Source organism: Chinchilla lanigera, unplaced genomic scaffold (genome assembly GCF_000276665.1).
Source record: "Chinchilla lanigera isolate Chin_1 unplaced genomic scaffold, ChiLan1.0 scaffold00136, whole genome shotgun sequence".
NCBI lineage: Eukaryota > Metazoa > Chordata > Mammalia > Rodentia > Chinchillidae > Chinchilla > Chinchilla lanigera.
Genome location: NW_004955537.1, coordinates 2,939,646 through 3,043,750, shown reverse-complemented (window position 1 = coordinate 3,043,750; position 104,105 = coordinate 2,939,646). Strand labels below are relative to the sequence as shown.

Below are 104,105 nucleotides of genomic sequence, written 5' to 3'. Positions count from 1 at the left end.
CCACAATTTTATTTTCTAAATGAAAGTGAAATAAGGACATTTGCATTGTAGCCTAGACTGGTCTCAAACCCCCAACAATACTCCTGCCTCAGCCTCCCGAGTGCTGAGATTACAGGCATGCGCCACCATGCCCGGCGTAAGGACATTTTCAGATAAGCAAAACCTGAGGAAATTCATTGCCCACAAACTGAGCTACCAGAAAGACTAATGGAGGTTCTTCAGGTGAGAGGGAAAAATTGTCAGATGTAAAAATGGATCTACAGGGCAGCGTGAAGAGTACTGGAATGAGTATGCATAATTTATTTATTTACTTATTTATTTTTAGTATTATTATTTTTTTGGTACCGAGAATCGAACTTAGGACCTTGCACTTGCCAGGCAGGCGCTTGTGCCACTAAGCTATGTCCCTGGCCCACATAATTTAAATATATAACAATTTTTCTTCTTAAATTCTTTAAAAGTCAGTGGTATGTTTAAAACAATGGCAGTGTGTCGTAGGGTACAAAGTCCATAGAAGTAAAACATGGCAGCAATAGCACAAAGGATAGAATGAGTGTAAATGGATTTATGTCATCACCCATTATCATATGTGCAATGTAGAATGCTGTTAAAATTCAGAACAGACTATATTGGTAAATTAAGGATGAAGATTATAATCCTTAGAAAAACCACTATGTGATACTAAAAAGAAGCTTAGCTAAAAAGTTCATAGAGTTCCAAGAAAGCATGTGAATGTCAATAAATACATTATGCTCACCATCACTCACCCGCAGAGAAATGCAAATCAAAACCAAGATTAGATACCACTTCACATCACTTAGATGATTCGAATAAAAAGCAAAGATATAACAAGCATTGGCAAGGAGGTAGAAGGCTGGAACTCTCAAAAACTAGTAGGGAACATTTCTACATCTTCAAAGCTTTTGGGAGCTTCACCTGGATCTTCTCAAGTATTTCATGCTAACACCTATCTTTTGATGAAAAACCCAGCAGGGGAGTATGAAAGAAAGTCACTTTGGAAGCAATCTGGCAGTTCCTTAAAAGTTTGAAAGCGGAGGTGATCCTATGAGCTGCTAATCAAATGCCTGTGTGTGTACCCAAGAAGTGAAAACGTATCTGCCCAGAAACATACACAAATGCGCATAGCAATGTTCCCCGTAATAGCCAAAAAGTGGAAATAATCCAGCATCCATCAATTGATGAATGAATAAAGTTTGGCTTATTAATACAGTGGAATATTATTTAGCATCATAAAGGCATGAAGTACGGACACATATGGCAAGGAGAATGAATCTTGAAAACATTACTAGATGAAGGAATCCAGACACACAAGCATCCAGACATAGTATATGAATCCATTCTCATGAAATGTCCACAGTAGGTAAATTTTAGAGACAGAATGCAGATTACTGGTGGACTGGACTGGGAAAAGGTTGAAGGGGTGAAGAGACTGACCACTGAAGGGTAGGGGTTTTTGGGGGGTGATGAAAAGATTCTAAAATCGATTGTGGTGTTGGTTGCACAACTCTATGAATACATTAAAGACCATTTAATTGCAGAAAGAAATGAGAGAAACAAAAACTAACAAAACTAAAAGCAATAAGGACAATAAATTATTGGTACATGAGATAACATGGATTAATTTTTTTTTTTTTTGTCTTTTTGATACAGGGTCTCACTATGTAGTTCAGGCTGGCCTTGAGCTCACTTTGTAGCCCAGGCAGGTCTCAAACTTGCAACAATCCTCCTGCCTCAACCTCCTGAGTGCTGGGATTACAAGCATGTGCCACCACGCCCGGTGTAACATGGATTAAATCTTAAAAGCATGTTCAAGGGCTGGGGATTTAGCTCAGTGGCACAGTGCCTACCTGGCAAGCGCAAGGTCGTGAGTTCCATTCCCGGTACCAGAGAAAAACCAAAAAAAAAAGCATGTTCAAGTAAAGGAAACTAGATGTAAAAAAACTGGGGCTGGGGATATAGCTCAGTGGCATAAGCGCCTGCTTGGCAAATGCAAGGTCATGAGTTCAATCCCCGGTACCGCAAGAAAAAAAAAAAATAGATGTAAAGGGGGCCTCCTGTATAATCCCACTTATTTGAGGGATTGTAGGCCATGGTCCACTACCCAAATCTGGCCCAATAGCTGTTTTTCATATGGCCTTGAGTTGAGTAAGGATGGTTTTTGCATTTTTAAGGACTATAAAGGAGAAAAGGGAAGAGAGGATGGCCTGAAAAGCCTAAAATATTTACTACATGTCCCTTTATGGACGCTTTCCAGTTAGTGCACGTTCTAAACAAAATTAACCAGTGGCAGCAGAAATCAGAGCAATGGTTACCTCCGGAAGGAAGGGTGGGAGGTGTCTGGAACAGGGCATGAGGGAAATTTCTCATGTGATAGAACTGTTTAATATTTTGATTAGGATGATTACTAGGCTGTATGTTCTTGTCAAAACTCATTAAAATCTGAATATTTTATTGTATATGCATTTTACCTTACTAGAACTAGAAGGTCTTCTCTCATGAGTTGCATTTGCTGATTAAAGTAAAAAAAATCAAAACTGGACATGGTGGCACATGCCTGTAATCCCAGCATTCACAAGGCTGAGGCAGGAGGACTGCCATCAGTTTGAGGCCAACCTGGGCTACATAGTGAGTTCAGGGCCAGCGTGAATTACACAGCGAGACCCTCTCTTAAAATAAAAAAAAGAAGAAGAAAAGGTAAAACATTGTCTTGAAAAAATATGCTTAATTTCTCCTCTTAGCTTTCCTCCTAAATGGGATTAATCTTTTAAATAAAGAGCTTGAATTTAGAGGTCTTCCTTGATATTTTTGTTTGATTGAGAGCTAATCAAATAAAAACCAATGTTTATAGGGCTTTAGAAATTATCATTTCCTTTGGGTTGTGCTTCCCAAGTAACAATTTAACATGATTGAAAATATAAATTTATGTTATGAAAACTGCAACAGATATTTTCTTTTAAACATCTGTCTATATGTGAATGCAGATGAACGTGTATAATTTACTCCATTTATATTAAGACTTATGAAAAACTCACTTTGTAGCATGTTCTGTTTTCCCTCCTTTGGTATGAATTTGGCTTTAAGCTGATATTCAATTCTGTTCCAGTATGGTTTTTGGTTTCAAAACTCCAAAATTATGATTCTTTCTTCTTCCAAAGTTGTGAATTTTCTTATGCAAAGTGCTATTGACTTCTATTTGTATCATCTGTAGGTCAGGAATAGACTTGGTTCCCTTCTCCCTCTGACCAAATGATAAGATTGGATTTTTCAAGAAAAAAACACTTTCTTATAAAAGATTTTGAGAGACAATAAAATTGGATTTTTAACAAAAAAAACACTTTGTTATAACAGATTTTGAGAGACAGCTGATTTATTTATAAAGCAATGCACAGGAATAAGAATCAAGAACTACCAAACTTGTCAGTGTTATTATTATTTTATTTTAGAGATTGTTGCCAAAGAAGCTTATCATTCTTTTAGATATCCATCTGGCAGTGAGAAAAATAATAGGGGGCAAATGTTTTAATGTTGAGGGCTGGGGATGTAGCTCAGTGGTAGAGCACTTGCCTACTATGCATGGAGCCCTGCATTCAATCCCCACTGCTGAAAAAAATGTAGATTTAAATATGTCACATCTGATGAAAAAGAAGGAAAAATAAAAATGGCAGCAGGACTGTTAAGACCCTATTTCACACATTTAAAAACAAATTCCAGATGAGTAATGATACAGTTAGCCTTCTATAACTGTGGGTTTTGCATCTGTGGATACAGCCACCCTTGGATTAAAAATATTTAGGGAAAATGCATCTGTACTGAATATGTAAAGACTTTTCCTTGTCACTGTGTCCTAAACAATATGGGGTAACAACCATTTATATAGCATTTACATTGTATTAGCCATCATAACTAATATAGAGATGATTATTAGAGTATAATAATTCATATTAAAGTATACAGGAGGATGTAGGTAGGTTATATGCAAATCTTTGTCATTTTATGTTAGGGACCTGAGCATCCATGGATTTTGGCATCCTTGGGTTGTACTGGAGCCAGTCCCACACAGATACTGAGGGATGACTGTAGTCTATTTCTAGCAATAGCTGTCTGGAGAAACTCTCCCAGTATAAAGTACTTAAAATGCTGGATGAAATACAAAATACATCTTTCTTTTTAAAGGCATGGCAATGTTGTCAGGAAAGAAAGGAAAATGATCAGAAACAAGGAGAAAGCTCTACTCCAGGAAATTTCTAGCTAGAGCTAGTGTTTGCCTGGCAACATTGTCAGTCCTTGTTGGTCAACCAAAGTGTAGAGGGTAGAAGTTGAAATTTCAGTCTTAAGTGGTAGGAAAGTTGGGGTGGAATAACCACAGCATAAAGGTGAGATCCTCAGAGGGTAAAAAAGAAAAGCAAGGGAACTAGAACTATCCCAACAAATAAAAAAGACAGTGAAGCTACCTGTCTCTTAACCATGGAACTCTACTCACTTGGAAGTGGTGCCTGATTACTGCGTGCTTAACAGAAGAATACGCAAGTCTAAAATGTAGTTAAGGTGATTCTGAGTTTGTAGTGCTCCCAATTGCTGGGTAGAAATAAACACAAATTTTTGATGGAGAAATATGTTTTCATCCAGGCCTCAGTTCCCACAGAAAAATTTCCAAAGAATATGAGTTCACATGCACCAAAGTGTTCAAACACAGAGTAAGTAGCTAAAAAGTGTGTGAATCAACAGAAAGAATGTACAGCAGAATCAGACCTGTGAGGATGACAGCTACCAGAGTTATCAGATATAGGCTATAAAATAAGTATTTAACACATTTAAAGTAATTCAAAAGACATCAAAAATTTGACAAAGGAACTATAGAATATCAAGAAAGATTGGCAGAGTTGGAAAGAAACAAAATGGAACTTCTGGAAATTAAAAATAAAATAAAAAAAAACTAGAAGGTTTAAAGGGTTATACATAGGAGAAAGAGAAAAGAAATCTAGTAAGTTATCCAGAATGTATTACAAAGAGACAAAGGCAGTGAAAATATGAAAGGTTAAGAAGTAGGGAAGAGTGAACAAGAAGATCTAACATAAGCCCAGTAAGAGTTCTAGAAGGGTTTAGAGTTGTAATAGAGATTGTGGCTGAGAATGTCCAAAGCAAATGAAGAACGTCTATTGTCAATACCAGATTTAAAAATCAAACGATTCCAAAACAGTGTAAGTAAAAAGAAATATACACCTGTATACATTAGTGAAATTGCAGACCACCAAAGATCAAGAGAGGAGAGAAATGACACCTTATTATAAGGAATAAGAAATCACTTATAAATTATAAGGAATAAGAAATCCTTATTATAAGGAATAAGAAATCATGACAGAAATTAGACAGCAAGCTAACTTTCAAGAGCCATGATACAAGTTAACAGTGGGAGATTATTATCTACAAAATGCAGAGGTAATAATTTGTTCAGTTGTAAGCTCAGTAGACCTTCCTAACTGAGGGCAAAATAAAGACATTTCTGGGCAAATGAAAGAGAATATTTACTTTTAATTGACTAAAGAAACTGCTAGAGATTAAGCCCATGAAATACTGGTCTTTAGTAGTCATTAAGGAAATGTAAATTGAGCTCACCATGATACCACTGCACACTCACCGAAGTGGCCAAAATAAAAAAGACTAACCATCGGGACACAAGGGCATACATCTATACTCTCAGCACTTGGCAGGCTGAGGCAGGAGGACAGTGAATTCAAGTCCCACGTGGGCAACTCTAGAAGACCCATCTCAAAATTAAGCAAATTGCTGGGGATGTAGCACAGTGCAAAGACCCTGGGTTCGATCTCTAGTACTGAAAAGAAACAAGCAAACAAATGAAAAATGCACACACACTCAACACAAAGACAGAAAATCTCCTTAAATGGCTAGAGAGGAGGCTGAAGCAGGAGGATCCCTATGTGTTCAACGCTGATCTGGATACATAGTGAGTTCAAGGTCAGCCCAAGCTACATAGTAAGACATTGACTCAAAAAAACGGGGGGGGGGGGTAGAAAGGGGAAAAACACATCATTTTTTCACTATTTTGGTTTTTATTTTTTTGAGATAGGTTCTCACTGTGTAGTTCAGGGTGGTATTGAGCTCATTACATAGCCCAGGCTGGCCTTGAACTCATGGCAATCCTCCTGTCTCAGCCTCTTGAGTGCTAGGATTACAGGCGTGTGCCACCCTTCCTGGTTTAGTACATTACTTTCACAGAGGGAACATTAAGTATTACAGCTGACTCTTCAGGAGAAACTATGGATGTCAGAAGACAATTAAATATCTGCCAATCTAGAATGTATTATACTCACAGTTTATATATCCTACAAAAGTTAAAATAAAATAAAGACACTTTACAAAAAGTAAAGCTGAGAGAAATTGCCACCAAAACACTCACATTAAAATCTATTAAAGAGAGTTTCTAGTTAAAGGGAAATGGTCCCAGAGGGCAGCAGTGCTATAAAAAAAATATCTACAAAGGACTAAGAAGGGTAAATATGAGATATGGGTATAGATACCTATTCATATAATTTATATTTATACATGCACTCATATAGTGCATGTGGGTAAGTGAATCCTTGTTTAAAGAATAACAACAGTTATGACTTGTGGAGTTTAAAAACATATGTACAGCCAGGTGTGGTGGTGCAGCCTGTAATCTCAGCACTCACGAGGCTGAGGAAGGCTGAGGCAGGAGGACTGTTGTGAGTTTGAGGTCAGTGTGGCCTACATAGTGAGTTTGAGGTCAGCCTGAATTGCATAGCAAGAGTCTGTCTCAAAAACAAACAAAAATAAACAAAAAAGCATATGTAGAAATAATACACATGTTAAATATTGCATAAAGTCTGGGAAAGGGGAATAGAGCTAAACTTTGAAAGGCTCTTCTATTGTTTGAGAAGTAATAAAAATACTAATTTAAGATAATCTTTAGTAAGTCAAAGAATTTTATCTTTCAAGTATATTTTTAAAGTTTAGAATAGTTTTATATTTACAAAAAAGTTGAGAAGCTAGAGTAGAGTGCCCACATCTCTGCGTTCAGTTTCTCCTCTTACTGATATCGTGCATCTTATGGCACATTTGTCACAATTAATGAACGAGTGTTGACAGTAACTACTAACTAAAGTTCCTATTTTACATTTCATTAGTCCTTACTTTGTATCCCTTTTCTGTTCAGATTTTGATCTACATACCACACAATTATAACAGTTCTCAAACTTTTCTCATTTTTGTAATCTTCACAGTTCCAAGGAGTACCAGTTGGGTATTCTATAGAATGTCTCTCAGTTGAAATTTATCTGATGTTTTTCCTCATGATTATATTGAGGTTATCTGTTTTTGAGGTGACAGCCACAGTGATGAAGTGTGATGGAGACCACGATGAAGTGGCTCTGAGCAGGATTTATATTAACCAATTGGCTTTTCATGTTTACTTGTAAGTCTGTCTCGGACCTAGGCCTCTTGTCTGGAGATGGTAGATAAGGCCATGGCTAAGGACACCTGGCTCCAACCTCAATAATCTAGATAAAGACTGTAGCTGCAGGCATTTCACTCCTGTGGTAAAGGTCTTCCTGGAGATAACATAGTTCTCCTAAATTAACATAATGTATTACTTGGAGAAGTCCTTAAAGGGATTCCCAAGTCCTGCCCAGATTCCTGCATTTTCTTCAGTGCTCCCCTCCTTTGTTTGATAACTAATAAATATGAGCTGTCTAGAGAAGTTCTTTGTCTCAAACCCCAGAAAATCTCAAATTCTATGAGAGGGTTTTTGATCCTCCTGGAGCCCTGAAATCATTTCATTTGTCTCAAGTAAATCAAATCAAATCAAATCAAAGATCATTTAAATGATCAAATAAAAGATCATTTATTTAAGCCTTCACTGTCCATTGGTTAGGGAGATCGCGGGCCTGATCAGTCTGCAATAAGTAGGGGAAAATGTTAACCCAGTAGAAGTGCAGTTTTCATTACATCCTATCAATAGGACCTATCATTATTGATGTTAACCTTGATCTAAAGAACTGTTGGCGTTCTTTGTGAAATCACTCTTTTTTTCTCTTTTCCATATTGTGCTCCTTGGAAGGAAATGGAATGTCCAGTTTATAGCTAAGGAATGGAGGTTGGGTTCCACCTCCTCAAGAACAGAGTATCCGCATAAACTACTGGAGGTTGGTGTGTAGGGCAGGTTTCTCCCTTTCCATTTATTAATATTTTTGGTCATTCCTTTCTCTCTGTATATACTCAGGAATATTTATTTTATCTTTTGGGTTATAATTGGTACTATTTTCATTAATTTTTGCTCAAAACTTTCTGACTTTGGCTATTGGAAGCTCTTTGATTTCTTGTATCCTCTCCTCTCCTCTCCCTTCTCCCCTTCCCTCCCCTCCCCTTCCTTCCCTAACCTTCCCTCACTGTCACCTCCCTTCCCCTCTCCTTTCTGTCCATTGTCTCTTTTTTCTTGGAACTGGAGATTGAACCCAGAGCCTTTGCACTGAGCTATAACTCGAGGCTTTTGCTATCTTTTATTTTGGGATAGGGTCTCACTAAATCAGTAAGTTGCCCAGTTATCTGGGCTCAAGTTTGCAATCCTCTGGCCTCAGTCTCCCAGAACGCTGAGATTTATGGGTATGATGACCATGTCCAGCTACCCTCATCATTTTTGGACAATTCTTTACCTTATGGCTCTACAAGGTAATTCAGGATCGTTTTGCATATTTTATTTTTCTTTCTTTCTTTTTTTTTTTTTTTTTTTTTTTTTTAGACAGGGTCTTGCAATGCAGTTCAGGCTGGCCTTGAACTCAATGTATAGCCCAGGCTGGCTTTGAACTTGCAGCGGTACTCCTGCCTCAGCCTCCCCATTGCTGGCTGGGATTAAAGACATGTGCCACTCTGTCAAATCCTTTTTTTTTTTTTTTTTTTTTGAGGTGGGGGTCTCACTGTGTAGTTTGGGCTGGCCTTGAATTCACATTCAGACTACAAACTTGTGGCTATCCTTTTGCATCAGCCTCCTGAGTGCTGGGATTGCAAGTGGATACCATCATTCCTGGCTTCATGTTGTATGTTTTCTATCCCAATTTTACTTATCCATTTCTCCATGAGGACTTGGTTTCTTTTATTTTAGAATGGTATTAGATCTGGGTTCCACGTATACTTTTTGTTACTAGGGTATCATTTCTTCTAGGCCCTCTCAGCTGACAGAGAAAGGAAATACATATATGTGCCCTGGCCCATGTAGACATATGCATATGTGTATATATAATATACTGTACATGTGTGCATGACATATATATATACATATATATGTCTATATGCAAATATCGGTGAACAAGAAATAAGAAAAGGATGTAAAACTGACAAAGTGATGGAAGGGAAAATGGAATGCAGTGATAGCTGGGTTGTCAAATGGCTCCAAGCTTGAACTTTCCACTACTCAAACACCAGTGTGAAAAAAATCTACTCAGTGTTTATAACTACTCAATAGCCAAAATGGAAATGTAACTTGAAAAAAATCTGTACAGATGACAGTGAGTCACAAAGGAGTGACATTTCAGTCTAAGTGCTACTGTCACCCGGACAGCATACAGTTCTTGTGTTAGTGCACTGAAACATTCACCACTGTGCTTTTTCTTTTTGTGCTTTATTTGTGTAAAATATAGTAATCATTGCTCCAAACAAAGTTAGTGATACCAGCAGTAAAGCTAAGACAAATATTTGGAACAAACTGAGTTTGACAAGTGATGTATCACTGTAGTAAAAAATAATTAGTCCCAGTGAAGGCAAGAACAGAGAAATAAAGGAACAAAAACTAGGTTAGGAAAATAGAAAACAAAAGCCAGGAATGATGGTGCATGCCTGTAATCCCAGCACTTGGGAAGCTGAGGCAGGAGGATCGTTGCAAACTGGAGACCAGCCTGGACTACAAAGTGAGCTCAAGACCAGCCTAAACTGTACAGCAAAAAGACAAAAATATTAAAAACAAAGAACAAGATATAAAGAAAAATAAACAATATGTCAGCAAAAGTTTATAGGGATACTCACATTTCATCCCGTTCCTTGTCTAGGGGTGGACTGTGCCAATGGACTCCTTGCCTCTGGCTACTTGTTGGCTTCAGCAGTACAGAGCCAGAAAGAGAGAGAGAGACAGAGACAGAGACAGAGAGAGAGGGAGATTAGAGGTACATGGAGCTGGCTCTGTCCTCTGACCAGAAGTCATTGCCTCTCACCAATTGGTCCACTGTATAGAAATTTCCTTCTGGATCCCAAAAACCACTCCTTTTCTTCATCCTTCCAGGCCGAAGGTTGTTAGTAAATCTGTGGTTATTAGTTCTGGATCACTACATTATCCCTTGTGGGTCTCCTCTACTTTGTCCAAACTTTCATAGTCACTGCATAAAACCCCCTTTAAATTATATTAATTTCACTGTACCATCTGTTTCCTATTTAAACTCAGGCTGGTATCATAATTGTGGAATCAGGAAATAATCCCTTTAAAAGAGAGCCTGGAATTCATTGGCTCATATATTTGAGGAACACGGGGATAATCTGGGGAAGAATTAGCAAAAGGGTAATCCACTGCGTGTGGTGGCTCCATCATCATTCAAATTATCTGTGGTGGGAGCAGCAGGTGATGTGCAGGTGAAGAACACGGCATTAAAAGATCAAGTGGCACTGGCACTGATTCTCTGTGGGACAGTGATTAGGGAGTGGCAGAACCAATGCATTCTTTTTACCGCCCTAAAAAGCTTACACAGGGAAAAAGAGAAAAGAAAAGCTAAGGAAATACAATTAAAAAGACAAATGGAAAACCAGATGCAGGCAGAGTGGTGCACAGAAGGAGTCCCTTATTTCCAGTAATTTCAGGATAAATATGGCTAAGAACTAAGTCTAGGGTCTCTTTGTAAGGATTGTAGATTTGCAGCACCATTAAACGTTTAACCCAACCAAGTCTCTTACACCCCCCCTAAACAATGTTTCTGGTGGGAGGAGTGGGACTCTTAAGATATGGAAGGAGATACATCATGCCCCCTAAAAGACATGATGGACTGAGAACTTTTACCTTCCATACTCCTGTGAACTTCTTGTTCTAAGGAACTGTCTCACTTCTGCATAAAATCCTTACAGTAGTTGTATCCAAGGCAGTGGTAAGCTGAGGCTAATTCTCTGCAGGTCCCACCCTCTTACCTCTTATTACTCTCGAGTTCATAAAACTAGCTTCCAATGGAGAAATACAGGATCTGCTCCCAAAGGAGATGAACAATGTGCTTAAAGAGTTCCAAAACCTTGCAAGGGCTCATAGTCAAGAAGGAAGGGAAAACACATGGGAGCGGAGTCTAAGCTTGTGACGTGGTTCTCTAGATGTGGCCCCTGGAAAGCACCAGCATCACCTCTGAACTTGTTGGAAACTCAGACTCTTGGACCTAACCTCAGGTATGTAGAGTCCACAACCCAGGGAGAGGGGCCCAGATAGCTGTAGTTTAATAAGTGATTCTGATTCATGCTAAATTTTGAGAGCCACAGACATAATAGATCTGTTATTTTCTCAGTCCTTAGATATCAGCGATAGCATCCCAGTGAAAGCTGGGGTCCCAGATTAGGAACATGGGCATCACCCAGGAGCTTCTTGAAAAAAGGCAGAATCTCAGGCCCTGCTCCACACTTACCAAAGCAGATTTTGCATTTAAGAAGATCCTCAGGAAATGTCCGTGTCCATTGAAGTTGGAGAAGCCCTGTCCCACCACAGTGGTCCTCAGCCTTCAGCGTGTGTCAGAATGCACCTTTTGAGAAGACTGTATTGTGAAAATCTTCCCATTTCTCCCTAACTGTGGCCCTCAGGAAGGCCCGGAAGACATTCTTCTTTGAGAAAACCCTGAAGAGCGCTGGGGTGACTGTCATCCACAGCCTAGAGATGACGGGGTAATACAAAGGAATTGGGTTCCTTGATCTCAAAGGGAGTAGTGGGAAGAAGAGGCAAAGCGGCTGTGCTTGACTGTCAGAGATGAGGTAGGCCCCGAGACAATAAGCCACAGGTATAAAGTCACAGAGTGTTTCAATCTATGGGGAATTGTGGTAAAGTTTTCTAAAAATGAGACATTGAACCACCTGTGAAGTGCTACTTGACAAATACAGATGAAAATTCTAGCTTTCTGGTTAGGAACTGGAGGGGAACTCAGGGCCCTTTTATCTAATTCCCGGGCCTAAATCAGTTCGCAGGCTCAGAGACCCTCCACCAGGGAAGGACCCTGCAGGGCAGTTGCAGACGCATGTTGTATATCTTCCCCAGAATGACCTGTGGCCGTTTTCCAGAGTAATTGTGCAGAGTAAAAGGAAAACAGTAGACTTCCTGAGGTTAATAGACTCTGAACTCACTCTTCCACCAGGGAAAATAATCGCAGTTACAATGGGCTGGGGTGATGGGTGCCCATCACCAGAACACTGTGTTGCTGCTGCACAGAGGACGACATGCAGGACGTCTTTCCGTCCTCTCTTGCTTTGAAGTCTTGGTCAGTGGAAAACCAGCAGCCCTGTAATGTGAGGATCACCAAAGGCTCAGATCCTTTGAGTGAAAGCTTGGATCGTTCTACGAGGCAAAGAAACTCACCTGGCCACTGTGCTGTGCTATGGTTTGAACTCGAAATGTTCCCCAAAGCCCTGTACGAAAGGCTTGGTTGCCAGCTGATGGGCATTTAGGAAGGGACCGGATCAAGTGTGCTAACCTCATGAGTGTGCAGCTGAAGGCAGGGTGTTTGGAGGAGTGGTGTTGGGTACTCGTGTTGGTCCTGGCCCCTTCATTCTGGCTCTTTCCTTCTCTCTCTGCTTCCTTGCTACCCTGAGGGAAGCAGTTTTCTTCTGCCACACTCTTCCACTATGGTGCTTTGTCTGATCAGACGCAGCTAAAAATGGCCTGAAACCATGAGCTGAAATCAATCTTTTAAGGTGTTTTCCTCAGTTATTTTGTCACCGTGACAGTAAAGCTGACTTAAACCTGCCAGATAAAGACAAAAGGAACCTGGACTGAGTGACAGAAGGCAACAACAATCATCACTTTAGGTCCCCTTACCAGGTACAGAAAGGGGGACTGCGAAAGCTGTGTTTGTGTTATGCTGTGGTTTGCGTCCTGTATTGGTTTCTAGGGCTACGTAGCAAGGTATCAGAAATCTAGCTGCTTAAAGCAAAAGCCAATTAGCAGCTCACAGTTTTGTAGGTTAGGAGTCCAGGCACAGGATACAGGCCTGGATTCTCTGCTCAGTGTCTCAAAAGGGTAAAATCAAGGTGTTGCGTGAGCTACCTCTGGAACTTACAGTCTTCGTCCTGCACCACATGGTTGTGGCAGAATTCCATTCATTATGGTTAGAGGACTGAGGCCCCATTTCGTTGCTGGTTGTGAGTCAGGGGTTGGTCCTAGCACCTAGGTGCCACCCCTATTCCCTGCCACATGCCCTCTCTGTCTTCAAAACCACCAATGGAGAGTTCCTCTTGTATAAAGCTTCAAATCTCATTCACTGGGAAGAGCCTGTACCTTTTAAGTGTCCACCCGGTTAGGAAAGACTAACCAAGGATAATCTTGCTTTTGTAAGGTCCTGATTTGGGACCTTAGTTACACCAGCAAAATCCCATCACAGAAGCCCCTTGGTTAGTGTTTGATGGAATAACTGAGGGGTGTGTACTCCAGGGAGTAGGAATTTTGGAAAGTCACCTCCAAGTTCCACCCATCCAGCCGCTCCTCATGGTTACCCAATTCCTTATTTGAGGAGTAGGTGGTTGTGCTTTGCGTTAGGTTTCTGGAGAGATTATGCCAGATGAAGATTGCCCAATAAAATAGTAGCCAGTGGGAGCTTGTGTGTTCCCGTTGATGAGGACATGAACTTCCCACCCAGAGCAAGAGGAAGAGTGTATATTGAGGGAGGACAGAAGAGGCCTCTCTGCCAGATACATTCTGTTTGTGCCTTCTGATCTCTTGCTCCCTTCTCCTCGAGTAGATGGATCTGTCCTGATTACATCAGTGCATTTCCTCGACCTTTGGCTCTGTGTGGTTTATCGAGCATGGAGGCCTAGCAGGACACAGGAGGAGGGAGGAGATAAGGCCAGGTGTTTATTCCTAAGGTGTCCTCCCTGCACGTTTGCCTCAGGCTGCTTGTCCGTCCCTGGTCCTCTTAGGGAAGCTGTCCGTGTGCAGCCCTCTCCTTCCAGATTCAATTGCCCCTTCACCCTTGTCAACCCCAGAGGCCCGAGGCTGCAGCGGTATCCTGTGTGAGTCCCCTTGCTGCCCGCACCGTCACGTGCAGTCCCATTATTAAATCTCCTGAATTATCCTAATTTGAATGTGCCATCTGTTTTCTGTTTGGGCTCTGACTGATACAAGAACATATTAAGAGATAGACATAGAAGTGTGACAGATGGAGACACAAATATTACTTTTATTGCCATCAAAATGGATCCTGGACAATATGGCTTGGGACTGTAAGACAAGCATGTTTGCTGCTACATGGCCCCTGAGGTGAACCCCATAAAAACCTACCCCCATGGAACCTGCCACAGTGGGGGGCAGAGCAAAGGGAGGACGTCACAGAGCCCAGCACCTCAGCTCCTTTTGGCTGGAGTCACCAGCAACTGAGTCAGCCTCCAGGCTCAGGGAAAGGCAGAAACGCCGGGACAAAAGGCTGGGAGACTTATTCTGTCAAGGCTTCTTGCACAAGGGAACATGAAGCCTGACGACACCAACATTTTGAACACTGAATGACTTTTAAAGAAAGTCAAGAAATAGCCATTTATGGTGGTGTGCACCTGTAATCCTAGCATTTGGGAGGCTGAGGCAGGAGGATCACTTGAGCTCAGGAGTTAGACCACTCTGGGCAATAGAATTTTTTTTTAAAGGTTAAAAAAAAAAAGAAGTTAACATTCAACAATCTTATAAACAACACCTATAAATATTTAAAACGCTAAGAATCTTGCTGAAAAATGGACAAATACTACAAATATGAGTATTTCACATAAAAGGATTTTTTGTTGTGGTGCTGGGCATCAAACCCGGGGCGTCACACATACAAGGGCAAGTGCTCTACACTGAGCTACATCCCTTCGTGCTGAAAAGAAAATGCTAATAGCCAACAGACAGCTGGAAAGGTGGTAGCAACTTCAGCAATTATCAAGGTTTTGATTTTTCAAAGTTTCCTCCTTTAGCTTGTACCATTTTAGAATACAGGTGTTATCTAATGTTGATGAAGAAGCGAGCACTCTGATAGGTGGTTCCTGGGAATGTAAATTGATAAAGTTGAAGGAATGAATTAGGACTTAGCAATGAATTAGGGCTTTAAATATGCATATCATTTGACATAGCAAGGCCACTCCGGGGATCCATACTGGAGAAATGTTCATGTTTGTGCACAAAAAGCATATTGGGGATGTTTATTATTTTGTGACAGTGACAATTTGGAAGTAGTCTTGTCCATCAATAGGAGAATAAGAATATCTTCGTATTTTGGAATAAAACACGATGAAAGACTGGCAAAAAGAGGGGAGATAATAATAAGGTAGATTGAATTTATATATTTTTCACAAACAAAGACTATATATGTATATGATGGAGAAACAAGTTGCAAAAAATGTTTACATAACACTATGAATAGTATACATCGATATAAAAAATATGTAAAAGATAGGATTCTATAGTCAGGGTTACCTGGATTTTTCAAAATTACAAATTTAGGGGCTGGGGATTTAGCTCAGCGGCACAGCACCTGCCTGGCAAGCGCAAGGTCGTGAGTTTGATTCCTGGTACCGGAAAAAAAAAACAAAAAACAAAAAAACAAAAAACAAAATTACAAACTTAGAAACCTAAAAAAATTTAGACCTGTACCCTTTAAACTGCAAATACCCGGGTTGTTTTTACTAAATTTAAAGTGTGCATGTGGATGAGTTTACAATTAGTTAAACTCCATTCGAGGGCAAAGAGGCTTGTTACCAAGCATGCACAGGTAAGAGAAGAGCATGAGAGGGTTTCTGAGTGATCCAACCCCCTCCCCTGGTAATGGACTAGAAATTAAGAATAAAGTGCCAGTTATAGGAACCTCCTTTTAAAGAAAAAGGAGGATAAAAAGGAGGAGCAGCAAATATTATAATATTCTTCCAAGACTACAGACGATTGCTCATGCAAGCATACATTTTGTAAAGTGATTTAATGCTGCTTGTATAATGATATTATTCAGTGTACTGTGTGAGATTATTCTATTTAAATGTGCTGACATTTTAGTTATAGAGTCCTAATGTAGACAAACCATGGGTACTCCTATTTGAATGCTTGGATACCATAGCAATCTATGAAAGAGAAATTTAACCCAAGATTTAGTTTCCTTTCTGACACTGTTACAAGCTGTCATGAGTCCATGCAGTATGGGCTATTACTGCTAAAAGAGTAAAATAAGAAAGTTAAATTTCGAAGATTTAGAAATGGAGGCTCAATGGCTCAAAAACTACTACTGATAGAGTGACACTTGAATGTTGATATTCTTAAATCTAGGCAGCTGTAAATGAACACACGGTTGACCATGAAAATATCCAGCATGACCTACAGAATCTGATTTGATCATACTGTATAAAAGTGGTAGAAAGCCCAGTAGCTCAAATAAAGTTAAAAGGAAATGAAGATGATCATGTAGAGAGCAAGATAGGAAAGAGTGTAGTGAAGGGTGGATACTATAAAAAACAGCAACATAATCTCATGACTTTGAAAGACAAAGTTTTCCACTTAGACCCTAAAACTTTAAATTCTACAAGTTACATGGAACTATATAAATTCACAAAATGATGTGAAGACATACTGTAGTCCCAGTGCCCCAAGTTCCAGGTCTTTAAATTGCCTTTTATTAAGAGAACAAGTATTTACTGAAACGTGCAATGGATCTTGGGATGGGAAAAACTAGTTAGTTTGAGGACGCCTTGATTTTGGAGAGTAAAGATGGGCCAGGAAAGCCAACCTGGTTGGTTCCCTTACAGAAGCACTGCATGCTGAGCACAGTGCTCTCTCTGTTTTCCTTTGCCTGGTCCTTCTGTGGATGAGCTTCATTTTCTTGGGATGACCGGTCCATGAGGATGGTCCTATTAGAGGGGAGAGAGGGGTAGATATTGTATAGGCAGCCAACAGCATCTGTGTAGGTATTATGGTTGGTCCATCCTGGGTCAGGTGCCCACTCACGGACCACTCACTGTGGCTTTGAAACAAGAATCATCTAGGGAGATGGCAGCACCCACTTACACCTTCAGGCAAAGTGGTGAAAATGGTCCCCTAAACAAGGAAGATGTTCCTAGAGATAGAAAGCAATCCTATCTATTTCTTCTAATATTACCAAATCTCAATGGCTTAAAAATAACAAGTATTAGCGGGGCGTGGTGGCATACCACCTATGATTCCTGCACTCAGGAGGCTGAGGCAGGAGGATCACTGCAAGTTTGAGGCCAGCCTAGGCTGTATAGTAAGTTCAAGGCTGCCTGAATTACATAGCAAGACCCTGTCTCAAAAAACCAAACCAAACCAAACCAAGCCAAATCCCCCACAAAAACAGAAAGGCCCCTAAATAATTAAAAAATAATAAATATTTATTACCAAAGAATTTCTGTACATCAAGAATTTCTGTAGTTTAGTTCTGTGTCTTTGACTCAAAGTCTCCCACAAGGCTCGAATCCAGCTGGGGTACAGGGGTAGAATGTTCTTTTGTGTGTGTGTGTGTGTGTGTGTGTGTGTGTGTGTGTGGTACTGGGGCTTGAACCTAGAGCCTTTGCACTGAGCTACACCCCTACCCCTTTTTTTTATTTTGAGAGACAGGATCTTTCTGAGTCACTAAGTGGCCCGCAATGGGACTGAACTTGCAGTCCTCCTGCCTCAGCCTCCTAGATTGCTGGGATTACAGGCATGTAATCCATTACTATGCCTGGCTTGGGGCACAGTCTTTGCGGCTCAGTTGGGGGATGATCTGCTTCTAAGTTCACTCATGTGGCTGTTGGCAGGGTCTCTGGCCCTTGCCTGCTGTTGGCCAGTGTACTAGTCAGCTTGGATCTTAAGTGTCCACCAAAGGCCCATGTGCTAAGGGTTTGCCCCTCAGCTTGGCAATATTAGATGGCAGAATCTTTGAGAGGTGGGGTGTCGTGGGAGGGCATCAGATCATGGTGGGTGTGTGGCATTAAAGCTATTTGTGGGATCCCAGCCCCTTTCTCTCCCTCTGCTCTACTCCCTGCCCAAGATGGTGAGCACTTTTGCTCCACCGCACGCTCCTGCCATGATGTGCTGCCTCGCCATAGGCCCAAGGCAACATGGCCAATAAACCATGGACTGAATCCAACCTCTGAAACCATGAACCAAAATAAGCTTTTCTCTTTATAAGCTGGTCAGCTCAGGCATCTTTTAGAGTAATAGAAAGCTGACTAAGAAAGGCTGCTACAGTGAAATTCTGTAGCCTGGATGGTATAAATAACGGGTATTTATTTATTTATTGGATCTTTTTGAGACAGGGTCTTGCTATGCAGTTCAGGCTGGCTGTGAGCTTACACTGTAGCCCAGGCTGATCTCGAGTTTGCAATGATCCTCCTGCCTCAGCCTCCTGAGTGCTGGGATTACAGGCATGTGCCACCTCGCCTGGCAGGGCATTTATTCCTTACAGATCCGGAGGCTGGGAACTCAGACCTGTCAGCAGGTTTGTCTTGGTGAAGATTCTCTTCCTGCTTGCAGACAGCTGCCTCCTTGCTGTGCCGTTCCATGGAGAAACAGAGAGGGCGAGGAAGGCCTGGTTTCTCTTCTTCTTCTTAGAAGGACCCTAACTCCATCATGGGGCTTCACCCTTACAGACCTCATCTGAAGCTAATTATCTCTTAAAGGCCCACATTCTGATCATTGGAGATTAGAGTTTCAGCCTATGAATGCAGGGGACACATTTAGTCCATAATAACTAAAAATATCAATTCCTTAATGCATAGTTTCTCTACAGGACAGCTTATGAACCAGCTGTTTTTCCTCCGAGCAAGTGGGTAAGAGAGAGCACTCAAGACAGAAGCCACAGTCTTTGTGTAAACTCGCCTCTAAGGTTACATTTTAGCACTTTCACTGCATTATATTTGTTTAAAGTGAGTCGCACATTCCAGGGGAGAGGAGTACTCAGCTGGGGCCCGAATACCAAGAGGCAGAGACCACTGGTGAGCGTTTCTGCAGGCTGCCTACGACAGATAATACAATGAAAGACCGCTATATTGAGCAGAGATAGTCTAAAAATCAGTAATTATAGTCCGACCGTAATGAGCATGTTAATATAAAAGGTGCTAACAGGTGGTGGTGCTACATACAGAAGGTTTAAAATTTCTGTTTTTATTAAATATGAAACTGATATACAAAATTGATATCTATAACACACATGTAGGCTATAAACAAGAGTGATACGCACACGACTGCACTACCTAGTAGAAAAGAAGGGGTGACGAGGACTCGCAAGGTCTCCAGTGCCACCCGTTCCCTCCTTCTCAGGCCTCACCGTCATGCTGAATTTTGTGATCATTATTCACTTTGTCTTACTGTTTTACCACAGACGCTCGTATCCCTACACAAATACCGCTTGACTTTTTCCTGCCTTCGACTTTAAATGGAGTCACATACGTATGCACTTCTCTCAAGATGATGCTCTGAAGTTTATCCACCTGATGACTTCACACTAATGTTTTCAGTTTGAACCAAACCTCACTGAACTCTTCACACATCGCCCCAACACAAGAGCAAACTTAAGTCATTGTCTGAGCCGTGAGCTTTCCCTTCATTTTTCTACGCAACATTGTATGACATATGACAACTGATTTAAATGTGTCTTGATGGACCTTTGGGTTAGTTCTTTTTGCTTGGTCAATAGAGCTTCTGTGAATATCACTGAGCTTGCTCCTGGCATCCTTGTGCAAAAATCTTCTTCCCAGACTACACCTGGAAAAGGAAGTGTTGGGTCAAAGGCATTTCAGCTTTAAGAGATAATGCCAAATTGTTTTCCAAGGTAGGTATAGTAATTTACTTTCCTACCAATATTGAGTAAAGGTTCCAGTTATTCTAAATCCTATCCAACCCTTGATGCTGTCTCAGTTTTTCATTTTTGCCAATCTGGAAGGCATTAAATGGCATTTAGAGGTTTTGATTTGTATTTCAAACACGAATTGTAATGTTTTACCATACTGGCAAGTACTATCCAGTGATCAAATGAGATTCTGAACTCTATATTTAACTTTTAGCTGTCATCTGTGCAACTATTTACAACTGTTACTTTAGCTAAACATCACACCTGCCCAAATTCTTTGGATAAAAGTGAACTGCAAAGAATCAAGATTTGGGGATGGGGATGTGGCTCAGTGGTAGGGCTCTTGCCTTACATGCACAAGGCTCTGGGTTCAGTCCCCAGCACATTAAAAAAAAGTTTAAAAAAAGAATCAAGATTTGGAATAATAACTTACTGTCATCCCTGTATTGCAAAGTGGTATGGGTATAGATAATAAAATGGCAAAGAAAATAATTTTCACGCTGGGAGTGTAGCTCAGTGATAGAGTAAATGCTTGGCATGCACAATGCCGCAGTTCAGTTCCTAGCATGGTTACACACACACAAGACTCAGGGGAAACTAATTTTCATGGACATTTGTCTCGGTTACCTTTTCTTGCTGCTGGGACAAAATACCTGACGCCCAAAATTAAGGAAGGAAAAGTTTATTTTGCTTACAGTTTGTGGAAGTTTCAGTCTGTATTTGGCAGATTATAAGGCAGAGTGGCACGTGGCAGAGGGCTGTATCTCAGGGTGGCAGCACACAGCTAAGCTGCAAGCACCCACCAGGGCGGAATGGGGGAGGAATGCCCCCAAGCAGCTTCTTCCTCTCCCTTACATATGCAAACTATCCACTCTAGGGCGGGTGCAGCTCTCACACCCATATTTAAATTCTAAAAGCCTGCCCCATGTCCCCATGAGGCATTGGGGGGACACGCAGACATAAACCATAACAACATTGTACTTCTTACATATTTAAGTTAGTATTTTATGTGAACGTATTATAAATGAATTAAGAGAAAAAGTAAGTCGCGCCCATGTGGTTTATACCCCATCTCTGCTGCCTTAAAGGATATACTGTACAAGAAAAAAGTGAGACCTCTGTGGGCCTGACACTTTTTGTCCCAGGAGATGGTGGTGTTATTAAAGCCTTAACAGGATTTGCATCGTCAGGGATTTAGATATCACTCTGGCTTGTTAATTTTGGATGGTAAACCTGCTGACATAGGGATTGATTAAATGCTAAACTTAGTGAGGTCACATCCTGATTGGACTTGATTCAAGAAACGTGTTCCAGGACAAGGCCAAGGTCCAAGTGCAAGGCCAAATAGGCAAGAAATCAGCTGAGCAGTATCAGCCACTGGGAGTCTGACCTGGAAAGTAGAGCTCAAGAAATGGAACTTGCCGAGCATTTGGCTTAATTGCAGGATGAACTTGGACCCTAGGTGGCTGAGTGGACCTGACTTGTTTTTGGTTTTGTTTTGTTTTTTTGAGACAGGGTCTTGCTACATAGTTCAGGCTGGCCTTGACCTCACTATGTAGTCCAGGCTGGCCTCTCACTTGTGGCAATTCTGCCTGCCAAGCACTGGGATTACAGGCGTGGCCCACCGTGCCCCCGACAAGTAACCCTGACTTGGGAAGGGGTTGAGCAGTGACAGAACAAATGGTGGAAAAGTGCTGGGTGTAGTGGCTGGGGATTTAGCTCAGCGGCAAAGTGCCTGCCTGGCAAGCAGAAGGTCGTGAGTTCAGTTCCCGGTACCGGAAAAAAACAACAAAAAAAAGAAAAACAAGACAAAAACAACAACAACAAAAAACTGCTGGGTGCACTTGGTCTTCTGTCAGCATTAGCTGAGAAAATAAGTCAGTTTGCAACTCATGGGTTGGAGCAAAAAATTTACATTATTGCAAAGCAATTTAGCATATCCACGAAGAACTTAACATGTTCTTGTTTTTCAGCCATGTAATTCTACCTCTAAGAATCTGCCCTGCTGAATTGCGGCTTCTACCCACAGCACTGTTACCCTCCCCTGCGCTCTCGGTTTCCTCACCCGCCAACTCCTGCCTATTTAGTCTACAGCCCCAGTCATGTTCTGGGAAGTGCACCTTTCAATTTCACGCCCAGCATTTCCTTGTTTGAGCTCTTGATAGGAGAATCTGCTCGGCAGATTATCGTTCCAAATCATGCAAGTAATAGGTCTTTGGCCAATCTACGGATTGGCGGCCCTGGATCAGATGTCTTCCCATGGGCCAATCAGCTCAGACCGAGAGGGGACAGCAGCCCGTCACTTCTCAGTGCAGACACCAGTGATGGGGCAGTTCCCCCTGTAAAGGGTAATCACTGAGGGCAGGCAAGCGCTGTCTCCGGAAAAGGAATCTAAGGAGACAGATTGGTGATCAAGAGGTGCATTAAAGTGCTTTTACAGTGCACTCGCGCGCGCGCGCGCGCGCACACGCACACACACACACACACACACACACACACACACACACACACGGTGCTAGTCACAGAGTAGGACTGATACGTGTAATAGGCTATCTGGGTGTTGGATAGGGAGCAACTAACGCAATGACTTTGAAGACATGAAAAACCCTGGGAAGTGCCCACAAAATATTACTTGGGGAAAAAAGTCTATGAAACTATATTGGTGAGAATTTTCTAAGAAAAACTTGGCATGTTTATTTTTTAATCTGTAAGGAAAGGTTAACGGGCTAGTATGTGCTAATTGGTGGCATGCAAGCTCTTTGATCAGTTTCCAAATGTTCCCTAAAGAAAGGGTCCTCTTATGACCGCCGCCACCGCGGCGCTGGGACCTGAACCCAGGACTCTGCATCTGCTAGGCAGGCACTCTGCCACTGAACGACACCCCCTGCCCTCGGGAGCTTTTTTACAACTCAGGGAGACGCTAAGTACTGCGGCCCACTTTCGTTCATTCCTACCGGGCCGGGCGGCCGGCTTCCCCGCCCCGCGCCAGGGCCGCCCCACCCCCACCCCCGCGCAGGCCTCGCTCCGCCCTCCCCTTCTCCCGCGGGAAAAGGCCCCTTTCCGCCGCGGGCCGCTTTTCTGCCCGCAAACCTTTCTCCGTTTATTGGGGGGCCGGCGGCCGCGGGCCCCGCCCCTTCCGCCTTCTGGGGCTCTCGGACTCCGCCCGGCCGCGCCATGGCTCCGCTACGCTTCTCCGCCAACCTGTCCTGGCTGTTCCCCGAGCTCCCCGGCCTTCCCGAGCGGTTGCAGGCCGCGAGCCGCGCGGGCTTCGAGGCCGCCGAGGTGGCCTGGCCGTACGCGGAGCCGCCCGAGGCGCTGGCGCAGGCGGCGCGGGCGGCAGGGCTGCGGCTGGTGCTGATCAACACGCCGCCGGGTGCGCCGGGCCAGGCCGGGCCGGGAGGGGCCGGGAGGGGCAGGGACACGGGCGCGCGAGCCGGGAATGAGGCCCGTTCTCTCCGCAGGAGACCAAGAGAAGGGGGAGATGGGGCTGGGGGCCGTGCCCGGGAGACAGGCGGCCTTCCGAGAGGGGCTGGAGAAGGCGGTGCTGTACGCCAAGACTCTGGGCTGCCCCAGGTATCCCGCCGTCCTCCCTGCGGCCGGAGGTCAGGAGGAGGGCGCCAGCGCGCTCGGAGGCGCAGGAGCCCGAGCGAACTTGCCCTCAGCCCCTCGTAGTCCTGATCCTTTGTAAACTGCCTTTTGTGTTTGATCTGTGTCATTCCGTGTGCCCAGCTTTCATGCTGACCCCATGCTGGGCGCTCAGTCTGACCAGGGCCACAGTAACACAAACACAGCCAGTGATCCACTGGCGAGAAGCTGCGGGAGCGGGTGTGGCTGGCGCTGGCCCCGACCGACCGGGAGGGGAGAAAGCCGCTGCAGACGCTTGGACGGAGTGGAGTGGGCGTCCGCAAGGACGCAGGGGCAGGGGCAGAGGCAGCTTGGGGTATTTAGCCAAATTCCTGAGGCCGGAGCTGTGGCCTGTTGGGGTCGAGAGGGCCTGAATTCCGGGAAACTGCTTGAACTTGGGATGTGGCCCTACCAGATCAGGAGGTGGGAGCTTCAAACCAGGACTGAGCAAATGTCAAATCCTGCAGAGGTCAAGTAGATTTGCTGGGAAGGAACTGACGAGGGGCTCATTACTTGCGTGGTGAGTGTGGGGGAGGAAACAGAAGGGAAGAGGCTAAGCAACAGACACAAGGAGAGGAAGCACACAAGCAGCACGGGATGCCCAGGAACAAGGGTGACAACGTGTTTAAAATGCAAGAGCGGGGCTGGGGATTTAGCTCAGCGGCAAAAGCGCCTGCCTGGCAAGCGCAAGGTCGTGAGTTCGGTTCCCGGTACCGGAGAAAAACAACAACAAAAAAAACCCAAAAAAAACCCAAATAAGATGCAAGAGCCAGGCATGCTTAGGGGCTGCGAAGGACCAAAGGGGAGGGCGGCGTAGGGTGGTACTGCACAGGACGAGTAGTGGACTGAGGTCCCTGGGCCAGGCGGATGGGTTACCTTAAGGTGCCTGGGGAGGGTGGGCGACTTGGTCCCGGGCGGACACAGCACTATCAGGCCACTGGGATTGCCAGCAGCGGTGCCCACATGGGATAGGCTGAGGAGCTGGAGACTGGTGAGGGCTGGCCCGGTCCGACGCACATGGTGGGCCAAGGGTGAGGCCTCCAGCCTCATCTTCCCCACAGGATCCACCTGATGGCTGGCCGGGTACCCCAGGGAGCTGATGGAGCAGCAGTCAGGGGTGAGATGGAGACAGTTTTCCTGGAGAACTTGAGGCACGCAGCTGGGGTTTTGGCTCAGGTGAGGTGGAAGCATATGCTTGGGGGTTCAGTGGGGAGAGATGAAGCAAAAGGCTGGGCGGAAGGACAGGTGAGGGTGCTGGGCAGTGACTGAGGAGGACAAACGTGTGGAGCTTTACTCACAGCACACAACATGATGCCAGGAGAACCTCGTGGGACTACTGGAGCCCATTAACACCCGAGTCACTGACCCCCGGTACTTCCTGGACACACCCCAGCAGGGTAGGACCCAGCCCCATCCCCTGTCTCTCTTGGCTCTAGTGCTCTCCTTGTCTCACAGCCCCTCCCTGGCCTCTCCCTAGCGGCAGCCATCTTGCAGAAGGTTGGAAGACCCAACCTCCAGTTACAGATGGTGAGTGGAACAAAGGGGCACTTCTCAGAGAGCCTGTTTTCTCCCAGTCTGGGAAGAATGGTGGGGGCCCCTGAGGGGTGACTAGCATTCTCTTCCCCAGGACATATTCCACTGGCAGATCATGGATGGGAACCTGACTGGAAACATCCGGGCGTTCTTGCCCATTGTTGGTGAGGGGGCCCCCTCTTTTCTTTCTGGTCTGCTGTGCTTCCTCGTATACCCTTTAAACCCCCAGTGTCCTTCAGGCTTTGGCAGGAGCCTGGTCCCATGTCTGCCCACCTCTGTCCCCAGGGCATGTGCAGGTAGCACAGGTCCCAGGCCGAGGGGAACCAGGCAGCCCCGGGGAGCTGTGCTTCCCCTACCTCTTCCAGCTGCTGGAAGACGAGGGCTACCAAGGCTTTGTGGGCTGCGAGTACCGGCCTCAAGGTGAGGCTCCTGGGAAAGGGCTCTGGGGGGAAAGGCATTAGACAGGGGCTGTTTTCTCCATGTGGGATGAGATGCCACTGCCTCCCTCTCCCCGCAGGAGACACAGTGGAGGGCCTGAGTTGGCTCCGCTCATACTGGGACAGGCGGGGCCACCCACGGGCTGGCCAGTGAGGTCCTGCATACCACCCACATGCCTCTGGGACAGTGACTGAGCCTCTGCATCTCCTCTGAATTAAAGACAACTTGCTGAATACTTGTACATGTGTATGTTGTAGGGCTGGGGGACACACAGTGTCTAATGCTTCAGTGTCTCTGGGCTGCTTTCCTGCCACTGAAAAGGGACGCATGGCTCATGCTCCAGTCTTCTGGTTGGTGCCAGGGTTGCCACGGAGATGGGGAACTTCTGAGCCTTGTTTACAGAGAGGAACCAAGGGTCCACGTGTAGAAGGGCTTGACACTGGTCACACGTGCTTCAAAGGCAGAGCTGGGACTGGAACCAAGGTTCGTATCTCAATGGTAATGTCAGCAGTGATGTCCAAGTGGGAATGAAGACTAGAGGGTTAAGGGGCATGTGGCTGAGAGTCAGTGAAGGCTGGAAGGCAGAGTTCGGGTAGCGCTTGAGTGGGGAGTACCTGCCACCTAGTGCAAAGAACTCCCAGGATGTCACTGGGGGACAGGAAGGAGTCACCCCCTCTGAAAGGGCTGAGGAGCCTGGGCAGCGCTGGGCCCCTCAGAGCGGACCCGGGCCTCTGGGGTCCTGGGCTGGCCAGCGTCTGGGAGGGCAGGCCCTGCTGTCAGGCGGTGGCGGCACATCCCCAGCCACGGAGCCTCTGGTATCACCGCGGTGAAGCTCACGGGGCCCAGGCCAGTCCAGCCTCATGTGCACAACTCATGGATCCATGAGTCAACAAACCGTGACGTCAGGGGTTCGCTTCCTCAGAGGAGGCGGGTCCACAGGGTGAAACAAGCCGTGTTGATGACGGACTCTAAATGGTGGTAGGTAGAGACCAGCTGTGCAGGGGGGCTCTCGCTGTCCTGAGGCTGCACAGGGAAAGGCTCTCGGAAAACCACCGTCAGAGACTGTGGGGACATGGTGGGGTGCAGTGGTCAGAGAAGGCCAAGGCTGGGGACAGGGAGCTGGGCTCAAGAGTGGGCACCCTGACCCAGTGGGCTCTGAAGTGGAGATGTGAGTTACAGCCTCCCAGTAAGCTCATGCAAAGGTTCCTATTCTTACCGTTTTTCCCAAGTGGGAGTCCAAAAACACTAGCACAAAACAGTCAGTGAACTTCTGATTCAGTACCACCTGTAGTGACAGAGGAAATGGGGTGGAGAGTGAGCTCTGCCTCACCTGAGGTGGCACGGACCTTCTTGCAGGGCAGCGGGTAGACCTGGGAAGACACGCTGAGGCCTCTTTCTACCACACCCAGGTCCCTCAGGGCTGTGTCTCCAAATCAAGCCTCAGTCTGCATTTTTGCTGGCTCACTGGTCAGCCTGCCTGGAGCCAGGCACTCACGCTAATCAACAAAAGGAGGTTCTCAGCCCGCGGCACAGCCTCTCTGAGCTCCCTGAATTGGCCCCTAATGTCTGGCGCTGCGATTCTCCCAAGGCTTCAGTACCTATTCCCAGGGCTGCTGCCTAATCTCTCCTGAGTTCCCGTCTTCCACATCCCCGTATCTAGACAGCGAAGGTGCCCATGGGCCTCAGAGCCAACTGTCCCAAGCGGAACTCTTTTCCCAAGCCCGCCCCTGCTAGCATCCCACAGTCAAGCGTACCCAGCTGCCCACACCACTGCAGCCTTGTCCTGACACACCTCGGCTCTCCAGATGACTCAGTTCTGGAAACAAATCCTCCCCATGAGCACTGTGCCAGGCTGCAATCCCACTCTCATTTGCAGTCTTCTTGTGCGCCTCCTCTCCGGAGCCCAGCTCTCAGCCTTTTAATTCTCCCCCCGCCACTGTAGCTCTTTTGTTTCTATCTATCCCTCACGGCTGTGTTTTCTAACTTTGATGTGCACACAGATCACCGGGGGATGTTGCCGACCTGCAGATCTCTAGTGTAAGGCAGGGTCTGAGTGTCTGCATCTTAGCAAATCCCCAAGGAACACTGCTGGCCTGAGAAGCACATTTTGCATAACCAGGCATTAGCGCCGACAGTTCCCCTCTGGGACTCCAGCCTCTGAGACCACCCAATGATGAAGTTCCAGAGCTCGGCCCCCAGGATCTCAAGCCAGAGTGTGTGTTCCAGTGCGCCTGAGGGCAACGCTCTCAGTGGAGTCTCAGCAGATCATGTGCTGGGGCATGGTGCTTGGTGCTCCAGGGTTTACCATGTGTCTGTGCAGTCCCATTTGATTGAGGCCCCACTCTAGCACACAGCTTGTTTGGTCAAACTGGGGCTCCTAGAGGGGACATCTGTCATCTCTGATGAAGATTTCTGCTCTTCCCCTTTTAGAGGAGGTTCAGGTGACTTACCAAGTACTGAGTTCCCAAGTCTGGGCTCTGGAAATGGCGGCAGCTCTGGGGAAAGCGGTTTAGGAGAACCTTGATCAGGCTCTGGTACCAGGAAACGGTCATCGACAGGAAGCAGTCCTGGGAGAGGGCCATAGGTCTGAATCGGCGGTGCCAGAGTTGGCCGAGACTTTCACCACCACCCCCACACGATCTGTGGAATCCCAGCACCCATCCCAGCCCATTCTGGAGCCCATGGTCCCTTACCAGCTGGGGGTCTATGTCCCCAATGGATTTGGCATGGACTGCCTCAAGGAGCTCCTCCAGCTCTGCCAGGGCCAGGCGCCCCCCTAGCCTCAGTCGGTCAGGCCCTGGTGGCTCCAGCAAGAAGAGGCGCTTCCAGAGGGTATCCCGACGGCAGTGCCCGCCAGCCAGTCGGACCAGCTGAGCCAGCCGTGCCCGGGCCATGCCCACCTCTGCTGCCAGTGGTGGGAACAGGGGAGCTGGGCCAGGGGCTAGCACAAGGCTGGAGGCCTCCCCAGGGCTACCAGCCAAGCTCCCAGGAGCCTCTGGCTCAGGTGGCAGTCTGGGTGGCTTCCGGAACCTGCGCATGTCAGCGGTGAGCCTGGGAAAGAGTTCTCGCTGGCTGGTGAGCACCACGAAGAACTGCAGCCTGCGTGAGGAGGAGCAGGAGTGTGGGACTCCCACCCAGCAGTAGGGGTCCAGGGTGACAGTGAGGGAGGGCTGGAAACGGGTATGTTCAGGGTGGAGAATCTGCTGACCGTAGAACATGCCGCTCGGCTTCTCCTTGCTCCTCAAAGGGTACAGCGCAGTGACAGACAAGCAGAGACACATCAAAGTCGTCCTGATGGCGAAGACCCTCAGAGTCCAGGTAGGAACCAGAGCTGTGCAGCAGGGGTTGGGGTAATGTCAATTCTGAGGTTTCAGTGGAATCAGCCCCACTCCTACCCAAGAAAACGCAAGTCTCCCTCCTGCAAGTATGACCCCACCTCAGCCCCACCAGCGCATCTGTTGGATGCTCTTCCAGCCTTACCTGTGCCATGCTGAGACCAGAGCATATTCATTATGCTCCGGGCCCCCAGGGCGGGCCATGCGCAGTGGTTTCATGTGGTAAGAGCTGGCGTGGTCAGCTACATAGTTGTACAGCTGGTGGGCCGCAATGAGTGGTGTGGGGAGCTCCAATGTCCCTAAGGGGCAAGGTGAAGGAGACAGCAGGTGCTAAGTGTGGGGGGGGCACCCTGAGTCAGGAAGCCTCTGACTGGCACAGTGGCTCAGCTTTCTTGGGGAGCTCCTCAAGGAGGATGCTGAAATGGAGAAAGTGGCCGAGAGCAGAGGGCATAAGCCCCTAACCCTGTATGACGCTGACCGTGAAGAACTTAAGACAGTCACAGACAAGCAGCACTGAGACAAGGCAGGAGTGATCCGAATGGTAAACAAGAGAGGGCTACTTGCCGGGGAGGTGCTCCCACCAGTCCTGGCCTGGAGACACCTTGTTCTTTTTTGGTCTCATTAGTTTGCCCTTGGGCACCGACCTTGGTAAATATGATTGCGGCCGAAGTGGGGTCCGTCGGGGTGGTGGGCCAGGAAGTGCCGTAGGAAGGTGGTAAGGTGGTAGCCGTGCCGCAGGACCAGGTGGGAGCCCAGCACATGCTGGTGCACGAGGCGCAGGTGGAAGTCATAGCTGAAGGAGTGCACGTGCATCAGATCCCGCACTCTGTCGCACTCCTCTGTGAACAGCATGGACAGCTGGGGAGGGCAGCAGGGTGTGGGTTAAGGTGCGGCAGCACAGGCTGCCCATCCACATTTCCTTCCTTCCAGGGAAGAAAAACCCCACAGTTCCTCCCTGTTGCTTGGGCCCAGGGGAAGCCTGCCAGCACAGCTTCTATGCAAAACCCTCCTCTTACTCTCACTTTTTAATGCTGGGTTGTAACACTCCATTTATACAAAAACAGGATCACTTTGAGACACTAAGCCTCCTTTCTCTGTATCCCAGACTCCACCACATTCGCCAGTGTTGCAAATGTCTGCTGAGGGAGTGTCTACTATGCGTTACCAGTGACTGCTCTAGGTACTGGGGACGCAGTGGGAAACAGAAATGACCTCCAACAAAGCTCCCCTCAGGAGCTTACAGTTCAACTCTGGAAGGTTTTAGGATAAAGGACGAAGCACAAAGTACACTAGAAGACGGGGCTGTGGTAAATCAGGCGGCGGTAAGGGGAGGTGCATTTACTATTAGAAACCTTTTCCGGGTTCGTCCCCGCTCTCCAGCTTTTTTTGCCCATCAATCTACCTGCTCCTCCCAAGCACACGTTCTCTCTCCCCTACACACTGCGCCTGTGCCCTTCGCCTGGAATAGGGCTCTCCCTGCCCCAGGTCCAGCTGGCTCCTGCTCATTCCCACAGCTGCCTGTGGAACGCGCAGCCAGGGCGAGGCCGGTGGGTCTCCTGACTGATGGGCTGGCCTGAGTGAACCCGACTGGAGGAGGAAGCAGGCGGAGCATGGAGTGGGTGCTTCTCTTGCTGGAAATCACCACCACCAACATTAACAACTGGCTGTGTGGCACTGGAGAGGCAGAGTCCACCCGGCATCTCTTGGGCCCACAGGGCTTATGAGGCGTAGGACGGGAAACATGCCGGAAGAGAGTCAGACTGGCTGTGCAATCTCGGGTTAGGTCTCAGTCTCTGTACTTCAGTTGCCTTGTCTACCATGGAGATAAGGTACAGCTCCAAAGTTAAAGGCAGTGCGGTGAACTATTGATGACGAGGACGATGAGCCTCAGTATCAGAGACCTAGAATTCAACCCTGAGGCTTCCACTGACCAGCTGTGTCCTCTACCAATCTCATCTGTAGAGGAGTAAACCGTCCCTCTTCACTTAGCAAACACACTAAATGCTTAATGAACAATGACAATCGTGATACAATTTAGAAATCTGAGCTGGGTTAGAGATTAGATGAGCAGGGTCAGAGAGCCCAGCTGGATTGAGACCGGGGACAAGGAGGACAGAAAGAAGTCCAGGGGAGTAATGGGTAGGTCCTTCCTTCCAATCCCACAGGAGTGTGAAGGGTGCCTGCCGGTCCCTTCTGGGCACTCTGGCCCAAGTAGGTTCCTGCACATAAAGTCACCATGCCTTTCTCGGGCATCTCATCTTGTGCTGTAGCTCCTGTGACCAGGTGTGCACACTCAAGTGAAAGGCATCTAGGCCGGGTGTGAGCTGACAGGAGCGCTCCACACAAAGGAGTCTGCTGTCTCTACTGGAACTCATCAGGGCCTAACTGCTGAGAAAGTACCTGAGCTAATGAGAAGGCTCAGGACATTCCTGGCAGCCAAAAGAGATAAACTGAGTAGAGCAAGGACTTCAGGTGCCTGCCCTCCCTCGAGCCTCAGTTCACTCTGAGCACTCCTCAGTGCTTAGGCTTCTTGGGGAGCGTCCCTGCCTTGAGGCAGATTGACAGGGACATAAATAACGGGCACACTTTGAGGGTCAGGATGCTGGTCCTCATCTAAGTGTTAGTGACTAGACTGACAATGCCAGGCTGTCCCCAACTCCAGGTGAGGCCAGGACAGTGTGAGAGCACTGACCTAAACCAATGTTACATTATCACTGTGCTGCCAAGTCCCCACTGTCCAGCTATGGAAGACCACTGCGTCAGCTACCGTCAGTGCCAGAAGGATCACGGGGCTGGACCGGCTACTGTGCCAGACTGCCTTCTGCTAGGTGCCATGGTGAATGCCGTGCTGGAGTACCCAGGGTCACACTGCTAGGTGGTCCAGTCACAGCACCAGCACGCAGAATGACCACCGACCTAGCTAGACACAGCACTGGACCAACCACGGGGCCATACTGCCCAGTGCGTTATTACTATTTTTTTTCCAGTGCATTATTTTTATTGCTCACTAGATGAGGCATGGAGCCACCCAGTTCTCAGCAGGCTGGGGCTGTGCTATGTCTGAGCCTTGTGTACCCGATGCGATGTTCCTCTGTCCCCATCACATACCTGAGAGTTCACGGCCTGCCCCATTGGGATTCGAGAACATTCCAAGGCAAACTGTTTGACACAGAAGTAACAGCCCTGAAAGGAGGGTGAGATGAGGTCAGGAGGGCGGGCGACAGGTGGCTCTGGATCTTCCCACGCAGCACTCCCCCTGCTCACCTGGAAAGTCAGCTCCATGAGGATGATGCCCCCAGGCAGTGCCCGCTGCAGATGGTAGGTGGTAACTGGGGAGCCAGTGCTCTGCAGAAAGCACAAAGGGGCCGTGTTGAGCCAGAGGGCAGAAGTCACTTGCGTCCCTCACTCTAATGGTGTTGGGCTGGGGTCAGCGACATCGGGGCTTGCAGAAATAGTTGAGGGTGAGGGACACTGTGTCCAGGGCATTGCTGACTTCACCATTACATGAGAATGAGTTACCTTGGGGCTCCCCTCAGTCTTGGCTTTCGGGCAGGAGAAGGAACCTCGACCCTCTGTTCCAAGGATAGCCATGGCCCGCAGCCGGCTGCTGCTGCAGAAAAGAGAGGGACAGGCCAGAGGATGAAGGGGGATGACTATTTTACATGGAGTCATTCTGTAGGAGAGGAAACCAGGTGCACAGGAAGGACTTGCTCAGGAGCCCACAGAGCAAGGGGGAAGGCCAGGCTTGCAGTCTGTGTCTAGACTCCAGGGCAGGGCTCTGTCTACAGCAGCTGCTGCCGTGTGGACAAGGTGGATGTCCTCAGCAGGGAGGTAGAGTCCAGGCCTCTTTCTCTATTATTGGGCATGGAGAGCTGGGGGTAGGGACACAAGGGAGGGGAAAGAGCAGTGCATGTCTAAAATTTCACTATGAGTGCCAGGCGTGGTGCACGCCTGTAATCCCAGCACTCTGGAGGTGAGGCAGGAGGGTCATTGTGAGTTTGAGGCCAGCCTAAGTGACACAGTGAGTTCAAGGCCAACCTGAGCTGCATACGTGAAAATGTTTTTTCACTAGGAAAATTCAAGGAGATGCTTGGTGTCTTAGTTGGGAACTGTCCTCTGAGAGGAAAAGTGGTTCCCTTTTGATTGAGGAATGACAGTTCCAGGGCGCCACAGGCCTACTATTCTCCATTTCTTAACTCAGAGGCAAAGACAGATGAGAAGGGAAGGGCTGTGACCGAGGACAAAACAGAAAGGGTAAGCGGGGCCACTCGTTACACCAAGGAACTATAAACTGCTGGAACGCTTTCTGGGTGCTAAAGCTCCTGGCAGAAGAAATGTTCCATTTCATTCTCAAGAAAATCGGGATAAAACTTAAGGAGTGATAGTCGACCATTAAAAATTGGTGATAAAGGAAGGCCTGACTTTAAATTTTGTTCTAGAAATAGTTTTCTTACACTAGTTTTTTTTTTTTTTTTTGTACTCTAGTGTCTTATAAAAAGAAATCTCGATTTTCAGGAAGAACATAACTGAATAGAAAGTACAAACTGCAGTCTTCCCTAGAAACTCCTACAGCTGGGCACTGGCTGTCTAGGGCAGCGCTCTGAGCAGGTCTCCTGGGGACTGCAGAGAGACACTCTGGCCACTGGGAGATGGGGACGGGGGTGGGAGGTGCAGGCATGCCTCTTTTCAGAATGTCCAAAGAAACAGAGGAAGTCTGGGAAGTAGAGGGACTGATGACTAAAAAGTACCAAGGAGTCAGAATTGGCTTTCTGGACCAAGGTGGTATCTTGAGCAATGAAGAAGTACATTTGACACTTAAAGAGCACCTAACTGAGAACAGAGAGCTGAGAAAATGCCCTGATAAACTCACAGACCTGAAGATATGAAAGTAACTGCGAGAAATGTGAGCAGACCATCATCCCCACACAGCCAGGGGGAGGTGGTGGGAGCACAGGTGCTGGAGGGCCAGATGCCAAGGGGAATACAGAGCAGGCACCTCAAAAATGAGACTCAGATCTGACCCAGACCAGGAAAGGTGGCTGCAGAGTTGCCACTGAGCACAGGGGAGATGGAAGGTGGTGACAGAGAGTTGCCTCTTTTCCAAGGCTCAGACCCGTCCGTGCTGGCCAGGGCGTGAGCAATACCAAGGGCAGGCCATGGTAGCTGGGTGCAGTGGTACAGTTTGTAATCCCAGCTGCTCACAAGTTCAAGGACAGCACAGTCCTGTGAGAGCAAACCTTTTAGAGCTTTCAATGATACAAACTGCCCATTGTGTGGCATGTGTGCCGTAGTTTTACCACGACTGTCCAAGTGGGAGCCACGTGAGGTTTCACCTGCAGCAGAGGAGAGGAGAGCTCACCTGCGGGCGGGTGACGGGGGCCGCAGTGGTACAAGCACAAAGCCTATGCTCTGGAGATACTGCATGTACTGCTGCAGGAAGGCCACACTCAGCTCCTTCAGCCAAGGCTCCTCACGGGCTCCTGGTGGAGGCACATCCAAAGACTCGCAGCTTCCGGGGGTCTCTCGGCTCCCAGGCCCCGACTCAGGGCGATGGCGCCGCTGTGGGAATGGAAATTGAGCACATCCCTGGGGGTGGGAGTGTTAACGGGGATCTCAGAGGAGAAATCTGGGAATCTTTAGCCTCACCTGACCCTCAGGGGGCCCAGAGGTCTCTGGGGGTCCATGCAGCCAGGCAGCTGGGTCGAAGAGCAGGGCTGTGGCACAGTAGTGCACCAGGCGTGACGACTGCTTCAGGGTCTCCAGCTCCCCAGCCTGGGGACACGGGGCAGTGAGCACTGGAGCAGTGGCCAGTGAAGGATCACAGGATCCCCTTGGAAGAGGCAGGGTGGGGTCACTCACACTGATGGGCATGCTGGCTGGGGCGGAACGCTGCTGCCAGGTTACGAACAGGTTCTCCATCTTCATCTGGCGCTCCAGCTCTGGGGGGGTGAGCATTAGCTGTCACCCTCCCTCCTAGACTGCACAGATGTCCCCTCCCACTGCCCGGACTGGGTCCTTACCTCTGCGTTCTGCCAGCTTGATCTCCAGGAACTGTTGTCCATGGTAAGTGACAGGATCAGGAGGTCTGGGCACGGGACCGAGGACAGAGCTTGGGCGGGCGGCCGTGATGTCTCTCAGGGCCTCATCAAAAGGGAATGTATCTAGGGGATGAGGGCCCCCACCCCGAGAGGACCCACTCAGCCGGCCCTGCTCTCGGCTCAGTGGGGGACTTGCACTCCGGATGAGGGTCTCCACTTCCATGGTGGGCAGCAGGAATGGGTTTGGCTCCTGAGAGAGACGCAGCAGCACAATGAGCTCAGTCTTTGCCCCCAAACCCTCTCCCACAGCCCAGGGCCCCTCTCTGACTTCTCTCCACCACCTCTGCCCTCTCTGTCTCCTCTCCCTTGCTTCCTTCAACTGACTGCTATCGCAGGGTTCCTTTGAACCCATTTCTCAGTGAGCAGAACGAGAGAGAAGCAGGCACCTTTTCATCTCGCACAGGGAAGTCCAACTGGCCATAGTGATGGAAGAGCCCGAGTTTCTGGCTGAGCAGGCAGAAGATGAGATGGGCCCGTGCATTCTGCCACTGTACAAGGCGAACCAGCGCTCTGCCCAGTGCCGCTCCCAAGTCTGGAGCCCAGTTATAGGTCAGCAGCTGCAGCTGGAGGTCAGGGTGAGGATGAGGGTCAGTGAGGTGACAGGACCCTCCTCCCACCCAGGGCCTGATCCCGTACTTACCTTCTTGTCCACTACCTCTAGCAGCAACAGCCTCTGCCGAGGAGCACTGCGCCCTGAGCTCCCGTCACCTCCTGGCTCAAAGCGCTGCAAAGCTTTGGCAGCTATGGGATAGGTGAGGGCACATTAGGGGTCTGTGGGTGTATTTCCTATGATTCCACCCCCTCCCCCAGAGGGTCAGATACCAGCCATCTGTCTCCAGAACCGGCCCTCCCCTCGGGCAGGCCCTCACCCTGCTGCGTTGGTCTCCTCCACTGCATGAAGTTCCTTCCTAGAACCAGCAGATGCCGCTCAGCTGCTGGACGGGGAGCTGGGCCCAGCTGCCCAGGGGAACAAGGACTGAAGATCTCTGGCTCTGAACCCCTATTCGGGGGGAGGGGTACAAAGAGAACATCCATGGGCCCATTCCTCACCATTTCCCACCTCTCCCAGCTCAACCTCCACGGGTTTGGCTTCCTATGGGCCCAGCTTCTAGGTGTCAGGGGCAAGTCCCTTCAACTCCATGAGGTCCCAAACTCACAAATGCTGCTCAAAGACACGAACACTAGTGTCCCCGGCCATTGAGGTGACCAGAGTGGTGAACTCAGACAGGATGGATGGAAGGAGGAATCGAGACACCATGTGGGTGGAGTTTCTGGACACCGAGGCACAACCTAGAAGGCAGAGGTCACTGAGGGGCTGAAGGATGGGGACCTGGCCAGAGGGCTGAGGGACGGGAGAGGGGCCGGGGCCTCACCAATCTGGACCATAAACTCCATCCAGCGCTGAATGATACGAGCAAACACAGGGCTCAGGGTCCCCACCTCACCCTCCTCAAGCTGTGCTGTCCGGCGTCTAAGGGTAGAGCAAGATTAAGAATGTCACATCCATGTTTATATGAACCAAACAGCTGTGACCTAACACCTGTACCCTCCTGTAACACAACACCACAGCATGCGCATGTACACACGTACACACGTACACACACACACACACACAACCTTTGCCTCTGGGCTCCAGAATCTGGGCCTGGTGCTCGTTCAGTTCCACCTGGAGTCCGAACACTCTCAGTTTTATGGCGCCTCCGACCCCGATTATCCTCTGGCCGATCCAGGACAATGTCATCAGTTGTTTTGGGGGAACACAAATCTCCTCCTTCTGTTTTACTCTGGGGGCAATGCAGCAAATAAGGAAGGTTATTGGAAGGGTGGGGGCAGGATGGAGGCCCTGCAAAGCTGCAACAAGCCCAGAGGGGTGGAGGCCTGGGATCAAGCCCTGGCTTCCCTGCAGGCTGACTGAACTGCCCTGGGCAGATTGTCAGTCCTGAGCCTTATCTTCATCATGGCTAAAAGCTGTATTTATCTTGCAGGCTGTTGTAGGGATTCAGTAAGAAAAATGAAAGTGAAAGAATTTAGTGAGTTGGGGGCTTTCAATGTCAGTAAGAGGTTCCCACATTCTGCAGACTCCCACTCGAAGTACAGAGCAGTTTCATCTCTAAGAAGACCGATGGGGACTGGTGTGGAATGTAGGAGAAAACACGAGGCAGCAAGAAGGTAAAGGTCAGCTTCACCACTTCCTTCCATTACCAGCATATCCCAGAAGCTACGCCGGCCAGCTTTGCTGGGTGGAGTCACAGGTTCCCCAGGAACAGGGGCAGGGGGAAAGGTGTTAGCTTGGCCTGCAGGGCTCTTGGCTTCCAAGGACACGCTCCTGAGACCTCCTGTGGACACCAGACGTTACTTAATGACTCCCATCACTGATCATTAATCCCTACTCTGGACAAGGTACCCCCAAAACCCCTATGAGAGTGACTTGCCCCTTAGTCTGCCTGTCGGTGAGCGTATGCAACTGACAGAGTGCAACGCCATGTGTCTGTGACATGAGCTCCTGAGGTTATCCCCCTCCCCAAGTGGGCGGCCAGCTGCCTGTGTTCATTTCTGCTAGTACTGTGTTTCACTGTAGTGCACAAAGTGGTGGACAACTGTGAATGCGTACTTCTGATAGGGCCTCCGCACTTCGCTGGAACCCTACTTTTGCACCCTCACCCGCCACACTGTCCTGCTTAGACTTGCAACATTCTCTGAACCCCCGTGAAACGTCTTGACCTGCATACCTGGGGGTGCATCTTCTGTACACAGTGAAGCTGGCAGCAGCCGCAACTCTATGATGGCATCAGCCAGGGCCTGACGAGCGGCTCCCCGGAGCTTTTCCTCCAGCTGCACGATGCTGATGTTTCCCTTTTCCCACACATCCAGTCGAAGCTGTGGGGCCCCACTCTGAGCTAGAGTAAAGAATGAGGTCACTTGAGCAGCCCCTAGATCCCGCCCTAATCATACCCTTGCCTCCCAAAGCACTGATTGAACACCCCATCTTCTGACCAAGCTGCCCCACCTGAAGAACTGTCCAGCAAAACCGGGCAGCGAATGACTTGAGTCAGTTGCTCAAATTCTTCCTCTTGTAGCAGGATTGGGGGCCCCGGAGAAGAGGGAGGCCACAAAGCCAGTGAGATGGGGGCCCCTCCTTCATCCACAAAGGCTAGAGTGATGCAGGCAACCCCTGCAATGAAATCCACAAGAAGGCTCAGATCTGGTACTTGCAGACCTCCCCTTCCAGACACCCCTCGGCTACAGGCTGGAAGAGGCCCTCTCAGGCACAACATGACAAAGGCTTCCCCACACCTGGTAGTGCCACAGGCCCATGCCCTGCACTGTACCTTTGCCTCCAGTGCCCTGTCCACCAGGCTTGTTGTACAAGTAGATGTCCAAGTCGGGGAAACCACCCTGTGGTGGCAGTGGGTGCTGGGGAGAGAACAGACATAGGGCATTAGGATTAAGATGGGGGTCCACTGTGGGGAATGGGATACAGGTGTGGGAGGGCATAGGAAGACACGAGCCAATAGGAAGGTATGTGGAGGCGGAGTGTGTTGAGGCCCACAGACAAAGGTGCATAGGGCATATAGAAAACAGTTACCATCAGGGACTCAGGGGGCAGAGGGGCCATGTGGGTGCAGAGAGGGGAGGACAATCCCACCTGGAAGTGGTTCCGGCTGTTGCTGTCTGTGTACTTGGGCGAGTGAAGGAAGATGAGCAGGTTCTGCCGCAGGTACCAGGCCAGGGCGGGAAGCCAGGGCCTGCAGGAGGCGGGCAGGGCCAGGTGCAGCACCTCTGAGGGGAGACTTCCAGGAGGCTGGATGAACTGCAGTGGGAAGAGGGGGTCAGAGCTGAATGCAGAGGTTCCAGCCTAGATTGCCCCAGCACTTGCAGCTAAGCCTGGGAAGGATGGTGCTGGCGTGTGGGAGGGAGCCAACCTCCACATCAGCCGGTGTCAGCTTGCAGTTCCGGACCAGCATGACTGTGATGACATCTAGTGTGGCCTCATCCAGGCGCCGACGCAGGACCCGTACTAGTTCATCTGTGATCTCAGGACCTTGACACAGCCATAGTGAGAAGTGAGGACAGTGGTAGAGGATCCAGCTTCTGCATACCAGCCTTTAAACCCTGACTCCAACAGTCCGCTGCATACTGCAGGCAGTTAGGTGTGTCATTTCTGGAGGGAATGGGCACCAGGTTCTAGCTCTACCAAGCTATCCTGTGACTCTGGACACCTGAGTTTTAACTCAAAGCCTTAGTGCCCTCATCTACAAGATGGGAGTTATAATAACACCCCACAGGTATACCGTAAGGATTAAAAGAGAGTATGCCTTAGCCTGAATCATGGTGTAAGTCACTCAGACCTGAGTCAGGGTTCCACACACCTCAAAATGAACCCATCCTCTTCACCTCAGCCCGCCCCTGCTCTCAGGCCCATGGATGACACTGATAGTCATCACTCAGCTCCTCTTCCCAAGCTGTGTCTCAATCAGCGAGGATCTAACTCCTTCAACACCACTGGAATCTGTGTTCTCCCACTCAGCTCCCACTTGTGCAAAACCCAGAGCACAGCAGGAACTGGAGAAGGGGCCAGGGCAGCGGGGAGGGGGCTCGGAGAGAAGTCCCAGAGAACTCTGGGATATCACGGCTCACTCTTCAACCCCACAGCCCTTACCTGCCTGCCCCACACCATGCACCAGCAGCTGGATATGTCTGTCCACTTGGCCCACAGGACGAGCAGCATCTGAACCACGGCTGGAAGCCATGTCCAGCGGGGATCGGGGACCCTGCAGCGACAACTGTGGTCAGAGCTCAGCTCCGGAAGCTAAGTATGAGGGCAGTAAGCATGTGCTGGGCGGGGGTATTTGTGTGTGTGTGATACGTGCCAAAGTCTCCTCCGAGTAGATGGGCTCCTGGCTGCGGGACAGAGCTAGGGAGGGGGGCAGAGCATCCCCTTCCCATGGCCGGTCACTGCAGGATGTCTCCAGGAGCCTGGGAAAGAGCGGCACATGTCTGAACACACCTACTTTCATGCAATCCCCAACTTAAGCTTCAGCGCATTTTCCCAGGTCCACATACCGAAGATAGTACACAGCCTTTGTTGCTCGCTCCTGATAAACAAACATGTTCTTCCTGTTCACCACCGAGAAGGCGTTGAGCACAGAGCGCAGGGCCTGGATAGCTGGGGGAGCAACACGGGCTGAGGAAACTACTGTCCTTAGATCCTCCAGCCCCACCTGTCCTCTCATGCCAGTCACATACCCCGAGAGACCCCCATGCTGGGCCCCATCTTGAGGCGCGAGTGGACTCGGATCACAGTTCCCCATACGACATCACAGGAGAAATGGCCAGGAACAAACTGCATTGTGGCTGCTAGGTACCCTCGGGGGGCACAGCTCTCATCAGCAGCGTAATCTGGGTGGAAGAGATTAGAGACAGGACGCTCAGCCCTGCTCTCTGGACTGCTCCCTGGAACTGGCTGACTGGCCCTTTGGAAGGTGGTCACAGCACACAGACTGTCAGAACTATCTCAAAGATGCTCAGGGAGGAGGCAGAGGGGTATGGAGGGAGGCAAAGCACGGGGGAATCCTGAAAACAGTGACAGCAGGTTCTGGTTCCGTCATAACACGTCAGGGACACCATAACCCACCGTCCTCACAGGGAGTTGCAATAGTAACCTTACTTAGATAAAAAGGCAACGGTTGCTTATGTACACCAGTTGCCGAGTGGGGAAGATATCCCAAGGAGTGAGGTGGCAGTATCCAAGAGCCCACGGCCACAGTCCAACGCCTTGTCGGATCCTTTTCAGGTTTCTAGGGTGATGAGGAACCTTCCAGTAGGCAAGGTGACAGCTTGGTTTCCCAGATACACTGCTGTCAAGTGTCGGCAGCATACAGGGTACCCAGGAGGCTACAGAACTTCTGTGTAGAAACTGGCACAGAATGCTGGTTGCTAAGGGTTTCAGTGAGAAGCACAAAGGCACAAATGTGGAAGGGCTATGTCTGGATTCTGACTGGCCTTACATCCCGGGCTGCTGGCAGTCATCTCCAAGCGAAAGTGCTTCCACATCCTGGCTCATTCTCAGTTTGCAAAAACTGTCTTCAAAACCATGGGCGTTCACTAATTCTGGGGATTCTACTTCAATATGGGGACCATCCACCATGTGCTGACAGACGCACTCTCCTGGTGATGTGAGAAAGGTCTGGCTGAGAGTGTTAAAAATAGGAGTGGTCTGATTCTACTTTTAAAGCAGAAGGGAGACATGTGAAAGGAGGACAAAACTGCGTTCTTCCTGTAGGGCTGAGATGAGGGAGGAGCAGGAGCCACAGAAAGAAGTAGAGTGCAAGGCTTTAGCTACCACCTCCAGGAGGTTACCATGTCTCCCTACCAAGACCAGAAATCCCAGGAACCCCAGGGGGCCCTGGGCCTGCCTGTGTGGAGGGCCAGCCAATCAGCAGGCTGACTCTTCCGTGGGCTCTCAGCCCCTCCCCTCTGGCCTTCTCCAGACTCCCCACCTGCTGGCTTATTCTCAATCTGCAAAAACTGCCTTCAAAACGACGGGAGCTGACTAATTACAGGGATTCCCTCGAAAGACAAGTGTTCTGAGTAACAAGACTGGTGGCAGCACACCCTTGAGGACAGGTCACAGCCTGGGGTCCCCTCAAATTGTCTCTTCTTTCCTGTCTTATTTAAACCCTCCCTGCCTTACTGGCTCTTTTTCTGTAAACATAAACACATTCAAGTTTCTACTAATTTTTTTTATTCTATTCTATTCTATTCTATTCTATTCTATTCTATTCTATTCTATTCTATTCTATTTCTTTCCTATTCTACTCTATTCTACTCTATTCTACTCTACTCTACTCTACTCTACTCTACTCTATTCTGATTTTATTTTATTTTATTTTGAGATAGGGTCTTACTTTGTAGTTCTGGCTGGCCTTGAGCTCACTATTAGCCCAGGCTGGCCTCAAATCACAGGGATCCTCCCGCCTCAGCCTCCCTGGGATCACAGGTGTGCTCACCATGCTTGGCTCAGCCTTATTTTAAAGTTTCTTCCTTGCCCCTATCTTCCTTCAGTTAGTGCCCTATCTATCTCCTCTTCTCCCTCACTGCCAAAATACTTCAACGAGTAGTTACTCTCTGCTCTACCTGTCTTCACTTTTCCATTTTACCTGGTTTCTATTCCATCTCCCCAATGAAGCTATTTCCATGAAAGTCACTGACGAATGAGCAGTATCCAAATCCATGGATTCCTGCTGGACTTGGAAGCACATGCTTGTAAGGCTTGGGAGGCTGAGGCAGGAGGACTGCTTTGAGTTTAAGGCCACCCTGAACTGCACAGTAAGACCTTATCTCAAAAAGCCAAAACCAAAACCAACCAAAACAAAAAACAACAAACAAAAAGCTCCTACACATCCATGGATTCTTTTTTGCCTTTTGCTTTCTTTCTCTGTTATTTGGCACCAACGACAAAGTACTAAGGACCTGCTCTCACCAGAATACTGGGTAACAGAAAGGGCAGCACCACCACCTTGGGAAGCAGACAGTGGGGTGAGATCCTACCATCACTGGGCAGTGGTGCCCGCTGGCGCGAGTGGAAGGGGGTCTCGCTTCTCCACAGATCTTCTTCACTCTCAGCCACCAGAAGAGAGTTACAAACATGACTGTCGTGAAGGTCCTGAAGGAGCAGTCGCTGAGAGAAGGAGCAAGGGGTCAGAAAACCAAAATGTACCCTTGCAAGTGGGTGGTGGTTAGGGGTGATCAGGGACGGAGAGAACAACCGCTATCACGGGGTGAGGGGTTCAGAACATCTGTGATCAGAGACAGCGTCCCCCAGCGACAGCTCGGGGCTCATGAGCGAACCCAGGGAGGAGCACCTGTCCCTTCTCTTCTGCAGAATCTGGTCACCACCCTTCAGGTCTCATGTTTTTGGAAGGCTTCCGGTACTTTAGACGGTCCGATCCCTGCGATACGATTTCACAACATTCTGCTTCTCCTTTGTAGAATTCTTCACAGTTCTCATTGAAATAATTCAGTGCTTTAGTTGTTCCAAGTCTATCTCCCTTGCTAAAGCTAGACATAAGTTCCAGAGACAAAGTTTCCCTCTGATTTACTCTACATCCCTAATGCTAGCCGAGCACAAGGAATGGGAATAGCTCGGTTACTGGGAGGGAAGGAGCAGGTGGGCTGAGGAGCTTGCCAGGTTGTGGGGAATTGGGGGAGGAACGGCATCCCTGTAACTGGAAGGAGGGAAGAAGAAAACATCCCATAATTACTGTTGAGACTGAGATGGACCAATGGCCTCTGAAAGTCAAGTTCCAAGGAACCTCCTTCTTAGCTGGTCTGCGTCTCAGTGCCTGGGGGGCCCTGCCCCTGGCTGTGCTCACCTGGTTGACCTCCCTGCAGATCTCTGCAACTCGCCTCACCAGAAGCTGCTGCAGGTGGCGACACTCAGTGCTGGGGCCCCCATCCTCCCGAGCCAGGTTCCTAGGAAGGAAGAACGGGGGGCACAGAACTGACACAGAACTACAGTGGGGGCAGGGACTAAATGTCACAAGTGGAAGGGCGGGTCACGAGGCCGAGGCTGAGGCCAAGGGAAATCATAAAAAGGAAGACTAGACAGAGGGAAGGAAACATGACGGGAAATGGGGAAATGGAATTCTCGAGAGCAGTTCTGCTCTAGAAGCTCAGGCTGCGTTTGCCTTGCTAGCTCCCACGGGCACCCACTGAAGCTTCCACCATACAGCACGACTCTTCTTTATTTTCAGATCTTGGTCAGAATGGTGGTCTTCCCTTCTCTCAACCCCGCCCCCAAGAACAGAGCAGTATTTAGGCAGATGATTAGTTATGAATCTCAGCTCTGCCATTTACTGTGACCTTGGGCAAGATTTTTCCTGTGCTTGAGTTTCTTCATCCACACTGTAAGGGTACTACTACATATAGCTGCTATGCACATTAAATGAGCTGATCTACATAATATGCTAGAACAGTGCCTACATCTTGCATTTGTTAAATGATAGCTACTCCTTTTTTTTTGAGACAGGGTCTCCCTATGTAGTTTAGGCTAGCCTTGAACTCAATTATATGGCCCAGGCTGGCCTTGAACTCGCAATGATCCTCCTGCCTCAGCTTCCCAAGTGCTAGGATTACAGGTATGCGCCACCATGCCCGACCTTACAGTAGATGTTCTTAATGCTCAGCTAGAAGCCAAAATCTCCACTGGCTTTTCAACCCCATTAAGAAAGATGAGAGCTGGGGATATAGCTCAGTAGCACAGCACCTTCCTGGCAAGTGTGAGGTCCTAAGTTTGATTCCCAGTACCAAAGGAAAAAAAAAAAAAGAAAGTCGAGAGTGACATGCTTTGCTAGAAGATAGGGGAAGAAACTGGAAGTCCCAATCTTAGCATACAAGTCACGGGCTGGGGATATAGCTCAGCGGCACAGAGCCTGCCTGGAAGTGCGAGGTGGTGAGTTTGATGACTAGTACGCCCCCAAAAATACAAGTCAGGTCCTATCCAAGCTGTTAGTGCCAACTCTTAATAATACTGGCCAACAATGTTGAACAGGGGAAAGAGGCTAAGATCAGCATTAGGGTGCAGGAGCAGCTACTGCCAGCTTGAGGGTGCAGAAGAGGCATCAGTGCCGGGGCACAGACCCCGGCTCCCACTTACTGTGCATGTGCGTACACTTCCACACGGTCCTGCAGCACACGGACAATGAGCCAAAAGTCAGGCAGGCAGGGTCCGGGGAGGCCAGAGAGCGAAGGCTTCGGAGGTGCCGGCCCAGGTGGAGTCCTCAGTGTGAAGGAGGCCTTCTCACCAAGGGTCTCACTGGGGCCCTCACTGTCTGAGCCACTGCTGCCACCATCATAACCTGCCAAATGCACTGGAGTTCAACCTCATCCTTAGCTGATTCATCTGAGTCTTCAGGTGCATCAGGCTTGGCTGCCCTCTTCAAATGAATCCCTTTTGATGCCCCCCACTTAGACCTTTCCCCTGGACAGCCCTAAGCCCACTCACCATCACCAGTTTTCCAGCCCTGCCCCCCGCTTACCCAGGTGGTCTGAGTCTACACTGCCTTGGCTGGACAGGAGGCTTAGTCCCCAGCTGGGTGGAGGCTGAGTCCCTGGGTAGAGAAGAGGGAGGCCTGGAGCTTCCTTGATCCTGAAGGGTTTCCCTCCAAAAATGGAAGCAGGGTCAGAAAGCTCCAAGCACCAGACTTTGCTGTTCAAGTCCTCTCTTACCTCCCTGTGGCAGGCTGATGAGCGGAGTGCCCTCAGAATCTTCTGGGGAACCAAGGGCTTGGGGGTTTGCTATTAGGGCCTGAGGGGCAGGAAGTCAGGACTGAGTTACAGTCCCACACACCCACCACCCCACCCTCCATCACGGGTCAGACTTACCTCCCCTTCAACACCTTCAGCCTTATCCTCATGGCTGTGCCAAGCCCAGGCCGCTGAAGGGGGCTCCCCATGGGACCCACCTGGCTGTTGGCCAACTGCCACAAAGAAGAAGCCACTGTCAGGATCCTCAAGCAGAACATGACCAGGGAGGTGGAGGCGGCGGAACTCCTGGGGAGCAGGAGCCAAGGTTGTAGGTTAGGCAGGAGCAGTCCTCCCTACACACAGTGCCCTTCACTTCCTGGTTAGGCACTCCAGCTACCTGGTAAAGCAGCCGCTTTGCCCACTGCTAAGTAAGAAAAGCTTCAGTGACTTGCCAAGGTTTAATAGGCCCAGTGACAAAGTTAGAAGCTGAGTTTCTTTCCAACGAATTGGGCTGTCAAGCACAGGGGTGAAGGGCAGACAGTATGGTAAGGAAGTAGACAGGGGTGTAATTCTATGGACTCAAGCTAAGATAGGGTCTTCCAATGCTGGGCCTGGAGTGCAGACAGGGACGGGCCTCAAAGAACCATTCGGTGTTCCGAGGGCAGCTTACCTCCTTGAATTGCGTGAGGGAACGCTCAGGTCCAAACACAAAACTCAGTGGCAGAGTTTGGCGAAGGCAGGTGGAGCGTCCAGGAGAGCTATGGATGTGGGCAGCTACTCGGTGCAGGGCTGGGCCCTGGGGAATGCCCCCTCTGCGGAGCGCCCCCACCATCTCGTCTTCTAACAACCAGCGGATCTACAGTTAGAGAGTCACGGAGGAGGTGGTAAGGGAACCCCCCTCGCCTCGTGCAGCATCGCTACACTTCAAGAGTAGAAGATAACAGACCGAGAGTTAGCTCACTCATGTGATGGAAAAGTGCCAGTGACAGCACTGGGGGCGACCACTCACGTGGGGGAGAAGGCCCTCACCTCACTCATCGTCGTCTCAATGGCCAGTCTGTGGGGCATGGCCAGATTAGACAGGCCTGGGTGCCTGAAGGAAAGGTTTGGATATTGATCTCCAGAAAATGAAACTGAGGAGGAGTGAGGAACTGTGCATGGGAGGTAAGCATGTACCTCTCTTCTTCTGGGGGTGGCAGTGGGGGTCCCAGGCCATCATCCGACCTTAAAGACGATGGCTGCCCTGGGGAGCGTGGGAATGAAGCACTGCTCTCAGACGTTGACCTGAACAGGGTGGGAGCAAAAATCAAAGGTTAGTACTGGGCATGATGGTGCTTGCCTGTAATCCCAGCACTTGGGAGGCTGAGGCAGGAGGATTCAAGGCCAGCCTGGGCTACAAAGTAAGTTCAAGGCCAGCCTCAACTACATAGTGAGACACTGTTCACATAAAAAAAAAAAAAAAAAAAAAAAAAAATCCAACGTCAGGAGAGAATACCTGGACCTCCTCAAGGTCTCCTTCGTTCCAGGTCCCTCAGTTCTTTTATTGGTTTCTCTGTTCCCACAAGCCCCCCACCTCATCAAGCCTGCTGCCATACCGATAGTGCTGAGGGTCCGAGGATGGGGGAAGCTCCACTTCCAAGGGTAAGGTCAGCACAAAGACATCCAGAGTGACACTGAGGTCCCTCAGGGGAACTTGGCCTCCAATCAGAGGGCCCTCTAGACTGGAAAGTACCTGGCCTGTAAAAGGAGGAAATTAAGAGATTCCTAGGAAAAGCATGACTCCAAATTTTACATGCTGATGGGTCATACTCCTAGACTAGTGATGGCGAACCTTCTAGAGCTTTCAATGACAGCAAACAGCCAGGTGCAGCAGGCATGCCATAGGTTTGCCACCACTGTGCTAAGTTCTCCTCCATTCCTGGATGACTGGATGAGGGGTACTGGGACATTCTCCTGGGCTCCACCAAACTCACCCAGGCAGGTGGGCAGGCTGCACACAGGTACCGAGCTGTGCTGCCCACGTAGTTGCACGGAACACGTGAGGTGCAGGAAGAGTGGTGGCAGGTCATGCATGAGGCTCTCAGGCCCAATGGGGGAGTCGCCCCCCAAGATACTAAAGGAATCTTCATCTGGGTTCACAGTGTCTGCATCTGACAGCGAGGTGGAGTCTAGCCCGGTAGGTGCGAGGTCTGGTTCGCGGCTCTCACGGTACTCTACCTCCAGCTCTGGGTCACTCTCAGTGACCACACAGCAGGCAGACGTGTCTCCTAGTGATGCAGGCACACAGTCAATGGGCAAAGATAGTGGTGGAGGCCCTGGAATCCTGGCTTGTCGTAACCGCTCCCACCTCCACCCGCTTGCCCACACACCTTCTTCTCCTATGAGCTCAGCCTCAGAAAACTCCAGGTCACTGACTTTTCTGTCTACTAGATCCCGGGGACCCTCATCCTGGGCAAAAAAAGAGACAGCTTGGCTGTAGCAGGACAAAAACCATATCCAGGCCTCAGGGAACCAAGATTGGGGAGCACCCAATCCAGGCAGGCCAAATGGGACCTCTGGGACTCTGGGTTGGATGCACGAGGGAGGGAAGGAAGATGGGCACTTACCTCTCGCCTGCTGGACGGAGGGCAATAGAAGAAGTAGTGGGGATTGGAGGGCACTGTGCGGAAATGGAGGCGACTGATCTCCAGGAATTTCTCCTGTTGTGGGGTTTAAAAGGAGGCCATGATGTCAGCTACGCCTTGAAGGCACTATCCTCTCCACTAGACCAGGACACACGCACTCCCTCAACCCAGAGGAGAATACTGCCGCCTACACAAGTAGCACTCTGCCCTTCCCTGCCCTCACTCAAGCTGCACACCTGGATGAGGCCATGAAGGGCGTCGTGCACCTCTCCTCTGAGCTGGCAGACATCTGTCAGAGAGATCTCCGGGCCAGGGTCTGGATTGCCAGGGACACGAGTGCTCTGGAACTCAGGCTCGCTCAGGTCCTCAGTCTCTATGCTGAGTGGTTGGGTGGGAGCAAGAGGTGCACCAATATTAAGAACCACCGACTGGGGAGCAGCATGCACCTGTCTCTGTTTACAGGATGTCAGCACAATGGCCCAATAGGTGAAAGAGACCAGAAGAATCAACCCATCATTCTGGCTCTAGCCTCGACATTTCTTAAGGGTGGGAAACAGAGTAAGGGTAATCCCAGTGTTTTGACTTTCGTCCCTGGTGGAGGGTGGGATTGTTCATCATGAACGGAAAAGACTGGTAGAGGAGCAAGGTTTAGAGGGAAAATGCATTCACCTGGACGGGCACGACAAGTAGGGGATCTACAGCTCCAGAGAGGGTGCTGGGCTGGAGTTCTGAGCTAAGTGTCCTCCACGGCCCTGGCACTCTCTAATGCTTGTCTCTCCAGCAGCAGCACACTGCAGAGGACAGCAGTTCTGCCTGCTTGCTTGCCTTGCTCCTTCCCACTAGCACTTCTTTCAGCGGACTCTGTCAAGCCCTTAGGTGGGCCCAGGGCTCAGGAATGAGTAAAATACAGTTTGGGGCTCTATGACATACAGATTAGCTGAGGAGAATGTTAATATTGCATAGAGGTCCTCAGAACAGTTTCTATCTTTCCTTTGGCAACTGGGCACCCCCTAGCCCTGACTAGCTCATCAGCCCACCCCAAGACTAGTGATGGGGGCACTGGGAAGACTACTTCCGGAGGCACACAGGAGAAAGCAGCCTGTGTGGGAAGCAGGAAGCCAGCAACGAAGTTCTGCTGCTTCTGTGGTGCACAGCCCTGCACTGGAAGGTCCTTGTTTACAGGGAGTCAGCCTGTGAGAGCCCCACCCCCTTTGGTGACTTCTCTCTGATAACTTTTAAGAACAATCCTAACCTGGACTCAGAAGCCAGGATAGCTCGTTCCCGAGGCTCCAGGCCCTCCTCTATGCTGCTGCTGAAGAGTCCGGGGCTGAGAGGACCAGGGCTTGGGGGTACATGCGGCAAACTCCAAGTGTAGCCACACAGTGCAAGCAAAAAAGGGGTGATGTCTATTTCTTGTAGTAGCTCCTCACAGGCATCTACTGCTGTTAGCAAATCCTGGCAGGTCACACTCTGAGCTTGCTGCAAGGTCCGGAACAGTCCTAATAGAACAGTCCATAAGCATCGTTTTAAGACAGTCGTTCTTGTCCCGCCTCCACCCTCACATGGCCTTCCTGCTCACCTCGAACGTAGCACCGCTGGGCATGCTCCTGTAGCAGGGCACAGTGGGTGGCTGCCTCTTTGTGCCTGGGCTCCATCCAGGCTGAGGACGTGGAGGGATGGTCGAGGAATGGAGTCCTAACAATGAGAGGGAAAACAAGAACTTAGCCAGTGCCCCTAGGTGAGTGATACCTTGGACTCCCTGGCCACCCAGACGCCAATGAAACATCCATAGATTCTGCCAAAAGTATTCGTGACCCAGCAAGTTTGAATGACTTGCTGAGGGAAGATAATCAAGCAGCTGGCAGGACAAGGCCAAGAAGCTGAGCTCCTGCCACTGACCAACCATTAACCTGTCCATACCCGCACTGCGCACCTGAGCCTTGGTGGGAGAGGATACAGATGAACACTGAGGCACTCACCGGAAGATGAGGTCCCGAGGTGCCTGCGGGGGCTGCATGCCAACCATCTGTTCCCTCAGTGCCTCTAGGGAACAGCTATAGATGTAGACAGGACACCGTGTCCGGGGCCCATCTGCATTCTCTGGCTGGGAGGCCTGATGCCCAGGGTAAGGCTGTAAATCCTGGTGGAAGGGCGGGCTCAGCTCTCCTTGATCCTGCGCACTGTCTGTGGGAAAGGTGCACCATGGTCTGCAAGCCCTCTCTTTGCTTCCCCTCCTCCTCCTGCTTAACGACTCAGTGAGAAGCCTTACTGTTGGCCGGAGTTACACTAAGGATGGGGACTGGGGACTTTGTAGTCTTGACCCCAGTTCCTCCCAGATCTTTCAGGCTGGGGGTCCCACTCCAATCCCCAAACTTAGGTTTTGCTTCATCTTGAGAGGATCCCTCCAGGCCATAGGTAGCCAGACGTTGGACGTCTGAAGAAGAAAAGAGACACGTAAGTCAGAGCTGTCTGGCGGGCCATTTCTGGGGTTTGTATACAACGGGGGGATGTTAGTGAGGTTTGTATCCTGGTGGTGGTGGGGGCTGTGGGGAAAGTCAGAAGGCGATACCTGGGAAGGTGGCGGGGAGAAAAGTCAGAAACACATGCTGGGGGTTCACCAGCCTTGCATAGCAGCGCCACTGAGGGGACTGGGCAGAGATGAGAGGCCTGAGAGCTTCAGGACCTACACTCTGTAAAAGAGAAACGGAATCAGAGCAATCTACATGGGATGATCCAAGCCTTGTTCCCTTCCTCCACCTGAGCTGATTTATCTTAGACACAGTGTGAAAGATCCAGAACCAAGAGTGAAAACAGCATCTGTCACTGGCAGCAGGTGCTCAGTGTCAGGGAGACAAAGCTGGGCATGGATGCATGGTGGAGGGATGGCTCAGCCCAGTATGACGAGGCTCAGGGAGAAGAAGCAGTGCTGACCAGGGCAGGAAGAGCTGAGTCTCCAGTGGCCTGGGCACTGCTGACTGCTTGATCCTTGCAGGTCCTGTGACTTCCCACGGGTGGCCCCTCTGCACCTACAGCGGAGACAGAGATGGTGGAGAGGCTAGGGCTGGCAGAGGCAGGGCTCTGAGTTGAAGAGATGGGGCTGGGGGAAAGGGCAGGGCTGGGCCAGAGTGCGGCTTGGAAAAAAGCTGGGAGCTCACCTGGATCACAGCAGCTCCGCTGCAGCACCTCACTCAAGAAGGCAGCCTGGTCAGCAGTGGTCAGTGGGATTTCCCGGTCACTCAGCTCCTGCCCCAGGCAGCTGTGCAGCAGGCACAGCACCATGTCGTTGGCGGGACAGGGCCCCTCGGCGAGAGGGACACCCTCTGGCTCTGCCCGACACACACTCTGCTCAGCACCAAGAGCCTCCTGCTGCCCAGTGCCCCGGCCCCGCCCTGACCAGCAAAGCCCTTCTTTCAGCCTCGAGTCTCCTCCTGCCCCACCCCTCACTTGTCCTGCACTGACTCACCTGCTCTCAATGCTTTAATATGCCCAGGCTTGGCGGCCCCTTAGGTGCATGGTTAGTGGGTACTAAGTTCACCCACCTCTCGAAAGCAGGAGGAAGAACATTTGCAGCTGCTGGCACTGGGGCAGCAATCCCATCAGGTCAAAATGGAAAGGGATCTCATGGACACAGGAGTCTCCTCCCTGGTCCAGTCCTAGAAGGGAGGATGAGATACCTGATAAGCCATAGATTACCTGTCTGGGGCTGCCTTCTCTTGCTGGGTGACTCCCTGATTCCTGCCCCTTGACCCCCTTCCCCACTGACCGCCTGAGACCCGAGGCTCTGAGGGCAGAGGACCCCATTCCTTGCTCTGGCACAGCTGAATAAGGTACTCAAAGCTCAGCATGGAGCGTATGCAGGCAGCATCCCGCGGGTGGAGCTGGGGAAGAAACATCAGAAGACAGGAGTTAACCCCTTCGAGCCCCAGCCCCCAGGTCTCGAGGAAGCCCAGGTAGTCATGGACACTGAGAACATAGGGACTCAGCGGGCCCCAGAAGCCCAGGAGCTAAGGTCCCCAAAGGAGCTGCAACCTGGCAAGAGGCCGGGGTATGATTTTGAGAGTGCACACCGCTTGAGGGATCTCGGAGTATGTCAAGTCCTGCAGGTGCTTCCAGCTTTCAGGGCCAGGTCCCACTCGCCCATACTGTGGCTCCACCCACACTTCAGTGACCAGGTTGAGCTCTGAGTCACCCTCCAAGGCCTCCACCTCCACATCATTGTCATCATCTGTTGAGAAGCTACAAGAAGAAGGGTTCTGAGCCTGCGGGGCAGAAATCCAATCCCTTCCATTGGTTTGTGGAAGGGAAGTGATCCTCACGGAGAACCAGAAAGAGGCAGGCGCAGAAGCCCGCCCAAAGTTAAAGTTATGCTCAGCCATTTAGGCCAGTGTCTGCCTGATGGTGCATCTAAAAAGAGCGCTTTCCCTGCCCCAACTTGGGATGCAGACCCTCAGGCTATGGAAGCTAGACACTGCGGCTACAACAGGGAGAGGCAAGGCTTTGCAGAGAAGCGGCTCCCAGAGAGGGCAGGGACGCACCTGTCTTTGGTGGAGGTAGAGTGCGGGGGGAAGAGGATGTACTGGACCACACATGTGTGCTTCTCTCCAGTCCCAGCCTGCCCCAGTGGCTCATTCTGTGGGTACATGAAAGATACTGGTCAAATCCTGGCCAGGGCAGACATCTGGCCTGGCTTAACTCTGGCCCTCAGAACCTTAATTCCCCCACTCCATGGTCCAGTGACTCTGGCCTCAGGCCTTGGTCCTCTGGCCAAGTGACTCCTGTGAAGCGAAGTTTATAGCAGTTCCCACCCAGCTCAGAGTGTCCTGGCAATTATGATGGCTCTTGGGGAAAGGTGTCATGAGGGGCGGCACACACCTGAATGGGAAGCTCCAGGACCATGTTGATGATTCCTTCCCCACTGCAGGCGAAGTGAAACCCTTCAGAGAGTCGGACTCTGAAACCCCACACAGGCAGGGAAGGCCGGGCCAGGGTCAGATGAGGGAAGAAGAGACACTCAGTGTAGTGCCCCCAACATACCCATCTCCAGAAGCCACCTTGGCAGTCTTGTCCACAGGGGACCTGCTCACAGTGGTGGTCCTCTGAGGCAAAAGGTCCAAGGAGGCCCAGAGGCCAAAAGAAGTGGGGGTAAGGGGTTGGCAGCAGCACAGCTGCCCTGTTTTAGACACTGGGGCTTGAAGAAGAGAAGGGTCTGGTTTAGGCTTTCTGCCAGTATCTAAGCCCAAAGCCCACACTCACTCCATCCCTGCCCCAGGGGCCTGGCAGGCTCGGGTGACGTACTCAGTGAGGACGGAGAGGAGCTGGGCAATGGCGCTGAGAGGCAGCGCAGGCGCCAGGCCCGACGGAACACTCCAGAGCCAGCGCTGATGGTAGAGGTAGCGTGACAGTGATGCGAGGCTAGATGAAGCTGAGCGGCCTGACACCAAGGGCAGCGGCCCTGGGGGGTCCAGTGTCAGCAAGAAGGGTACCCGGTAGTCCAGGGGTAGCTTCTCATACCTGGGAAATCGGGCAGGCAACTCCGAGTCAATCTCTCCCCATATTCCTCCCTCATGTTCCGGGCTCCCTTCCAACCCTCTACACAAACCTGATGAGCAGCTTGTCCAGTGGCTTATGGAGCACTACGAGGCAGGGCCGGTCAGACAGGGCCTGCTGTGGCCCCAGCATGGGGGGTGACTTGGAGGGAGAACTGCCCCCACCAACACCCCCTAGCCCTTTTCGTTTCACCTTGGGTGTTGGCTCCTTGCTTTGCACCCGGTGGGGGAAACGAAGGCGCAGGATCTCCTCTTGCAAGTCCGATACAATCTGCGGGAAAACCTGGTCAGATCCCCGTACTCCCATCTCCTACAGGTCCAGAAGAGGCCCGCAGACAAGACGAGAGAACCTTTACTCCAAGCCTTACTTCGTCTGGGGGCACCTCTCCCTACTAGACCCGGGCCTTTGGGGATTAGAGAAGCGGAGCTCATCTCTCTCCAAGGTCTCCTCGGTCTGGGAGTCAGTCAGGGCCCAGCTCACCTTGTGTCGGGCCTGTGCTGGTGTGCCAATGGGAAAACCCAGGCGAAGAACCATGCATGGGGCCTTGGAAATGATGCGGACCATGTAGAAGGAGGAGGGGGGCTGGTCTGGGGCACTGGGGAGAAACAGAAGGAGTGAGCAGCCCTAGGCTGGAAGTGAGTGGGTTTAGGTGGAAGAAACTGTGATCTAAGGATACAGGCGATGTGGGATGAGATGACAGGGGAAGAGAGAAGACATCACTCTGCCCACCTGGAGAGCAGCTTGACGTAAGAATAGCCCTCGACCAGCACAAAGCTGCTCCAGTCCCGAAGAAGGGAGGTCAGTGAGGAGTGTGAGATCCTGCACTGGATCGTGCTGTAACGCCCATTGCTGCCTGGGGTGTGCAAGTGCTTGGGGACTGGTCTAGAAAGAGGGGTGTTGAATGAGATCAGCCCTCCCAGCCCCAATCCTGGGGACAACACAGACTGCTACTTTTTTTTCTAGGTCTTCCTAAAGCTGTAGAGACTGATAAACAGGAACACGTGACAACAGTTGGTACCCTTCCCATCGTTCCTTACCTCGACTCCCACTCCTCTCCCCCAACTCTGGCCCTACCCTGAGGGTACCCACGTGTCATGCTCCAGGATTAGCACCAGGCGATGCATGTGCAGCCAACGCTGCCATGAATTGGCATCCATGGACAGCACTGGCTTCCAGTAGGCAGCAAACTGGGCATGGGATGAGTCAGAACCACTGTGCTGAAGAGAGAGTACCTGGGGACAGAAAGGACAGCGTTAGGACACATGAGAGCTTTCATGGGAAACCAGGGTATAACCTCTGCACAGCAAGCAGAGTTACAGCAGACTCAGCTTAGGGGCTTAGAAAAAGCAATGGTTGAAGGCTAAGGGGTACTGCTCAGTGTAGCACAGAGGCAAAAGATGACTTCCAACACAAAGGCTGGATTAAAATGACTGAGCCAGCAGCAAACCATGTGGCCCTTTAAAGCTGAACCAAGTATGAACGTAGAACTTGTCTAGATCATGTCGCTGACTCTGGAGGAATGTTGCTGAGGGAGGACAGGACTTCACGAAGAGGTCAGTGCACACTTATGTAGCCACATGTCCCAAGGGGCTGGGCTTCCAGTTGGGGACTGAGTATGAGGAGCAAGCTATGGTCTTCAGGGACACGATTCTTGGTGACTGGGGCTGTTTGGAAACAGATGAAGGTAGTTGGGGGAGGCCAGAGACTGCCACATGGAGATGGTGTGAAGGCCTTTCAGCCTGCTGGGATAGCACCACCTAGCCACCCTGCAAGATGTCAGATGCCTGCAGTCACTTAAAGACAGCCTCTCTTTTCAATCCTTCTCTGCTCCAGGGCCTTAAGAGGAGGAGACATGCTTTCAAGGATGAAGCTGAGGCTTCTGGCTTAGGTGCCTCTGACTTGGGAAGGAAGGAAGGTTCTGGGCTCCAGGTGCTGTGTGAGCTGAGCTGGGTCTGGGGAGGCATCAGTGCCACTCACCGGGGTGGTGGAGCCAGGCGGGATGTAGAAGAGCGGCACCCCACTCTTGGTGCTGTCTGGAAGCGTGAAATGCTCTGGCACTGAGGAGAATGACTGAAGGTGGGCTAACATCTGGTCTGTCTGGTTAATGCTGTAGAACAAAGGCCAAACCTAAACCACAGCTTGGGTGCAGTGGAGGGGGATCCCAGGGGACCAAGGAACCATGGACACAAGCTTGGTGCTGCGGGGGACTTCACAAAGCTGTCCCTCCACAAACAACAGGGGCATCACTCACCAGAGGGCAACCTCACATACCTCTGCAGTGTGTTCCAAAAACGGCGGATAACATGGGTACGATACAAGGAGCGAATGGGTTGCCTCAGTGCACAAGACACATCATGCAAAATGTCATAGCCGCCTTCCATTGTTACTTCCACCCGTGTCCCTCGCGGGCCCTCAGGCTCCAGGGGCCAGGGTGCCACAGCCACGTATTCAATGCGCATGTTGTGTTTCCATAGCAGCACCAGCTTCACCTCTAGCTGGGACCCTCCTTCAGGGGAAGCAGGAAGGCCAGTGAGGGTAGGCAGAGGATTCCAGGCCTATGAGTGAGTCTTGTCTACATGCCCCCATCCCTCCACGGAACTTAAGGCTGGCCAGAGGCTCCAAGCATGGTTCCAGAGGTTTTAGCCCTGGAGCCTGACAACTGCCTCCAACAGAAATTCATGGAGTACTCAGAAAACAAAGCCAAGTTAAAGAAGTCATAATCCCCTCAGCTACTTCACCTTAGGCAACACGATGAAACTGGAAAACTACACTGTAGGAGAACTAAGCCCTGGGGGCAACTAAAAGCCATCAAGCCAAGTCTCTTGCGGCGACACTCTTGTGCAATGTACAGGTGTCCTCTGTGTTCAGCGGGGATCCACCCACACACTTCTGAGACCTTTGACAAACAAGTGGGGCCTAGAGGCAGTTACCTTTGGCCAGAGTGACCTCTCGGATACTGTAGCCCTCTCTCAGCCGGACAGACACAGTGCTGACTAAGTCAGCCGGCACCTCCTTCTCAGTGTGCTTCTTTCGGCGCAAGGCTAAGGCAGGGTTGCTGCTTGCCGAGACCAGGTGCTCATTAAACAGGCGGTGCTGGGAGCCTGGAGGACACATTTGTTTATTTACTTTTTGTGTTTTGAGGCAGGGTCTCACTATGCAGGCCAGGCTTGAACTTGTAGTGATCCTCCTGTCACAGACTCCCAGGTGCTGGGATGACAGGTATGCACCCCCCTGGCAGAAGGACCCATTCATCAAGGGAAGAGTCTGTGTTAATATCACTGTGAGAGAACAGTGTCCATGCAGTCAGCCTCAGATTTTCAGTCCTCCCAAAGCCCAGCCTGTGTAATCTCTGGGTCCGTTCCATAGTCCCCTCCCCACCCGCCGCCGCTCACCGCAGTAATACTCCGGGTTCAGGGCTTCCCCACTGCGCAGGAAGGAGTAGAGCAGAAAGGCCCGGTGGTAGACAGTCAGACCCAGGCTGCCCGGTTCAGGCTCAGGACAAGTGGACAGATAGGAGCCAAATGTCGCCATTGCAATAAACTTCATCAGTTCCACATTGGGCACGTGGCCAAAACTGCAGTCATAAGAGTAAACTCCTCCCACCTGGAGAAAGTGAGTGAGCGCCTCACTAGTGGCACAAGAGAGGAACAGCAAGGAGACAGGATGGGGTGGGTGCTCCCAAGCCCTGGAGCACCATTCTCCAGGAAGAGACCACTGCTCGGCGCCTGTCCCTCCTTGAGCCCGTCTACCTGAAGCCCACGCCATCAAGCCCGTCATCTCTGCCCTTCTTCCTCAATATCACATATGCTCCTCTCTGTGAAAATGTGTGGCAACTGAAGCACTGGCTTCCTGTCATCCTCCTGAGAGACCAGTTTTCTCTAACAAGGTGCTTTTCAAACCTGAGGGTGCATCTGTAATTCCTGGAGGTTCTGTTAAAATGCAGAGGTCTGGCGTGGGGACTGAGCGTCTGTACTGCAGATGAGCTTTCTGGTGATTCTAACACTAAGGCTGGAGATCAATGGCTGGCAAACTACATATAACCCGAAGACCAAATCTAGCACATCGCCTATTTTTGTCAATAAATTTTAGAGAACACACCACACCCATGCACCCTATGTTGGTCTAGGGCTTTCACACTACCGTACCACAGAAGAGTCAAGTAGTTGTAACAGATGAGGAGCCCATAAAGCTTCAACACTTACTAGTTGGCTTCTGCAGAAAATGTCTATAGATTGCTCTAGACAACTTATTCCCTGGCCACTCAGTTTGTTTGTTTGTTTGTGTGTGTATGTATGAATGTATGTATGTATTATGTATTTATTTATTTGGTTTTTTGGAGACAAGGTCTCATTACGTAGTTGAGGCTGGCCTTGAACATACTATGTAGCCCAGGTTGGCCAACAGTTCACAAGGATCCTCCTGCCTCAGCCTCCCAAGTATTGCGATTACAGGTGTGTGCCATCACGCCCAGCCCACTCAGCTCTTAACACTTATCTCTGTTCCACTAACCTACATGGTGGCTACATACTGTCCCTCAGTGTCACTCAGAAAGAATTTACCTTTGCAATTCCTAATTGCCACATCCCACAGCCCTGTAGCTTCTTTCTCCCTGTCAGGGAGTGTCTGCCAGGCCTTCAGGCTCTGCTCGCCACTCTATCAATACCACCCTAACCTTTTCTAAACTCACCTGGACCCTACACTCACGCAGCTTCATAAACCTCGCTCTTAAATTCCTGGCCCACTTCACTTTTTTCTGCTTCTACTTCAAAACCCCAACTAGGACCACAATCTCTATGCTCCTTCAACCAATGGGGGCCAAATGGAGAAATATGCATACAGTTGTGTAGGCTGACGCCACATCAGAGCATGACAGTCCATCCATCTGCTCCTTCGGCTGTCCCTTCTTCCCAGTGCTGGCCTCCTTTCCTGACGGCATCTGCCATGTGTTACTTCATAGAGGAATCAGAGTGCTTGGCAGAACTGATCTTCTACCCTCTGGCTCAAAGAAAGAAACAACATTTGCCTGTTCTCAAAGAACCCTTCAAACTGTTTCTAGAGCCGACGCCCGCCTGTCAAGTTAGGGCCTTTGCTGCATCAGGCTTCCTTTCATTTCCTTACTTTCCAACCCTTCTTCACTATGGCCCCTCAGAATCATGCTTCAGTCTCTAGCTTAAACAATAAAACCAACCCAAACAGCACAAACATCCTTCTTCCCCCCGTACTTCCCTTTAGCTACCATTCTCCCTCTCATTCCCCACTTAATCTGAACAGCCAAATTTCTTGTATCAACACTTATCTCTACTTCCTTCTCGTCTACCCACTCCTCAATCCACATCAATCATTGCACTCCTCACTTCTTCACTGAAATGGCTCTGAAAAAGATCCCTGTGGCCTCCTAATCACCAAACCCAAAAGGCACTTTTCACTCCTTATGCTGTTTGATCTTTCTGCTGCATCTTGCCATGTTAGGGACTCCTTTTTCCAAACCCCTGACATTAGAATCTTTCTTTCCTGGTAGGGCCCTCTTCCTATGAAAGACTTTTAAACATTGATCTTCCCCAAGGCTCTTCAGGGACCCTTTCTCAGTTACCATCTGTAGCCTGACAAATCTTAAACCTCTGTCTCTTGACTACTGTTGTCTCCTGAGTCTCCTATCCAAATGAAACTGCCACAAACAGCAGACACTTATTATGTAATTCTACACTATGCCCTGCACTTTAAATGCATCATCTGCACCCAATAAGGCAAGTCCTCTTATCATCTCCATTTACAATGAACCCAATCTATAGCTCTGCCCCATGTCAGAGAGGTAATAAGGAGTCGGGACTCAGCCCAGGCATGACTAACTCCAAAGCATGATCTTAACTGCTCTACTGTGTCAAATCACAGGTACCCCAAACACCATGTGCACAAACCTGAGTTCACCATCCTGTCCTCCCTCTACTCCAACTGCTTCTCTTCCTGTTTGCTTTGCCTGCCATCCACTTATCACTGAAATCAGAAGCTTGGACTCATCCTTAACTTCTTTCCCCCTCAAGTGCTCACATGCTCCCCTGTCTTGCTGATCATAGGCCATACTGATGCTAGCCTTCATTTTCTTTCTCCCTGTCTCTCTTTTCTCCAGTATTTTGGTGATGGTGTATCATTACACAGTTCAGGCTGGCCTTGACCTCACTACACAGCCCGGGCCTGCCTCGAACTCCCAAGTGCTGTTATTACAGGCACGCTCTTCCACATCAGGCAATTTTCTTAATCTTCCTACCCCTAGCTCCCTTGATCCTCTCACCTGGGCAACTGCAATGAATAGTTTCCCTGTCTCCCCTCAGTAAGACTGATCTCTGTAACATAAACTTGAGACTTTTCTTCCGCATCACCCACAGAATTCTGCTTCAATTCCTTATCACAGTACAACCAGCCCTTCACACTTCAGTATGGTTACCCTTCCAGGCTCGCTTCCATAACTCCGGCCTCCTGTCCTATAGTCTATGAGCCAGTTTAGCTGCGGGTCCCTGAATACGCTCCCTCCTCTTTGCTAACACTAGCTTGAGCTGGGTTTTCTGACCCTTTCAACCAAAACAATTAACTTAAATAATGGTGTACATGGGACAGACCAGACCTGACTCAGACTTCAAATTCCTCTTTCTTCTTCCTGTAACGTGTCTCCAATCCTAAGGAAAGGCGACAAAGGTAAGAGTTCTCTCCTACCACTACCTGCCTCTAAGCATGATACTTTTCCCCCAGGTAATGATGTCACCAGCTTCACTTGAGAAATCCTGCCCACAAGAAAGTAAGTGGCCACACCTGGCTTTGTGAGACACTTCACTTCCTCCCCTCCTTCCCATAAAGTCCTCACCTGCACAAAGGAACAAGCCACAGTGCCACTGCGAAGCTGGTTCAGCAGTGTTTCACAGACAGCAACATCAGGAACACTGGTCACTCCATCTGTGATCACAATGACACCTGAAGCAGGGAACAAAAGACTCAGGCTGAACACGCTGGCCAGGCCAAGGTCAGAGGGAGGCAACCAACTGGAGAGGCCTTGGAGACTTCAGCGTTCACCCACCGATGTGCTTTATAAACCTCAAACACCTTTCCTTTGCCCTCACCTTCCTATTTATTCCTCTTTGTGGTACTGGGGGCTGAACCCAGAGGCTCCTGCATATCAGGCAAGTACTTTATCAATGAGCTATATCCCCAGTCTTTTGGTTTTTAAACACTATGAGACAAAGTTTCACTAAGTTCTCTAGGCTGGCCTTGAACTTGTGATCTTCCTGCCTAAGCCTCCCAAGTAGCTGGGACTATAGGCGTGTGCCACCATGCCCACCCGGCTGCTTCCTCTTGATGTGTGAGATCAGTCTCCCCAGGTGATATCCTTGGAGCTCCACTCCTTCCTCTAGGGTCCCCTAATGGTTATCAGAGCTGAGGGTACTTGAGATATGTACTAGCCCACACCTGCATTTGGAAAAGAAGGAAAGAGTCCCTTCCTGGGGCCCACTGTTCCAGGGGAACCTCTATTTCGCCAGTATCATCCCCAATCTTCCTACATCCATTTCCCCATCCCCCCAAATATTCTTTTTACTAACCTGCACTAGAGTTTGAGGGCAGTAACTGCAGTGCCAAGATGCCCTGACGAATCATACTGACCAGCCCAAGATCAGCTGTCACCATGGAGACTCCCACCTTCCGGCCGAGGGGCTCCCCTGAGTCTGGGGACTGGTCTTCTGCCTGGTCCCAATGTACAAAAAAGACAGAATGAGGAAGATGGCATTATTGTCATAGCAACTGTCCACAACAAAACCATAATTTATGTTTTCTTCTCCTTGTACACGGCAGGCACATGTTCTACCCCTGAGTTATAGCCCCAGCCCCAAAACCACAACATGTAGCCCCGTACTGCCCAGGCCAGGCACACCTAGTCCTGTGAGGACCCCAACTCCCTTACTCTGCAGCGGGGCTCTGTGTGAACCTTGGATGAGGAAGGAGCCACACCAGATGAAGCATCAGGCTACGTAGAGCCTGTCCCATATTTCCCATCACTGACCACACAGTCTCTGTGAGGAAAAGTGCGCAGCGGTCCCCAACCATTATGAAATAATTTACGATCAATCAGATTACAAACCAGTCATCAGGCACACAGAATTGCCATTTGTCTGGCCAAAATCATGGGACAGAGTATTCCAGGGAGCCTAAACAGCTTTATCCCTGACTAGCTAACTAGAGATCAAAGCCATGCATGATCATCTTCTCAGACCTATGGGGGAAGAAGACCCAGGACTGAAAAAACACAAGCAAATGGCCTCCATATTTTCTCTCAGCAGGAATCTTTGGGGAACGCATGTGAGTCACTGTCCTCCAGCAGGGGCCTGACCACAAGTGTTCACCAGCGTACCTGTCCCTGGCTCACTCTGCCCCTCGTTCCTAGGCTTTTTCTGCCCTCTTTCCCCTCTCTAGTTGCTTATTCCTCTTTCTGGCCTCCATCCTCAGCTGCCCTCTTTCTGAGTGGCTTCTGTCCACGTTCTCCCCGACATACTTGGCTCTGGGGATCATACTGCTGCTGCAGCATGGTGGCCACCTTATCCTCAAAGAGGCAGAGCTGCTCATACACCTGCTGCAGAAACGCCTCCCGCTGCGAAGGGTCCAAAAGGCAGCCTTGTACCAGCACCTGAGAAAAGGAAGGGAAAGGCTGAGATAGGACGGTCAGGGCGGCACTGGACACTGTATCTCTGCTTTCTCCAGGTACACTGTGGTCCGGTGCAGGACCCTGGCCATTTGTCACTTTAATCCAGGGTCACAGCCTTCCTTTGCCTCTGGCCTCTACCTTGGGCTTCCGCAACCTCCCACATGGGGGTGCTGTAAGACTTTCCAGTTCCTTAGGCGAGGCCACCTGTAAATTGTCCTAGCTCAACCTGGCAAACCTTTTTTTATTGTTAACTCACACGTTTTTATTCTTTTTGATTTCTAAGTATAGTATACACAGAAGCTGTTGGGTTTTCTATTTTTTTTTTTTTTTTTAAGCTCAACAGCCTCCTCTTATTCCCCCAGTGAATGCTCCCTGCGTCTCCTTATCCTCAGCAGGCAGCTTGCGCTCCCTCCTCACACAGCAAAAAGTCAGGTCATCAAGAACTTCCAGCTGGCCGGTGGCTGGGGGCAAAAGCCTGTAATAACCCCAGCAGTCAGGAAGCTGAGCCAGGAGGAGCACTGTGAGTCCAAGGCCAGCCTGGGCTATGCAGAAAGTTTAAGGCCAGCCTATACTACACTGCGCAAAACAAACCGCCAGCTGACCCTACTAGCGTGTACTACCCTCCCCACCTCTCTGAAAATTACCCTCCAGGCTCTGAAGAAAGGGTTTTCTTCTCCTCTTTTGCCCTACGGCCAGTCTCTCCATCTTACCTCTAACCTTTTGTCCCCCTACTAGCACCTCCATTCTCTCGGCACAGGCTCCTGTCCCACGCACACAGGCCCAGCAGCCTTTGTGGTGGCACTCAGAGCTTCACCCTTCTGTCCCTGTCACAGCCCTACAACCTGTCCCACATGTCCGCTTTTCTCCCTGACCCCCGCCCTCCTTCGAACAGCTTCTTCATTCTCTATCGGGTCACTGTCCACTCTATAAGCCTGGGAGAAGACAAGCGGGAACACAGAAATCGCAGAACTGGAGCCACAGAAAGATGTGAAAAATGCTCGTCTCTGTATTGTTTAGCAGAGTAAAATGTGGTGCAATCAAACCTGCTGAAGAAGCTGGCTAAATATATTGAGATGAAATAGGATAAAATACTAAGTTGTCATTAAAAAGCACAAAAGACTATTTTGTAACATGTAATTATGCCTACATTATTAAAAAGCACATGAAGCCATGCTCTGGAATGCACCTGATGGTTCTCCTCTCTTTGCATGGAGAACGATGAGGGAGAGCAACACACACTTACTAGACTACAAGGAAATTCCACAAAACGTTAACGCTAGTTTTTCGGGAGTATTAAATTATGGGTGAGTTTTGGGTTTTCTTCATTTTCTTTATTTCTTTTTGAATACTCAGGTTTGAACCCAGGGCCTTCACCACGACCTACATCTCCAGCCCTTTTTATTTTTATTTATTTTAAGAAAGGGTCTCACGGGGCTGGGGATTTAGCTCAGTGGCACAGCGCCTGCCTGGCAAGCGTGAGGTCGTGAGTTCGATTTCTGGTACTGGAAAAAAAAAAAAAAAGAAAGGGTCTCACTAAGTCGCTACATTGCCCAGATGGGGCTTAAATGTGTGACCTTCCTGCATCAGCCCCTCAAAGTGCTGAGATTATAACTGTGCAACACCACACCAGGCTTTTTCTTTATATTTCAATATTGCTTTTAAGGAACATGTATTACAAATGAAATTTAACTGTTTTCTTTTTAGAACAATACGATACATCTTTTTTATTTTCTTAAACCTCACTAGTACATGTTTGCAGTACACAATGATTACGTTCCTCAGGGGCGAGTTGGCAGGATACATCTTGAAGGACTACAGGAAAATGTGGGGCTAACTCAGGGCTGACAAGTCACCCTGGGGCTAACCTATGGAAGTCTCCGCCTTCCTTACAGTGGCTGTCTGGGTTCAGGCCTCATCCTTTCTCTATGGTGCAATAATCTGCCTGCTCCCACATCCAGACTTTGTTTCCCAACCCATTTTCCACACTGGCCACAAATAAGTGTGCTCTTCCTTGTGTACAAACCTGATCTTGTTACTGTCCACTCAGGACTTTCGGTGCTGCGCCACTACCTATGGTTTTAGCACATGGTAGTAGGGCAGCACTGGTTTTAACAGCTAACATTTTGCACATTTTCTAAGTGCCAGGCACTCTTCCAAGTGTTTGACAGGTATTAATTCAATCGCCATATACTACAGGTGCTGTTAATACTCAATTAAAAAAAGATCCAGGTGTACAGAGTGAGGTTCAAGTAACTTGTGGAAGGGCACAGAGCTAATATGTGGCACATTTGCCTAAGGGCACACTGCCAGAGGCAAACACAGGCAAAGATCCAGGGCTATTAACCACCACACTGAACTCCTCTATAAAATAAAGGACAAACTTCTGGCATGACATTTAGCCTTTTGTGACTGCCCCCCACTTGGGTCTCCAGTCTCTTCTTTACTACTGTCTTCCCATATTCCCACTTTACTCTCTTAAAACCGAGTAACACACACCGTCCTAAAACACCTGTCATTGAGACGCAGGCTTCTGCTGGTGCCTCTGTTTGGAGAGGCCACTTACTCTTCATTGGGTGGTTAACCTCAATTCTTTCTTCATGACTCAGGTCAAATGCTGCTTCATCTAAGACTACCTTGCTGCTGTCCAGGCTTGGCTGGATGCTTCCTCTTGGTGTTTCCACAGCACCCAAGTCAAACTCATCAGTGCTCTTATCACATTCAACTGAAATTACCTCCTTTAATATCAGCCTCCTGCTCTAAACTCTCAACTCCTCCCGTCAGGACAGGATGAGGTCTGACTCATCTGTGTCTCTGCAACCTAGCCTGGCCCTGGCATAGATCAAGCTTCAGTCAGTGACTGTCAAGTGGAACCAAGTTTTGAGCGATTACCTAACACCCAGGCTCTGCCCACCTTGCCTCTCCGGCCTGCAGGGCCTGGCCTCTGTCTGGAGATGTGGCCCACCACCACCAGGCTAACAGCTGTAGTAGAAGAGCACATTAAACTCAGACAGAAAGCTGGCAGTCCCTGCCCTTGCACCTGGTGTGCACCAACTGTGGTGTTTCAGACCTTTAGCTGCTACTCCTGACATCCATCTCTCAAGCAAATGTGATGGCTAAGGTGACAGTATAGCCATCAAGCATAGTTTCAGGGCAAGCCCCTACCAATGAGTAGAAGGTGGTTACAAGTAAGTGAGGGAAAACTGGGCCAAGGCTTATCTAAGCCCAAAACAGATATTCCAGTCTCACACTTGGCCATCACCCAAAAGGAGTGTCTTGTGAGAGGCTGCCTGGGCGGTGGATAAGCCCTGCAATTATCTACATGGTCGGCATTCCACCCAACAGTTCCCAGGACCCTCAGGGGAAAAGACCTTTCTCTGTCCTATAAAGAAACTATGTTTTGAGTATTTGTAATATTTCAAAATCACAAATCCATTCCAAAGGATCTGCTCCTGGGGGTTGTACCAGGAATCAGCATACCGGAAACCATCTGTTAGAACTAAAGGAGGTGGGTAGGGAAAGGAGGGAATGGACATCCAGGAGCCAGAACCAAAGAGATTCATAGGAGGAGTGAAAAGGCATTTGTTCAGTCAGTGCTGACTGAGCTGGAGTACATGGGGAGGTTCCTTAAAATCAGAGGAATGGGGTCTTTCGAAGGGGTGAGGGGCTCATGGGAATGACTAGGAAACAGATCCAAGAAGCTAGCAGAGCTGGGGACTCAGGTACAAAAAGGAGTGACAGGAACAGGACTGGTTGGTTGACTGTCAGAAACTTCCAGGTAGGGCCCATCTTTTGGCTGGCCTCAGCCCTCTATTTTTTTGTTTTTTGATTTGGTTTTTTTTTTTGTTTTTGGTTTTTTTCTCTGGTACCGGGAACCGAACTCACGACCTTGCGCTTGCCAGGCAGGCGCTTTTTGCCGCTGAGCTAAATCCCCAGCCCCTTTTTTGTTTTTTGAGACAGGGTCTCGCTATCTAGCCCAGTCTGGCTTTGAAGTCAAGGCAATCCTCCTGCCTCAGCCTCCTGAGTGCTGGGATTACAGGTATGCACCCCCATCCTGGCTGCCTCAGTCACACTGAGTGAAGAGGAACTGTCTTGGGCTGCATATACAATATATAATACAGTTACTGTAGACAAGTAACGAAGCTTCTCTATTTTTTATATTTGTTATTATAATATTTTAAAAAAGAGGGCAAGCAGCCTGCAGGCTGGACACGCCTAAAAGGGTACAACCTTGTAGAGAGACAATACCTGGTGGGACTGGAGGCCAATAATGGAGGAGTAGGCCTGGATAGTCACGTAGATCTCAGGCTGGAAGTCGATGCAAGATCCAGGCACTCGGAAGGGCCGGAGCAGCCCACCTAGGCAGCGGGAGAGTGCATGGAAAACTTCATCAAACAAGATCTCCCCCGTGGAATCATCCTGAAGGCAATACAGATAAAGAGCTGTCAAAGGTGTCCAAAGGCAGTTCCTTAAGCAAAGGTCCAAAACAAGCAGCTGCCATGGGTCAGCATGAGCCTTATCTTATGACTGATTACATGGTCAAATACACTGCCACAAATGCAATGGGATTCTCTCTGTATGCTCGCCATTCCTTTGAAAGTCTGTCTTCTTCCCGCAGTGGGAGGCCGGAATCTGCTTCTACCTTTCCCAGACCCTGTTCTCTCCTTCTCCCCGCCCCATTCTGCCACCCACTGGTGCCCTCCAACCACTTACCACAATGCTAGTGGACGGACTAAGGTCTAGCTCAATGACAAATCGATACTGCCAAGCCAGGAAGGTGACCCGTGTGGAAGGTACGAGGAGGAATGGCCTTGGGACCACTGGTTCATCTGGCTGCCACCCAGGAGGCAGGACGCTGAGGACTTCCAACTCCTGCTCAGACTGAAGCTGACAATTAAGACGGAGAAAAAAAGGAAAAGGTCAGGTACGGGCCACCACTTTCTTTCCTGAGTCACTTGGCCACTTAGTAGCCAGGAGGTTGTATAAAAGGCACCTAACCTCTTTAAGCCTCAGTGCCCTCATTTGTAAAATAGAAATAATCCTAATACCAACCTAAAGTGCTGTTGTGTAGATCAAGAGAAGTCATGCAGATGAAAGTGCGCCTGGGACCTGTGTTCTACACCCAATGTAACCAGCCACTGGCTCCACCTCCCATAAACCAACCCCATGCTCTTCACCCCGTTATCGGGAAAAGGTATTTAACAAATTTCCCTTGGTAAATCATCCTGTGGACAAAGTCACTTGCCGCTTCTCGACTTACAGCCCATCTCTCCTGTCTCTAGGCCTCACCAGTAACTCCTGAGGTGTGGCCTGCACAGTCTGATGCAGGTGATTGAGGAACCAGGCCAGGCGAACATTTCGGGAGATTCGATAGTCCTTTTTCATTAACAGGAACACCTGCCCAGCTTCTTCCACCTAGGGGCAGAGACATTAATTCGGTAGGAAACACAAAGCACTGAGTTCCCAGTAGATGCAGCTCCTATGTGAGTGACCTCCCGGAGAGCTCACTCTGAGAGGCAAGCAGCACAAGTGAGGTCTATTCCAGCCACCACACCAAGATTCCTAACCAGGCATTCCTAACTGTCTGTTCCCACGCCCTTTACAGACTTCAATGATATATGACCTTCCTTTGTCATGTTTCCACAAATGTTTATGTGAGCTTCCCCTATCAACTAGCAACTTTTTTTTTTTTTTGAGACAGGATCTCCCTATGTAGTTCAGGTTAGCTTTGAACCCACTGTGTAGCCCAAACTGGCCTTGAACTCTCGGCGATCCTCCTGCCTCAGCCTCCTGAGTGCTGGGATTACAGGCATGTACCACCACACGCAGCTCAACTAATAACTCTGGAGGGCAGGGATTATGTTTGTTTTATTTTTTGCGCCTTTGTACTTGGCAAATGGATTCAAACATGATACCCAATATGTGATACCCTACTATGTCATACCTGCATGCCAGACAAGTTCCTTTTTAAAAAAAATTTTTTTTTGTAGTACTAGGGATTGAACTCAGGGCTTCACTTAAAGCTATATTTCCGTCCTGTTTTTGAGACGGGGCACACTAAGTTGTCCAGGCTGGGCTTGAACTTGCAGTTCTCCTACCTCAGCCTCTCAAGAGTGCTGTGGATGCAGGCATGTGCCACCACGACAGGCCCTCCCAAGTCTTGAGCACAGCAGGCTCTAAAGAAATCATCAGAGTGAACAGAAAACCTCCTAAGCAAGCACTCCAAAACCAAACCTCTGTGGGCACAGTCTCCACTTGCTCATCTCTCCGTTGTCACCAGCCTAGTTCCGTCCTGCACTGCCTCATAGGTGCTCACTTCCACAGTGTTCTAGCAAGCATTAAATCCCTTGTCCTTCCACTATACAAATCCTGCACAAAGCTTGACTCGGGATCAATGTGACATGCTCCTTTGTGTATACATACAAAACATGACAGGTGTATTCTGACAGGAAAAAAAGTGACACTCTGCCACCAGTGCCAATTCCAGCAGTCCTTTACCAGTCCACCGACTTCTGCCTGATCAGCAGCCTTTCAGAGCCCCACCAGAGGTTTTCCTGTTTTCCAACTCCCGCAGCCCCAGCAGACAAACGTGCTCACTGTTCCCAGAGGAAATGAGCAGCAACTGGCCTGAGCTTCCCCATGTCTTCCTTCCCTTACTCTTGTTGGACTAAACAGATCACACATTTCTCCTCCGTGTCCCTGACTGGTAAGGGGAGGATACCAGCTGCAAGGACTGAAGAGAGGGCGGTAGAAGAGAAATGAACAGAAGTCAATGACTGCCTGTTGAGAAATATGATGTTGAAAAGTAAAAAACTGTTCTTCCTAAAACACGGAAATATGCACAGAGAAGACACTGAAAAAGCTCCCACAAAGCAGCAACAAAAAGTGTGGACAGCAGAGAGGCAATGTCCCAGAATGCAGAAAAATCTCTCTTCTCCAAGATAAAAGACAAGCATAAAATAAAACCAGAAGCAAATACTGGGAAACGGCAAAGATGGAAAAAAAAAAAAAAAAAAGAGAGAGAGAGAAACTCACATCTATTGAACATCTAAAAGATATTCAACAGTACTCTGTGGAGGTTAAGTGCAAAAATGGCAGATTCATAGCCTGGATTTGGATCCCAATTCCACCACTTACTAGCTGTGAGATCGCGGAAAAGGTACATAGTCTCTTTAAGTCTCAGTATCTTCATCTGTAAAATGGAAATAATCCCAATACCAATCTAAAGTGCTGTTATGTGGATTCATGGAAATCATGCAGATGAAGTGTTCAGCCCAGTGCCCGGTACTTAGTAAAAGCAAATAAAAGCTAACTACTAGACTACCACCAGGTGCTATATTAGGTCTTTAAGTAGGTAAGTTTGTTCAGTGTTTTTTTTAGTCTTTTTTGAGACGGGGTTTCCTTAGGCAGTTCAGGCTGGACTTGAGCTTACTTTGTAGCCCAGGCTGGCCTCAAACTGGCAATGATCCTCCTGTCTCACTCAGCCTCCGGAGTGCTGGGGTTACAGGTGTGCACCACCACACCTAGCAGTTCATTCAGTATTTATGGTAAAACATGTAACAGGATACTCAAGTCCAAAAGAGTCAACTAAGTACTAAGTGATAGGTATAGGGATCAGAAATCAAACCAAGGCCTGATGCGCACATCAAATGATAAGCAAAGCTCATTGACTGCGAGTGACAAATAGCTAAACTGGAGTGTGTTATCCATTTCTCTCTTAAGAGCAGGAAAACACAAAACTTTAGACAGTGATGAAAAGGAACAAGGTGGGGTAAGAGGCAGAAAGGGTGCTTTGACAAAACTGGGGAGGTAAAGAAACAATGTACTGATATGATGTGACTCTGCATTATTTTGTGTGGTCCCTTTCACATCTAAAACCACACCTTGGGAAATACTAAATTCTACTACCCTGTTTTATACTGTGTTAAAGTAGGCTCTGGCTAAGAGTTTAGGTTTATCTTGAGAGTAAGGTCAAGCTACTGCAGGGTTTCAGCAAGACAGTAATAGTATGGTCTACATTTTTAAAAAAATTATTTTTCTCTTCTGGCTACGTGGTTAGAATGGCCCTCTGAGAATCAGAGGGGATGACAGTGGTCTAGATCAGAACTACTCAAAGTAGCCATTCTGTGAACTATTTGAAACTGACCCCCAGTTAGATAAGCAGTTGCAGCAGTATGCAAAGCCATAATTGAGAAAGTCTTCTAAGGGGGAAAAAACAAAAGTCAGCTGAATTAAACAGTGAGTTTAGTTGGATTTTAAGAGGTTATCAGATGGAACAGACCAGAACTAGGCAAGCTCTTAAGGATACAATGGAGGACATTGTATCCTTTGTCCTTATAATGGAAGATAAAACTATTAATCAAATAATCTAACTGCTGTATGACTACAAAATGAGTAACACTCCAAAGGATAAGAATATGGCTCTATGATAGCAAGTAACAAAAGTAGTCTGACTTAGGTTAGAAATACTAACGATTGAGCAGGGTTATTATTAAGTGAAGAGGGAACAGGGTAACCCAGAGGAAGGAGGGCAGAGACGAGCTCTACGCTTTCTTCAGATTAGTAGTTAGCAGGTGCTAAATTTTACCTCTGTACAGCTTCCATTTCACTACCACACCCTGGTATTGTGAATGACACACTGCCTTATCCAAGGCTAAACTGACGTCTAGGATATCTATTAGTTCTTACAGCATCTACCTTCTTGAACCAAGGAATACCTGCTTACCTTTCTTATAACATTTCCCCAACATCTGGTTCTTCAGTGTTGACAACTACATTTCCAAAGCCTGCTAAGTTCTCTTCACATTCAAGGTGTACTTTATCAGAACCAGGAGACTTAACAATTTAAGCAGCGAGAATGGTGTTTTGCAAAGTGGAATTCAAGGACCAGTTACATCAGAACCACTTGAGTTGCTAGATAAAATGCGCAATGGGTTCCTGGACACCACCACAGGCCTCCGGCGATCTACATTTTAACAAGCTCCTCAAGCGATTCCTCCCTATTACTACTTAAGAGCCCTGGCATTCCTTGTTTTCAGTGTCCACACTCACACCAAGCTTTAAATCCCTCTGGAGTCTGAAGTACGATATTCTTGGAGTAGCGAGGCAAAGACAAAGCCTGCTTTGAATCCAGATTCATATCCTGCCTCTTACTTTTTATCACAGTGCTTGTAGTTAGGTTGCTTAAATTTTCCAGGCCTCAGTTTCTTCTTGATAATGTGGATAAGAATATCTTTAGAGGGATGTTGTTGCAGATGGCATTGTTACTGCTGGCAACAATGCCACAGGAAGGCTATCATTCTTTAGAATATTTATTGAGGCCTATATACCATTTATCCCACGATAAATAAACCATTACCAGGCACTGTGCTTGCTGCACAGCAGCTAAACCAGAATGCATCAAACGTGGTCTCATCAATTTGTTTTCTGGGTTTTGGACCTGCCCGTTTAAGGCCTGAACTATTTTTTGAGCTTTCTCTAACCTGTGTTGTCTTCTGTTAACAAACCCCCACTAAATAACATAACACAGCCCTGCCATCCTCCTGAATATCAGGAGTCTCCTTACCATTACACTTACATCAAAGTCCTAATCCTCTAGCCTGGCCTCAAGCTGAATCCTCTCCAGCATTAACTTTTGCCAATCCCTTCACCACGCAGATAAGAGCACCTACTCTAGTGTTAGGGCACCTAGGACCAAATCCTGGTTCTGCTGCTTATTAGCTACATGGCTTTGGTGCAGACTTAACCTGTGCCTCGGTTTCTTCATTGGTGAATTGGGATAATTACAGTGTCTATTTCATGAGGATTTGATGAGTATTACACAGTAAACATAAATGTCATTTTCTGAGGCTTCCTGATCCATGCCACCCCAGTCTCTGAAAGAAGTAGGTTAAACACCCTGGGTAAATACTCTTAAACATCCTATTCATTTCTTTGCAGCATTTATTGTAATTCAATGTCTGTTTATCACAAAGATAAGGACCATGTCTGTCTTAACACTGGCCTGTCATGACCCTTATGGTTTGCACAATTCTGAACATTCATAAAATATCTTATGTAGCATTCATAAAATATCTTAAGTATCTGATGTCTACATAATTTTGTAAACCTGAGTCTTCCCAATTTTTCCCTCAAGGTTTTTTTTTGGAGGAGGTGGTACTGGAGGTTGAACCCAGGGGATCTCTATCACTAAACTACATCCAAAGTAGTTTTCTTTTTTTTTATTTTGGTCTTTCTAAATTGCCCAGGCTGGCCCTGAACTTGGAATCCTCCTGCCTCAGCCTCCTGAGTAGCTGAGACTATAACAAGCATGTGCTACCACTCTCTCCTGGGTTAACATCCTCTAAAAGCCACTTTTGTATGCGCAGGGACAGAACTACATTCTACCTTGAGATAAAATTTTTAGAAATGCAAATCAAGAACAAGTACAGACATTAGAGGTAGCTCAGTGGTAGAGTACTTGCCTAGCACAAGAGAGACCAGACCCTGGGTTTGATTCCTGGCACTGACTCAAAACAAAACAAAACTAGCAAATGCTTAACTTCCTGCTGTCACCTATTTCTTACTTCCTTATGTGGCCATTAAAAAAAAAAAATTAACATTATGTATGTGGCTTACATTGGATTTATACACAATAATATTATTTTATTTTATTCATTTTTTGAGACAGAGTCTATGTAGTTCAGGTTGGCCTTGAACTCACTATGTAGCCCAGGCTGGCTTTAAACTCTTGCTTCAGCCTCTCAAGTGCTGCAATTACAGGTATATGCCATGATGCCCTGCTACAACAGTATTATTAAGATCATCTGCCTAAAAGATGTGTTGGGCCTTCACATTAAGCTCTATCCCCAGCCCTTTAAAAAAATTTTTTTTTTTGTTGGGGCTTGGGGGGCCCCTTAGTTTCAGGTTCACCTTGACTTCCTTTTGTTGGACCCTTTTTTCAAATTCTTGAAAAAAAAAAAAGTTTTTTTTTTTTTTTTTTTTTGCAAATAGGAACGACACCAAAAGGTGGAGGGAAGAGGGAGGGAGAGAAGTAGAAGTGCAAATAAAAAGAACTAAGATTTATTATGTACAGTATCAACTCTCCAGGACGAATGTAACTGTCATTGCTGCATACATGCACCAATAAAAATAACAATTTAAAGAAAAGGTATGAATTCAAAGGCTTAGTAAATGCTTCAACTAATATGAATAAATTATAGGCATAGTTCATGTGAAGTGCTAAAATAGATAAGACACTGCTCAAATCCTATTAAGTTGATATTCCTTCTGACAAGGAAATGCTATGTGAACATTAAATTTCTGGAATTATTCTTTTCCCTTTACTCTGAGATATTTACTTGCCAGGCATACAGTAGACCCTTAATAAGTGTTAGCTTTTACTATCATTATTATTATTCCTGAGACTGGCAGTTATTTTTAACCAAGAACTGACACCTTGGTTGACTTAGGTAAGTCTTAGTCATACTTTAGAATTCTTATTTGAATTTAAACATTATATTTCAACTATTGTTACTCATTAAGTCCTTTGCTCCAAAATCATCTGAAATATTTATATTCCAGATACTATACATTTGCCATTATTGCTAATGTGTCGTTATTCTAAAATAAAGAATTTTAAAAATTTTGACATCGCTGTGTAATGTTACTACTCAGTAGCTCTGTGCCTGAGTTTTCTTGAGTGAAAAATGGGGACAGCGATGGTGTTTAGCATGGTGTCTGGCATGCGGTAAATGGTAAACAAGTCATGACCACTACTTGTGCGATCTGTATATCCCTCACTCATCCCAGCAGCTAGTATATTCTTTTATAATATTGCGCATCTCTATCCAAATCTGAGTTTTTGCGCAGGCTTCTAACTCCAAAACTCTGCCATTCCCCAACTGCGTATCCACAGATATGAGACCTCTTCGACTTCTCCGTTTTCTTCTCTGTCAAGGAGAATAAATACCATCCCCTTCCTTGCACAAGTCTGAGAGACACAATCTATATAAAGTTCCTTGCATGGGCCTTAGCACTTCACAGAGACTTCACACGCCCTCTCTGGCTTACTGCACGTGATCTTCACAACACACGACACATAACAAATATTGTATAAAAAAGGAAACTAGATCTGGGAAGTTAAAACATGCCTGCGGTTGCACTGGTAGATAAAAAATGATGGCGCCAATATCGAACGAGGTCTCCCTCCGATTCGAATGTTTTTTCATGAAACCAAAGCTGCTTTTCTAAAAGCAGCTGCAACTACATTAAGGCATCATGTTCACTGCATTTCAGTGTTTGGAGAAACGCAGAAACCAGCAAGGTTAGCATAACGCCGTGTTCTCCAAGGAAACTGCAACAAGGAATCAAAACACAGGTTTGTTACAACCCTACTATTAGGTCAAAAGGTCGGCGACACGGGCGCAATTTCAGTAAACAAAGCGAAGAATTTCTCCTCTAGGCTTCCAAGGAAAGTGCGGACCGTGGGGAAAACTTTCGATGATCTGGCCTCCGGGCTGGCGGGTCCCTGCAGAAGCTACGCCGGAGGACGCCACACCTGCCCTTCGGATCCTCCCCCTCGGTCTCGGGGCCCAGCGCGGTGCCCGCCCTGCCCTCACCTCCGGCTCCGCGCGCTCCGAGGCCATCACTCAGCCCTCCCGCGCCGGCCGGGCTCTAGGCAGGTCCACTCCTGACCTCTGACCTGGTTACCTCGGCGCCCGGCAGGAAACGGAAGTCGGTGGGAAGTCCGAGTTCTATGTGTTCTGATTGGCGGACGCAGCCCTCTTCCTGGCTCCAGGTGACTGAGAAACCGGAAGAGGAATTCGGGGTGGCAGCCTAGGCCGCTGCAATGCAGGTGAGAACCCGCATGGGCCTGCTGGCAGCTAGTAAGCTTCGGGTGTGAGGACCGAGAATGGGCTTGCTAAGACGAGCGAGGAGTTGCAGAGCCCACAGTTGTGAAAGGAAAGGAAAATGGGAAGGAAGAGGCGAGGTAGCTAGACCGGGAGCAGCGCCGGTGAGAGGTCAAGCCAGCCTGATGGGAGAGGCACAGACTCGGCTAAGTCGAGGCGATGAAGACAGCGCTGACTTGCTTGAGTGTGGAAAGGATCCAGCTGTCATCTGAGAGAGCTAGGTGCAGGCGAAGAAAGGATGGCTCAAGAAAGTGGCAGGCTAGCTCAGCCCGAGCTTGGCTGTTGGATGCAGATGTAATTGGGGATCAGTAATTAGAGAGAAGCCCGGGAGCAAAAAGGAATTGCGGGCCGCGGAGACCGAAGCTAAGCTGTTTATTATCCGAGAGTGTAGGTGCGAGCCAGGATCAAACCCTGACAGGCACGCTGTAAAGTTTGCAAGACTGTTTTGCACCATTCTGCCCAGCTTTGCTAAGGGTGAAGAAATAGAGCAAAGCTGGAGACCACAGATGATGGGAAGGAAATGCTTTGCAGACGTCCAGCATTTGAAATAGTTTTGTCTAGTGCACAGAAATGCGTGCAGGTTTTCTTGGTTTTGTTTTTCACTTGTCAGTTAGCTTCTTGCACCTAGTAGCATCTCAATAAAATATTTATGGATTAGCCGAGTGTATGAAAGAGGCTCAGAAATACAGAAATAAATGAGTGCATATTAAGTGAGCAAGAAGAAGGTTGAAGCATCAAATACTAAGGATAAATGAAGAGGTAAGGGGCCAGGCAGGGAGAGTGCTGAGATGGTATTCAGAGAAAGTTTCATCCATAGGCAGATTTTCCAGAGATTGTGTCCTTGACAAGAATAGGACCTCCTTTGACAGCAGAGGAAGACAGTGTGCTGGAGACTTGCTGAGGCGTTAGCCTGGTGATAGTCTCTCACGGATGGAGAGTAGGATGTGTCTAACACAGAGAAAAACACAGGAGTTAGGAGGTGATATGAGAAGGAATCTGTTGATAGGACTTGAGGTCGGGTGAACAGGTTGAAAGGTCTAAGGATGATGTAGTCTGTAACCTCAATACCAAAGATAGAAAACAATTTAACTTATTAGAGGTTCTTCTATATGTGTGCTATTCACATCTATTTGGGTAATCAACCTGTTCCTATTGGTGCAGAGAGAGGAGAAGCAGCTTGAGGCATCATTAGATGCACTGCTGAGTCAAGCGGCTGATCTGAAGAACTCACTGGGGAGTTTCATTTATAAGTTGGAGAACGAGTATGACCGGCTGACCTGGTAAGGGTGGTGGGGCAAGGATGGGGGGGGGCAGGACCAGACCTCCTGATATAGCTGTACATTTCTATTGATGTAGCTGTTTATCTCTTGCAAACATCTTTGATTTGGAAAGTGCCAGGTTGCCCAACATTTGATAGGTGAAGTATGGTTTATGACTGCCATGACAAAGAAATAGAGAAATGCCCAGTTTCACAACCCATGTTGTTCTTAGCTTTTAATTCTTACCCTTTAACTTCTCTGGCAAGGAGGTCCTACTTAGTGAGTCTCTTTGCACAGATGTGGCTGAGTCTTAGACCCAACCTACTCTAAAGTGGTGGCTACTGTTTCTAGGCTGGGAAGGAAGCTTTTAAGCAGTTTCTGAGTTTTTAATTGTAACAGTCTATTCATGGTTCCTATTTTGCCATTATTCACCCCATTTGAACTGTGACCTGCCTTTTTTCACACCATCTGTGCCAGAAACTGAAAATGTGTCCCTGTTTCCTCACCCGATCATCCCTGTCAGCCAGTTTAGTTCTTGCTAGGCTAATCGTAGTGCTCTAAGTCTTGGGGGTGAGTCTGCGTAGTTTTATCCTGTAGGACCTTTTAGAGGTTAGTTTACATGGAAGGAGTGAAACGTTCTGACAGCTTCTTACCACCCCCAGGCCCTCTGTCCTGGATAGCTTTGCATTGCTCTCTGGACAGCTGAACACTTTGAACAAGGTCTTGAAGCATGAGAAGACACCACTGTTCCGTAACCAGGTCATTATCCCTCTGGTGTTGTCTCCAGACCGAGATGAAGATCTCATGGTAAGAAGAGAAAAGGGTACAACTTGGGAAATAAGTTCTTATGTAAAAGCACAGTCTTGAGCACAGTTGTTGGTTAGGAATGCTAGAAGTTCTGAAGGTAGGGTAATATGTGACAGTAAAAAGCAAGGGCTGCATTTTGGAGGCCTTGGTTTTTGTCCTTCTGGAAGCAGGGGAGCCACTCCCAAATAGTACTGTAAAAACCCTAAGTCCTTGTGTCACCAACACAAGGACTCTTCTCTTCCATTATCTATCTCGAAAAGAGGTCCTTTTGTGACCTTATCTCTTCAGTTTTTGATGAAAATGTCCCAGAGAGAGAGAGGGGAGTTTAATTTTAAGCAAGTTTGAAATAAGCATGTGAGAAGATAGAAGTCACAGATGAGGTGAAGGGCATCTAGGGTAGCTTGGTGTTGTGTCTCAGGTTGTTTTCCCTGAAAGTAAACTGTTCGGATCTTCTTGGAGTGCACGGTACGATGAAGTAAGCTCTGTGTTACAGCGGCAGACCGAAGGACGAGTGCCCGTTTTCAGTCATGAAGTGGTCCCTGACCATCTGAGAACCAAACCTGACCCTGAAGTTGAAGAGCAGGAGAAGCAGCTGACAACAGATGCTGCCCGAATTGGTGCTGATGCAGCTCAGGTTAGACCCAGTCACTGCTCTGTTGCCTGTCCCCATCCCATCATGAGGAGCAAGACATTACTACTCCTGTGTAGTAGAGCTGTATAGTTGGTTCCACCTAAGTTGCCTCTGGAAGAGCAAAGGCAGAAACCTCTCCATAATCACTTTCAGCTGAGCTAATCGCTGAACTAATGTGTGTGTGTTTTACAGAAGCAGATCCAGAGCTTGAATAAAATGTGCTCAAACCTTCTGGAGAAAATCAGCAAAGAAGAGCGAGAATCAGAGAGTGGAGGTAGGTTGCAGTTGGTGGCAAAGCAGAGGGAGAGGTGTATAAGACCATCGGAATAGTAGTGGTGGTTTGGGTAGGCAGTGAAGTAAAGACATAAGAATGAACTGCTTAGGAAAGGGTTTCCATCCATACTGTTAGCCTTTTGTATTTAATGTCAGCCCTGGAACAGGTAGAGGAAACAGACAGAATGAAAAAGAAGAATACAGAGATGGACTTGAGGGTCTTCTGGCTCTTCCTCTGGGATATGAGGAAGTCTGGCTGTTGCTGAAATTAGAACTCCAAGTCCTGGCAGTGGTCACAGGTCCTGCAACTGCCAGGTTCAGTTCAAGGCCAGACATATACTAAAGGGTCTGCACTTTCTCTTCAGGTCTCCGGCCAAACAAACAGACCTTTAACCCTGCAGACACCAATGCCTTGGTGGCAGCTGTTGCCTTTGGGAAGGGGCTGTCTAATTGGAGACCTTCAGGCAGCAGTGGGCCAGGCCAGCCAGGCCAGCCAGGAGCTGGGACGATTCTCACAGGAACTTCAGGACTACAGCAAGTACAGATGGCAGGAGCTCCAAGCCAACAGCAACCAATGCTCAGTGGGGTACAGATGGCTCAAGCAGGTCAACCAGGTAAGGTGGCAGGAGTTGCAGTGTAGCAGATTTTGAGCAGAGAAGTGAAAACAAGCTGGATTATCTGGCCCTGCAGCATCCCCAGACCTGGAGATGTCTCCATTTCTCCTTTTATGGCTCAGAAAACAATTTTCAGCAATAAAGGAACATCTCATCTGAGACTTTGCAACAGGTACCAGAGAGTGAGGAAAAACTTTGAGTAAAAGAAACTGCTCTTCGGCCAGCTGTGGTTGTGCACGGCTGTAATCCCAGTACTCGGGGAGTTGAGGCAGGGCGATCGCCGTGAGTTTGAGGGCAGTTTGGGCTACACAGTGAGTTCAAGGCCAGCATGAATTACAGAGTGAGACTATCTAAAAAAGACACACAAAAAACGAAAACAAAAAAAACTTTTGCCTTTCACCCCCACCTCAGACTTCTGTCTCAACTGTCCTATCCCATTTGCTCTGGTTTAGGTGTATGGTCCATGTTTCTTTTTAGGTAGAGAAATCAGTGGTCAGACCATAAAACTTTCTGCTAGGTGCATCAGAAATTAATAAGCAGGCCGTTTCCCAGGTTTACATGTAGTGTCCATGTCCTGTTTCTTGCTCTTGGCATCTTGCCATTTTTTGTGCTGGTTTTTACTAATTATGAAAACAACTTGGAGAGGTTTAGATGAGGGCGACTAGAAGAGCTATTTCTTCGAGGCCATCTAGAAAAGCACAACTAAAATAAGAGAGAACAGGGGCTGAAAATGTGGCTCAGTCATAGAGCTCTTGCCTAGCATGCACAAGGCTCTAGATTCAATCTCCAGCACCACAAAAACAAAAACCCACAAGAGAACATAATACTTTTTTACCTGTGACATTGAACAGGGAGTCACACGTGTTTAACTGTCTTTTCAGGGAGCAGATGAGCGGAAAAACATGCTGGGGCATATTCTGACTCCTTCCACTCATCTCTCAGGTCACCCTTTTCCTCCTAAACACGTACAGAGGGAGCTGGAGGAAGAACCGTACCTCTGGTCTGTGTCAGTCACATACCAGAGAGGTTTTGAGACGATAACATATAGGAGGAGAAAACCTAGGAGGCCATATTTCTAATTTATTGTCAAGATTTTGCCTTTCTTCAGGTGTCCTTTCTTTGTATTCCTTTTAGGCAAAATGCCAAGTGGAATAAAAACCAACATCAAGTCAGCTTCAATGCACCCATACCAGCGGTGAGTGACGATGGCAGCCTCCCAGGTGACCTTGGCAGAATTGAGCAGTGAAATTACGTTTTGCTCAAGGCTCGCTGACATGGGTACAATAAAAAGAGCACGGCTTTCAGCAACAGGCCCATCCCGACTCAACTGGTGACTAGCTCTGTGACCTTGGGAGGTGACCTAATTTTTCTGAGTTTTGTGAACCTTTTCTATCACTTGTAAATAGTTGTAATACCTACCTAGAGTTGTTATGAGGATTAATATGAGAAAGTGAATGTAAAACATTTAGCACAGCCTATGAAGTAATAGGTATTCAATAAAAGAAAGTCTCTGTAGCCACTTCTGTGCCTTGCCTTCCACAGTCCTTGATCCAGAACTTACTCTGCTTGTATACTGCTCTTGTCTGTGTGGTTAGCTGATGGGCACAGTGTCAAATAAGTCTGTGCTTATTTTGTGCTGCCAGAAACTATAGCAGCCTGTGTATCCTGGAGATATTGTTTCTGTAGGCCCTCCTACCCAGGTTTTCTTCATGCTGCTCCCCTTAAGCTGCAGGAGAGGAGGCTTCTGGGTGAGGTTAAACCGTCTACTTAGAGCTGGGCCTGTACTACTCTCCATCCTCTGGAAACGAGTTCACAGTTACTTAGGTAACAGTTTCCATCCTTTATCCCATCCTTACACACGAAGGAAAATGTCAAGGGGCTAACAGTTGGGTGATTTCTCAGGCAGTGGCTCTGGCAGGCAGAACGATATGAGAAAGGGTTTTTCTGTAGCATATGTAAAAGACCCTTCTTCCTCTGGGTTTATTTTTCTTAATTTTGGTGGGAGAGAGGAATTGCACTTAGTAGCATCTTTCACTGGGGTTTAGTTGTCCTCATAATAGTGGCTGGTTCCTCCACTCTGGCCAGGATGGCTTTCCTCCGTTTTATTAAGCCTGTCGCTCAAACAAGAGTCAAAGGCGTGGAGGAGGTGGGCAGCCTACTGTGACAAAGTTGAAGAGCAGAGTAGTTGGACAGTACCTGTCTCAAGAGTCCACTGTGGGCATGGGCAGGGGTTGAGTCAGCAGAAGTGGACCTAAGGGTTTCTTTATTAAATAAAGTTATTTAAATCGATATTCACTGGCTCAGGGTTGTCTCACAGCAATTTATGACAGAGCTGGTACGGGGATGAGAAACACTTTCAGTATTGCTGCAAGGCAATTCTAATTTGCTCTCTATAAATTAGTTCCTTATTTTTACTGAGCTTTGACCTAGAAACCCTGAGATTTCCTTCTTACTCATACCTTACAGCTGCCCCTTTTCTGTTCTCTTCTATTATGCACTGGTACTTTGGCCTTTGCTCAGTACCAGGCAATGTTCTGCCAGGCTGTGGCAGCAGAGGCTTGGAAAAGTGGTCCCAGATGTCACCTCTGTCCCTGTTCAGTCACGGCAAGGAGTGGTGTTCCACAAAGCTCTGATTGCCATACACGGCAGCAGGGGTGTCCTCTTACAAGCTCTGAGGCAATTCAGATCATTCCCTGCTTAAACAGTCTGACCCAGCAGCTGTTAGTCTTCTTGCCTCTTCCCTTCCCAAGTGGAACTGTCAGAGCTAACTGGGATATTGGGTAGAGCCCCAGGTGTAGTTCCCTAGAACTTGAGCAGCTTTTGGTGGCTGCTGTTCTTTGCTCCACCCCAGGTTTCTTTGTTGTCCCAGCCTGACACTGATTTCATTCCCTGTGTACTATTGAAATGGACTGTCTTCCCCAACAGGAATAAATCCGGGATATCACCTACATCTTGTGTACTTAAGCAAACACTCCGAATTCCAGGGATGCATGCACCTCAATATTTGTCACTCTGCACATACTCTTATTTTCATCCTACCTCAGAAAACCACCTGTGAGTGCACAGACCTCTTGCCTCTCCCACCTGGGGGCCCACACAACCCAGTGAACACAGTGGAGAGAATGTAACTCCCACCCCTAGCACTCAGTTCTAGGAGAAGAAGACATATAAATGGTTATTCTTGCCCTACTATGGTAGTACTCCTCTGCTGCTAACTGTCCCAGTTTGCTTGGTGGTTGTATTTTCTCCTACCTTTGGCCCCTGGAGAAAGGGCTGTTGTCTCAGGATTGTTTTCTGGATGGAGAAAGAAGCAGAGCTGTGAAACCTCAAGGACTTACAGCACAGTTCATCCCACTGAAGGTGAAATCTTATCAGATCAATGTCAACTCAGTGCCAGTTGCTTAGGATTTCTTCTGTAATCTTCCCTGAGGCTGGTATTTTATCACTGCTGTATATCACTGCCCAGCTCACCTCATTTTCTTCTTGTGTGTGTATTGCTGCCCTACTTAGTTAACTCACCTCACTCAACCATGTGGTTTTTTGGAAAACAACTAAGATAGAAAAGATGTAGCCAAGTGACCCTTCTAGCTCCATAACGGGTCCCAGTGTTAGGTTAGGCCTGAGCAGGAGAGGATGCGATTGCTCCCCTCCTGTTCTGCTGCTGCAGGGATGAGGGTGAACTTTGCAGGAATGCCCCTGCCCCAGTGCAAGGCCCTTTTCCCACCCCCTTCCCACCTCCCCCAGGCAGCTGGAAACAACCTCTTCCTTTGTTTCGGTTTCTCGTACAGAATAATCCTCCTTATGGACAATGTATTCTCTGTGTCCTGTGGACACAGGAGCTGTGTGAGCTGATCCCAGCACCAGGCAGAACGGAGGCTGAATCCTTACAAACGCCCACCCTGGGTCAGCTCCTGATTACTGTCCAGAGGGACTACTAAGGAGGAAATACTTTCTTCCATTTGATTCAGATTTGGGGGGAAAGCCTTTCGTAGTTTTGCATTGGTCAGGAGTAAGACAGGAACTGTAATCCCTTTTCTGATCGGCCCTGAGGGTTTACAGTGCCCACTTACGGAGGCTTGATGTGACTGTTGCCTGAAAGTCCCAAACACACATGAGCTAGCACTTGAAAAGGGTTTGCCAGCCTGCAGACAGAGCCTCCTGACTAGAACAGAAGCTTCTGACATGACCATGGAGCTTCATCACTTCAACAGAGAGGACAAGCCTCCTTTCTTCTTCCCTTGAACGACTTCCCTCTCTTGTTCTTGAACTCCCTGAGCCACTGAGGCTGTGGTCTCAGGGCATCAGTACCCTCAGGTTGTCAGCCACCATTTGGACATGGCAGCTTTCCAGATGACAGTGTTGACAAGGCTCCTAACTTCCCGGGCCTCGGTTTTCTCACCTGAGTGATCCAGTGACTATTCTAGCTCAAAAGTCTCAGACAGTGATTCCCCCACTTGTTCCCACGCAGTTTTGTTTTATTTTCCACACTGCAGGATAATGTCACTTAGACAAGCCAATGTTTTCCTAGATTAGCCCCTAAGTACAGACTATTCCTAAAGTTCCCTTTGTCACCTACAACTTAATATAGCAGCATCTCTCCAGACTATTTCCGTAATGTTGTTCTGGCTTTCACCTCATTTCCTGGCGCAGATTCAGCAAACAGGTAGTAAATTACCAGCGAGGCATGTGGATATTAGAAGTCACCTTCCCAGTCCCAAATATATCTCTTCTGGGCAAGCTGTATGTACAGACAGACTCCTTCACAATAGGCACAAATTTATACTTTTTCCATACGACAGTAACCTATCTTGCTGGATCAGATATAAAGTGTCCAGGGCAGTGCCTCTTGTTACTTGCTGCCTGCAGCTCTGCTGCCTTTGCTTTTGCCTAATTCATCGTTATTTTGAGTCTTCATCAAGTTCTGCCCACACTTCACGTGTGGAACATCATTTATTCATTTTGCTAGTTTCTCTGGGCTACATCTAATTTCATGGCCTGAGTTAACGTTGCTTTAGTGTCTCTTTTATGTTAAAAATCCTTCTTGACCCTCTGCGCCCCCTGTCTGACTCACAGGAACATTTTTCTTTTTAAAGTTTTGACACCCAGCCTTACCATGTAGTTCAGGCTGGCCTTGAACTCATAATGTAGCTGAGGCTGGCCCTGAACTCGTGGCAATCCTGCCTCGGCCACCACATCTGGCACGAACATTTTTGAATTAAGGATCCTATAAGCACCATCTCTTCTACCTCCCATTCCCTTTTCAGCCCCTGTGACTAGGGGCTTCTGTTGCCATCGTTCCTCTGAAACTATAGAGATACTGTTTACCTAATGGCTAAATTCAGAGCTTTTTAAACTTTTCTATTAGTCTCCCCACAGCATTTAACAGTGCTGACAATATCTTTAGAGTCTCTTTTTCCCTCCTTTGTTTCTGTGGTACATATTCTCTTGTTTTCCCACATCTGCCCATTCATCCTCTGCAGCTTTTGGACTTCGGCATTTCTGCCTGCTTCTTAAATGTTGTTATGCTCTAATCTAGGACTTGTCCTTAACCCTCTTTTCATCTTATGCTACTTGCTATCTCTCTGACAGCTACTTTCATTGACATAAGTTTTATTTTCAGCCCAGACCTCTTGGGTGAGCTGCAGGTTCCTGTTGGGCATCTCTGCCTGTGTAGTCCACAAGTATCTCAGATTCCAGATGTCCACATCAGTCATCCCTTCCTCCATGCTTATTTCTCATCTACTTTTCCTGGACTTAAGCCAGGACTACAGGAGCCATCTTAAACCATTCCCCCTCCCAGCTGTCCCCCCAAACCAATCAGATACAAATTCTATCCGTTTGTCTCCCCATTACCCATCTATCCTGCCCTTCAGTTTAGGCTTTGGGGCTCTCTCAATAAAAATTTTGTTCAGACTTACTATTCTAGTTCTAAGGATTCTAGCTTGCTACATCTTTCTAAACTGCATATCTAAGCACATTACCCCCTTGATTAAAATCCTTTTGATAGTTCGTTCCTCATATTTTTCAAATGGGCCCACATACCTGGCAGAGGGCACACTGTGAATCACGTGACAAAACCATCCTAAAACGTTCATTTTACTGGAAGCCTAGTAATTTAAAATGGAATGCAAATTTCGCATATATGTATGCATTATTAAGAGAAAATAGGCTTCAAAGAATTCTTGCTGGTCTGCATAGCCTCAAAGCTAAGCCAGCAGATTCCTTGGGGCCATTTATAGTTATATTTATTTACTTCCTTTTTGCTATTACATTTACCTCATTGGAAAAGTGCTTTAAATAGCTCACATTTCCTGGAAAGGCAAATAAGGTTCTATGGGCTAGCCCCCTGCCTCCTCCTGATTTATCTTCTCTAGTGTCTTGCCACCCACTTAATTCCAAAAGCCATGCAAACTGCTTACAGTTTCCTGAGTGTAACAGGCTCTTTCAAACCTTCATTCCTTTATTCCCACTGTTCCTCTACTTTGTTCTATCATTCTGACAAATACCTAATCATCATTGAAAGTTCAGCACACAAGTCTCGCTCTGTGAAGCTTTCTAACATCCTAGTCTAAGCATAACTCAGTGCTACTTCCAGCGGGAAACGTCAATTAACTCCCCCTTTGTGTTCCACTTTTGTGTCTTGTACAAACTTATACTAGCCCTTGCCTCACAGTATTGTCCCTCTGGTTCAAGCACCCTGAACTGTCAGTTTGAATTACAGTTCTACCTGAGAAGTATGCGATTGTTGGCAAGATAACGTGTGTGTCTGGTCCATCATAAACACGACCAATAGTAATGCTATTATTATTTTTATTACGGTTTTACTTTAGAAAGATAATATAAAAATATCATTGTGGTTGAAAGAGCATGTTCTAGTGCCAGATTTCCTGGGTTCAACTCCTAGTCCCAACCACTGTGTGGCCTTGGGCAAGTTAGTTTCCTCTATGCATCTGTTTCCTGTGGGTGACAATGATGGGTATTTCATAGGGTTGCTGTGAGTTTTTAAGTAGTTTTAACATATAGAGAGTGCCTGACAACAAGAGAAGCTCAGTACACATCAGCTATCCCCAGGATAGCAGCTAGAAATTTGCTGTCAGTTATTTGAATAACTGATTGATCAATCCAAAATGTTGCAGCCTCCTTCCCTGTGCAGCTCCCCTGGGCCAGTGTCTCACCCTCTGTGCCAGTTTCATTCCTTACAGTATTTCCCAGCAACTAGTGCAGACCACGTACTAGAACCTTTTTACCTGCCTGACCTGACGAATCAATTTTGAATTTAGTTTTGTGACTTTCTCCCACTTATTTATTCCATATGTTCTTCTCTTAAACTGTGGTTTAGACTTCAATTGTATCATTTTAACTTAAGCCCAAAAGCCCAAATGACGAGCTCTCCCACCTGAAATGTTCCTTTTCATCACTTCTGAATGGTAACTTCGGTCTGTCCAAACCACAGGCAGTTCCACATTCTTCTTACAGTCTGTCCTTTCCTGCTCACAGGTTTCTCTCTGTGTGGCTGTGAGGAGTCCCTTCCTTGCTTCTCTGTGTCTGCTAAATCAGGACCAGATCTTCATGAGTGGCTGTGTGTAATTCACTGACTATCAGAACCAGAGTTCCTTGGTTCCCAGGCTTGCCTCCATTCCCTTCACACTCACCACCAGTCCTTCAGATCTTGTTTTATGGCATCTCCAGTTCTCACCACTGTACTGTGTATGCTTTCAGCTATAGCCGAATTCCCCAGTGGCCAGGTGCTGCCTTGCCCCTCCAGGCATGCCATGCTCTGCCCACTTGGAATATCTGTCTGCTCTCTCCTGCTCTCACCCCCTTATTCACCTGGTAGAAATTTATTCTTCCAATTTAAGTGTCACTTACTCCTGTAAAGTTCCTCCCACCGCCTGCCGTACACTTGACCATTCTCTTTTATATACTTTTAGGATAGCACTCATAATTCTATTACAATTTGTTTCTTATAAGCTCAAAGCCTAGCCTGGCCATTTACCCATTGTTTAATCTTAGGCAAATTACTTTGCTTTGAAGAACATCACGTTTTCTAAGAAGTCTGCCACCTCTGTAAAATGGGATTATGGTACCAACCTCAAAGGGTACCTATAACCCAGCATATTTAAAATTTAATTTAAACTTTTAAGTAGTTGGGGCTGGGGATTTAGCTCAGCGGCAAAGCGCCTGCCTGGCAAGCGCAAGGTCGTGAGTTCAGTTCCCGGTACCGGAGAAAAACCAAAAAAAAAAAAAAAAAAAAACGTTAAACTTTTAAGTAGTTGTCAATTTCTGTAGGATAAAGACCAAGTTCCTAGAAGGGCAGATAAGGTCTAGGGCTTCATAGAAGGGAATAAAATGCTCTTTTTTTTTTTTGGTCTTTTTGGGACAAGGTCTCGCTATGCAGTTCAAGCTGGCCTTGAACTCACTTTGTGGCCCAGGCTGATCTTGAACTTGCAATGATCCTCCTGCCTCAGCCTCCCAGGTGCTGGGATTACAGGTGTGTGCCACCACACCCGGCTACAATGCTATTCTTTTTCTTCCGGTACCAGGAATCAAACTCCTGACCTCGCACTTGCCAGGCAGGCACTGTGCCACTGAGCTAAATCCCCAGCCCCTTATAATGCTATTCTTGTATTCACTGTCCTGACAAATAATTTTTATCTAATAGTGGATTAGACTGTTTTGATATTAACACATAAGGAAACTAGCGTAACCAAAAGCAAAAGAGAGAGAGAGGCACCCAGTTGTATTTTGGTTATGTGAATGGGCTCAGGGGCTCAAATGTCTGAGCTGTTTTTCTCTGCATTTCTTTATTCCACGTCATGATAGCTCATCTCAGGGAAGAACTCTGAGCCAGGTGCAGTGGTACACACCTGTAATCCAGCTACTTACAGGCTGAGGTGGGAGGACCATAAGTTTGGGCCCGCCTGAGCAACTTTTTGAGATCCTGTCTCAAAACAAAAATAAAAAAGGGCTAGAGGTATGTAGTTTAGTGGTAGAGCTCTTGCCAAGCACTGGGTTCAATTCCCATTACTACAAAGAAAAAAAAATCGAATATCCTGGAAAAACTCTGGATTATGGTAAATGCTGTCAGGAATCTGGATTAGGGGGAAGTGGAAGAAGACACCAGGATTAATCAGCTAGTCCACCTGGGGAGGAATCCCTTAAAGGAAATGAAAGCAGGAGGATGGGAAAGTGTCAGAATGCAACTCAAACTAAAGTTAGCACAGTATGCCTTGTGAGGTTTCACATGTATTCAGAGAATCCTTAGTTTTTTTTCTGGAGTCTCGTTTTTTCTCATGCATTTATAGTACTGTTTTTCAGATTGCCTGCTGAATGTGCCTTCTCACCTCAAACTCAGTATGTCTCAAACAGCATTCATTTTTTCCATTCACTCCATCTGAGTTATCCAACTTGGCAGCATGGTATCAGCCTTGGGTCCTCTCTCTGCTCTGTCTCCTCTTCCCTCTCTCCACCATTGGTCTAGGTTAGGCCTTATTATGTCATACCTGTGTCTCTGAGTGGGTCTACACTGGCTTCCCTCCCTTCTTCTCCTCTCCTCTTGACAATACACACAGCCCTTGTTTACCAACTGAGTTAAGGTCCTGCAGCTCGGTGAGCTGGTCGCTAAATGAGGAATTGCATACAGTGTGTACATCACAATATTCCAAACAAAGAAATGGTTAAAGGAAACTCCAACTTGATGACTTTGCTTTTACTTGTGTAACTCTTACATTGCAGTACCATAATGTATAACCAGACATAAAACTACAGCACTATACGATACAGTACAGTCAGCAAAAATGATAGTACTATATAAACAAGGTACACTGTATAAAAGAAAAGGAAAGGCCAGTGGACTGTAAGTCCAAACAGTCATTAAGCAGGTAGACTTATTATAGGAGAAAGATCTATACCTGTTGTTGCCAGGCTTATTTTTCAAAGCATATGGGGATTATATCAACTTTCTACTCAAGCATCTTCAGGACATGCCTATACAAACTAAATTCCTCACATTTATTTATTTATTTATGCCTTTTTTTTTTTTGTACTGGGAATCAGACTCAGGACCTTACGCTTGCCAGGTAGGCACTTGTGCCACCGAGCTATATCCCCAGCCGTTTAGGTCTTTGAGACAGGGTTTCATTCTGCAGTTCAGGCTGCTCTTGAACTCACAGCAACCTTCCTGCCTCAGCCTCCTGAGTACTGGGATTACTTATGGACATGAACCACCATGCCCGGCCTTAAATTCTTCATTTAAAAACAAACAAACAACAAAACCAAAAATACTCAGGTATGATGGTCCATGCCTATAAGCTCAGCATTCAAGAGGCTGAGGCCGGAAGATTGCTGTGAATTTGAAGCCAGCCTGGGCTTCATAGTGAGTTCAAGGCCAGCCTAAATTGCATAGTGAGACCCTATCTCAAAAAAACAAAACAAAACAAAACAAAAACTGTACCTTCTGTATCTTGCTGTCTGTCTTTCTTTCTTCCTGATAGCCTGCTTGGGTTTGTTCCCTAAGAAAGCCTCCCTTTTCTCTTTCCAGAGCTCTTCCTGCAGGTCCTAGCACAGTCTCTCCTTTCCTGAGTTTTGCAGTTCAGCAGACACTAAATGATAACCTATGGTGTATGGCTGTGGCCACCAAGCATGGATCAGGTCTCGTTCCTCACTCTTCCAGATGAGTGGGATTCCAGATAACAGATGAGCATACGTATCAGTCTCTCCTGGCAGCCACATGTCTCCAGCCCTGGCCCCTTCAGCCAGCTTTAGGAAGAGGACATTAGCTACCTGGCTGAGGCCCAGAGATGGGCAGAATGATTAACTGGCAAACCTTCAACCTTATCTTCACTCCTCTGTGCTCATGGGCTCAATCTTCTCATCAGGTCCTCTGTCTGGGTACAGTGTAGGAAGTGCCCTTTGCCTTTAAAGGATGGAAGGAGCCCGCAGGAGGCTGCTTCTGTCTCTCCCTGCTACTCCTCCTGCCTTTTACCTGAGACCTCACTTCCTGATGCTCAGACCTAACTGCCCTATGAGTCCCATGCTCTATTTCCTCCACCGTTCCATCGTTCGTGAAAATGCAGACATACCTTTTTGCATTTCTTCCTCACTGCCACTTCTGGTCCCACTAACATTTAATTTTTGTGCTGAATCACAGAGCCTCAGACAATCATGGGACTTGAGTTAGTAGAGTTCATGCAGGTGGTGGTGCTCAGGCTGGACCCTTGGAGAAAGACATCACTGGTTTGTCTTCTGGGGAGAGGATAGCGCTCCATGGAGAGCAGTGAGTGAAGCATGAGACAGATAGGGTGGGACCGGGGGAAGTTAGCACCTTACTTCCTGTGAACCAGGGAGGATCCATGAAGGAGGTAGAATTTTAGCTGTTGGACTGGATATCCTTTCCTCAAGGCCTTCATCCTTATGAAGCCTGTGGTTTCAGTTTCTCTAGTTTGTCAGCCTGTTTTGTTTGGTTTTCTTTCTACCCAGCCTTCCCTAAACTTTTGCCTCCAAGGCCTTCGCCTAGCTTTCCTGCAGATCCCAACCAGATCCATTTCCTGCACTGTTGGGGACCATGACCCCTCCTGGCCCCAGCAGTGGGGCCATCATCTCAGCCTGCCTACTGCCTGCCAAAAAGTTGATACGCCAGACTTTTACCACTTCCCCACCACCCCTCCTGCTCAGCCAATGCCTCACTTTCTGACTAAGGGGAAGTTTTCACTCTTCAGAGCTCACTATGTAGCCCAGGCTGACCTCAAACTCATGGTGATCCTCCTGCCTTGGCCTCCCAAGTGCTGGGATTACAGCATGTACCACCATGCCTGGCATCACTAGTATTTAAAAATCTCCCCCAAGTTCTGGGCCTGGTGACACATGCCTAGCTTCTTGGAAGGTTGAGGCAGGAGGATTTCAAGTTGGAGGCCAGCCTGGGCAACTCAGTGAGACCTGGTCTCAAAGTAAACAGATAGAAAGGGGTTGGGAGGTAGCATAATGGTAGAGTGCTTGCCCTGGGTTTAACTCCCAGTAACACACAGACACATAGCTGCCCAAATGGTTCTAGTGTACAGCCAGGGCTGAAAAGTATAAACAGAATAAAGTCCAAACCTCTGACCATGGCTACAAGGCTCTTCATAAGCTGACTCCTGCCTACCTTTCCTGCCTTTCCACATCTGCCCCTTGAGCTGGAGTCACCCATACCAACCTGCCACATCTTTTGTTTCTGTGCCCTCATACATATGGTTCCTTCCTATGCCAAGACAGAGCCTCAAATAATCACAATAGAACTAGTTGGGTTCATACAGGTGGTGATTCCCCCTGCCTTCTAGAAAGTGTCCTTTAATGCTCAACTTAGGTGTCATTTCTGTGAAACTCTGAAGAATGAGTTCTCTTGGGCTGGGCATGGTGACACACGCCTGTAATCCCAGCACTTGGGAGGCTGAGGCAGGAGGATTGCCACAGGTCCAAGACGAGCATGGACTACAAAGTAAGACTCTAATGAAAGAAAAACAAAAACAAAAGAATTAACCCTCCTCCAGGGTTAAAGCAGCTCTTTACCCTCAATGCTTTCATAACCCTCTGGATTTGTCTCTAGTGCAGTACTTACCACATGCTACTATAATTGTTCATTTATGTCTTCTCCACTAGACTGTGTTTTGGAGGAACTTCAGCGCCATGAAGATATCATTTGGTAGGACCTGGCTCTATATCATATCTGAAGATGCTTTAGTTTAGGATCAGGATAAGAACTGAACAAGGTACTTTGCACATATTCATTTAATTAGTCAACATGTCCTGAGGGCTTGCTGGGGTCATTTATCAATGTGGTCCAGGTGAATCAATTAATAGTTTCCTGTTACTACTGTATTTGGTCTCTGAGGCAATTTCATCATCTATAATAGTCTTTGTAGTGGAGTCTGTGCTTTGTACACAGTGTGTAGGAGATATCTGTTACACTCACGCACATACAAGTATGTACCTTAATATACTAGGTGGTTTCCTCTCCTGGCCTATTAAATGTTGTGAGACAATGCTAAGTGCTTTACTTGGTTTATCTCCTTTAGTTGTCACAATAATTTTATGGGACAGTTACTATTACTGTTCCCATTTTATAGAGGTCGCACAAGTTATATAAGGTCACATAGCTACTCATTAAAACATTTAAACTTAGGACTTTGCAGTCAAGTATGGCCTCAAGGCCACTAGAGTATTCCTGGAAGACATGAAACCTTTAATAAATATTGATTGACTCAATAAATACTGCTCAAGAGGGAAGTGAAATAACCTTCAAACTTTGTCTTTATTTTGGGTCCCTTGATCTCTTTTCTTTCTCACACTGTTTCATTCACACTAACATCCACTCAGTACGCTGTAGAAGATCAGCTGCTGTCAGATATAGACTAAAATATGGCCCTTGCTGAGAGAGCTCATAGTTGGGGGCAGTGACTTACTGCCTGAGAGCCCTGCTGTGCCTTGTGTTGAACCAGGGTAAGGACTGAGGGTTGGGGGATGGCAAAAGACGCTGACCCCCTTGGGAGATGCTTAATGCTCAGGCTGTGGCCCAGGACAGTGACACTGGTAGGATGAAAGGAATAGGTAGGAACTGGATCAGGTAGGGGCTTAGCATGCAATGCTAAAGGGACTGAGCTTTTGAGCTGGATTCTTTTCCCATTTCCTTTCAAGGGCAGGTACTAATGGGCTGGATCAGAGCTGTAGTTTGGCTCTGACTTCTTCCTTAAGCTCTAGGATGAAACTATGTCCCACCATTTATGCACATATTATTCCTCCCAGCCACTACCTCTTCTGAATCCCCTCACTCTGTCTGCCCTCACACCATCCCATCCTACCAGCGGTTATTGGATCACTGTATGCAAAGCACTGTTCCAGGAGCTGCTGGAAGTAGAGGTTTCACTTCACAGAAACCTGGTCCTTGCCCCCAGAGTTCAGTCTAGTTGGTAGATACATGGAGGTAAGGGCAGGGCAATCGAGAATTGACAACTAAATACTACACCTGGAGGAAACCTCCACATCACCTCTGGCAAGCCTACCTGTTTCCTCCTTTGCTCTTCTGTTGTCTCTCTCCCATCTCCCTGCAGCACCCTCAGCACCTAAGCTCCGAGTGCAGGGAAGAGGTCACTAGAATTTAATACAGTCTTGGACATTGTAGGCGGTCAATAAGTGATGGATGAATGATACAAGCCCGATTATAGCCTCCTTTAAAATCTTCAGTTTCTCTTCTGCTTCTGGAATAAAAATCAGACTGCCCCATTTGGCCTTCAAGACCTGCTACATTCAGCCACAATCAACAGCCTCAACTCCTTTTTTCTTTTTCATTACTTTGAAGGCCAGTTAGCCAGTGATTCACTGTTCTTGCCCGGGCCACTGGTATTCTCCCACCTCCTTCTCCGTGGAAGGCTATCCTCTCCCGGAGGCAGCTCTTAAATGCTGAGGCACAACCAATTTTATAGGTTGAGAGCGGAGGCAACGGTGGCCAGCTGCTCCCTCCGGCTAAGTCCTCCCAGCCACCCTTCAGCCCTTCGCACGCAGCTGGCCCTCTCTGTCCCTGGCCTGGCCTTGCTCGCCTCGCTGGAGAGGGGTCTCTTTGAGGGAGGCCTCAACCCTGGAACGTCCCCCGAGGCCTAGGTTGGGCTGCTTCAGACAGCAGATGCGTGGGTCCTGTTGGTGGACCGGTCATAGGGCGGACAGTAGGTTCATCGAAGGCTGGGCGTCAGGGAGAAGCAGGGTGCTCCCCAGACAGAGCAGGCCGCAACCACCCGGTCCCGCAGCCGGAGAGATGGGAGGGAAAGGGTGGGGAGCCGGGGCTGGGCCGCTTCCTGCCCCGGGATCGCGTGGCCCGCCCCTGCCCCCGCCCCCGCGGCCGAGCAGCGCTGGACTGCCCTTCTCCTCGGCCGGCCGCCCAATCAGCAGGCGCCCCCCCGCCGGCCCGCCCCCGCCCCCCGGTGACAGAAAGTCGGCCCAGCAGATGAGGAAGTGGCAGGCAGGCTGGCCCGGGGACTCGTCTGGCCCTGCTCCTCCGAGCCCTCCGCCGCTGCCCTCCTGGTCCCCGCTGGTGAGTGTGGCTCTTCCACGGCTCCCCACGTGCCGGCGCCCCCTGCCTAGCTGGCCCGGCAGGCCCTGCCCGCCCTGCCCTACCCTGCCCTGCCCTGCCCTGCCCTGCCCAGCCCATCGCAGGCAGTGGGCGAGGCTGTTCGGGGGCGAGTGGGTGGGAGGTCCCAGTTCCTGGGGCCTGGCCTTGCCAACCCCTACCCCCGCCACCTCCGCTTGCTCTCAACGAGGCCTTTCTCCACCACCCGCTCTCCCTGCCCCTGTCCATCCTCTCCTCTCTCCTCCCTTCCCCTTCCCTTTCCTTTGCCGGTGTCCTTTTCCCTTCCATCCATTTTAAAAAGGAAGAAACCGGCTGAGCACCCCCGTGGGGGACACACCCGGACTTCCTCGACCTTGGGGATCAGTTTTTCCCCCAAGCCTCGAGTCGCTCCTGACCTCCAGGGTGCCTGTGTGCCTGTGGGGTGAACTTGGGGGTAGTGGTTGAGAGAGATAAGGAGCTAGCTCACGTGTGGCAGGGGAACTGTGTGTTCACGCCTAAGCGCTAGGCCCTACTGCCAACAAGAAACGAGCAGTCACCCGCCAAAAGAGGACCGTGTGTGACCGAGGGAGATGCGAACCTGTTTCTGGTGTGAGTGATCAGATGTTCTCGCTCTTGGTGGCTCACACCTGTGAGTAACCTGGATGCGTAACTTCAGCAGGTGTGGGCCTGAGCATGAGAGCACTATGGGTTTGCACAGAGTCCCGCAGGACCTGTGTGAGTGCAGTCCCAAGCCTTTCATAAAGTTTGGGAAGCGTGCATGTCGGAATCCATGGAGGTCAGTTTGGGTGGTGTGTCAGGCTCGGCAAGCCAGCAGAAGTGTGTGGATGTGTGCTAGCCCTTAGTGTGGTGCATGCGTTGTTGGGTCCAGAGCGGTGTGACAGACACGTATGTGCAAGTGTGCTGGTGTGTGTGTCTGCGGCAGGGCTTGGGGCATTGTTGTGGTGCATCTGAAGGGTGGGATGATGAGGTGTGAGGGAGCCCTTGGGATATGAGTGCCTGAGGGCATGAGCAGCCTCTGCTGGACATGTCAGAAGGTGCACAGTACAGGTTGTTTCCTTGGAAGGGACTGAGAGCACCTGTCGCCCCTGCTGTGGGGCGATTGCCTGGAGTCCCCTCTTGGACAGGGTCAGAGTCTCAAGCTCTCCTAGGTGTAGGCAGAGATTTTTATGTCCCAGTGAGCCCTCCCTGACCCTCCTACTGACTGTGGGAGAGAGGGCCTAGCCCATTAGGAAATTACTGAGACCTCCCCCACTTTGCACCTCCTCACTTGCCACTGGCTTCCTTGCCCCTTCCTGGGAAGAAAAGGTGCTTGTAGCTATTCTGAAGTAGGACAGACAGAATTCGTGTCTGCTCAGGAATGGATGCTAGATGTGAATTTTTGGCATTTCCTTGGACCATCGCTGGGGCCAGTCTGAGGAAGGTTACTGGGGAATCAAGGATCTTAGTTCATATAGCTGATCCAGGGATGTGGGTGGTGCATGTGGGGCTTTACTGGGCTTTCCCAATCTTGGTAGGTCCTGCTTCTCTATGCACTGACCTGTGGCCTGGACCCACCCTCCACCCCATACCCAATACAGAGGGGGCAGGGGCGGGGAAGAGGGCGGGGCTGCTGCCAGATCTAGTCAGACAGGTGGAGCCACTAGGGCAGGAGTCTCTAAGAGCCTGGCTCTTAGAGCAGAGGAAGGGCTCTGCGACAGGAGAGGAGAGGAGGCTGGAGGTGAGAGTCCTGGAAGGTGGAGGGGAGACCTAGGGACAGGAGCGTTTGGCAGGGGAAGAACGCTGGGTCGGTGAGGTTCCAGAAAGGATCCGGGAGATGAGAGTCCTGGCAGGGGAGGATGGATTGAAGGGAGGACTCCCAGGAGAGAAGGACTGCTCTGAGCTGGAGGGTGGGGGTGAGACTTGGTAAGGAAGGGTGTGGAGGTTCATTCTGGAAATGAGTTCTATGCTGGTGAGCTGGGAAGGCTCTGGAAAGAAACCAGGAATTGAGAGTTCTGTCACGGAGTAAGAAGGAAAGACAGGAAGTAAAACTCTGGAGAGGAATAGAGGAGAAAGTGAGGCTTGGAGAGCAAGGGTGGTATGGGAGGCAAGTTCCATGGGTGTAGGTCCCCCTGCCAGGCTGCCTCCTCCCTGAGATTCCACCAGTTCCTTCCTTCCTTTGTGCTTCTGCCCTTTCTCAGTGTGGCATCGGAGTTGTCCGGTTGTGTGTCTTGTCCCTGTGAGTCAGGTGTTGGACGGGGTTGTGCAGTGCACCCTGTCTCATGTCCACCCTCCATGTTCCGCAGAGTCCTTAGCCAGGATGGAGGCTGTCGTCAGCTTGTACCAGGAGATGATGAAGTATGCAGGTAAGATGCTGTCCACCAGCCCTTCCTTCCCTTCTTTCCTGGGATCCCTGGATCTAGGGCTGTGTCCTATGGGGAGAGCCCCTATGGACCCCTCATATCTGCAGACCTGGTGAGCCCCTGTTGAGCCCTGTGACCTTTCTTGACTCCTTTGACACTTATTCACAGATCCTCGGGTCCAGAGCTACCCTTTGATGGGGTCCCCCCTGCTAATGACTTCCATCCTCCTAACCTACGTGTACTTCGTCCTCTCCCTTGGACCTCGAATCATGGCTAATCGGAAGCCCTTCCAACTCCGAGGCTTCATGATTGTTTACAACTTCTCCCTGGTGGCACTGTCCCTCTACATTGTCTACGAGGTGGGCTATGATCCCTAGGTTGTAATTCCTGCCAGCACGATAAGGGTGGTGGGGTTGGGCCAGAGCCTGGCATTCTCTCCTTTCTGGAGAGGTTCAGATCCATTTCTTCCATTTCTTTGGCTAGAGAAGGGGAGGGATGCTTCGAGAGGGGAACTCTGGTGGTTTGATTCATGCACTGCTTCCTAGTTCCTGATGTCTGGCTGGCTGAGTACCTACACCTGGCGCTGTGACCCAGTGGACTATTCCAACAGCCCAGAGGCACTTAGAGTAAGTAGGGGCTGGGGCTAGGTCTTAGGCAACCTGGGTGGATGGGGGCATTTTGGGTATGATCTGTGCTTATGGCCCAGTTTAGGAAGGCTCTTGGAGCAGTATGTGGGGTCCTAAGGCTGCCCTAACTTCTTACAGATGGTTCGAGTAGCCTGGCTTTTCCTCCTTTCCAAATTCATTGAGCTGATGGACACAGTAAGTAGATTTAGGAGATATGAGAATTTGAGAGTGGAGGAAAGGTCTTTGCCTCTGAACCGTTCCCCACTCTTCTCTCAGGTGATCTTTATTCTCCGAAAGAAAGATGGGCAGGTGACTTTCCTACATGTCTTCCATCACTCAGTGCTTCCCTGGAGCTGGTGGTGGGGGGTAAATTTTGCCCCAGGTGAGTGCTAAAGGCCATTGGGGAAGACTCATGAGTGAGTCTCGATTCTCCTGACCCTGTTTTACTGTCCTCTCACAGGAGGAATGGGCTCTTTCCATGCCATGATAAACTCCTCTGTGCATGTTGTCATGTACCTGTACTATGGATTGTCTGCCCTCGGGCCTGTGGCTCAGCCCTACCTTTGGTGGAAAAAGCACATGACAGCCATTCAGCTGGTGAGCGGCCTGCTGGCCTACACCCACCCCCTCTGACACTCCTGGTTGGGATTCTGTCTTTATCCAACCATCTCACCTTTGATCCCACCCCTCCCCACTCATTGTTGGTCTCTCTCTATCCCCTCCCTCTCTCCAATTCCTCATCTCCCCATTTCCAAGTCTTCATCTCTCCTGATCCTTGCCTTTCTTTATCCTAGATCCAGTTTGTCCTGGTCTCACTGCATATCAGCCAGTACTACTTCATGCCCAGCTGCGGCTACCAGTACCCAATCATCATCCACCTCATCTGGATGTATGGCACCATCTTCTTTGTGCTGTTCTCCAACTTCTGGTATCAGTCTTACACCAAAGGCAAGCGGCTGCCCCGTGTACTTCAGCAAAATGGTGCTTCAGGTATCACCAAGGTCAAGGCCAACTGAGAAGCATGGCCTAGCTAGGCGCCCACCTAAGTGCCTCAGGACTGCACCTCGGGCAGCATCCATCAATGTCCTCTCCACTACACCTGTGACCAGGGCGTCTGTGGTCAGGACTGAGCAGGGGACTCACCCTCCTCACAGCTGGTCTACAGGGACCACTGCTTCCGTTCCACTTCTGCCAGCCAGCTCTGGGGGTGTGGCCTCGTTACCCTCTGCCACTCCAGAACTGGAGGCTGAAAGGGCTGGACACTTACTTTCGTCTCCCTGCCTGAAACTTGGGAAAGAAACACTCAGGGCTGGTCCCCACCAGGGTCTTGTGGCCTTTTTCCTCACACTGAAGAGGTCAGCAATAATCTGTCACTATGGACCAAGGCTCCCTCTCCCTCCTCCACTCCACAAGAAGCAGAGAAGCTTCTGGGCCAAAGATCAAGGGTGGGTGGCCTGGGAATGCAAGCTGGAGAGGCTGTGTACTCATTCACTTGTATCTTAATTAAAGTGACAGAGGAAACTACTGCGACTGTGTATGTACATGTGTGAGTGGAGGGGAGGACCCAGGCACACAACCTGCTTTAGTCCTGTCTGTAAACAGGAGGGATGGCGATGTCTCCTTAAGATATTGTTAAGAAGTTCTCTGAGCCAGGCGTGGTGGCGCATGCCTGTAATCCCAGCACTTGGAAGGCTGAGACAGGAGAATCACCTTGAGTTTGAGGCCACCCTTGGCTACATAGCAAGTTCAAGGCCAGCCTGGAATACATGGTGAGATCCTGTCTCAAAAGCAACAAAACAACAACAAGAAGTTCTCTGATCACAGCAGAGAGGCGCCCCTGAGAAGGCTGCTGGGACACAGGCCATGCAAGGAGAAGAAAGGGAGACATGACTTTATTAGAAAAATAAAAAACAACTGAGGTGATGGGTTTATCTTCAACGAATGCCTTGGTGGATAAGGCTGCTTTTAGCTGCACTGGCCTTTTCCCGCTCCCGCCGCCGTGCAGGGTCCAATTCAAAGCAGCGCCATAGCCGCAGGGTCTCATCCGCTGCTGCTGAGGCCACTGTGGCCCCATCTGGACTCATGGTCAGATTCAAGACCCGGGCTGTGTGACCTGGGGAGAGTGAGAGCAGTGCATACGAATGCGCACACACCTACAGCTTTCTGATTGTGATTGAAATATAATTCACATACCATAAAATTAATCCCTTTGAAAAGTACAATTCAGTGGTTTTCAGTGTATGTGTAAAGGTGTGCAACCATTACAACTATCTAATCCAAAAACATTTTTTATCACTTCCCATTACGCTGTCCGCTCAGCCCTTGACAAATACTAATTTGTCTCCCTGTATTTATCTATTCTTGACATTTCGTATACAGAGAGTTATATATGTGGCCTTTTATGTCTGGCCTCTTTCATTTAGCCACCTACCTTTGAGCTCAGCCACCTTGGCCATGGTTGGGTACTTCCAAATAACCAGCTGGTTCTGGGCAAAGCCATGGCCTGAGATGAGCTCCTTGTAGTGCGGAGACCAGAGGATGGAGCATACCTGTGGAGAGAGGCTGGTGTGGGCATGACATGCATCCAGGGGTGCTCGAATCAGAACTGAGTCCATTCTAGTGTTAGGCATTAGACTCAGACTTGAGTGTTAGAATGCTTATAAAAACCCTTTAAGAAACCCTTTAATTCATTTTACAGATTAATCAGAAGGAAGTTCAATAAATTGCCTAAACTACATGCAAATTAGTAGGTGACAGAATTTGAAGGGAGGTCATCTGGCCCTACAGCTTACCTCTAGAGGGAAGGCCTCATGTGGGGGAAATTAGAGGAGAGGAAGATGGAGCAACTGGAGGGAGGCTCATCAGCAAGAGCCTCAAATATCTTTCTAATGGACTTAAATTATACACTGTAGGTGATGAGAAACCATTAAAGGTTTAAGGGGCACAGTACTAACCACTCAGACCAGAGTACAGGACAGAATGGAAGAGAGAGATCCTGAAAGATCAGTGAGGAAGACTGTTGTGGGCCGTCCTTGGGAAGATGAGGCAAAGGGGATGGGACAGATGTGAATGATATTCTAGGGTAGATGAGATAGATCCTCGTGGGAAAGATAAGATTCTAGGAGGCTTTTTAGATTTCCTAGCAGGTTCTGCCATTCTGAAGCAATAAAAATGGAGGCAGAAGAGGGAGAGAAACAAATTTCAGGGAGGCAGGGGAAGTGACAAGTTTAATGTAAGACATGGAGGGGCAGTGGCTAGAGGACGTAAGGTAGGATATAAGCCAGACTTGGAAATAGAGCTCAGGAATGAGAGCCGAGCCAAAAGTTGGGGGTTGGTGGATACACTAGTTTGGACACTGTTGCCCAGGAAGACCACAAACAGTAACAACACATCTGGAGTGAGAGGCTGAAATAGGTAAAAGATTACCTGGGAATGGGCATCCACAGCACTCAGGCAGGCCCCAGAGCAGACATTCCAGATACGAATGTGTCGGTCACTGGTGCCTCCCCCTGTTGCCAGGATATTCGACTGCCAAGGACACCACGCTACAGCCTAGGAGGGATAAAGGCAGGGTCAGAAGATACTCAAGTCAGACAAGGAGCTATAGATCATAGACAAATCTAGTCTAATCTCACTATCCCACTTTTTCTTGATATTCTCCAGGTTATAGCTGAGGGTCTGCAAAGGCCTCAACCCAAGCCCTCTGTTACCTTGACAGCGCCTTGATGCTGGGTGAATGTTTGCAGCGGAACCCAGCCACTCTCTCCAGGAGAACTAGGCCACACATTGACCAAGTTATCGTTGCCACCACTGGCCAAATGTCGTCCATCTGGGGCCCAGCGCAGCCCACACACTTCCTGGCTGTGGCCACTCAGTGTGGCCACATGGTGATCTGCTACCCGAACATCATGGTGGTGGATATGGCCAGAGCGTGAGCCACTGGGGGAGGGAAGAAGAGATTTAATTTTGTGGCAGCACCAAATCTATGCAAGTCAGAGCTGCTTCACTTTAGGTGTATATTCAGGGGCCGAGGTATACAGAAATTAGACTTATTTTGCCATAAGACTAACAAAACTCACTGACCTGGACAGGATATAGCTATTCCAACTTAGAGAGCTCACTCTTGCAGAGTGACTGGTCATGTTTCGGAGCCGTTTCTGCTGTTGAACATCCCACAGCTGGAGAGAGAAGATCACTAAGATTAGAGACTGGGCCTTGGCATTAACATCCTCAAACCGGGCAAGCCCCCTGGGTCTGGGGTCATTAGAGTGGCAGTCCTGGGTTCAGTCTCACCTGCACCTCAGCACTGCTAGTGCCCACAGCCAAGTAGTTGCCCTCTTTGATCCAGGCCACAGAGGATACATAGTCCCCAGGCTGCTCCATTTGCAACAGCTGCAGGATGTCACCAGAGCTTGCACTCCACAAGTACACACTGTTGTCCAGCGCCACAGCTAGTACATTCCCAGAGCTCCAATCCACAAGGTTTAAGTCTGTGCAGAAAGGGAAGAGCATGAGCTTCTTTGTTTGCCTGGTTCCCAGCCCCTCTTTCGCCAACCATGGGCAAGAATAAAGCAGCACTAACAATAGTCATTTCGGATTTCAGGGGCATCCAGGATCCGGTCCGGTAGGGAAGGAATGTAACGGCAGGTCTTTCGACTGGAGCCAGGCGTGGCCTTCTGGCTGTACAGCACTTTCAGTCTGTTCTGGTAGCCTGCAGAATGGAATGGATCTAGATCTTAGGAAAACTGACACCTCCCCTTCCCCTCTGCCTTGCGGGGGAAGAACAGACAGGCGTCTCCCTCAGGGGGAGAGAGGCTGGTGTGGGCATGTCCATCCCAGAGATGGACAGACACAAACCTCCAATAACTCCAGGTCTTACCTTCTGGGGCATTCTGTGGTTTTCCGCTGAGCCGAAGGATCTTGGCTTCCTCCACGTCAAAACCATTTAGGTTCAAAGCCCAGGCTTTCTGATGCTCCTGTCATACACAGGTAATGGTGAGCGGGCTGGCATTCACACACAGGTCCTCGTGCCTTTCGCCCCTCTGGGGAACATACCTTCTTGGTGGGTGTCTGGCTGTTTTCGGGCTGATTCTCCTTGCTCAGGAGGAAGCTGGCCACCTCCATCTGGGAAGCACTGCGATGGGGGATATATCGGTCACCTCCAGGTTTGCTAGGGGTGGTCTGAACCTTGGAATTAGACTTGCCTGGGACAAGGAGAGAGAAGCCAGTCTGACCAGGTTCCCGAGGGAGGAGGCACGAAGGCTGCTCTGTCTTCCCGCTCCTCGTGCCGCCGCCCCCACTCACCCGGAGTTCGGCCCGGGGTCCTGCCCGCGCTGTGGGACCTGTTGGCGGCGCGCATAGGGGAGGGGCCCGGCCCCGAAGCTTCCTTGGCTTTGCGCTGCCAGCGCGCGAGGGGCGCATTGGGGATGGGCGCATCCAGCTGAAGCAGGGAATGCAGGTCACTCTCGAACACGAACTGCGCCATGAGAGCGTCTGGAGGGAGGTCGGGGTCCTTGGAGTCGTTGCTTCCTGAACCCTGGACGGAGAGACCACCGTGCTCGGGGACGGCGCAGGGCTCCTTCCAGAACGGGCTCAGTCAGGGGCCACTCGGCTGCAGCACCCAACCCCGACGGACCCCCGGGCTCAGCACAGCGGTCCTCACAGTATGCGCCCAAGCAGGTTTCAATCCCGACCTGCCTGAGCATGACAAGCCTGGGACGCTTAAACTGTCCGCTCTGAGCGCTTATTGGCTCCTTCAAAACCCAACCGTCGCAACCGTTGCCCTCGCTCATTGGTCTTTACGGCAGAGGGGGCGGGTCTTCCGGGGCAAGTCACGGGTCTCACGAGAGTGCCGCGCAGGGGTGTGATTTGAGGCCGGCCCGGGAGTGGGAATCGGAAAGGGGTGGGGCCTGCGCTGGCTGCTTGTGCGCGCCGGGGTCGCTAGACGTCGTTCCTGCGGGACCCTCACCCTCCGCAAGCTTGCGGAGTCGGGCGCCGGCAGTTAGCTTGGCTGATAGAACAACGCAGAACTCGTTGACTCAAAGCACTTGAACGGAACAGAGAAGGGGCGGGCGGTGGGCGGCCAGGATCGGGCGGCGGACGAGTGGAGACACTGGGTCAGAGCGCACCCGCCGGCCCGGAGCCCTGCTGGAAGGGGAGTAGCTTGCATCTTGCTGGTTTGCAAACTGGAAAAGTATGGTGTATGTGTGGGGCTCCTTAAGGTCAAGGAAAAGAATCAGGATTCAGATCTACCTATCTGGGGAGATAAGGTTCCTATCTGTAGGAAACCCTGGCTTATTGTCATGGGGCTATTTGTGTGTGTGTATTAGACAGGGACTCACTGTAGTCCAGGCTGGCCTGGAACTCCTGGTGATCCTGCCTCAGGTTTACTGGTGTGCCTTACCACGCCCCGCTTCCCTTAGGCTTTAGAGTCGTCAGGGATCTTAGCCTGGTTTACCTGTACCAAAGGGTGCACCCTCCCAATGGGCGTCACGCCTGTGTTTTACACATGATGGAGAAACCGAGGTCCAGGGAAAGAATTGGTCAAAGGTCATAGAAAGAACTTTGTTGGAATCCAGGTCTGACTTCCCATTCAGTAATGCTTTTAAGCCGGGTGTGGTGGCGCAGTCCTGTAATCCCAGCACTTGGAAGGCAGAGGCAGGAGGATTGCTGCAAGTTTGAAGCCCGCTTGGGCTACATAGTCCAAGGCCAGCCTGAACTGCATACTGAGACCCTGCCTCAAAAAGGAAAGAGAAAAGAAGAGAAAAAAATGAAATGCTCTAATACTGACTTGAATAAAAAGTGAATATGTTCCGAGGTGAAGCAGCAATAGTAAAAGTAATGGGTACCATTTATTGACTATCTGTGTTAAAACAGTATACGTGCATTTAAAAAGCTCAGTTATTAATCCCATAAAGTATTTTACCTTTTTTCTTTTTTTTTTTTTGAGACAAGGTCTTGCTATGTAGCTTAGGTGGGCCTTGAACTCAGTATGTAGCCCAGGCTGGCCTTAAACTCATGGTGATCCTCCTGTGTCAGGCTCCCAAGTGCTGGGATTACAGGTGTGCACCACCATACCTGGCTATATCCTCCTTATACTGTGTACAAAAAGAAACTGGGTCAGGATGAGGTTCAAAACTTGAGCAAAGGCTTACAGCCAATAACAAGTACAGTAGTGGAACCAGGATTCAGATATCTGACTAACCTTTGCGACCCCGACAATATGCTATACTGTTTGTTAGGAGAGAGGTTGGAAAAAGCTGGTGTCCAGTCAGCCTCAGATCAACCCCGATGATGACAGAAACATTTGTGCCTGTAAATCCAAACTTAGTATCAGTTCTTGTGACTTTTGACCTTTCATGCTTTCTATTTGCAGTTACCTTGGAAAA

The 104,105-nt window shown here is 48.7% G+C and overlaps 5 protein-coding genes across 9 annotated transcripts; 3 read left to right on the top strand and 2 right to left on the bottom strand.

The window, feature by feature from the left end:
* The first annotated feature begins 23,108 nt into the window (after window positions 1-23,108).
* On the top strand, window positions 23,109-25,891 carry Hyi (hydroxypyruvate isomerase (putative)). 2 transcript variants are annotated; one of them, XM_013507750.1, is made up of 8 exons: window positions 23,109-23,436; window positions 23,525-23,636; window positions 24,749-24,863; window positions 25,006-25,058; window positions 25,165-25,214; window positions 25,315-25,384; window positions 25,506-25,640; window positions 25,738-25,891. In XM_013507750.1, exons 1-8 carry the CDS (start codon window positions 23,238-23,240, stop codon window positions 25,850-25,852), a joined length of 849 nt encoding a protein of 282 aa, XP_013363204.1. In that variant the 5' UTR covers window positions 23,109-23,237; the 3' UTR covers window positions 25,853-25,891. The 2 variants fall into 2 exon arrangements, with proteins under 2 accessions (XP_013363204.1, XP_005410712.1); XM_005410655.2 differs by having other exon boundaries at window positions 23,110-23,436; window positions 25,006-25,084.
* On the bottom strand, window positions 25,888-74,912 carry Szt2 (seizure threshold 2 homolog (mouse)). 3 transcript variants are annotated; one of them, XM_005410657.2, is made up of 72 exons: window positions 74,787-74,912; window positions 67,477-67,602; window positions 66,901-67,074; window positions 66,436-66,606; window positions 62,041-62,172; window positions 61,094-61,235; window positions 60,364-60,470; window positions 56,903-57,113; window positions 56,441-56,611; window positions 55,782-56,016; window positions 55,488-55,617; window positions 54,600-54,742; window positions 54,240-54,392; window positions 53,991-54,105; window positions 53,563-53,780; window positions 53,259-53,474; window positions 52,836-52,914; window positions 52,499-52,593; window positions 52,031-52,199; window positions 51,727-51,841; window positions 51,503-51,616; window positions 51,119-51,289; window positions 50,895-50,989; window positions 50,533-50,653; window positions 50,233-50,397; window positions 49,943-50,147; window positions 49,543-49,658; window positions 49,216-49,462; window positions 48,200-48,341; window positions 47,946-48,038; window positions 47,709-47,787; window positions 47,313-47,606; window positions 46,935-47,076; window positions 46,516-46,623; window positions 46,369-46,432; window positions 46,010-46,195; window positions 45,478-45,645; window positions 45,322-45,400; window positions 45,132-45,203; window positions 44,750-44,951; window positions 43,467-43,566; window positions 42,643-42,772; window positions 40,339-40,491; window positions 40,156-40,258; window positions 39,963-40,068; window positions 39,752-39,863; window positions 39,015-39,133; window positions 38,738-38,902; window positions 38,421-38,505; window positions 38,099-38,263; window positions 37,821-37,988; window positions 37,294-37,427; window positions 36,709-36,875; window positions 36,465-36,562; window positions 36,249-36,381; window positions 35,961-36,091; window positions 35,732-35,832; window positions 35,478-35,654; window positions 35,014-35,281; window positions 34,853-34,932; window positions 34,640-34,765; window positions 34,353-34,552; window positions 32,513-32,603; window positions 32,258-32,338; window positions 32,102-32,176; window positions 29,638-29,851; window positions 29,139-29,292; window positions 28,867-28,989; window positions 28,352-28,757; window positions 28,109-28,225; window positions 26,875-26,943; window positions 25,888-26,720 (listed from the first exon to the last, which is right to left on the bottom strand). In XM_005410657.2, the coding sequence occupies exons 1-72, from the start codon at window positions 74,811-74,813 to the stop codon at window positions 26,577-26,579; spliced, it is 10,287 nt and encodes a 3,428-aa protein (XP_005410714.1). In that variant the 5' UTR covers window positions 74,814-74,912; the 3' UTR covers window positions 25,888-26,576. The 3 variants fall into 3 exon arrangements, with proteins under 3 accessions (XP_005410714.1, XP_005410715.1, XP_013363203.1); XM_005410658.2 differs by having other exon boundaries at window positions 51,730-51,841; XM_013507749.1 differs by lacking the exons at window positions 60,364-60,470; window positions 61,094-61,235; window positions 62,041-62,172; ... (2 more) ...; window positions 67,477-67,602; window positions 74,787-74,912 and adding an exon at window positions 58,348-58,468.
* Window positions 74,913-74,923: 11 nt separating this feature from the next.
* Med8 (mediator complex subunit 8) lies at window positions 74,924-79,972 on the top strand. The gene is made up of 7 exons (XM_005410661.2): window positions 74,924-75,022; window positions 76,239-76,357; window positions 76,999-77,143; window positions 77,637-77,777; window positions 77,967-78,048; window positions 78,413-78,661; window positions 79,796-79,972. The coding sequence occupies exons 1-7, from the start codon at window positions 75,017-75,019 to the stop codon at window positions 79,858-79,860; spliced, it is 807 nt and encodes a 268-aa protein (XP_005410718.1). The 5' UTR covers window positions 74,924-75,016; the 3' UTR covers window positions 79,861-79,972.
* A 13,632-nt stretch (window positions 79,973-93,604) lies between these two features.
* Elovl1 (ELOVL fatty acid elongase 1) lies at window positions 93,605-98,242 on the top strand. 2 transcript variants are annotated; one of them, XM_005410653.2, is made up of 8 exons: window positions 93,605-93,716; window positions 96,035-96,094; window positions 96,260-96,450; window positions 96,637-96,717; window positions 96,856-96,912; window positions 96,994-97,099; window positions 97,178-97,314; window positions 97,512-98,242. In XM_005410653.2, the coding sequence occupies exons 2-8, from the start codon at window positions 96,049-96,051 to the stop codon at window positions 97,731-97,733; spliced, it is 840 nt and encodes a 279-aa protein (XP_005410710.1). In that variant the 5' UTR covers window positions 93,605-93,716; window positions 96,035-96,048; the 3' UTR covers window positions 97,734-98,242. The 2 variants fall into 2 exon arrangements, with proteins under 2 accessions (XP_005410710.1, XP_013363202.1); XM_013507748.1 differs by lacking the exon at window positions 93,605-93,716 and adding an exon at window positions 95,368-95,469.
* Window positions 98,243-98,592: 350 nt separating this feature from the next.
* Window positions 98,593-102,486, bottom strand: Cdc20 (cell division cycle 20). Its single transcript, XM_013507747.1, has 10 exons — window positions 102,022-102,486; window positions 101,773-101,921; window positions 101,597-101,693; window positions 101,300-101,428; window positions 101,011-101,207; window positions 100,801-100,895; window positions 100,428-100,656; window positions 100,144-100,269; window positions 99,149-99,266; window positions 98,593-98,830 (listed from the first exon to the last, which is right to left on the bottom strand). Exons 1-10 carry the CDS (start codon window positions 102,200-102,202, stop codon window positions 98,652-98,654), a joined length of 1,500 nt encoding a protein of 499 aa, XP_013363201.1. The 5' UTR covers window positions 102,203-102,486; the 3' UTR covers window positions 98,593-98,651.
* Between the last annotated feature and the right edge of the window lie 1,619 nt (window positions 102,487-104,105).

Coding starts and splice junctions, on each gene's coding strand:
- Med8 (XM_005410661.2), top strand. Junction 77,778..77,966: donor TTGGTGCTGATGCAGCTCAG/GTTAGACCCAGT, acceptor TGTGTTTTACAG/AAGCAGATCCAGAGCTTGAA. Junction 78,049..78,412: donor GCGAGAATCAGAGAGTGGAG/GTAGGTTGCAGT, acceptor CTTTCTCTTCAG/GTCTCCGGCCAAACAAACAG.
- Elovl1 (XM_005410653.2), top strand. CDS start 96,049: ATGGAGGCTGTCGTCAGCTTGTACCAGGAGATGATGAAGTATGCAG. Junction 96,451..96,636: donor CCCTCTACATTGTCTACGAG/GTGGGCTATGAT, acceptor ACTGCTTCCTAG/TTCCTGATGTCTGGCTGGCT. Junction 97,315..97,511: donor ACATGACAGCCATTCAGCTG/GTGAGCGGCCTG, acceptor TCTTTATCCTAG/ATCCAGTTTGTCCTGGTCTC.
- Hyi (XM_013507750.1), top strand. CDS start 23,238: ATGGCTCCGCTACGCTTCTCCGCCAACCTGTCCTGGCTGTTCCCCGAG. Junction 25,215..25,314: donor CCAACCTCCAGTTACAGATG/GTGAGTGGAACA, acceptor TCTCTTCCCCAG/GACATATTCCACTGGCAGAT. Junction 25,641..25,737: donor CTGCGAGTACCGGCCTCAAG/GTGAGGCTCCTG, acceptor CTCTCCCCGCAG/GAGACACAGTGGAGGGCCTG.
- Cdc20 (XM_013507747.1), bottom strand. CDS start 102,202: ATGGCGCAGTTCGTGTTCGAGAGTGACCTGCATTCCCTGCTTCAGCTG. Junction 101,922..102,021: donor GACCCCGGGCCGAACTCCGG/GTGAGTGGGGGC, acceptor TCCTTGTCCCAG/GCAAGTCTAATTCCAAGGTT. Junction 100,896..101,010: donor CTAGCAGTGCTGAGGTGCAG/GTGAGACTGAAC, acceptor TTCTCTCTCCAG/CTGTGGGATGTTCAACAGCA.
- Szt2 (XM_005410657.2), bottom strand. CDS start 74,813: ATGGCCTCGGAGCGCGCGGAGCCGGAG. Junction 51,617..51,726: donor AGAGCCTCGGGTCTCAGGCG/GTCAGTGGGGAA, acceptor CCTCCCTTCTAG/GACTGGACCAGGGAGGAGAC. Junction 47,788..47,945: donor CTCCGTCCAGCAGGCGAGAG/GTAAGTGCCCAT, acceptor TTTTTTGCCCAG/GATGAGGGTCCCCGGGATCT.